Source organism: Cajanus cajan, chromosome 4 (genome assembly GCF_000230855.2).
Source record: "Cajanus cajan strain Asha chromosome 4, NIPB_CcT2T_4, whole genome shotgun sequence".
Classification (NCBI taxonomy): domain Eukaryota; kingdom Viridiplantae; phylum Streptophyta; class Magnoliopsida; order Fabales; family Fabaceae; genus Cajanus; species Cajanus cajan.
Window position 1 is genome coordinate 70903397 of NC_138520.1, and position 115705 is coordinate 71019101.

The 115705-nt window shown below is 29.5% G+C and overlaps 9 protein-coding genes across 15 annotated transcripts in view; 5 read left to right on the forward strand and 4 right to left on the reverse strand.

The window, feature by feature from the left end:
• Positions 1 to 2214, reverse strand: part of LOC109802228 (SKP1-like protein 21) — an 8295-nt gene extending 6081 nt beyond the window's left edge. Inside the window, exons 1-2 of one of the 2 annotated variants that reach the window (XM_083072972.1) lie at positions 2030 to 2214; positions 704 to 1036 (exon numbers count right to left, since the gene is read on the reverse strand). In XM_083072972.1, coding sequence (XP_082929098.1) covers positions 704 to 739 — 36 coding nt within the window. In that variant the 5' untranslated portion in view covers positions 740 to 1036; positions 2030 to 2214. The remainder of the gene's footprint in view (positions 1 to 703; positions 1037 to 2029) is intronic. The other variant, XM_020363499.3, reaches the window with a different exon arrangement.
• Positions 2215 to 19670: 17456 nt separating this feature from the next.
• On the forward strand, positions 19671 to 26704 carry LOC109802326 (ascorbate transporter, chloroplastic). The gene is made up of 11 exons (XM_020363643.3): positions 19671 to 19912; positions 20762 to 21282; positions 21753 to 21860; positions 22082 to 22237; positions 23654 to 23869; positions 24526 to 24735; positions 24877 to 25014; positions 25145 to 25246; positions 25417 to 25482; positions 25825 to 25909; positions 26002 to 26704. The coding sequence occupies exons 1-11, from the start codon at positions 19858 to 19860 to the stop codon at positions 26097 to 26099; spliced, it is 1755 nt and encodes a 584-aa protein (XP_020219232.1). The 5' UTR covers positions 19671 to 19857; the 3' UTR covers positions 26100 to 26704.
• Positions 26705 to 29338: 2634 nt separating this feature from the next.
• Positions 29339 to 33426, reverse strand: ORC5 (origin recognition complex protein 5). Of its 2 annotated transcripts, XM_020362973.3 has the most exons (5): positions 33302 to 33426; positions 31212 to 32075; positions 30699 to 31124; positions 30055 to 30370; positions 29339 to 29964 (listed from the first exon to the last, which is right to left on the reverse strand). In XM_020362973.3, the coding sequence occupies exons 2-5, from the start codon at positions 32045 to 32047 to the stop codon at positions 29914 to 29916; spliced, it is 1629 nt and encodes a 542-aa protein (XP_020218562.1). In that variant the 5' UTR covers positions 32048 to 32075; positions 33302 to 33426; the 3' UTR covers positions 29339 to 29913. The 2 variants fall into 2 exon arrangements, with proteins under 2 accessions (XP_020218562.1, XP_082929100.1); XM_083072974.1 differs by lacking the exon at positions 33302 to 33426 and having other exon boundaries at positions 29340 to 29964; positions 31212 to 33291.
• Positions 33427 to 44478: 11052 nt separating this feature from the next.
• Positions 44479 to 47608, reverse strand: ATI1 (mesoderm induction early response protein). Its single transcript, XM_020363769.3, has 3 exons — positions 47453 to 47608; positions 45636 to 46485; positions 44479 to 44900 (listed from the first exon to the last, which is right to left on the reverse strand). The coding sequence occupies exons 2-3, from the start codon at positions 46476 to 46478 to the stop codon at positions 44796 to 44798; spliced, it is 948 nt and encodes a 315-aa protein (XP_020219358.1). The 5' UTR covers positions 46479 to 46485; positions 47453 to 47608; the 3' UTR covers positions 44479 to 44795.
• A 6885-nt stretch (positions 47609 to 54493) lies between these two features.
• On the forward strand, positions 54494 to 58284 carry LOC109802131 (ribosomal RNA small subunit methyltransferase G). Its single transcript, XM_020363353.3, has 9 exons — positions 54494 to 54653; positions 54811 to 54891; positions 55829 to 55918; positions 56102 to 56268; positions 56963 to 57032; positions 57247 to 57326; positions 57452 to 57514; positions 57638 to 57714; positions 57844 to 58284. Exons 1-9 carry the CDS (start codon positions 54576 to 54578, stop codon positions 57942 to 57944), a joined length of 807 nt encoding a protein of 268 aa, XP_020218942.1. The 5' UTR covers positions 54494 to 54575; the 3' UTR covers positions 57945 to 58284.
• Positions 58285 to 59527: 1243 nt separating this feature from the next.
• LOC109802460 (uncharacterized) lies at positions 59528 to 63025 on the forward strand. Of its 3 annotated transcripts, none has more exons than XM_020363840.3 (9): positions 59528 to 59680; positions 59843 to 59923; positions 60915 to 61004; positions 61177 to 61343; positions 61750 to 61819; positions 62206 to 62285; positions 62421 to 62483; positions 62591 to 62667; positions 62788 to 63025. In XM_020363840.3, the coding sequence occupies exons 1-9, from the start codon at positions 59603 to 59605 to the stop codon at positions 62886 to 62888; spliced, it is 807 nt and encodes a 268-aa protein (XP_020219429.1). In that variant the 5' UTR covers positions 59528 to 59602; the 3' UTR covers positions 62889 to 63025. The 3 variants fall into 3 exon arrangements, with proteins under 3 accessions (XP_020219429.1, XP_082929102.1, XP_020219430.1); XM_020363841.3 differs by lacking the exon at positions 59528 to 59680 and adding an exon at positions 59713 to 59747; XM_083072976.1 differs by lacking the exon at positions 59843 to 59923 and having other exon boundaries at positions 59557 to 59680.
• A 594-nt stretch (positions 63026 to 63619) lies between these two features.
• Positions 63620 to 65571, reverse strand: LOC109802590 (LDL receptor wingless signaling/trafficking chaperone). The gene is made up of 3 exons (XM_020364009.3): positions 65144 to 65571; positions 64042 to 64170; positions 63620 to 63901 (listed from the first exon to the last, which is right to left on the reverse strand). Exons 1-3 carry the CDS (start codon positions 65552 to 65554, stop codon positions 63722 to 63724), a joined length of 720 nt encoding a protein of 239 aa, XP_020219598.1. The 5' UTR covers positions 65555 to 65571; the 3' UTR covers positions 63620 to 63721.
• Positions 65572 to 65898: 327 nt separating this feature from the next.
• On the forward strand, positions 65899 to 72685 carry LOC109802516 (Small GTP-binding protein). 3 transcript variants are annotated; one of them, XR_002240106.3, is made up of 13 exons: positions 65899 to 66302; positions 67152 to 67902; positions 68207 to 68363; positions 68463 to 68517; positions 68782 to 68849; positions 68930 to 69034; positions 69120 to 69191; positions 69971 to 70084; positions 70422 to 70562; positions 70647 to 70706; positions 70956 to 71157; positions 71927 to 72018; positions 72305 to 72685. XR_002240106.3 is itself a non-coding variant. In XM_020363911.3 (12 exons), the coding sequence occupies exons 1-11, from the start codon at positions 65970 to 65972 to the stop codon at positions 71119 to 71121; spliced, it is 2022 nt and encodes a 673-aa protein (XP_020219500.1). In that variant the 5' UTR covers positions 65899 to 65969; the 3' UTR covers positions 71122 to 71157; positions 72305 to 72685. The 3 variants fall into 3 exon arrangements, 2 of the variants coding, with proteins under 2 accessions (XP_020219500.1, XP_082929101.1); XM_020363911.3 differs by lacking the exon at positions 71927 to 72018; XM_083072975.1 differs by having other exon boundaries at positions 71927 to 72333.
• Positions 72686 to 91980: 19295 nt separating this feature from the next.
• On the forward strand, positions 91981 to 95597 carry CYSC1 (cysteine synthase C1). Its single transcript, XM_020363894.3, has 10 exons — positions 91981 to 92321; positions 93265 to 93374; positions 93496 to 93553; positions 93634 to 93897; positions 94092 to 94229; positions 94325 to 94376; positions 94675 to 94754; positions 94845 to 94904; positions 95014 to 95094; positions 95343 to 95597. The coding sequence occupies exons 1-10, from the start codon at positions 92070 to 92072 to the stop codon at positions 95439 to 95441; spliced, it is 1194 nt and encodes a 397-aa protein (XP_020219483.1). The 5' UTR covers positions 91981 to 92069; the 3' UTR covers positions 95442 to 95597.
• The last annotated feature ends 20108 nt before the right edge of the window (positions 95598 to 115705 follow it).

The following is a 115705-nucleotide window of genomic DNA, read 5'->3' on the forward strand; positions in this document are numbered from 1 at the left end:
AATTGTCTAGAGAAGCTCCAACCAAATACACCAAAGAACTGCAAACTCTGAACAATACCTAAGCATTTTGGTATCTCTGCTTGCTGGCAGACATAACCAAATCTTCTAAGATTAACATACTGGATGACTGGAATACTAATCTAGTGCAATGCCAACTTAATTATTAATTTGAATAATATTTATATGAAATTAACAAATTGAACTTCAGCCATACCAGAATTAATTAACATACAGGAACTCTAAACCAGGGTAATACCAATTCCTCTAAACTCATCCCTTTACAAGCCAAAACTAAAGAAACTTCATATTCTTGCCTAATAATTAAAACTCTAAACACATGAAACACCAACTTAATTATCCTTCAAAATTCTCAACGACGTTTGAGGGAAAAAAAACAATAAACATTGTAAGAGAATAATAATATTTACAGTTCACTACAGTTAATTAACTCATTAAACTATTTTCAAATTGAAAAATGTAAATATAATAACAAATATTACTACTAATCAAGTACTGAAACATAAAGAACAGAATGCATTCTTTACTAAATCTTAAAGGAATAATTTCAGCATGACAACCAAACAAAAATGAGATAAAGAAAAAGAAACCTAAAGCAGTACAAATTAATTACTTAAATAAAGATTTAACCACTGAACTATATGGGTTAAAAAAGGAAAAACCTTTATACAAAAAAGTTTCATACCTCAGGTTTAATAACCGCCATGTCAATTTCTGACATCTTAAACCAATTTGAAAAGTAAAATCAACTGATATTGGAAGTTTCTTTGTGATGCAAGCAATGTTTGCTAAGGTACAAATTTAAATTTCAACTCCAGACAACCACATAATACCATCCACCTATCAAAGGAATTCCGCAACCAGGATTAAGAAGCTCCCACAACATTTCTCAAATGCATGGTTTGTGAAAGTATTTGCAGTGATACACAAATCTCTATATCACAAAGCAAAGCAGATGTAAACTTGCAAAAGAGAAGAATGGAGAATAACTCAGCATCTTTCACGTTCAATGCAACACCTGTAAAGAACAGAACACGAGGTCACTATGTGCAGAAAATGCCTGTAGAGAAATGAATAGTAGGCAGACATAAACTTCCACGAAATTAAGGGTGGCAATATATCAAGTTTGTGTCTTATACACTAAATACATTAACCACGACAAATTACCACAAATGGTAAGTTCTCTAAATATATTTACACACAGAGAGACTGAGAGAGGGATAGATGCCCTTATTGCTATTCAAGTCTATATCTACATAAAATTACCAAAATTTCTTTGCATACTCATGTTTGAATACATACATATTTGAAACCTGTGAAGAGTAAAGACACATTCAGCATCAAACTGAACAGATTCAACATCTAAGCAAAAAGCAATTCTCATAGTACAGAACTCATTTAATTAATCATTTGCTCTAGTATAAAATATCTACATTTAGACTAACAAGTACGAAATCTATTCTCCCTTCTCAAAACACCTTACACCATTCCTACTCACAAGCACCAAACTTTCATTTTCACTCAGCATTATCCAACTATATTACATTAATTTTCACACATAAAAACCCAGTTTAGCCACTCAAGAAGTAAACAGAGGCAATTTCCGAACACACCTATGATTCCCATAATACTACAACCATCCCTACCCACACCACCCCTCCCAAACAGTAATTTCAGATTGAACAAAAACCTAAACTTTATCATTTCTATCGCAAGAAAGCAATCACTAGCACCGTCTTTGCTTATAACATCATTTCCATCGAGCAAAAAAAAAAACATAACCCAACAAAAAAAAAACAGCAACATATAAAGATTATATGCTGCCACGAAAAAAAAAAAAAACACATTTTGAAGACAACCCACGATTCTTTACCACGTTCTAAGGCTAGAAAGACACTAAGATGTGGCAAAAGGAAAATGGGAAACATTCTTTTGCATTCAAATAGAGCAAGGGAACCCATGCGTTAGAGAGAGAGAGAGAGAGAGAGAGGAAGAAGAGGGGATTGAGTACCTGAGAAGAGAAGAGAAGAGAGAGAAAGGGGTTTTCTTTGAAATGGAGGGAATTGGCGGTTGTCGGCGATGGACAGAAATGGATAGATAGAATGGAAGAGAGAGAAAGAAGAGAGAGAGAGAGAGAACGAAGAGTTTTTGATTTCGATGAAAAAAAAAATAAAAAAAAAATGATTTCGAGGAAAATGGAAACGGAAAGTTTTCTACATTTTTTTATTATTTTGTTTCGTATAGTGACAAAGTTTCCAGTTTAGTTTAATTTTCAGTTCAGATTAATTTAATGGTGGGGAAGGGTTACTAAACGACGCCGTATGGATGTGGGCCTGGGTGTATAGTGGGCCTGAGTGTGTAGTGGGCCTTGTGATATTAACCTCAAAGAGTTGGGCTAGCCAATGAGATTGTGTTTTGTGATTCATTGACCTGATTCTGTGGTAAATTGACAGATAAAATAGAATTTTAAATAAAATGATAAAAGGGTGAAATTTGAGGATTATCCTGTCTAGACCAAATGATACAATTACAACACATCTCGTTGGTTTGAATGTATTTAGATTATAAAAAAAATAGTCACATGTTTTAAATCTCACTAAAAGTAATCAATTAATTTTTTTTAATAAATATTAGTTATCAACAACGTCAATGTAAAAAAAATCAAATAATTAAAACAAATTAAACATAAATGCATTGGATTTTAGAATTATGATATATTATTTCTATTACAAATTAGTATTTAATAATTATTACAATTAAAACAGAGGAATATGTAATGTAATAAATAATATGATAAAATTAGAAATTAAAAATTATTTTATATTGTTCAATTTGATTTACAAAAATCATAGTTAACGAGTAAAAATTATTAGAATCAGATTAATAATAGTATACTAAAAATTTTAGGTTCATATCTTGTTATCATCATATACTAAAAAATAAAAAATAGGTTAGATTAAATGAACTCACAAATTAAATGGTGGAACATAATGATTGTTTTTTATCGATTGAATGGTTAGTCTTTGACATAAAATAAAGATAAAAAAACTAAGTTCAAATTAATAAAAAAAAATATCAAACATCAAATAATTTTAAATTTCAAGTAAATAGTTGTCAAACATAAACATTACAATTAATTAGTAAATAATCAATTATTTTATTTGCTAAAATAGTATGTTGTGGGAATTAAATGAGTTAGTTTATGAAATCATGGACCAAAATTTATATAACTTATAAATAAGATAACATGTGTAAACTCGTAATTATATAGGTTATTTATGATCAACCTTGGTCTTAAAGGTAGTTTAAAAGTGTAGTTGTATAGAACTTTTAATCAAAAGTGACATAATTTTTTTTAATCTCTCATATTTTAAGAAAAAAAATTACTTCGTCCTTTATATATGTACATATCTTAAAACCCTAAATACATTTTATATTTTTAAATATTTTTAAAAATAGGACTTCAAACTCATACTTTAAGTGTCATTCAATTTATTTATTTTTTATTCATAAAAAAGAATTGTCTTTCAATTTCATATTAAAAAGTTGACATTAAAAAAAATATACACTCAATAATATATTATATTCACTCTCTAAGTTTGATATACCTAAAAAATGAAAAATGCACTTAAATGCAAAATTTGTAATTGATAGTTGAAGAAACTACTTTAATGTTTAAAAAATACACTATATGTAATAACTATATTTATTCTCTCAAATTATACTATGCACTTATTAGATAGATGTATAATTCTTTTAATAAAATTATATATCTATGTTTCATTAAATATATTTATGGTTTATATTTATATTTAAAAATTATGATTTATTTATTTATTGTTTTAACTATAGTCCATAAAATGTCAAAATCTATGTTGTCTACCACGAATCACAACAAAAGGCGAATTTCATGTGATGCGATCAAAACAGAAAATTAATCATATGTACCACAATCATGAAAATTCATATTGCAATCAAAATCATCAATAAACTATAAAATTAACAAATGACTGAAACCCAAACTTCGAACAAACTATGGAACTAACAATCGATTTTGAAACCCTAAATAATGTGATTTAGGGATATATTTATATATTGTTACCAATAACTAATTAAATTCATCAAAACTCAATGGAATAGGTATAAATTGGAAAATCAACCACTAGATATCATTTGCATCAACAAGTACTTACATAAAAATTATGGAATAATAATCAAATGATTACCTTGGAAAAGGGTAATAGAATATATGGGAATTCTAATGGAATTAGAATACAATGAAACACTCCGATGAATAAGGTCACTTTTAGAGAAAAAGAGGGCTGATTGTAGGGTAGTTTTTAAAACTAATTATGTAAATGAGATTGTTTTGAAATTATTTACGCATTTAGGCCACTTTACTACAGTGTCACTATGACTAATAGCGACACCAGTTTCACGTGTAATTTTTTTTGAAGTCATGAACGCCATATTACTAAAGTCGCTACAGCTGGTAACGCTTCATATAAAGTCGCTATAACCTATAGCGACACAAAACGGTTACATATAAAGTCGCTATAGCCTATAACGACACCAATTAATTTTATTTTATTAAAAAAAATTTATTTAAAATTTTAGTATATAATATGTTTAAAAAAATGTGATTTATTTAATTTTTTATAGTGTATAATAATAATTTAAAAAATGATAAAATAAATGTGGAGAAAAATACATGTGGAAAAGAAAAAAAAAAGGAAAAATATAAGATAAAATTAACTGAAGGAAAAAAATGTAAGAAAAACGAAAAAAAGAAGTATAAAACAAAAATATTTAAAATAAAAAAAGGGAGGTCGCTATGGGCCCTAGCGCGTCTAGTAATCCATAAAAATATATAAAATTGATTTAAAAAATATATAAAATATAAAAGAAAAAAATAAGTGAAGACAGAAATATAAAAAAAAATGAAAAAAAAGAAGAAGTATAAAATAAAAATTTTAAAAATATGATATGGACTATAGCAACCTTAGTTTTTTATTATTATTTAGAGTCGCTATGGGCTATAGCGACACAAAGTCGCTATGGCCCATAGCGACCTTAGTTTTTTTTTCCGTGTTTTTTGGTCTACCTAGAGTCGCTATAAGCTATAGCGACAAAAAGTCGCTATGGCCCATAGAGACCTCAACTTTTTTTTTTTTTCAAAAATTTTATTTTTTTGAGTCATTGGGTCATTTTTTTTTTATTTTTTCTCCAGATTTTTTCCCTACACTTATTTTGAATTATTTGTAAAAAATCTTGTATTTTTAATTATTTTTTATCCATATTTATTTTCCCATTTTTTTTTAAAAAAAATTTTATAATTCATTTTTTTTTCTTTTACCTTTTTTTAATATATTTTTCCTTCAGTTATTTATCCTTTTATATTTTACTTCATTTTTTTTCAATTTTTAAATTTTTTTTTATAAAAATGCTATTTTTTTAATCTATTTTTTTTATTTAAATTTATCTTAAAATATACTTTTTATTTTTTTTTGGTTGATTGAACTATTTTGAGTTATTTTTAAAAAATATTTTTTTTAATTTATAAAAATATTTTAAAAGATCAACTCTTAAAATAAATATATTTTAAAATTAACTGAACCAACAAAATAAAAAAAAACGCAGAAAAAAATAACTATAAAATAAAATATTAAAAATAAATTATAAAATAAATGTGGAAAAGTTAAAAAAAAATTAAATACTTCTTTTTTTGTTCCTTTTTTTTTATTTTTTCCTTCAATTAATTAAAATACATCTGGAAAAGGATAAAAAAAGAAAAAATATCAAATATCAAATTTACTGAAGGAACAAAATGAAAAAAATGCATTAAAAAAATAACTATAAAATAACTTTTAAAAAAATAATATATAAAATAAATCTGGAAAAACTAAAAAAAAAAAAAAAAAAAAAAGAGGTTGTTATGGCACCTCCAATAAATATATAAATTTTATTTTAAAAAATATTATTTTGTTGTAGAAAAATTATTAATATATTTTTAAACATCAAATTTTAAAAGAAAGATATTTTAAATTATATTTTTTGTCTATTAAAAAATATTTTTTTATTATAAAATTGAGTCATTTTTTTACTATAGCGACACTACTTAAGTCGCTACAGCCGGTAGCGACTTATATGTAGCTAAATTTATGAATTTAAAAAATAATAATAATAACACGTGGCACTGGTGTCATTATGGACCATAGCGACACTATAGAAAAGTATCCCAAAGGCGTAAATAGTTTCAAAACAGCCTCATTTACGTAATTAGTTTTAAAAACTATCTTACAATGGTCAATCAGCAAAAAAAGAGATAGCATAGTCGATATGCTTAGGTTTGGCGGTGGAAATGTTATATATATATATTTTTTTTGGTAGAGTTTTTTTTTAACAGGAAAATATTATATTAATAGTTGAGTAAAGCGATAATTTTTTAAATTGGAAAAAATTAAAAGCAAATACTTTAAAATCTTTCTTTAGTTTTTTTTTTAATATACTATATACACCGAGGAAAAATTCAAGTTAGATTGAGATTTTAATTATGATATTTTTGTATTTTAATTCTTTTTAATCTTTATAATTTTAAGATAATTTTTTTTAGTCTTTATACTTATAATTTTTTAATTTTAATTTTTTGTCATTAATTTTTTTTTTGTAATAGTCTCTTTTGTGTTAACGTAATAGATGTATTAATTGAACTTTGTATATTTAATGTCAAATTTATTTTGTTAGAGTTAATTTAAATTAAGTATGTCGATGTTTCATGCCTCTTTTGTACTATCACAAAATTGTCTCCATGATGTCAACACAAAATAAATAATGTTACAAAAAAAATTATCCATAGGACTAAAAGAATTTAAAAAATTACATATATAAGGAATAAAAAGATATATCTTAAACTATATGAACTAAAAATAATTGAAAAAATAAGTATAATAATTGAAAATATTTATTTTAACACAAAATAAATAATGTTACAAAAAAAATTATCCATAGGACTAAAAGAATTTAAAAAATTACATATATAAGGAATAAAAAGATATATCTTAAACTATATGAACTAAAAAGAATTGAAAAAATAAGTATAATAATTGAAAATATTTATTTTAAACTATAAAGAGTAGAAGGTAAAGTAAGATTATAGTACTAAAAAAAGTACTTTAACCAACTTTCAATTTGATGGTTAAACATTGACCGTGCAAAAATTCAATCCAATATGGTGGTTCAACCTTGTCCAAATTTAACCCATAGATTAGACTTTTTTTAAAATACACATTAATACAACTCTCTCAAATTTTTTTCTTAATACCCTTTAATTTTACTTTTTCGAAAGAGAATTTCCAAAATTATGTTTTTACTCTTTTGAAAAATACTTTCTAGAAGTATATTTTAAGAACCACAAAACATGATTTCAAAAATTTGTTTATGGTAATAATAGAAAACATATTGTTTATAATCGATCATTCTTCATATAATCAATGAGTCGTACCTTTCAAAATGATGGTGAAGATTGAAGATAAAGTAAAAATTTTGAGTTTAAAAATGATAAAGTTAAGATGACAACAAATAGGATTTAAAGAATAATAAAAATGAGTAAAGGGTGTATTGATTGCTAAAAAGAAAAATCAAGAAAAACATATAAAAAAAAGTAATTTACAAAGAGTAGCTAAAAATGGATAGAGTATTGAAAGAAAATAAGTAGAAGAATGAGTGAAAGAAGAAAATAATTTTGGAAATAAAATTTATTTAAAAAAAATATACAAAAAAGCGTATGTAGAGTTTTTTTTTTGGAAAAAATAGAAAAGAAGGATGTGTTTATTAAAAGATGGATTGTTGTTTATTTAATTGTATAAATTAAATGAATGTTTGTTGATGTGTTATTTCATACGGCGGGAGCATGAGAGGTCATGTTCTTCATTGTTTTTTCTTCTCTTCCTCTTTTCTTAGAAATTCAAGGTAAGAAAAAATTGTAATTTAATCTTCTATGTTGTATGAGTTGATTTTGTGTTAGATTCATATTTTTGGATGGCATTGATGTTGAATTTAATAGAAAGAACCTTGGTGTCCTTTGTTTTGGGGTTTTCTTGCTTGAGAAAGAAAAATTGGTGATCCTTGATCATTTTATGGTTACATGTGATTATTCTCTTGAAATTATAGTTGTTTAGGATGTATATATGCTAATTTTGAAGTTTCATGTTAAATAGGTGGCCATGATGTTGAATTTGAGAAGTGAAAATTTTAGTACTCTAGTTTTTGTTGTTCTTGATGGAATGAAAGGAGAATTGTTGATCTTGGATCCTATTGTGATTCCATGTTTATTTTGTTGAATATGGGTTGTTTTGAGTTATATATGATGTGTAAACGATTTGGTTTGTTGATTTTTTTTTGTGGGTTTCTTGGTGATTTTGAGCAATTGGAGATTTGGAAAACCCAAATCAAGATTCTACAAAATGAAAAACTTTCCTTCATGTTGAGCATAACTTCATTATGTTGAGAGTGAGAGAGTCAGAGGCTCTCAACCTCATTTTCGTTAGGTGTGAAATTAGTGGCATCGAGCATGGATTACTCAAAGACTCTTTGCTTATTTTCGTCGAGTGCAAGATTAGTGGCATTGGACGTAAGTGATCTAGAGACTCTTTGTGTCATTTTTGTCAGGTGTGAGATGAGTGGTGTTGGGTGTGAGTACTCTAGATGCTCCCTATCTCATTTACATTGGACGCGAGGTGAATGGTGTCGAGTGGGAGTGCTTTAGAGGTTGGCTATCTTATTTGATGTCGAGAGTAAGCTTGATCTCGTCGAGCATGAGACTACTTAATGAACATGTGAAGTATGTTGTTGTGTGGTGGGTTGTAATATGCATGAGGCATGTTGTTGTGTGAAATTATGTTGATAAGACACATGATGCATGATGTTGAACTTTGTTGTGAACTTAAGACTAGAGGAAAAATATTTTTTTTAAAAGTTGAAATATCTCATTGTGTAGATATGTGTTGTGGAGCTTTGAGAGCCCAACTGTTGAAGAACCCTTATTGAGTATTGTTGTCCCTTGCAGTAGAGTATTGAGTTTCTTTTAAGTCCTTAATTAATACTGTATAGGGTCGAGCTATACTAGTTTAAAAGCGGCCAATTTGAGTTAGGTATGAAGTTGTGGGATAAAATCATTAACTAATTATTGCAAAGGCACGCAATATATGGAGGATAGTCAGGGGGTTAATTCCATAATGGCTTAGTTGATGCATACTAATGTCATAGTAGACCCATATTTAAGTTATTCTATTCCTGATAGGGATATTGAACTTTTCTAGTTTAAGTGGGGAAATCCGATAAATTATGTTGTACTATGGATTGATATCCAAATTTGTTATTGATTTAGCAAGCCAAAAAGATTGTGCTATTAAGTTGATTTGATAGAGTCAAGTCACTTAAAATGTTCGTTTGTGTTGTATGAAATCTCTTAGTTTAAGTATGTGACGACAAATAGAGTTGTTGTGTTGTTAAGTTGTTTTGTTGTAAGTTGTCATGTTTAGCCATGTCAAAAAAAATCCACACTTGTGGATAAAACCTACTACAGTAGAAAATGAATACTGTAAATTGGCACCCTTGGATAACAGGTACAAATATTTTCTATACCCTACATGTTAACGGGGCGGATACATGTATCATAATATTCGTATTTACAATTATCCACTAATTTTTATTACATAATTACATATTAAATTTGTTTAAAATTATGAAAATAAAATACTTTAACAATTAAATTTAGTTTTTAAAATTAAAAAATCTTGATTAATAAAATTATGAATAATATTTGAATAATTTAAGTTTTTATTTTTAAACTGGTATTTTTAAAAGAAATTATTATAATAAATTTAGGGACTATTCTTACATAATATCATGTATAATGATGAAATAGAAAAAATTGAAATCTAAATTACAATAATAATAGAAAGTGAAGATTTTAGGTCAATATAGTTTCATCTTAAATAGGTTTAATTATAGTTTAACAAGTAAATTATTGTGTTCATTTTGATTTAAGAATAAATTAGTGTCTAAAATTTAATACAATAAAAATTTGGAGACAAATTAAGATTAACATGACCCAATTTGTCATAAGATCACACATAGTTAGATTGATTAAATTCATATTAAACGAAAAGTTATTAAGTTTGCAAGTATAAAAATTTGATATGTGTTGTCAATTGATTTCGCCCCTTTAACTAAATAAAATGTGTAGCTAAATAATAACCATTAGTTTTCAAAGGTCCATTTGGGAGTCAAGATATGGTGAGATAGAATAATTATACTATTTTTTTAATTAGTTATTTGTTATGTATATGATAGTCTTCTCTTATATCTTATCTTATTTTGTTAATCTATTTTTTTTATCTTAATAAAGGGAGAGTTGGGTTAGAAAACAATAAAAAGATTAAACTTTTTTTCCCTCTTTAAACATTTCATGTTATGTATTATATTATCTATGTAATTCAATACACACACACACACACACACATATATATATATATATGTGTGTGTGTGTGTGTGTGTGTATATGCATGTATATATACATATATTAGTTTATGTAATTCGGAGAGAGAGCTTTGTCATTCATAGTACTCTTGATTCGAATATAATTATCTTTATCAAAGGATACCTTTAGTGGAGGATACATGTGTATAAACCTATATGTGTGTATGATAGGTCAAAAGACGATCTTAGACCCCTTAGGCTTTAAGTTTTAATGATAACAAACATAGATATTTTTCTAAGAGAAAAAATTTTCATATCAAACTTTAAAACGAATAGAGATAAGATGATCAATTATTAGGACATTATGTTTCACAAACGAAGTACCATCTATAAGACAAATGTTTTGTATAAATATCATTTATGATGTCTAATAATATAATCATCTTTGTCTACATGATTCCTTAACAAATAGAATTGAAAAAGCTTCTTTGGTGCTCACAACTCACTAAGGAACAAAAGATATGTTTTGCTTAAGTAAAAGAACTAACATATCCGCTGAAGCACAAAAATCTTTAGAAAAAGATGTTTTGGGTTGGCACATGCATGGTTCCTCCCTTTTGATACCTAAAAGGTGATAAGTAGTTTCATCAATCAGATAAGAAGTGACAATTTGGTGAAATACATTTAATGTAAGCATTTAATGCACCAATAAACACTTATTTCTACATTGAAGGAAGATAGAGACAGATGAAACAAACTTGTGAAAGATGTTTAGAGATTTGCAACAGTCATCTTTATTAAGCACCTATATAAAGAAGCCTACACGAACATCATTGTCACAACCGAGATCACGACGGGACGGCGAGAAATAATTTTTTTTTATAGATATGGAGTCGCCACCAATGTTTATTTCTATGGAAAAAAAAACATTGGAAAAAAACATTAAAGAAAAATGGTCTACGAAATCAGATTTTGAGTTCGAGAGTCAATTACGTGTAAGGAAGGTATTAGCACCTTACAACGTCCATCATAAAGACGGTTACCTCTAATTAATCAAGCAAACTATTATAACTTTTAAAAATATTTATCTCACCCCAAATTAATAGAAATTAACGATGATAATCACATATATTTTATTCAACAAGTGCGTTGAAAGTTGTTTATTATCATTATTACTGAGATAATATTATTATTTTTATTTTTGGGCTCGACAAGAATAATTTCCTGACCCTACGTATCTTCATATGTAATGAAGAATCAGAGTCACGTAGTTCTTTGAAAGAAAATGTTTTAATAGTTTTTTTTTGTTATTATTTAAATTTACTCTTTTAATTTAATTTAGGACTTTTGAGTTGTCTTAGCTCATACATCCCGAAATTGACAGAGATGTACACCAAAGTCAATTGAATTATTTAGTTTTGATTATACTTATTGCCATTATTATATGCGAATCTTAGTCCCTTTTTTTATAGTAAATTTTGTTGCAACAGTAATGTTTTATAAATTATTAATTTAGAGAAAAGTTTAAAATAACAAGCCGTCACAACTTGCACTTTTAAACTTTTAGGATTAAAAGAACGTCACAATCAGATAATCTTTTATCTTAGAATAATCCTTAATTTAATTATATTACAAAATCTTTAATAATTAACATTTATAATTCGTGAGAAATTATTAACATTAACTAAAACATTTTTTTTTAAGTCTTAAGACTATCAAGCTGTCACAGCTTGCATCTAAAAATATTAGAGTCTAAAAGATGTCTCATCTAGTTAACTTTATCATAAAATTTATTGCTTCGATGACATGTTTTTCTTATTTAATTAGTATTATTAATATTGATATTATTAAATTAATATGAGAATGTTTAAACAAGAAAATCTACACGTTACACTTGTTCCTATTTTATTCGACTTGGATTCCTTCAGTTTTATTCTATTTTACTAATTCCATTTAATAGCTTTAGCTATACAGGCCATGCTAATCAAGCCATACACAATAAATGTCTATTATGCTTAACAAAATCCCAACTACAACGTAATGTAACGTTAATAAAAAAGGAAAGTAAATCATCAAAAGATACATAAATACAATTTCAAACATAATGGATGCGGAATGATTATTATCATAATGCATGTTTGAAAGGAAAAACAATATGTTTATCATTCATGTTGTGGAGCCAATAAGAAAAAAAGAAAAAAACGGGATAGTAAATGATAAAGCAGACATGAATAAACGTGGCAAAAAGTTATATGGATCAAATGTTAAAGAGAAATAATAGGAACTGTGCATGAAAGAGAATCCCCGTACAGCAAGCTGATTTTCTACCAATCATGCATTCATGAAATAAAGAATATAGGGTAACAATTCTACCAATTAGCACGAACAAGAAAACGAAATTGTACCCGTACTGCACCAGCTTTTGTTTGTGCGAAGAAACCACTGAATGCCAGATAGGAAGCCAATCCGCGTGGATGAAAATTCTAAAGAGAAGTCCCCTTTTATATTACCTTCAGGTAATTATTATAATTTGTCTCTTTACGTGATTTCTCAGGAGGGGTGGGCTCAAGGGTGTGTGATCAATCACATCCTCATTAATATTGGGGGCGCTTGAAGGCTAACCCAGGGATATTTTCAGAGTGTAGAAATTTCCAGATTATGTGCTCTGTATGCCAATAAATGAATACTTTTTTTTCTTATTTATTTATTTATTATGTTATATTATTATTATTATAAGCATATATTTTTATTTATTTATTTTGAAAAAAACATTACAATTTGGAGTTGCGTGAGACACTCATTTGTGTTTCCTTTTAAATTGTGTCATACAATATTAATTTATACAGCTTTATCAAGGTAATTATGTACAATAATGGTTGGCATTTGGCACAATTTTTATCTTTCTAAAGAGAGTAGTGTTTGAGTCTTTTACTTTAATTTAAATATTGAATAAGAAAGAAATAAAAAAAATGTATTAACATGTGATTAATTTATAAAGAAAAGAAACGAAAAAGGAGTACAAAGAGAATAGGACAAAATTGGATGTTTACACTTAAGTAAAAGAACTAACATATCCGCTGAAGCACAAAAATCTTTAGAAAAAGATGTTTTGGGTTGTGATAGAAAGAGTAGGACAAAGCATGATTCCATCAGGTTGGCACATGCATGGTTCCTCCCTTTTGATACCTAAAAGGTGATAAGTAGTTTCATCAATTAGATAAGAAGTGACAATTTGGTGAAATACATTTAATGTAAGCATTTAATGCACCAATAAACACTTATTTCTACATTGAAGGAAGATAGAGACAAATGAAACAAACTTGTGAAAGATGTTTAGAGATTTGCAACAGTCATCTTTATTAAGCACCTATATAAAAAAGCTTACATGAACATCATTGTACATTTCTTTTTTTCTATAAAAAAACATTGTACTTAATTTGTAGTATCATGTCTTGCTAGTAAGACGAAACAACATTGTTAGCTTACTCAACTTTAACTTTGTGTTATCACTTTTGAGCTTGAAGAAACTTGTATGTAAAAGAATACTTGATTGTTAAAGCCCGAAGAGACTGTGTTAAAAGAATGCTTGATTGTTGAAGTATGAAGAAACTTTGTGTTAAAAAAATACTTGGTTGCTGAAGTCTGGAGAGACTTTGTGTTAAACAAATACTTGGGTAATTATCTAAAGAGACAAGTCAGAAAATACTTAGATCGAGTCATAAGTGACTTGTGAAATAATACTTATATTTTTTGTGAAAGATAGTGAAACTTGATTAAGTTGATCAAGAACTGAATGTAGTCTTAGTGGTTGACGACTACTTCATTGTTTCAAGAACTGCATTGAAGCATAAGCTATTACTTTCCCTTTATACATCAACACACATCCTAACCCCTGATGAAAAGTATCACATAACATATCAAAAGATTCATTAGGGTCAGGTAACACAAATATCGGAGCAGTAGTCGACTTCCTTTTCAACTCCAAGAAACTTTCCTCATAGGCATCAATCCACACAAATGGTTGATCCTTCCTTGTAAGTTAAGTTAAAGACATTAATATATTGGAGAAACCTTCAATGAATCTCCTATAGTAACCCGCCAACCTAACAAAACTTTTAATCTTAGCAACTATTTAAGGATGCTCCCACTTCAATACAGACTCCTCAGCTAGATCCACAAAAATTCCATTAGCATAAATCACATGGCCCAAAAACTTCACTTTACTAAGCCAAAAGTCACACTTAGATAATTAGGCATACAATTATTTCTCTCTCAACACCTCCAACACCAACCTTAAATATTCTTTATGCTCCTCTAGAGATCTTGAACAAATAAGAATGTCATCTATAAACACAACAACAAACTTATCTAAAAATCATACGAAAATCATATTCATATACTCCATGAACACAATTGGGACATTTGTCACACCAAATGACATCATAACATACTCATAGTGACCATACTTAGTTCTGAATGCAATCTTCGATATGTCACTCTTCTTCACCTTTATTTGGTGATATCTAGATCTTAGATTAATCTTGGAAAACATAAAAGCTCCTTTCAAATGACCCATCAAGTCGTCTATCTTAGGTAGTGGATATCTATTATTGACAGTTGTTCAACTACTTGTAGTCAACATGTAACAACTTGCTATGATCACTACACTTACAATGAAAAAGACAATTATCTGAAGCTAAACATTTAGGCGAAACATGTATAAATATAGACTAATCATGCATAATAGAATATGTTAGAGGTACACAACTTAAAAGAAAATCTGAACATAAACTTTATACCACTTAATTCCAAAAGACTACAAGTAAGGCGAGCTTGTCAGTCAAAGTCTAACAAAAAGCAAATATCTCTTCTGACAGGATGAAAAAAAATACCATTTCTGACAACTCAACAAAGCTCTAAGCAATAGATCTAATCATGTCCTACTTGCATACCAGGTATGGTCATGGCATTTCCAACCACAAGAAAACACAAAATGGTAAGCTTATGAAAGAAAACACATAAATATCAATAATAGGTAATCAACATATAGCTTAAAAGTATAAATCACAACTTAACCATCAAATAACTTTCAACAATAATAAGTTGGAAATATGTCAAACATTCAAAACATAACAATACAATTTTCTTAATCAGCTAAAATAACTAAACAACTTAACTGAATCAATATCAATCTCAACTTTCAACAACTAGTACAACTTATAACATGTATGAAAATCTCAACATAACATCTTCAATTGTAGCATAACAACTTCAAATAACTAATGTGTCATTACACATATCAACTTATAGAGATCTCTTGCAATTGAAATAGACAGTTTAAGTGGTTTGTCCCTACCAAATCACAATGTTAGACCTATCTTAACTAGGTAAAGTATAATATCGTGTTAGGCCTCATAAGAGAGCTAAATATAGACAACTTAATTTAATTTATTGGGCTTCGACACCTAAACAAAAAAGTATGGTATTATGTCAAAGTAGAACGGTTTGGGTATGAGCCTATCATGACATAAGCCAGCTTAAGTAAGCCAACTATGAGATTATCCCACTGACTACCCTCCAAATACCACAATCTTCTGATACTAGGTTAGGGATTTTGACCCCCAACTTTGTACTTTACTTAGTTAGTCATTCAACTAAGATATGATTTGACTTTTTCCATACCAAAACCACATAGACCCTAAAAGAAAACAAATTTTAAAACAACTTATTTCACCTCTAGCATTTATGTATCTAAACTTAGACATGTATCTCAACCACATATCCACAACTTTACCACTTTATACAACATACAACTTTACAACTTTCAACGTTCATCAAATTAATCAACAATCATTTAATATCATTTAAATATCAACGATTTATTATATTTCAACATTTAATATCTCAACACATCATATATTACCACATGTTACAAGAGAAGTAACATATAATATTTTTAACATGCAAACATTAACTAGCTTACAACAACACTTTTGCATAACACAACACAACTAGAATTCTGCCAACTAAAACAAACTCATCTTTATCTCATATAAAAGATAAAAAGATTATCTACAACTCTTATGAAAACCTCAAGTTTAATTTCATCATCTACTATGATGAAAAGCTCAAAAACCACAGTAGTCTACATAAAAGTTATTCAGCTTGACATTTTTCTCACTAAATAGGTCATAACTTGAGTTCTAGAGCTCCTTTTTGGATGATCCAATGCCATTGAAAAACTAACATCCAGAACTATGACTTTCATGAAGAGCACAAAAACTAATTCTAACTTCATCACGCCTAGTGTGATGTTTTTCCAATGGGCTCGATTATAGGGTCTACACTTCATGGAACTCATAAATTTTGAATTTCCTAAACCACCAAAATCCACCATTAACTCATCTACTACCTCCAAACTCAATTCCAACCACAAAAATGACATGCAAACAAGAAAATTCCATAAGTCAACCAATTCATCAAGTTGCAACCATGATAAAAAAAATCCAACCCACTTCATCTAACTCAACCAAGCATCCAACGAGAATTTTGACAATTAATATGGTGTATTTCAAACATCATTTCAACATGCAAAATACACAGAAGAATAGGTAAGCTTCCATTACTTCTCTCAAGTTCAAACAACCAAGAAACATTGAAGATCAAAGACTCCATACAAACACTCTCTCTACTAAAAAATCCCCCAGCCACTCAACTAGCCACACAACCAACAACCAAATAAGATAACAAACTTCAAGAATTCCCAAGGATTCAGGAGCTAGGGTCAACTTCATGAGTAAAGAAAAGGGGGAGAGAAAGGTTCAGTCAAGGCAAGTAAACTCTCTTATGTAAGTTCTTTCTCTTTTTTGTTCCTTCTTTAGAAAACAAGTTATGAGCTCTTAGGATGAGAACCCTCTCTTGACTCCTTAGAACAACTCAACTAGTCTCCTTTCTCTCTTAAACTAGCCCAAAAGACTCAACTCACACTAAGTAATCCCAAAAGACTCAGCTTACACTAAGTAAGTCCAAAAGAACAAAAATTATTTAAAACAACTCAATAACAACAATAAACTAATTACAACAATAAAATAGATTCAATTGAAACTAACCAACAACATCTAATTAAATTAAAACACAACAACACAAATAATTTAATTAACAAACCATCAATAAATTAAATTCAACTTAGAAAACAATTTAAATTTAACACGAACATCACACAACACACAATCAAGCATCATTATCCTTCTTCTTCACCAACAACACTGGTGCACCCCATGAAGATACACTTGGTCTAACCATCTACTTTTCCAAGAACTCCTCAACTTATTTCTTCAACTTAGCAAACTCGATTGGTACCATCCAATTAAGAGGTTATTGACACTGGTCCTGCACGTAGAACAAAGTCAATACTAAACTCCACTTCTCTGTTAGAGGCAACCTTGAGACTTCATCTAAAAAGCCATAGAAAAATCCTTGACCACCTCGATTGCACTAACCAATTTCTCTATTTCAACACTTAAAGCAAAGAAAATAGTGAAGCATCAGGCTCTGTCATTCAACTGGTCATCCTTTTGCTTAGCAAACACCAACCCATCCTTCTCAACTTTTGGGATGATTGTGTAGATAATCAATTCATTACTAAGATTATATTCTACTCAACCAAAGGCAAATAAATGAAGTTCATCTTATAACAACGATCATACACCTCTACTAGACACCTCAAAAATCATAAAAGTAGAAACAAGAGTAGACACAATCAAATCATGTATTAAACTCACAAATAGTCTCGACCTTTCCGCACAAGCAACAAATGTAAAGGAATGAGTAACACTAGAAATTCATTTTATCACATTTTTCTAATACTTCAAAAATATATCATTATTATTATTATTATTTAATTTTATTCAATTTAAATTCAAATTTTGAATTTTATTTTTTTATACGGTTCTATTTCCATAATTTGTTCTTTAATTATAAAAAAAATCATCTTTAATTTATTCTTATATAATAAAATAAAATTTCCATTATCAACAAAGAATATATTTCTCATTCTTATATTTTTGAGATTTTTGATTGTTTTATTTAAATATCTATATAATACGTAAAAAATCTGCTAATAAACAATAAATCTAAGTGTTTTTTTCTTTATAAAAGTCGTATAAAATTCCACTCGTTAATAGAAAAATATTAAACAATATGCTGTTAATATTTTTCTTTGACTTATAATTACTTATTTTTAATGCATACGAGTTGAAATGTAACAACACTCTCTTATGGATAATATTAACACACGGTTCATAAGAAGCATCAAGTTTCATGAATCTTCATTTCAAATTAATAATTTTTGCCATTCTAATTAAGCTTATTTATTTGTGTTAAATCAACTCTCTTTTTCGAGAAACACATGTTCCCATGAAAACGACAAAACACTTTTAACGTTCGCCTAGCAGCCACGCGTCTAAAGCAAAATATTCCACGTATCAGTATATGAAAAACGAAAATTTTCAGAAAATTTTCAGAAAATATCAACTACTAAATATAAATGATCGTTTTAATCCTCATAGTGCGAGTATCTACAACTCAAAAAATATCATATAAATCCATAAAATAATAAATAAGTCTTTAAATTTAATTTTTTATGATTATTTTGTTGAATATATATTAATATTGTTATTTTAGTCATATATTTTCAAATTTATGATTAATTATGTAATTATTATTTTAAACTTTAAAAAGTTATAACATATTTTATATAGTTATAATAGTTTTATAGAATAATATATAACATTTCTTAAATTAAAAATCAAAATGACCATTTATTAAAAAAAATGTATTATTTTGCGCTTTCCGGCAGGTTCAAGCTGTCAAGACTATGTTTCAAATTTCAAAATTCCTATAATAACCCTATGTTCACTTCCTGTTAACATCTATCGACACTAAAATCACATGAAACCAAAGGGGTACTTAAAAAGTTTCATTATTTCCCGTAAAGTGGCTTTTATTTACAAGGATTATGTGCCACGTGTCACTCTCTCAACCACTTTCTATTGCTTAAAAAGCGCAAAAAAAAAAAAATCCATTAAAAAATTAGTTATCATGAAAAATGATTATTATGATTCTATGGAAATAAAATAAGAAAAAATAATTTTATTTATTTATTTATAATGTTTGGAAAACAGGTTCTACAGTTTGCTTATCCAATCCCTGAGAGCATGGGAGAATTGGATAGATTTCGATGGATGACATGAAAATGATATAATTTTGTAGAATTTGAATTATGTTGTTGTTGTGCTGTGACATGGTGTAAGAGTAATACCCTTCATTTCTCACTTTCATAGCTCCTCAGTTGCATTACCAATGGCTATGGGTGGTTTGGTTTCCAACAGGAACTTCACTTCTTTCATTGGACCAGGTTCTTCTTCCTCAACCATCATTCATTTTCACTCTACTATTTCTATTTTTTTTTTAAATATTACTTCTATTAAATTATCCTTATGAGTTAAATTTTCTACTTGTTGTGTTCATTTTGCTTATAAGCTTGCTCTTTGCTGGAGAATGTGTTTGTCTTTATTTTATTGTTAGGATTGAAAGTTATTTGGCACAGAATTCAGTCTACTCTTCAGGGTTATATTTTAGTGCCAAGTAGTATATTCATTGAGGTGTAGATAGTAACATCAAAACGTTCAAGTTAGATATCGATGATTTTGTTGTCCAAAACAATTTTTCCCACAATATTTTTAGAGCAGTGGGGAGAGGGAATGGTGGTGGCGCTTTTATTTTCTGTGCCAACATTTGCTTAGAGTGACTTTTGCTAAAACCAGTTGTTTCTTGAAAACTTGCTTCAGATATGAAACTTTGAGTATTCACAGATGTTTTTGTTATTCTCAATTATAGAACTCAGCAGCAAATCACCTCTTCTGAGACATTCTTGGTCGTTCAGTTTGAAACAATCCAATGAGTTCATTGGGTTAAAAAACATTAGACATTCCGTCTTCTAAAACCGAGACTTTTGATGTTATTTGACGCATAATAATTACAATATGATAAAATTATGGACTGAGGGAAACATGGATAACTTCTTTTGTGTTTTAGTTTGATGAGAGAATACATATTATTGAGCAATACATGGAAATTATGGTAAGATTGAAATGATGTATGTATTAGGTTGGATTTTGCTCCTCTTGAAACCCTCTAAACTTGCTTTATATAGATCACTATGGTAAAATATGAACAAATTTTAGCAACTGTTTGATATGGGCAGGAAGTGTATATCAATTGGGAAAGGATCTATCACCTCAAAGAAGGGGCAGTTCTTGTGTATTTGGTGTGCGTTATGGGATGTGTTTTCATCATGCTAAAGATCCTTTGAATGAGAAAGTGTCAAAACCAATACCAACATTTCATGATGAAGTGCAGCATTATTCTCCACTATCCCAGAAATCCATCCACTGCATGAACTTGAAACTTAAGGCCAGCAGAAGGTGTCAATGCTACCTCTCTTCAGATCCCTACAGCAGTAGCCTTATTCAACCAAGAGCAGTGTATGGACTAGGTTTAAGCAAACTTGGTAAGGTGAATACCGCTTGTGTTCATTACAAGTCCGAGGATTATGATATTGCAGAAACAAAGATGGATTCTCTGGCATCAACTGAAGGGACAGGTGAAGCCGTTCTCCTGGAAGGAAATGTTCCACAAGTATCTTCTTGGTGGCAGCAGTTTCCTAAGCGCTGGGTTATTGTATTGCTGTGTTTCGCAGCATTTCTGCTGTGCAACATGGACCGTGTGAGTGTCTTCTTTTGGCATCCAAAATCTAAATTACTTTGTATTCATGTTTACCATGTCTCACATTCCCAATATGTTCATTCCTTCATATTTTCTTGAGTTGGCTCTACTACTTACAATGTACTACTTTTCCATGCAGAAGTTGTTACACTATGCTTTCTCCTTAAGTTAGGATTTGAATCCTCTCATGTTATTTATTAAGAGGAAAATTTGATGTTATGAGGGAGAAAGACACAAAAGCAAATTCAATAGACCATACATAAATAATGGTAGATCCTACTATAATTGCTTGTGTCTTTGTCTTATAACATGACGTCATGTTAGAAAGTAACATGAGAGGATCCAAATTCCTTCGATTGTATTAAGCATTTAACATTTAGTTGTGTTTTTAAATTCCATATTCTTGATAACTTAGTATGAATTACTAGTGTGTATTCTCATATGTTTTAATTGTTCTTTATAATATATAGGTGAATATGAGCATAGCAATACTTCCGATGTCACAAGAATTTAACTGGAACAGTGCAACAGTTGGCCTAATTCAGTCATCTTTTTTCTGGGGCTATCTACTTACTCAGGTGTGACTGCTATACCCACTACCTAGAACATATTGGTCTAACATCAAATTGATCTCATATACTTATCTTCTAGTATGCATTAGAATACCGGTGCTGGTTGAACCTGGCATAGTTTTTTTATGTTTCTTAAAAGAACACATCCTAGTATTTTGGATCTTTAACTGTCTTTTTCATAGTTTCATACTCACATTTATACAATGTTGTTTGTTTTTTGGGTTTAGATCCTTGGTGGCATATGGGCAGACAAACTTGGTGGGAAGCTAGTGCTAGGTTTTGGAGTTGTCTGGTGGTCAATGGCAACAGTTTTAACACCTATTGCTGCAAGAGTTGGCCTCCCTTATTTGCTTATTATGCGTGCCTTTATGGGGATTGGTGAGGTTAGTCTATTGTATATGTACCCTACTTCCATGGTTTGATTAACTTGGTTTCCACAACTAAGTTCATATGGTCATTTTTTTTTTATTTTACAAAACATTTTATAAAGAGAAAGGATGAGTGTCAATAGAACTTTGTCCTAACTGTTTTACACTCACAGTATTTACCTCTCAGCCCAAGTAATTTTTTTTTTCACCAGCCTCTCTAGCTTAATAATTAAAGAATTTGTGTTCAACCTTCTTTAAGTTTCTCTTTCTCAAAAGAAAACTCAAGAAAAAAATAAAAAAATAAATTTAATGCTATCTAAAGATATAAGAATGACTCATGATAGCTATTTATGAACTAATTTTCTATTTTATTTTATTTTTTTTGCTGAAATGAACTAGTGTTCTATGGTTTATACGAAGAATGAAAAAAATATGGAGCTTTGAATCTGCATTAATGAAGTTTGGTAGCTTGCTATCTTTAACTCTTCATTCTTTGGTATTTATAGCTCAAAACATTCATCTAACCATTGGAGAAGAAGCTTGTCGTTCTTAAAAAATGCTAGTTTTACATTAAACCATGCATTTAATGCAAATAGACTTTCCGTCTAGTCTCCTTGTAGAAAAACAGTTTTGTTCTTAGACCTGGCAGTTGTGTTCTCTGTTTTGTAATCCATTTAGATGAAACTTTTTATACTGAGCTCGCATTCTACCACATGTTCCGAACTTCTGAAAGTCCATTATCACATCTTCTTTCAGGATATATAGGCACATTCTTCAAAAAGTGGTTTTCTTATAGTTCTCGAGTTTTCTCATGTATTTCTGTAGTTTTGAATCGTCTTAACAATCTTTTAAGATGCTTTGGATAGCATACGCCTCAACTCAGTAAAACACTAGGATGTACAGATGCTTGAGTCTTGATCTATCAGACATTTTATGAAATACTTTTGAGGATTTTGCACACTTGATAAACGTATCAGTTTTTCATAAAATTCCATGAATAAGTCATAATGTTTTGGTGCTCACTTACTCATCAAAATTTTGGCGTTTCAATCGTTTAGGCTCTAACAAGATTTATTATGAACTTTAGGTAGATAAGATTGCTGGCAAGTTGCAACTATCCATCCAACAAGCAAGAAGAAAAACATGGAAAACTAACATGAAAGCATGAACTTTTTTCTCCTTTAAAACAGACAGGGAAAGTGATGCACAAGGATACTTAAATTCAGCCAATATGGACAAACACACCTTTCATGGTTTATACTCCCTCCACCCACTAAAATTAATCTATCTTTGATTCTGTCTCAAATAATACAATCAAGTGGATGATATTTTCTCATATGAATTACCTCATGTTCGAAGTCTATGCAGAATATAGACATGAGTCTCAGTCCTATGATTTAGCACCAAATTATGCCAATTCTTTGTTTTCAGGGTGTTGCCATGCCTGCTATGAATAATATGCTTTCCAAGTGGATTCCAGTTTCAGAGAGAAGCAGATCACTTGCCCTAGTATATAGTGGCATGTACCTTGGTTCTGTGGTTGGCTTGGCATTCTCACCAGTGCTAATCCAAAATTTTGGGTGGCCATCAGTGTTTTACTCTTTTGGATCCCTTGGAAGTATCTGGTTTGCCTTGTGGTTGAGAAAGGTAAGTCACCTTTCACATAATATCAATGAAAATCTACTTCATTTTCAAAGAGTTAGAGAGGAGGAACCAAAGTACCTTCCCTTCTTACAACTACTGATTAATTAAGGGACAGTCTCAAAAGAGTTGCATAGTATATGAGTTCAAATTAGCCAGTATGCAATGCAAATGTTAAGATGTCTTGAATTTTATGTTTAATAGGATGACCCAAATCATGAAACAACCCAACATTTGATAGCTCAAATTTAGAAGGCAAATGTATCCATGAAATTATGGCATACTGCGGGGTTTAAAATTAGGAGAAGAAGAAGGGGTTGGTTTATTGTATAAAAACATAAGACTTTATTTGTTCTATGTGCAAAAATTAGTAGAATCTCTTGACTATCCGAGGATATACGTTACATTAGGCAAACCACATAAATTCTCTGTTTCCTCTCTCTTTACTCTTTTATTCCATCTGTGACATAATAGCAAATGTTCAAGAATCCATGATCCATTGACTGGATATAGGATCCATCTTGCACAATGTCTCTGAAATTCTATTTTGGTGGCAACACCGTATCATTGTTCATGAAATTTCTAAATGAGGGGTACTCTTTAGTTCCTGCTTAGCATGTTAGCTCATTTCATTTCATTTCCTCTCGGTTGGGGTCTTCCAGGCATATAGCACACCAAAAGATGACCCTGATCTTGGGGTAGAGGAGAAAAGGCTCATATTGGAAGGCAATGCATCAAATGCACCTGTTTCTGACATTCCTTGGAAATTAATTTTATCAAAAGCACCTGTCTGGGCTCTAATAATCTCCCACTTCTGTCACAATTGGGGGACATTTATTCTTTTAACCTGGATGCCTACTTACTATAATCAGGTATTAACCTTTTTTTATTTATAAATTTAACATCACTTTCTATACTTGCATGTATCTTTGCAATGAACTCATTAGTATTTAGTACATTACATTTCCCCATTTAGTCCATTGAATGAATAGACTAATGGACCATTTTCTCAGGTTCTGAAGTTCAACCTCACTGAATCAGGGCTCTTGTGTGTTCTTCCATGGTTAACCATGGCTGCTTTTGCAAATATTGGCGGGTGGATTGCTGACACACTAGTGAGAAAAGGCCTCTCCATAACAGTTGTACGAAAGGCAAGAAAATCACTGCTTGTAGCTGATGCATGGCCAACTTCTATACATTTCAGTGCTCAATATAAGGAAATATTTTGCATTCATTGCACTCTTCAAAATGATTCTGCTTTTAATACTTTTGAGTTTGCAGATCATGCAATCAATCGGGTTCCTGGGACCTGCCTTTTTCCTTACTCAGCTGAGCCATGTCAAAACACCTGCCATGGCTGTACTGTGCATGGCATGTAGTCAGGTCTGAACTACATCAACATATATTCCTGAGTTTGAGTTTCCTCTATTCTTGAATTTTTTATGTTGCAAGTTCTCTACTGATTGTGAAGCATTAGTGTCTCTAGACTCTACATGGTTCAAATTTATGCATAATCTCCTAAACTAAACCATAATCTGTTATTTTCTTGACAGGGATCTGATGCATTCTCACAATCTGGTCTGTATTCCAATCACCAAGACATCGGACCACGCTATGCTGTGAGTAATTAGTTTCCTAATTTACATGGACAGGGACCGATAAACTGTCAACTATGACCTTAAAAGTGTTCAATAACTAATAGAGTAATTACCATGACACTCCTGACGTATTGTGAGATTGCAAGCAACCTCATGTTTTTTTAATGTTTACAACAACCTTCCTTATAGGAGATACAGTTTAATGTTTTTCAAACAATTAAAGGGATTATTGTAATGTCTAAGGGGTGTTAGTGCAATGTTTTCCAAAACTGTAATGCGATACACTTGGCTTGAATTATTCTTCTTGACACTCCTACAGTCATACATTATCAGAATGTTCACTAGTTTCATTTTCAATTTCAGGGTGTATTGCTTGGACTATCGAATACAGCAGGAGTGCTTGCTGGTGTCTTTGGTACAGCAGCAACTGGTTTCATACTCCAGCGAGGTCTAAGAGTTCCCCACTTTCATTTTGGAGTCTACTTTTTTTTTTTTTTGTAACTTTTTCATAGTTTTCAATTATGTGACCTTTTGTTGCAGGTTCTTGGAATGATGTTTTTAAGGTTGCTGTTGCATTGTACATAATTGGCACATTGGTCTGGAATATCTTTTCGACTGGGGAGAAAATTCTTGATTAAAGATGACATGTCAAGAAAGGTGTAGCCTATATCATAGCCATGGAAATATAGAAACAGATGGAACACTAATCAGATGACCAAACATGTCTTGGAAGATTAAACCCCTCAAAAAGTAAGAAAAAAAAAAAAAGATACACCATGGAAGTTTTCACCTTAAACCATGGCCTATAAAAAAAATGTCTCCAAGAAATCTTGGATTAATTTTGTACCTTTTCCACAGCAATACTACTCTAAAGTGAGTTTGTCTCTAAGATGAGCAAGTAAAAGTGTATCTACCCTTAAGATTTTAGTAAGTTAAGCTTACAATACACTTTAAATTAAGTTAATGTTAGATACATTTTTTCTTGCTTACTTTATAGTCAAACTCGCTTTACTTGGCCCTTGTTCCATGAACTTAATTAAGTGCTTTCTGTAGAGAAAGTAAGTGGGCAATTTCCTCCTGTAAAACTTTATATAAGCATGCACAAGTTCACAGCATACATGTTATTTGAATAAACTACCTCATGTGAAGCCTAGATGTAAATTAGAATATTAGATTATTCATCTTTTTCTTTAAACATGTAATACACATAAATTATTGTCAATATACTATATATTATAAATTATATATGCAGTAATTAGAAGTCATAATATAGAATTTTAAATATATTATACCCAACTAGTAAAAAAAGGTACTTCTGTCTTGTTAATGATTTGGGAAGGATAAGTTACAAAGTAATTATCTTAATGTTTTAGGATGAGAAAATTACAAAGTTGAAAAATTATGAATTTTTTTTTATATATTATTATAAATATTACTATTTTCACGATCAAATGATTAAATTTTACAATATATTAATATTTTTTTATTTAATTTTCCTTACTATTGTTATTACGATATATATTTAAAAGGATTTAATTATTTTATTTGCCTCAAATTAGAGGCACTTTTTACTTTAGCTTTTTTTTATATATAAAATAGGTCAGGCATGTTTCACTAATTTTTTTTTTGAAAGAATGTGAAGAGAATTCTCGTTTAAGTTCTTTAATTAATCAAAATTCACATGTTGCATTTTGCACGAATATATATATATATATATATAGATAGATAGAGAGAGATGATGCATTTAGTAGAGGGAAAACATGAATCTTGATAATCATGATTTATAAGAATGAATAAAATTTATTTTCTTAAAAATATTTATATATTTTTTCCAAAAATATTAATTATTTATCAAAATAAATGTGTTAATGAGAAAAATATGATATTTTTATTACAATAAAACTATTCTATTAATTTGGGAAAGTCGTACCTCCACGGAACCAATTTTGTGAAAAACATAAGAAAAATATGTTATCTGAAAACATTACTTAATAAACAATATTAGATAATATTATTTTTTAAATAATAAACTAAACATTGTCACTCTTATATTCATCGAAAACTAAAAATTAACGCCTCTTTAGAGTAAAACTTGGATCTCCTAATTAACATTTATACGAAGACAACTCATGAAAAAGAAGCTTAGTTGGCTATATAAAACTAAAGTATAAAGTGAGTATACATATCAATGTCATAACACCCACTTCAACTTTTATATATTATAAATATATAAATAGAATTTGAAACGAAAGCTTGTTCTTTTGCCACGTAAATGTTTTGCTTATTTTCTGAATTATTGTATATTGTCGATGACTATGTCCTTTTTATTTGCATGCAAATTAGTTCTCTTTATGGATCAACTTTTTTTCTTTTTTATTTATAATTTTGAAGAAATAAAACCTTAAAAGAAACACGTCTCTCTAAGTGGAGAGCCACGTCCTTTCATGAAATAATATTGGCATCTTTTAATTAATAGATACAAATTTTCCAAAATAACATAATTTTTTATTTAAAGGATGCAACCTTTCATATTTACGTATTTTCATGAATAGATATGTACTTTTACGAAAGAATACACTTTTTTATTCATTTTAAAAATATCTCACAAAAGCATGTATATATTTAGTTAGCAATGCCGTAAAAGAATTATGACAAGATACTTAACACTAAAAAATGATTATAATCGGATCATAATTTTATATGATATTACTGATCTTAATGTTTTTATCAAACAATATAACCTTCATATTTGTGATGTAATTTTTTATAAACTAATATACCACTCAATAACATTTAATTAAATAACTATTTTTCAAAACTCACTTTTAAATTGAAAGTTTCTTACTCTTAAATATACAAAATTTCATATTAATCTAAAATGATTTAATACATCAAAGTAATATAAAGTTACAATTGAACGATTAGATCAACAGGATTCACGTCTAATATAAAGTTATTGAATAATATAATAGTTGATAAAAGTTATATTGGTGTCATTTAATTCCTCTTTTGTATATATGTGTATATATATATATATATATATATAAGAGGTGTCCACTTATTTCAACAACTAGTTTACATACATTTCACTCAATAAATTATGTTTTACATTAAATTTTAATGATCTAACTATTGAATTAAACATTCTTAATATATAGATCAAATTTACAAATTTTTAAAAAGTTTGAAAATTATGATACTCTATTTCATTAACTCAAATCAACTATAAAATATTTTTATAATTATTCATCAATTTTAAATTAATGAAATGAAATATCAAATAGTTTTTAATTTTTTAAAGAATTTGCAAATTTAATCCATCTAATAAATTTTTTTTAATTTAACGATTAAATCGTTAAAATTTAGTATAAAAAATGAAATATTGAATGAAACAAATTTTAAAAGATTACTCTTAAAGTAGTCTCTTCTATATATATATATATATATATATATATATATATATATATATATATATATATGAGAGGAATCAAATAACAATGATATAATTTTTACTAATTATTATACCACTAAATAACTTTATAATAAAAATAAAACTTTCAAAACTCACACTTACGAGTTATACTTTAACAGTTAGATTGATAAAATTCATTTTTAATATAAAACTATTAAGAAATATAATAATTAATAAAAATTATACAAATATGATTTGATTCTTCCCCATATATATAATTTAACTAATAACTCAATGAGTGTTTAGGGTTTACACTGATTTAATTAGCTTGAATTGAAAAGTAGATGGTTGAGTTAATGGTTAAACCTGTCTAACCAATTGGTTTCCCAATAGCACTTCAACATGGTCATATATTCCATTGTAATGCATAAAGTATATGTGCATCCAACCATTTTCCATGCGATAAATTTCACACTACACGCCAACTTTAAAGACAGTATGATTTCATATAGAGGAACATTCACATTGTTCTTTATACATTATGATATTCGTGCCAAAAAAATCTACAACTCAACACAACCATCAAGATATGCCAGAAAGAATTTGTTTATTCCCCAACATTAAACATTCCTCAAGCCTGGGGCAATCCTTTGAGGACATCAACAGTGTTAATACAAATTTTGTGCCGTAATATAATTTTATATCAGCTAAAGAGCAACATGTTTTCAGGATCTTTACAACTTACAATCCGCAATATTAAAAATAGCTTTGGAGAAATATAAAAGGCATGGAATAATAAATCAAATCCTAACAAGTCAAAATGTTCACTGTTAATTACTGTCCATCCACCCCATGAACTGCCATGGTCACAATTATATTCTATACCATTGGTTTGGCTTCAAGCATTCTTGGGGATCCGAACCATTTTATGTTGATAATAGTAGAGCACAATAGAGGTTGTAATTGTATACACTCTTGGCAGATCCATCAGAGGAAAAAATTGATAACCAAGCTTTGAGATGTGTGCATGTCAAAGATTACTAACTTCTATACAAATACTTTGATAATGGGAACTTGAGGCTCCTTGCCACCTGTATATAAAAATTGAAAGCATTATTGAAATTCATTACATACACAATACCAAAGAATTAAGGGAGTGTTGGGTGAGAAAAAGATGGCACCTTCAAAGCCAGGTCTTCAGATATGGTTGATCGATACCGAGTTGAGCCTTCAATCGGACAGCTTCTTCCTTTGAATATAAAATTAGCATTGCATAGACTGGATAGCTGCAAAAGAATGTCTGACATTAGACTGCCGTTGCCACTTTGAACTCCTAATGCATTATTGTTTTGTTCGTCGTCATCAGATGAATCTTCTGCAACTGATACAAGGCACTGAAAAATGGCTAACAACCTCTCCAATGGAAAAGTTCCAGGTCCTTTCATTAGCAGTTCCTCTTCTAAAGTTTCCTTCCGTTCCAGTGCTTTCTCAGAGGGCCTGTACACGAAAAAGCACAACTCAGACAACAACTAAATAAGCAGAGCTCAATAAAGAGACAAAATGAAAGCAAAAATGATAATTAAAACTGATCAGAGTTAAGATGGCAGCAGACTTCACATGTTTTGGGGTGTTCCTTTCACATTACATATTGATCACTATCAAGTCCACCAAGGAAAAGATGGACACATGGTGATCATATGCTAATGTGAAAGGAATAAGTTTCATCAAAACGACATTCAATCAGACAATACAACAACTAAAACTCAGAATCATGTTACTTTGTTGTCAGAACAACAAAATTTGGTATTTAAGCCATCATACTTACTTCCTCTTTCGCTTTCGATTATCAGAACCACCTCTGGAATCAAAAAGTGAAGCATCAAGAGTAGCTGGGTTTCTGGAGGCAAGGAATGCTGAAATCAGAAGATACTTTGCACAAGTAGACATGTGAAAATCAAGACTGCCAAGTTCTTCTGATTGCTCTGATCTCCTGGATTTTCCCTTCAACTTTTCCTCCTTGCAGGTCTTAGCTTCAGTTGAAGCAAGAGATGAAATCTTAAATATCTCATTCAAAGCGGAGGAAATATGAGGCTTGATATGAGTTGACAGCCTCAAATTCATCTCTGAATTATGAGCAACTCCCTTTCCCTTATCACTTAAAGGTTCACAATATTTTTCATATAGTGGCTTTAAGGTAGCAGACAATTGACCAACTTGACTTGTAATTCTAAAGAAAGAATGCAGAGCTACACTGCAAAAAAAGAGACAGAAATCTTAATATATAATTAGATCTTCTAAAGCTGAAAAATGAAAGTCATGTAGGGATAAAATATCTTACTCCAGAAATGAGGAATATAGCTTCTGGTTCAATTGGTTTCTCAACAATATTTGACGAATATCACCTTCTGTGTAATCCGGAAAGTAAACGGGGACAGGCTCTACATACCCCATGTTAGAGTAAAAGGTATCTGGGGAAGTATTGCTGATAAAAATCAGACCCACCTCAGGCATCTTTAGCATATCATAGAGATTAAACAACAGGGGCAATATAGTAGAGCTCTTCTCCCACTCCCTAACAAGCTGAAAATTGTCAAACACCAAGTAGATCATATTTCCAATTTTCCCTTTTGTTGTCATCTTATTCGAGATCGAGTTCTCTGACTTCTTGAGATTGTTTACAACATTGGTCAATGCTTCCCGAAGAAAATTGACAAAATCAGATGGTCTTTCACAGCGTTTTGCATTTGAATAACCATTGGCAGCATTTTTTCTATGGAGAAGTAACTGATTTAGAATAGATTCAAACAAGATACCATGGTTATAGCATGTCCTGCAACTAGAATAAACAAGTGGCCGGTTGAGATGCCTGAATAATTGAAGAATGATACTGGTTTTTCCAGTAGAAGGACCTCCATATACAAACAAAGGAAGCATTGGTGAGTTCAAAGGTCCCAAAAGACGCATAATCTCACGAATCTGGCTACTTCTACCAGGAAAACTAGAAATTATATCATCTAGACTGATGGGATCTCCTACAACTAAAAGGTCATTGACCGTTAGAGGTTCAAGACTATTTACTTCTGCTGCAACTACGTGATTTGAAGTGGATACAGAAGATGAAGTTGAAGACCTGGTCATTCTTCTGGGGAGTTGTGGGGTTTTGTCTTTATCCATTATTTCAACTGCTGAAGATCTTTAATTTCTGATCAATGAGGGAACCATCAATTAGAAATGAATTAAAAGGATGAGGCAATATGTAGGAATGCCAATTGGTGATTGTAGTTCCGAACTAACCATACAATGGTGACCCAAAACCCAACGAAAATCATAAAAGGAAAAATGTAGCCTGACCCAAATAGAAGAATCCATATTATTATCATTTTCAGCCATACCATATTAACAATTCGTGCATCAGAATATTACAACCACCCTACCCCCTTCCTCCCAAAGAAAACAAAATCATTACAACCTTAGTGTCGTTCCTCCATTCAGTGGCATCAATTAACATAAGCATATTATCTAATCCATGAAAATCTAAGCGTAAAAAACTCGACTATAATTGCAACACTGATCACATTCATGTAAAGCATCAATGTCGGACAATAAAAAAAATTCCTAGAATGAAAAGAAAGTTTCCTTTCAAGGATAGTCTTAACGAAACAAGACAAGTTTGAGAATTCCAGTGATATCTAGTTAAACAAAAACTGAAAATACAGTGTGCAAATGACATTAAGTTGGTCCAACAACAACTGAACCACAGAATCCTTCACCCAACGGATTCCCATTTTACATACATAGATAACATTCAGATTTCCAAATAAGTAAATCTGCGAGAATCTTAAAGGAAGACTGTCATAGACAGAACACAAAGTGGACCAAGAATCAAAAAGAGAAACACAACCACTCGCATACATCATTCAACAAAACATTTTTTTGTTTTTTAAAACTACCATTCTCTCGTAATGAAACCGTCATGTGACCGCAAAATTATCAAGTTCAGACAGAGGAAAACCCAAAGAGAAGACAAAGCACAAGCAATGTGGCCAATAAAACCAAAATCTGATTTGATTCCCAATTCAAAGCTATTAATGGTTGGGAAACCAAGTAATGCAATGCAACTTATTCCAACAGAGTAATTTTCGACAAAATTTCACATTTGGTAAATTGGGCATCATTCCACTGAAGGGTAATTTCAATCACAAAGATGTTGGATTCACTTCCATTCCTAGTTATGCAGACCCACTTTCGAAAACTTGAACCTTTCATTGTTAATTACAAAAAACAAAAATGGGATTTCACATCCCAGTTGGAAAAATAAACAAAACCGACAGACCCAGATTCAAAAACAATAGCAACAATATGTATTTCACCGTTAGAGGCAGAACCGTAGAGAGTGGAGAAAAGGGTTAGAGAGAGAGGGGAGGGTACCTTATTTGTGAGATGTAAGAAGAGCAAAGAGAGAAGCAATTAAAAGAGAGAGAGAGAGAGAGAGAATGCAAAGTGGGTGTGGGTTTTGGGTTGCACAGTGAACGAACAGTGATGGCGCCAAAACCAATCGATACAACCCGGGAAAATAAGTAACCCAAATTTTCTACTTTTGCTTCTTTCTTCTTCTTTTTTTTTTCCCTCCCTAAAATCAAATTACATTTATTAATCGAGCTAACCTTCTATTTCATCCCCAAAGTATTTACTTTATCTATCTTTAAAATATGAAAATTATATAAGTAACTTTCAAATGCTAAAAATTTATTATAAGTAATCCATCAGATATTAAAAAAATATCAAATTGATCCCTAATATTAGTAAAATGTACCAACTTGAAAACCTAACTGATAAATATTTGATACTTAAGAAATTACTTATATAATTTTATTATTTTAGATGCTAAAGTGATGCTTTATCTTTTATTAATTAAAGAAATTGTGAATTGGGTGTCTTGAGTGGCACTTGCAAAATTACAATGTGCATATTCTTCATTTTTTTTAGCAAATTTAGGACAAACGTGGTTTCATCGTATATGCTTATACATGCATGTAGAATCGAACATATAATTACATTTTTAAGGAATAATTTTTTTGGTCAGTACCACATTTTTTTTAAATTATCTATTGAATAATTAATACAATTACATACTTAAACTTGAAAACAACTTATATAATAATTGATCTACAACCTTTTCCTTTCTGTCAAATAGTAGCTGGTAGGGTTGGACAAGAATTACCAATCTAGTCTAGATTTTTTCTTAGATGACTTAGTTTCGGATTTAAAAAAAATAAAAATTGTTTTTTTACTATTACTATTAGGCAGGTACGAGTAGAAGAAAAGATTTTTTTGTCGAAATTCGCATCTAATCGAACTATATAAACTAATATATTTATAAATAAAATAAAAAATAAAAAATAAAAACTCTTAGGAAGCACTTTTAAACATCTACTTACAATATTGGTATATCAAGTAAATAACTTGTGCACGTTTTGCCGTAACTATAACTTCAGCATTTGATTTAAGTATATTAACCCCGTCTTTATTGTAATAGAGAAAATTTGCAGAAAATATGTAAATATGGATCTTAGACATGGAGTTTAATTCATCAATTGCTGTCATCAGTCATTATATCTCTTTTTGTTTATTGCAGGAAAAGAGAAACACTTGAAAACTTTATGCAATGGATCTACTTTATTTTATTCTTAGATGAACATTTTGTACATTAAAATTTCCTTTATACAGATTGTGTAATTTACATAATCAATATAATATATGGACATGTAAATGTTATTTGTTGGTTTGATGATGTTACCATTTTTTTGTTGTTGTTGGTTTGATGATGTCAGCGTCGTGTCTAATAAGTTTTAGATTTAAGACAATTTTTTTATTTATGTTTTACTTTCATTTAATTATATAAATTTTATTTTTTAATTAATAATATTGTTAATTAAATATTAATAATTAAGAAGCTTTAATATCTAATAATAACTAATTTAATCACTTTTTGCAATATATTTTATAAACATATATTGCATAAGTTTAATAAATTAATTTTTTAATATATTTAATATTTCTAATGGAACATTAATTTATTTTGTTAGTAATTTCTAAAATCTTTAAATTAGAGGGAAAAAAATTGTGATCAATATTATAAAATTAATGTAACGTAGGGTGTAATGACCCGCCATGGTCATCACACTACGAACAATATTACACATTACTGAAATATATATACTAAAATAGTATAATAAAATATTTACAATACAAGTTGCTCATCGAGCAACCAACGACAACTAATTATATACAACAAAATATGTTATTATAAGGTAGCCTAAAAAAAAATATCCCTCTCCAGGCACCTTCTGTGGCCTCTTGTAGCTATCTCCCAGCCTATCCCTGCCCTGCTCCCATACCAACGTATGATCATCGCAGTCCAAACCACATGGAAACACGCAAGGGTAAGCTAGAGACAATAAACAACTCATAAATATCAAATAAGAAACACAATTATATAATCATTTTCACATCCGATACAAAAGATAAACAACACATATATTACACATCTTTTAACAACACATGTTTAAAACAACTTACAACATAACAACACTATCATCATCCTCAACAGGATCAACACACAACACAATCACAACTTAACCACATAACAACATAGATACAACTTTTATCAACAACAAATCAACTCATCAACAACTTATGCGTCGTCACGCATGTCAACTCGGAGATCTCCAACAACTGAGGTTGAGCAGTCTAGGTGGCATAAACCCTACCGAATCCAGCGTTTGACCTATCTCAACCAGGTCAGATATAGAACAGCGTTAGAAACTCTGAAGAGAACCAAGTATAGACAACAATAGTTGATTGCTCAGGTGTGCCACTTAGACTCGGAGGTCCAGTACTACTGTCAGGACAGAAGGGTTTGGATATGAGCCTACCACGGCCTTGGCTAGCATCACCAATCCACATATGGAGTTAGCTCACCCACTGTCCTCCAAGTACCATGCACCCTCCAGTACCTAGTCAAAGACTACATCTCTAACTAGATACCTTACTCAAATTGGTCATTCAACCATGACATGGATCGACTATTTCCATTTCGCCCACACAGTACTAAGGGATTCAACTTTAAAACAACTTTCAACTTTAAAATAACTTTCAACTTTAAAACAACTTTCAACTTATCACCTTAGTACTATGTATCTCAACATAGGACACATATCTTCACCATATGTCCCCAACTTTTCAACTTTACAACAATAGACACCATAACAACTTTACAACAATAAACATCTGGCCGCTTGTAATCGGTATAGCTCGGTCTGGCCCCTATACCGTGGTCACTTTATACACGTGTGCCTCAACCTTGCCCACACACAGGATCAACTAAGTCCTAGAGGAAAACAACACAACGTCCACTCCAAGGGACAACTTTCCAAGGAAGGTTTTCAACAAATTGGGCTCTCAGAGCACCACAACTATCTCAATCCGCACAATGGGATGAGCAACTTCGAAAATATCTCCTCTAGTCCTAGTGATCAACAACTTATCATCACAGCTTAATCAACTTACAACTTAAACACACATGATATATCAGCACAACAACTCATCAACGTTATTTAACAACACATTTTAACAACACAACATCTCATTTCAATTTTAAACAGCACAATCAACTCAATCATCATAAAATAATATTTTTTCAACAAATGGCACAACATACAACTTTGTAGTCAACATGCATCTCTTCGTTTTTCTTTCTACTCATCATACATATCAATGTAATTATACAACTTCTTATTCAATTATACAATTATGCAACTTTAATAATTTTAACAACATGCAAACAACTTAATTAAACAATTATAGTCATTACAATATCAACTTAATGCAACTTAACAACTTTAAACAACTTCAACAATATCACAAATCAACACAACTTGTAAACAACTTCATAACTTAACAACATCATGCATTTCCAACAACATCATTAATAAACATTTAATCATATATTAGCAACACAATATTTTCATCACATAACACAACTCATACTAATCAACCTAAGCACCCAAATGAGTTCCCAACTCACATACAACCAACAACTTTACAATCTAGCTTCCCTTACCTGAAGATTGGCTCAGAATAGCCAAGAAGCGGAATTCCCTTTCCGAAGCTCAACACGGAACATCAATCCACCCAAAGCAAGCTTCTTAGTCCAGAGTCCTTCTCTCTAAAACTTCTCTCTAAAAACCTCTATTTCTCTTCAACCACCCAACTCTATTTATAGACATTCAGGAGTGGCCAGAACGGCCTGTTTCGAATCCGGAATGGCCCGTTCTGCACCCCTTCATCATGTGCAAAATTTACATGCAGAACGGCCCGTTCTGAAATTAGAACGGCCCGTTCTGGGACTCATCCAGAACGGCCCGCTCTCCATCCAGAACGGCATGTACTCCCTCTGGAATAGTCCGTTTTGAGGTTTGGAACGGCCCGTTCTCCCTCCAGAACGGCCCGTTCTCAACTACAATTTATAGGTCAATTCAGTAGTTTGGAATGGCCCATTCCAGTTTGGGAACGACCCGTTCTGGGCTACTGAATCACCTAACCTACTACGTTACATAGGGAGTAGATTTCATAGTTTAGTTGACTCTAGGGAGAATAATATATAAGGGTTTCTCTGAGAATGGAGTTTCATAAGTTCATTTTCAAATAAACTTAAAGAGAAGTTTTAGAGAGAAAAGCTCTGGGACCGTGAGCTCCTTTCTCTCCCAAATTTCTCTGTATGGTTCCTCTTCTCTTCTAGATCACTAACTTCTTATATATTCTCTTGGAATTCAGGCTAGGAAGCTTGCTTTTGGAGGATTGAAGTCCAGGAGTCGAGCTTTGGAGGAAACTTCTTCTTCTCAGTTCTTGGCTATTCTAAGCCAATTTTTAGGTGAGGGAAGTTATAATGTTTGTTGTTTAGGTTTCATGTGAGTTTAGAAACTCAATTGATGCATAATTGTTGAAAATCCATGGTTGGATTGGAGAAATTGTTCATTTTGCGGTTTTGGGGGAAAATTGGAGTTTTGGTGATTTTGTTGCATCAGATGAGTACATGTTGATTTTGAACTTGTTTTTGAGTTATATGGAGCCTATGCATTGTGTTTTTGTGTTTGCATGTGGATGGATTTGCTGGTTTTTAGGTGTTGAAGGAAATTTTCAAAGTTTTGGAGGTTGTTGTTTGGATTTGCGTCGACGCATTTCTTGGCGTCGGGCATGCCTTTATCAAAGGCAACCATTTCAAACTCACATCGGGCGCGAGGCTAGTCGGGTCGGGTGTGAGTTGAATGGAGGTCTCTAGATGGGTTCATGTCGGGCGTGAGAGGAACCACGCCGGGAGCGATATCAGATAGTGACTTCAAGGGCATTTTTATGGTATGGCGTCGGGCGCAGATTAGGTGCGCCCGGCGTGGAGAGACTTTGGATGGTCTCTATTCAGAGCACGTCAGGCGCAGGATGAGCGCGCAGGACGTGGATGAGTTTTAGGACTCTCTGGTTGGGTCTAGGCCAGGCACAAGTTGAGTGCGCCGGGCGTGGAAGAGCTTAGGGCTCTCAAGTTGGATGTTAGGTCGAACGTGATTTGGTTGCGCCGGACGTGAGTGGGTTTGATGTCTTTGGATTGAAATTGATGTTTATGCATGTTTAAAGTTGAAGTCTTGGATCATGTATGTATGATATATGATGTATGGTGAGGTGTGATTCATATGTATGCTTGGTAATGATATATATGAATGTTTAAATATGATATGACATGTGTATGTGTTCATATGAGAATGATACTGATCATGATGGTGGGTATACCATGTATGGTGTATGATGCATTATTGCATGTGATGCCTTATGGCATGTGTCTAGCCTAGGACTTGAGGAGAGGGAAATATTTTTGAACTGGAAGAGCTCACATAGAGTCTCTTGAGAGTGGTGCTTGGATAGGCCACTGTTATAAATGAGAGTGGAGCTCAGGTAGGCCACTGGTTTTGGGTGAGTGTGGTGCTCAGGTAGGCTACTGGTTTGGGTGAGTTTCTTCTAAGTCCTTAGCTAGTGTTGGAGCGAAATATGAGGTTGAGGGTTATTCCCTTAACCAAGTACTGGGGAAGGTGTGTGGTTCCTTGCGGATAGTCGTGGGCGAACTCCACAAGTGACTTGGTAATGCATGCCAAGGTCATGGTAAGCTTGTACCCAGTTGTGCTATACCTGACGGTGGAACCGGACTTCCAATTGTGTAAGTGACATCATCCGAGTAAACCCGAGTGAGGATTTATATCCTATTTAGCTGTGACCGAGAGGATGCATTGGGCGTGAAAACAGTTGGGGTGGTTTCGGTAGGATTGGGATGTCACTTATACTGCTCTGCTGTTAAGGATATCTCCTAGGTGTATGCGTGACGACGCATTAGATGATTGATATGCATTGATATCTGTCATGAGTTGCATGTAATGCATGATTGCTATGATGATGAAGTGCATGGTGTTTGACTTCATGTTTGATAAATTAATGAATGATTGAGATGGGAGTTCCTGTGGGACTTGATTTGGGTGAATTGGTAGTATAGATTGTTATTTTGTACTTGTATGATTGATTTTTGAACTCTAGCTTACCCTTCTGTTTCCATGTAGTGGGACTGCGATGATCATACTTGGTATAGGAGCAGGTCATGACTAGCTTGGAGTTGAGGTGATCGCTGCGAGACCGGGAGTTTGTTCCTCGTGTTAGAGTTACCATTTTGGGTAACGATCTTGTCTGTGTTTGATCGGCACTAGGACGATATTATTTTGGGATGACTGTACATATATGATGTTATATTTTGTACATAGAAACTTAGTTATTTTTTTTATCTATACCTGTGTATATGAGTTATACAGTTTTAATATTTTTCTTAGTTAACTATTAGTAATGCGATTCCACTAAGTGTAGAGACCATGGTCGGTCGTTACAATTAAAATGATATTTTTTTTCAAAATCTTAATTATTGGAATTCAAATAAGTTTCTTTAAGTAATTTCATATTTTAAAATATTTTATAATACGGTGTGAATATAATAAAATTAATTAATTTAATATTTATACAAAATAATTAAAATTATTGTTCTCACCTGAGATCGGCTTGAGGGGCGATCACTCCGATGAGATTGGTGAGCCTCTTCTCCTAGGTACGTCGGTTGTGCCGAGATGGGGATGGTACCTGCAAAAGTGACTCTGATGTTAAAGTTAGTTATTGATAGTATAGATGTCTCGTGTATATATAGTAGGTGTACCTTGGCGATTGGGATTTTTCCTTTTAGATGAGAGCGAGGTTAAGGTCGGCCCAATATTAGTCGTGGCCCAATTGACTATGGGCTCGTGTACGTGATTGATGTCGTAGTATAGTTAGGACCGACTTGGAACTCGATATCTGGTGTGGACAGTACAATTATAAAATAATTTTTAAGAAGAATCAAATTAACATGATATTCTTACTATCTTATCATTATTAATTTTATTAATTTTTTATATATAAATTATAATATTTTTATAGAAATTATCCTTGTATTCATTGTGGTACCATTTTTTTAATTGAAATTCAGAACAAATGTAAAATAACTTTTAAATTATGATAAAATTTCACAAAATAATAATTTTATATATTATAATATATCATGTGTGCATATAAAAAATTTAAATAATTATATATTAACTAATTAATTATAATATAATAAAATATACTTAATTATTTATATTAAAATTATTTATTTAAAATTTAAAATTTAAAAAATAATAATAAAAATAAACACCGTAAACCGGAGGCTTAAGATAATGACCTCAATTACCTTGCCTTAACCACGGCCCTGGATGATGTTAGTATATATATTTTTAATAGATCTATTAGCACTGGAAACTAATAATCAATAAATAAAATTACTTTTGGGTCATCATTTTAATTATAAAACACTTGTAAACATCATTTATTTTTTAATATAAAATTAGTCCTTTCGGCCATTTTGATTACAGATAAAAAAAAAATGCCCAGTGCGATATTTTGAACTGAGAAGAAATTTAAAAACATTGGTACAAAAAATTGTCGAAATTGGCAAGCTCAAATTCCCGATTGCATCCATTCCAATAAGGTTCATCATATATATACACCTCTTTTTTTTATATATATAAAAGTACATTTCCTTTAAAAAAAACATTAAAATATCTTTAATTCTTCTTTTATTTTCTGATTTTTTAATTTTACATTTCTAATATATTAATTTAACATTTTCTCTTTCTTCTACACACTACTTTTCCTATTTTCACATGCATTTCTTTACATTTTGGTCACTTCTCACTTTTTTATTTTGATAGGTAATTTTTTTTTTTAATTTTCATATTATTTTCTTTTCCTCTATCCTCTTTCGATTTTCACAATAATTATAAAATTGGTATTCAACAACATTGTATGTACGTATGATTTACTCAATAATGTCAAAGGAGTTGAGACGGTTTTTCTTTTTCAAACACTTTTTCCTGTTTTACATTTCTAAAAAATCTCAACATTAATATTTTGAAAATACTTTTTGAAAAATTAATTTTAATATTTTAGAATAGTGAAATTAATGTTTTAAATAGTATTTTCATAATTGTGTTTTTACATACTTTCGAAAAATGTTTTCTAAAATACTAAATTTATTGTTTCAAAAATAATTCTTTAGAATCATGCACACTCCTAAGAAAATTTTTTTTAGAAGCACTAATTTTAATATTTCAAAAAATACTTTTCATAATACTAATAGTAAGTATCGAAGGTGGGATATAAACCTTTCACCTTAAGCTCATGGTATAAACACTTTCTTGCATTAATAATACATATCTATTATACCTTTTTTTCTTCTTCAAAATATCCTTAATATTTTTTATTTTCTAATTTCTCAACTTTATGAACCCACATTTCCCCTTGCCTTTAGCGATTAATTGTTTTCTCAAGTATTCACCCCCTTTACACCGCCTTCATGGCCCCTTGTTTTCCAATGTTCAATTTTTTTTTCCAAAAAATGCACTCATTTCACATGCACTCTCTTTCTCCAATTTTTTTAGGATTTCAAATGTTTTATTTTGGAGATTCTTTTTTCCAAATAAATAATTGACTCATTATATATATATATATATATATATATATATATATATATATATATATATATATATATAAGAGTAAGTCTACCCAAACTTATTACATTCAATAACTCATATTTTATATCAAATTTTAACAATCAAACTATTGAATATAATTTTTTTAATGCATAGATAAAATTTGTAATTTTCTTTTAAAATTTGAAAATTATATGATACTTTGTTTCATTAATTCAAATAAACATATAAAATGATTTTATGATTATCTGTCAATTTGAATTAATGAAACGAAATATTAAATGATTTTCAAATCTTTAACTAATTTGCACACTTTATTTATACATTAAAAACTTTAAATTTAACAATTGAATCTTTAAAATTTGATGTAAAACATGAGTTATTGAACGGAATAAGTCTAAGTAGACTAATTTTAAAATAAATGGACCCCTTCTCTCTCTCTCTCTCTCTCTCTCTATATATATATATATATATATATATATATATATCCTTTTTTCATCCTCTTTTTTTAGTATTTTAGAAAGTAATTTTTAGATGTATGTAAAATAACAATTTTATAAAGTACTTTCTTTAATTATGAAAATATTCTTCTAGAATGTTATTATTTTTTTCAGAATACTAAAATTAATGTTACATAAACTGAATGCACATGTACCAAGGGTGCAGAAACATTAAAATTCTATGTTTTAGAAAGAAAATTATATTTCTAAAATTTTAGTCCATTTTAAAATCTTAAAAAATGGAAAGAAAAAAAAAAGGTGTCAATCTATATATGAAATGAGTTGGTGCTTAGATAGAAAAAAATAAATGTTTGAGGTAAGAGTATAAAAAAGTGATACATGTAAAAGAGATGGATGTTTGAAAAACAAAATTAAAAGGGGACGAGCAAAATAAGAGGTGAGTGCTTGAAAAACGAATTGAACCTCATATTAATGGGATTCATAAAGTCAAAGAATTAAAAAAAAAAACATTAAAAATATTCTAGAGAAAAAAGTATGATAGAAATGTATTATTAATGTAGACAAGAGTATATATCACAAACCTTCCCCTTTACACCAACAATATCAAATTCATTAAAATATTTAGCTTGTTTATTATTATTATTATTATTATTATATATATATATATATATATAGAGAGAGAGAGAGAGAGAGAGAGACAGACACACATATACGAGAAAAGATTCACTTACTTCAAAAAAAATTGGTAAAATTATTTTTCATAATAATTCATAGCATATATTAAATTTTAATAATTTGATTTTAAATCAAAAGTTCTTAGATTAAGTTTACAAATTTTTAAAAAAGTTAAAAATCATATAATATTTCGTTATATAAATTTAAATCAATATATACTTTTTTTATAATTATAATCAATTTAAATCAAAGAAACTGAGTATCATATAATCTTTGAGTTTTTTTTAAAAAAATCTAGACTTAAATCTATGTATTAAATACTTTTAATTTAATAATTAAATAATTAAAATTTAATATAAAATATAAATTATTGAGTAAAATAAATTTAAGTAAATTTATTCTTATAACAAGTGAATCTCTCTTTTTCTTTCTCTCCCTCTCTCTCTCTTATATATATATATATATATATATATATATATATATATATATATATATCATTATTTCATTTTTTAAATTATACTTTTAGTCACTTAAATATAATAGTATCATACCCACATAAATCATTGACTAGATTAGGACATCACATCAATAAATCACTAATCAAATCAATATATCACTAATTGAATTACATGACCTATTTATATTTAAAAAATTATAAATAATTCATAACATACAAATTAATGATTCAAAAAGCATAAAACGAAAATTCAATCCATACCTTTAAAAATCTCAAAATTCACACGTCATGTGGTTCAATTACCAAACATTTATTAATTTTATCAAAAGTCATGTGGTTCAAGCGAGGAATTGAGACAAGTGTAAAGGAGATGTAGAAACTGAAGTGTTAAAATTCAAGTCACAAATTAATGTTGGTCAGCTTGATTATTTATTTATGCTGGTCACTTTGCAAAATCTACGAGTTGAATGTGTTTTCGTCGCGACTTTAAAAAACCAACTAGTTAACTGATTCGTGAATCATTTGAACTAGTTCACCAATCAAAATTTGCTAAAAATACAAAATAAAAAAATTGCATGAGTATGATATGCGAACCAGCAATGTTGCCCCTTCAATCACAAGTCCATTTAAAAACAAACTAATAGAGGGAATCAGCTTTGACATTTGAACCAACTCAATGTTGACGCTTGATCGAGCTGTATGTAGATGGGCCCATACATAGTTGCACACATACCCTAATCTAAATTTCACATAGATAGTATCTCCTTAATTTGTTTTCAAGGGATTTTTATTAAGACTCAGTTAAAGAAAAAGGGTCACAAGTGTTTTTGCAGCCGTTAGAGTCAAAGGAAAACTAAACACGCACCATTAAAGCAATCACTTCATTTACATCTTTTGTATTTAAACTGCCAATTTCACATAATCGGAATACATAACTTACTAAGTTGAACGACTTCCAAGAGCTATACAATGCTAATCAATACAAAGAAGAAGAAAATCCACAACATAAAATGTTTGAACATTGGCATTCATAATTGGGGAAGGTCAACCAATCCTAGTAACAAACCTGCATTTCATAAATGTAGCACTCTTCATTCTCAACCTCTCTCTGACATACAGTTTTTCGTCATCATCTTCACTTTTACTACAAGGATAGGCGCCACAAGCACTGAGCCACCTTTACCTTAACTTTCACCAGAGGAGCTTCCCCTGATCAAGGAGCCACGGCGGTGGCCACCAACAATAACATCTTTGAGTCGATAAATGGGAGCAAGCACCCTGCTCTTCGCCTAGGGAACGGGTAACAATTGAAGTGTTAGTATTTTTTGAAGTATTAAGTGGAGTCAAACAGGACAGCTGGAGCATTGTATCAAAAAAGAATTCATCACTATCTTTCTACTGATGAAGTGCGACATCAAGTTTACGCAAAATACCTATTATTTCCAATGAGATTTATACTACAGGATAGGGAAATATTTATAGTTTTTCAACGTTCAACTACTGCTAATGTTTTCGACAGGGACAATAACTAATTAGTAATTACAAAATTAATAATAGCACTCTTAATTTTAAAGTGGAATAAGTTCATTATTGTATAAAAATCAGTACACATGATCATTTGGTATTCAGACAGCTTCCACCCATAAAGATGCCAAATACATCGAACAATCTTCATTATCACACATCACTGATTCACAATATCGTCACAATTGTATTTTGTCCGGTGTCAAGACATGTTAGTGTTACATCATGACATACAAATTATAGATGAGTCCTTTGTACATAGGTAGAAATTTAGAATCAGTCACAAAAGAGACAAAAGAACTGAATCAAGTATATTAGGTATAACAATATTCAAGAACTGGTTGGTGTTTTATTTTTACACTTTCACTTTTAGGGATACTAGTGCTTTCTAAACTTGTTTATGACCCATTTATTCAATGCATATATTTTCAGACCACAAATAAACTAAAATATGATAACAAAAAATTTATAAGAGAAACAACTGACGATAATGGATATACCTCATCATTTATACTGATTTGCCATTTAAGTTGTAAAGCTCTTTCCTGCTGCCAGCGTTGGCCAAGCATTACAAGGCCCATCACAGTAGCTGCAACAAAAACAGACCAGAAAGCATTTGCCTCTTTTGCATGCGCATATAAAGAGGCAGCTCTTCGCTTCCACCAAGCTCCACAAGGAAGACCTGAAGGGTTGTACTCATTATCTATGGAAGAGTTCTTCGACATTGATAAATCAGGAGATACATTTGACCCTTGCTCTGACAATTCAGTTGTTTCAGGCTCAACTACGCTTTCACCATACGCTGTTACACCACCAATAGCTGTTTCACCGTGGAAAGAAGTGTATTTCTCAGGATCATACATACTCTCCACCTTCTCAGTCAAACCAAAAGCTGGTAGAGTTGTACCTTCCTCAAACTGTTTACCGCGAACAGATAATCTGTTGATTTTCTCATCAAAATACCGCATGCCCTCAAACTCCTCTGAAACTTCCAACCCTGGTAATGTCAAGTTTTCTTCATCCTTTCCACTTGGTCTGGTCACTTCCTCAGGAGTCTCTTCAGAGGTAACATCTTTGTCTCCAGAATCATCATGTATCTCACTATAGTCAGGTTCCACAGGCAAGTTTTCATGCTGACTGGGTGGAAAAACAAAGTGACTAGACATGAACAAAGCACGTGACGTCTCTGCTTCATCCTGTGCATATACATCTACTTTCCCATCATCCTTCATCTCAACTTCATCAGGACCAGGAGCAGCTGCATATGTTGATGCTGTGAGAGATACAACCTCCCATTCATTCCCACGAGAAGCCTTATCCCCTCCTTCCTCATTGTCTGCCATCTTCAGTCTTCATCAGAACAATGATATCAGAATTCAAATTCAACTTAAGAGTAAACCTAAACGCATACATACACAACAAATATACAACATAACAGGGGGAGGGGGATTTCATTGAATTGAACACACACACACAAAAATGTATGATTTTACAACAAAAATAATCTAAAAACTATCACTCCTGAAAGTAATTACAAAATAAAAAAGAATCAAAAAAGTCACAACTATGTGCAGAGTCATTGGATCACATAAAGTATAAAGGGTTGATAATGATGAGTGAGAAAAAAAGTGCGACTTATTTATTATTCTTTTTCTTTTTTTGTATGTGTAAATAAGAATGGAGGTAGTCAGGTAGCATTGTTCAATGTCAAAAGCAACAAACACACAATTCTAAATCAACTTCATAAATAACAAGAGGCAAATATCCAACAACAAAAAAAATCTCAATGCAAATTTTGCTATTTCTCGCCAACAACAACAACAAAAAAAAACACTAAAAAACCGCCAAAATTTTTTGTAAAAAATTTCACCCACCTCTTCAAATTTAATTTTCATCCCCCCAATATTCAATTAAAAACACCATGAAAAGAAATCACAAATTCCATATTAATTTTCAAACTCAACCAAAACTGATGAGAAACCCCATCCAACAAAAGAAACAGGCTCTAACAATCCACTGAACTCAAACAAACAACACATGCATAGTAATTTAGTTTCGCAACAAAAAAGCCACAAACAAAAACACCGGAGCGAAAGAAAACAGCAGCGGAAATAGAGATCCAAGCATGGCACGAATCCCAAAAAACAAATCAAAATCAAACCCTACAACAAACCACACAGTTCGGTTGCATCGGACGGACGAGGTTCCAGAATCATCGACAATTTTTTATCACACCGAAATAAACACAGAGAAATATTATTATTAACAAAGAATTGAAAAAGAAAGAAAAATGAGAGAGAGAAAGAGAGGAACTCACGAAAGCTGAGCGTGGGTACAAATGACGATGAGGTTGAAACTGGGTTGTTACTTGGGGGTTTGGCTTTTATATGGATGATTGGTTTGTCACCGGCTATAGCAGGTAGAGTGAAGACTGATGAAAGTGGGGAGTTACCGGTTATCGCCCTTTGCGTGGTGTCAGAGACATGGGATCTGTCTAACTGTCGCGTTCGTTGTTTCCGAACCAAAAACTGTAGCACCGCTAATACCACTACAACAAAATAAAAAACCACATTTTTTAATTTTTTTTAAATACTGTGATATTTATAATTTTGTGATATATAATTTATTTATATTTATATAAAGATAATTCTCTATTTCATGTATATATATTTTTTAATTATTTTAATTTTTAATTTTTAAATGATAAAAAATATATTAAAAATTAATTATTTTTATAAATTTAAAATTTGATTCAGGAATAAGTTTTTCATAACTTATATTTTTTTATCAAATTTTAACAATTATACTATTGAATTAAAAGTTCTTAATATATAAATCAAGTTTACAAATTTTATAAAAAGATTAAAAATTTATTCAATATTTTATTATATAAATTTAAATCAATATATAAAAATATTTTTATAATTATCTATCAATTTAAATTAATGAAATAACGTCTCAAATAATTTTTAAATTTAAAAAAAATATATTTAATCTATATATTAAAAATTTATAATTCAACATTGAATCGTTAGAGCACACACGCGCATATATATATATATATATATAATAAACTTTGTTGCAAGTTAAAATCAACTTTTATATAATTATTTTATGAAATTTTTTTTATTTTTTAATGGATAAACATAAATGAATGTAAATATTTAAAAATACTCAAATTTATTTAAAAATAATGTAAATAAATCTATAAATTTATTACTAACACTTATTAGTGGATCAATATTTAAATCAGATGAGATATTCATATTTAATATTTCATAATATCTTAAATGCAACTGTTTTTAAATGAGGATAAAAAAATAAAAAATTCCTAAAGAAAATTTAGAATATAAGGATAGTATTTTGGTGTGCGAGAATAAAAATAAAGTTTGATAATAATAACAATATTTATATTATTATATAAAGAAATATACTCTTTAATAATTGTTTTAGTTTTTATTTTTATATAAATCATTTTAATTTTTTATTTATTTGAAAATTTAAATTATTTTCTCTTTTTTAAGTATCTTTTCAAGTCTCAAAACATTTTTAATGTAATTACCTAATTGTTTTCAAAATTATTATGTTCTATTATAAAATATAAAGAGAGACATGGACCCATTTGTTGAAGGATAAAGGGAGAAGAAGAAGGACTTTACAGTGTTTTAAAAAATAAAAATACAGCAAGCATACAGAGGTGTGCAGGTAAAATATGGGGGGAATTGAGTATGGATCAGACGGTCACACTTGAACCAATCAATTTTTGTGATTTTATTTTTTTTGTCTGATTTCTTTTGTTTGTCATAATGCAGGCATCTATGCAATCCAAATTGGAATCTTGATTTTTCTATTCACTTTTGTTTTCATAAATAAGTGTTATATTTGAGTCATTTTTTGAACCAAGAATGAAAATTAGAGTACTTTGAATTGTTATGTTATCATTTTAAAGTATTTATAAGCTTATCTTTGTTAAATAATTTAATTAACTATCGATTATTTTTAATTGTAATATGTTCTTTTAATAGTTATTTTAAGTACATACAAATTCTGTTTTATTTAAACGTGGATTAAAACTTAATTTAATATTATAAAATTGATTTCTAAAGAAAAAATTATTTTTCAGTTATGTATATTTATATTGAATACTTGATATCTTAAATGTAAAGTTTATAAAATTAAACATTTATAAATAATTAAATAATGATTTAACAGTAAGTGGTCTAATAAAACTAATAATAATCAATAATGATACATTCAAATATTAATTAAATATATAAATTATAATATAATTCATTCTTACAAAATTTATTTATAAAATAAAGATTATTTTTCGTTTATATATATTATTATAACAATGAATTGTATTTAAATTTTATCTTAACAAATATATTAAGAATACAAATTATTAAAATCGACTTAATAGTAAAAATCAGAATAATATAAATAAAGTTTTTTTTTCAAAACTTTGTTACTGTGATGTGGATAGAAGAAGCAAATACTTTAAGGTTATAAGATATTATTTTATAACTATTTATAATTTTATAATGTCATAAAAATTTTATTTTGGACTTTATTATTTTATGTTTCACTTTTAACTATCATAAGATTTGAACCTTTTTTAAGCGATAATGAGAATGAGGCATGAATGATAAATACGATAAGAATCATATTTAGTGAATGGAATTCTTAAGGCTAAAGCTCAAAATCTGTAGAGTTGTTACTTTTTTGTGTATACATATTTCTCATATTGAATCTGATACTTTCATTAACATATACGATTTCTATAGTGTTTAATTTATAATTAAGAGGAACAAAAATTTATATAATGTCAACAGGGTTTGAATGGACTTATCATATATGTGTATGTGAAAATCATGATTATTTGTTTTTAATCGAATCAATGCTTGAAGAATCACTTTAATCAATTGTTGAAATTTCATGAGTTAAATGGTTTCACATAATATTACGATAATGTTATCGTATTACTCCTTTACATCTATATAAAAATAACTAATTTTATATATATTAAGAAATTTTATTAAATATATTTAATTTTTATAATTTAACATAAAATATATTATATTTCTTAAAATATCTTTAATTACATTGAGACATGATGATCAACCTAATACTCTTAAGTTTGATTCTTATTTATGTTAAAATAATATATGGTCAGTGAGGTCACAACTTACAAGCACATATTAATCTTTAGTTGTCAACTTATAAACACTGCATGGATCATATCTATAGATTAAAAAATGTATAATAAAATTTAATCTTTACAAGATAAAGTTGTTTATTAAATTTTATTTCTTAATATATAATTGTATTAAATATTGAAAAGAAAAATATTATAGTTTATAATGAATTAATAATCTTACTTAATTTAAGCAATTTTTTTATATATATAATTAATATGTGATTTTTATAATAAAAGATATTAATAATTTTTTTATCATTAAATTATAACTAGTATTTTTTTGTAACTATGTTATTAGTACGAAATATCCAACTAGATTTACTAATGACTATTTTCCATCGAAAAACTTTGTTGACCACATTTAATGGAATATTCTCTCTCCATTATATTTTTACAAACATAAGACTCAAATTTAAAACCTTACTTAAGAAATTTGAATCCAGTATCATTTGAACCAATAACATGTTATAAAGTATATTAAAATAAATTTAAATAAGTACTAGTTAAACTATTCAAAATAAATTATATTTGTTTTTATTTAAATATATTTAAAAGTCTTACATTATTTAGGGATTAAGATTAATAGAAATTTATAAATATTTTTTTTCTTTAACCTAATAAAATATTTTTTAAAAATAATATTATAACAATATAACAAGTATAGCAGATAATGTCTATGAAGCGATGATCCTAATAATGCTAATAACCTTACTATCAAAACAATATTAAAATCAAATTTATTGAACTTTTTAACAAATATGCCCATATTCTAATTTCTGTATCTCTCTCGTTCTTCTTTTAAAACAGCATATTTTCTCTTGGATTCAATTTAGTGATGGTCCTTTCTTTGAAAAAAGACAATTTTTTCTCCATCATATTGATGTATTTTAAAAGTTAATTAATAACGCTATAATATTAATTAAAGTCTTTCCTGAATAATTAAAGCAGGAATGGGTCCGAATAAGTCCTTTCTCATCTAGCTTCACGCATTAACTTGACTTGCTTTTTGAAGAAACAAAAAAAGGTGATAGGGTATCAAAGATTGGAGAAAGGAAAGAAATATCAATTCTTTTGTTATTCCCTCATCCACTTTTTTCTTTTTTCGTATATGATAATTTTATTATGGGGTGTAAGCAAAGGAAAATCAATCCACGACGAGGAGCAATTCGATTAAATCAAATTACATTTTAATTGAATAAATATATTCTAATTGATTTAATTATAATACTTTTTGAAAAAATTATAATTAAATTAAATAACGGATTAATGAATTTTTGGCTTCAACATCCCAAATAAAAATTAATATTAATAGTAAAATATTAATTATGTATTTAATTGAAACATATGTTTATCATACAATTTATATTAATATTATTTGATACATGTAATTATATTTTTTAGATTTCTTAAGAAAATTAAGAATATATGGATATTTTAATTATTTGGTTCGATTATCTAAGTCAATCCAAATTGATTAACGTTGAGTTAAATTACTTCAATATATATATATATATATATATATATATGTGTAAGTATGTATAAACTTAAGTTAATATAACTCAATTATGTTGAATCTCAAATTAGGTCAAACATAATATAACTTAACTCATTTGCATACTATATTTTATTTCATATATAGTCAAAAGATAGTGTATTATGTAGAGTATGTACTTAGCATTCATAAATCATAATTTAATCAGCAATTAATATGACAATAGTGGCTTTAACATGTTCTTATAAGTGTTGGAGACTCAATTGACTATATAAGTAAAGAACATCATTACTTTACAAGTTAATTTTGTAAGTTTAGTTAGACTCTTAGCCCACTTTTTAAAGATAGTATTAAAGTATATCCTAAGGATTATTAATTGTTGTTGGATTTTTCAAACCATCTATAATTAGGTGATTATCGGATCACCTGTAAATGTCTAGTACTATAAACTTCACACTCGAGATGTCTAATCCTCAACATGAGAGAGTATTGGGAATCCCACATTAACTAAAGATAAGATTATAATAATGTATATAAGTGTCAACAATCCTCACTTTTTAAATTGGCTTGTAGGCTTGAGTTAAACCCATAACTTACTTTCTTAGGATAATATCACAACCTATCTTATGATTATTGTTGGGCCCATCGTGCCACCCGTTGTCGGCTTGTTATAGGACCACCTACAAACTCCACACTTGAAATGTTTAATCCTGGGTGTGTGAGGGGTGTGTTGGAGATTTCACATCAATTATAAATAAGTAGAGTTAATCACCTATATACTGTCAGTGTAAAGTTTTTTTACACGGACAACCAATTATATATTTTAACTGTGTCATGTCACTATAAACACATTTACTTTTAACAGTGTCATAACTTATTCTTAAGATGGTATCAAAACCACTTAATGATCGTTGTTGGGTCCATTGTACCACCCACTATCAAGTTGTTATTAGATCACCTACAAATATTTAGTCCTGCAAACTTCATGTTTGAAATGTCTAGTCCTCGACATGAGGGACATGTGTTAGAGATCTCACGTTGTTTAAAAATGAGGTCATAATACTGTATATAAATAGGGAACAATCCTTACCTTTCAAGTCGATTTTCTAAGTTTAGTTAGACTCTTAATTCACTTTCTTAAGATGGTATTAGAACTTATTATATGGATTATTGATTATTGTTGGGTTTATCAAACCATCCGCAATTAGGCCATTATCGAACCACCTATAGATTTTCAGTCCTACAAACTTCACACTTAAAATGTTTAATCCTTAGCATGGGGGGAATGTTGAAGATTCTGCATTGACTAAAGATAAGACTATAACAGTGTACATAAGTAGAGAACAATCTTTACCTTATAAGTCAATTTATAGGTTTGATTTAAACTCATAACTTAATTTCTTAAGATGATATCAAAGTCTTGTTCTACAAACCGATTTTGTAAAGTTGGATTAGACCTAACTAATATTATAAGATGAGATTATACCATTATATAAAGGAAATATCCCTTTTGATAACTATTTTAGTTTCCATTAGATAGGGGTGAGCATTTAAACCGACACCCGAACCGAACCCGAAAAACCCGGAAAAAAATATTGCTTTTGGGTGGGTTCGGGCGGGTTTTATGGGTAAATCGGGTTAAAATTTCGATTTTATACGGGTTATATTGGGCGGGTTCGGTTTTGAATTTTTAAACCCGCTAAAAACCGAACCCAACCGAAAATGAGATAAGTTTAAATTTTTATTACTTTTATATAACTAAACAACAATGGTCCAAATTTAAAAGTCTTTATTTCAAGTATAATATAGCCATCAATTTGTAACTTATTTTTTTCCTTTTTCTCATAACTTAGATATTTATTTTGTCTTCTCCTTCCTCATTCAACTTCTCAACACACTAGTCCATTTTTAGAGTTATCTTTTTGCTTCTTTCTTTGTCTTTCTTTTCCATCTTCTCATCTTCATTTTGAGTACATTTTGTGTGACTGTGATTTCTTATGGTTTTGTAATCTAACTTTATATTTCTTTTCCATGTAACAACTATGAATTTTGTTATCTTTTATTTTTGCTTCTTTAGTTTGTAAATGTTTCAACTACGAATCTATTTACACCATCTATTGTCACCTTCATTCTATTTTTATACACTATTTTAAAAATATTTTTTTATCGTTTTAAGCTTCATCTTTGTTAAGATAAATTGGTCTACAAAAAAATTCAAACCCGATTATACCCACCCGCTTAAATCCGAATCCGTTTCAACCCGAACCGCCTCAAATCGAAAGCTCAGTCGGTCGGATATGAGTCACATTTTTTCAAAGCCGGTTTACAACGGGTTTGACATTTTTCACCCGAACCCGACCAAACCCACCCGTTGCTCACCCCTACCATTAGATATAATTTTAATATAACCATTAGATATAATTTTAATCTAATATTTAAAGATTTTTTTAACTAATTTTAGATTTAAATAACTTATAGTTCCTTAATTATAAGAATTTTCCCCCCTTAAATTAAAAGCTATTTTTTATTAAATAAAAAATTTAAAGTTAAATTAAAATTAACCTTTAATTCACGAAAATGTTATTTTTATTGAACCATTTCAAAATGTCGAACCGAACCGAATCATGTCCTATGTACGAGGACACGTGTTTCAATTTCCCACGAAGGAGGAATAAGGGGCTGTTTGGATGGCACCGAAATACGCAAACATTTTCAGTGAAACAGAAAGGGGAAAAGGAAGAGAGTGAAATGGGGGAGCTTTACGCGTTGGACTTCGATGGAATCATTTGTGATAGCTGCGGTGAAAGCTCTCTCTCTGCTCTCAAGGTTCATCTCTTCATTCCACCCAAACCGTTTTTTTTTTCTTCAATATTTTAATTTTTCAATACTTTCTCATTTTTCTTTCAGTTTGTTTTTTCTCTCTCTGGGAATTCATAAGAATGCAAAATCAAGTTCATGATTTACTGTTTTTGGAAATTTGCAGGCCGCAAAAGTGAGATGGCCTAATTTGTTTGATGGGGTGGATTCAGCCACAGAAGATTGGATTGTTGACCAGATGCACACAGTAAAATAATTTGATTTGACTTAGCTTCTGCTGTTATGAATTTCATGAGACTATGCTTTGGTTAGGCTGTGTTGGTGGTTTTGTAATTTGAATGAAAATAATGATAATTAGTGGAAGCATGACAGGAAGGGAGGAAATAGGCTTGAATTTGCTTGTGGATTGACTTTATTTATGTATGTTGCGAGACATTTGATTTGGATTATGGGTTTATATGTACTTTATTTTAGAGGCTTTTGATTTTGAATGAAGTGTCAAATATTCGTCAGTTTTGATTATACAATAAGGCAATTTGGAACAATGGAAATATATTATTCTAATTGTCTGTAAACATGCTAAGGGAAAAAAAGACCAAGAATCCATTTCATTTTGATGAATGGAAGTAGATGCTTGAATAAACTTCTTTGTAAACATTTATAGGAAAAGAAAATAAGAAAATAAAATGAATTGAACTTCTTCCATAAGTTAAAATCAACTTATGTACTAATTTTTATAGAAGCTCTCTCATCTAACTTCTCTAAAAGCTCATCTGCATAACTTAATTTTAGCTTATAAGGAAAACTTAATTCATTTTACATTTTTACCTTTTATTTTTCTTCTTATAAGTACTTATAGAGAAGTTTATCTAAACGGGCCATAAAGTATATATATATATATATTTTATTTCTTTACACTAAAGGCAATGAGAGGAAAATACATTTTACATACTTTGTTTTTAGTGGCTATTGTTCTCACATTTTTATATTGAGGGCAATAGATTAAATTTTCTTGCTTGCTTCAATCATAGATTTCTGTTGCAGATCATTAACTTATTTGATGTTCTGAATTTTTTTTATGTAAGTTTTTTTAAGTGTTTTCAATATCAAGTCTATTGCTATATGGAAGCATGTTGGACTTGTTTTCTTTTTAAAGATGAACTTCCATTGTTTTTTCATGTCAGGTGCGACCAGTGGTGGAAACTGGATATGAAAATGTTTTACTTGTGAGATTGTTGCTTGAGAGCAGAACACCTTCTGTCCGGAAGTCTTCGGTGGGTAAAATGCTTATGGCTCTGATTTTTATCATTAATTGTTACTTATGAGCAATTGAAAATCATGTAACTGGAACTAGGATTATAATTTATGATGATGCTAGTGGCCTGAATCTGCATCTGCTTTCAAATAACTAAAATGGACTCTGGACCTGTTGACTGATGTCATAGTGCTTGTGCAAGGTTGCAGAGGGGCTCACAGTTGAGGGTATACTGGAGAACTGGTCCAAGCTGAAGCCTATTATTATGGAAGAATGGGGTGAGAATAGGGATGCCCTCATAGATCTTTTTGGAAAGGTCAGAGATGAATGGTTGGAGAAGGATTTTGCTACTTGGATTGGTGCAAACAGGTAGTCCAATCAAACTTCCTGACAAGGGACTAACTTCTGATACATATATTTATACCAGATGCATGATGAGAAACCTAAAGCATTAGGCAAGATAGCTTAAGCACGTGGCCATGAACATTCAGTTTATATAATGGGAAATGCTAGCAATATTTTTTGGGACTTATAAATGATGCAGGTCTCACTTGCTGTTTTAATGAGTTTCACTCATACTTTTGGTTATTTTCAATAAAATTTAGTGAATAGGAAGGATTGTATCGAATAAAATTATATTGTAATTTGTGAGTTTCTACTTTCTAGCACTCCACTTTATATAAATTGCCAGTGTAATGTTGAACATATGTTAGTATCCCAAGCCAACTACTTGACTGAGCTGAAAATGGAAGGTCCTTGACAGAAGGTTGGGGAAGTAGGACATGTGTCATTTTTCTTAAAAACACTTTCCTTTCTGTTCAAGAAAGTCCCTTTACAGATAATATTCCAGAAGGAACCAGTTTATGTCAGGCTTTGAATTCTGGTTATGCTTCTGACTAGATAATGTTATTACATTAAGCACGTTGGGATCTTGCTGTACTTCTGTTGACTGAATAATTACATCTTGTAAATCATTTTATGCAGTGATACTTCTGTTTTATTGTTTGCACATGTCATGAATGATGAGATTTCCTATTATTGATTGGCAATGCTTTGTCATTAGATTATATCCGGGTGTTTCTGATGCGTTAAAATTTGCAAGCTCGAAAGTGTACATTGTCACCACAAAACAGGTAACCTTTGCTCTTTGCCCTAGCAAGGGACAATAATCCTAATCCTAACAGTAGATTATTTTATTTTCAATATTAAGCAAAATAAGAGGGGACAAAGATAATGGGCATTGTCCCAATACCATGAAAGTTCATTTTATCAATTTTTCATCATGCCCTTTAATCCATTTGTTTTCTACAATTCTATTCCCTCACCCTCCTATTTCTCTTATTTCAGAGCCGCTTTGCTGATGCTTTACTACGGGAGCTTGCTGGAGTGACCATACCACCCGAAAGAATATATGGCCTTGGAACTGGGTTAGTATATTTTAGCAAAGTAATGCTTTAGAATTTTTATAACTATATTGTTGTCTTTTCTTTTTCTTGCTTTATTTTGATAGGAAATTTATTTATTTTTGGACTATCTTTAACTTCACTAACAGTCCCAAGGTAGAAGTTTTGAAGCAGCTTCAGAAAAAGCCAGAGCACCAAGGACTGACACTACAGTAAGATATTGTGCTTTAGCTGTAAATAATGGCATTTTGGTTATGGCTATTTATATGAATAGAACTCTGATCTTGCTTGTAAAGATGGTTCACAAGAAATTAACTCCAGTTAATCTTAACCAGCTTTGTTGAGGATCGGCTAGCTACCTTAAAAAATGTCATCAAAGAGCCTGAGTTAAACCAATGGAATTTGTACCTAGGTAATTAATTCTCTCTTCCTGTTTATGATTTATGCATCGTCCCTTATTTTGTGTTAGTTCCCATCTGCATTATCGTGTTTTTTTGCCCCTATTGTTTAGTTTACTTGATAAGGTTGATTTTTGGATCAGGGAATTGGGGTTACAACACCCAGAAAGAAAGAGAGGAAGCTGCAGCTATCCCCAGAATTCATGTTCTTGAGCTCTCTGACTTCAGCAAGAAGTTAAAGTAGGGGTCTTCATTGGATTGTCAACTGTCAATCATTGAACCAAATAATTTTCTTCCAACTCATTTATAAGCAATAACAAATTTCTAGTAAACACAATCTTTCTACTCAGAAATCCCCTCCTTTTGGTCTTGTAAACTGCAGTAATTCGGTGGAGGGCTTTGTTGTCTTTACTGGTTTGCCCAGTTCGAACCCGAATAGGGTGGACCAAAGTAATAAGTTACAGTAATTTGTACCCTTAGAGGAAGTGAAAATTGCTGAAATTCTTGAGAAGTGTCAGACAAGTTCTATATCAATGTTCTAGTCAAAAGGTTCCTTTAGCGCCAGTAAAAGTACATATGCTAAATCAACTGTCTATAGAACCAAGTAGTGTATTCTTCCTCTCATTCTCCCATAAGCTGAAAATTTTAGAAACTAAATACTATTTCTGATTTTCTGTTCCTTTTTATTTGTCTACTTGGTAAAAAAATTATGACTATTTAATGTCCTTTTAAAAGTCCAAGAGGACCTTAATTATGACTTTATCAATCCTCAAGTCACTTAGTAAATCTCAAGTAATAATGAATTATCATATCACTATTGAGGAGAGATAAATGTCAAATAAAAAAAATAGAAAGCTACCAAGCGTGTAAATCAAGTGCTAGAGGGTTGTTCCTAATGATTTTGTTCAGCTTATGCCCAAATAGGATGGATGAAACCCAAAACAATAAAGGTTATAGTTGGAAGTTTACAAATAATTTTAAGGAGATAAGGATATTAATTGCATTTCTTCATTGACGTGTTACTAATTTAAGTGTGATAGATAAAAGGGATAAATTACGGAAATATTTCCAGCGTTGTATGTTACATATTCCATCCTTAAGTGGGGCTTTCCTTATCCAATGGAGCAGTCTTAGCCACAAATGCGTCCTTCTTGTAGTGTGCAGATCACAAAATACGTGTTGTTTTGTGTATTGAAACAGGTTGAGCATTACTGATTAAAAAGAAGTAACGCATAACAGTACTCCAGATGTTCATCTGAAACTTATTCAAATGCTAACAAAATCATCCTTCAATGTAACCATTTTTCTTTTAGCAATTAAAATATGCAACGAATATTTGCCTTGTTTGTTTGAAAAACAGCTTTGAATTGACGTGCAAACTATCTATCCAATGTAATTTTAACACATAGTTGAATCACATCTAATATAGAACCAATGTAAACATCGTCATAGCACTTTTCTGTGGCATCCATCAGCCACAGAGACACTTATAGGTACGCTCTCACCTGTCTCGTATTAAATGACTTCAAAGACGCGTCAATTACTCAGTTATGCACCAAAAATATGTATACATTCTTTTGAAGTTTATACTAAAACATTTCAATATTCGGTTCATATACAAAAAATCTTGGACCACTCGTATATATAGCACGAGCTTTAAGATCTCACATTTATATCATAAAAATAATATATTAGTATATGGTTAAACATAAAGATAGTCACGCTAACACTATTAACAGATAAAATGACAAAAATAAAGAAAAAATAGCTAGACAGGCACGTGTCTTGATTTCAATGATGGTATCACAGAATTCAATCCGGTTTGGATGGCGGGTAATTGCATACCATGCAATATATAATATGTTGGGATAAGTTTGGCAATGTTGAAAGGAAGAAAGGCAAATGGGCCATCTCTATGCTTTGGACTTTGATGGAGTTATCTGTAATACCTGTGAAGAGACAGCTATCTCTGCTCTCAAGGTTTATGCTCTCTCACCATCTTTCTACTCCATTTGATTACCAAGAAAATGGAAGAAAATAACAGAAAGTAATTGAAAGTTTCTGATGAATTGATGATCACTTACAGTCCACACATTTTGATTTCAAAACTCAGCTGTAATTACTTTGTTTGGTGATTTTTAGGCTGCCAAGTTGAGATGGCCTTCCCTGTTTGATGGTGTGGATTCAACCATAGACGATTGGATTGTTGACCAGATGATTACAGTAAATAATTTATGGCTGGTTTTGTTTTGTGTAGTTGTTGGTTATTCTACTCTAACTTTACAGGCTGTGAGTGCTTGGATAAAGAACTTAATTGAGTACTTATTCACAATCTCTTGTAAAATGGTAGTTTCTTCATATGTTTGGTTGTAAAGTTTACTGAAATAAGTTAAAAAGAACTAGTGAAAAGGTCATAAGCAACTGATTTTAGTTCACAGAAGCTCTTCTGAAAGCACCTTTTAATAAGTTTTTAGGTGTGTAGTAGTAGTATAAAAAAGGAAACAAGAAACAAGATGGAATTTACTTGTGGAAACTATTAATATTCATGTTAATTTATGATTTAATTTCTCTTAGGATGTATTTAGTTGAATTTTAGATGTTTGAATGAAGTATTAACCATTTGTTAACTCCTAATTGTAACAATGACAAATGATGTTAACTTTAAACATGAAAATGAAAACTCCAACCAAGTGACCATAGAATCGCATTACATCAACGACTGGTTTGTAGATGTGAAGTAAAATTTCATTCCTTCTCATTATAAAGAAAAATATGGAGGGCAATTTCCTTTTCATTGTTGATTATTCCACAATTTTATTTGTCACTCACTAATTCAATACAAGCACTTTTTTTGGCTACTTAATTGTTTCATTTCCATTCTTAAAAAATAAAGGTTTCACAAATAACTAATAATTTTGTTTTATAAGAATTTTTGTTATGGTTAACTTGTTTTTATCTGTTTCTAGTTTAAAACTTTTATATTGAACCCCATACATATATCATCTGTATTAAGGTAATTTTTCATTGTCTCTTAATCTTATGATTCAATTCAAATCATGATTTACAATTCAAAAACTAGCTAATGATTTAAGATTAGCTTTGCGATTCATGATTTGAATTTCAATTTGATAATCTTGATTTTATTTCTCTTCTTTCTAGTTTCTACACATGAGAGGTTAGATATGGACTCAAACTTTTTTCATTTTCATGTCAGGTACGGCCAGTGGTGGAAACTGGGTATGAAACACTTTTACTTGTGAGGTTGTTTCTTGAGACGAGAGTTCCATCCATAAGGAAGTCTTCGGTGGGTATAAAGCCTATGGTTTTATTTATTTGTTATTATTATATTTTGGTGCAAGCCTTTGACTTTGATTTTATCATGAATTAAAAAGTGGAAGTCATATTATCAGATTCTAAGGAACTTTGTCTTCATCTTTGATGATGCCATTTGACTGAAGTCATAGTTCTTCTGAAAGGTTGCGGAGGGGCTCACAGTAGATGATATATTGGAGAGCTGGCTCAAATTGAAGCCCATTATTATGGAAGAATGGAGTGAGAATAGAGAAGAACTGATAGATCTTTTTGGGAAGGTCAGAGATGAATGGTTGGAGACGGATTTCACTGGTTGGATGGGGGCAAACAGGTAGTACTATCAAATGTCATGAAATGTGATCATATTTTATTAATATTATTATTGTTGTTGTTATATTTATACTTGATGAATCATGAGAAAATTACAGCAATAATAGTTAGTGATTCATTGAGCATAGATGTTCAGTTTTTAGAAATGCTCTAGCAAGATATGACAAGTACTTGCTTACATAAAAAACATGTATAAAGTCTATTTAAATACAAATTTACAGGAACTTTTGAAAGTTTTTATAGAAAAAAAAATTTCAATAGAGATGCTTTTAAAAACACTTCTAATTTATATTCAAATAGAATTATTGTTGTTAATAGACATCCTGAGCTTTTGCTGCTGTTCTGCACCTGCTGGTTGAATAAATATATCTTGGTTACTAATTTGTGGGTGGTTGCTTTACCTCTAGACTCTATCCTGGAACTGCTGATGCATTAAGATTTTCTAGCTCAAAAGTGTATATTGTCACCACAAAACAGGTATGACCTTCTCTCTTAATCTCTTTGCTTCCAGCTCAAAGACAAGAACCCTAAGTACAGAGTTAATAAATTTTACTTTTATTTTCAATACAAAGGAAAATGAATGGAAGGGAAGAAAAATAAGGTCCTGTGTGATTTGAGAAAAATGTTTTCTGTACTCATTTCTTGTTTTATAAAGAATTAGAAAAATAAAAAATGCCACCCTAATTTCACTTAGTTTCCTAATTTAAAAAATTGTACAAAAAGTAACGGAAACAACATTTCTCAAACCAAAAAGGCCATAAGCCATTGTTCTGAATCTACTGATTCACTGAAGGCACAATTTGGAATTTCATATTGCCATGCCCTTATCCCTTTGCGTCATCTACTCACTTGCTCTGGTTTAGGGCCGCTTTGCTGATGCTTTACTAAGAGAGCTTGCTGGAGTGACTATACCACCAGATAGATTGTATGGTCTAGGAACTGGGTTAGTATTTTGATATATTTTGTCCAATTAAGGTGTTATGGTGCACTATATCAATACTTCATTATGTTTCTTTTCTTTTTATTGCTTCATTTGAATGCCAATTTTGTTTCTCCCAAACTATTATTTTCTCTACAGTCCCAAGGTAGAAGTGCTCAAAAAGCTTCAGAAAATGCCGGAACACCAAGGACTCACACTACAGTTAAGATTTTGTACTTTCAGACGTTATTTTATTTAATAAATCATTGTAGTTCCTTGTTAAGGTGGTTTAGGATAAATTAACTTCAGTTTCAGTTAATTTTAAACAGCTTTGTGGAAGATAGGCTTACAACCCTTAAGAATGTCATCAAAGAGCCTGAGTTAGATAACTGGAATTTATATCTTGGTAGGATTCTTATCTCTATCTCATTGTAATTTCTACGATATTTGTTTCTATCAGTTTCGATATTTAGCATTATTTGTATTTTATAGTTGTACATTTGCTAAGCTTGATTGTTTGAATTAGTGAATTGGGGTTTCAACACTCAAAAAGAGAGAGAAGAAGCAGCAGCCAACCCCAGGATTCAACTTCTTGAGCTCTCTGACTTCAGTACGAAGCTGAAATAGTAGCCTGTCTACTTTGAATTGTCGATCATTGTATTAAATAATTTCTTCCATCTCATTTATTTATGAACAATGACAAATTCCTTGTGACTTTCTATTAATATACTTGCAACAATCATTATTGATTCTGTTAAACTGCATTTACGTGTCCTACAACTGTCGCTGTATAAAACTACCATAACAATATAACATTCAAATCCTGCAGCTCTTATTTTTATTTCCTCACGAGCAACATGAAAATTGACATTAAAAACATGGCATATGTATGTTTTTCTAAATACCAAAATTGTGGCTACATCATGAATGTGAGTACAGAGTACATATTATCAGGTGATTCATAGTCAGAACTAGTTTGAGAAAGAAATTATAATTTCATATGGTCAAAATCTTTTTAGCAAAATAAGGAGATTTGGTACTGCTGAATTTTCAAGATACTGTAGAAGAGAGGTATAAACCCCAAACATTGATCAAATCCTTTGTAATTACACATAAAGTTCTTTTCCCCTAAAATCTTATGTAAAAAATAACTGTTTTATTTGAAAAGCCAAGCAAATACTGTTTGGTTCCCTTAGAAATGATAATTTGGTCAAGATAAAAAAATTTACAGTAATTTCAAAAAGAAATTAATCAAAATTTCTCCCATCAAGAAGTATTTTCAATGATTACTACTTCACTGGCATTTAAAAGTAGTTTATCACCTTAATTAAAAGAGAGGGAAGAAAAAAAGTTGTAAGTGAGGAGGACATTAACAAGACTTGTAAATCTCCGAAAAGAAGTGATTCAATAGCTGAATTGCTTTATCTCAACTTCTAGAGAGTTATCTCTATACCGTTTAGTTACAACTCTGTTTTAACATTTCGATCAATTTCCTCTGGACCAGCATTATCTGCTTTGCCTTTCTGACTATTGAGGCTCTCAATAACTTCATCTAGAGGTGGATCTCCGGGTCTTCGAAAAAATTGATCCCCCATTTTAATCTCATATGCCTCTGGTTGGTCCAAGACAAATTCCTTCAACTGACACATGATAGAAGGGAGGTTAAGAACATAATAGCAGATTGTTGGTTTTCAAAATTAAAAACTCAAGTGGCTTCTTCTAATTTTGGTCCTTATATTTAAAAAAAAATTAAAACAGAAAAATTAAAGGCAAGTCATACCTCCTCCAAGTCTTTGATGCTTTCCAAGTTGAACATGATTGTACTGAGATCAACAGCCATAAACCTTACTCCAACAGCTCCAGTTCGCAGAACGTGTGTCCATTTCATGGCAAATTCAGCTACCGTATCCTACAATAAAAATGGAAAATGGTTATGGTACTTAATATTCAATTTGATTTAAATTTAAGCTCAAATACAACAACAACAACAACCACCACAATAACAGCAAAAACCTTCTTCCAAATTCTCAACTACATGAATGGCAAAATGCCACTAGGTTCCATTAAAGACCAACCTTTTAGGGATATTATTCACATATAGAGTTTATTTGGATACAAGCTTAAAAGTGCTTTTAAGAATTTTTCTATCGAAAATTAAGAGCTTTTTTTAATAGTGAAACTTTCAAAAACATTTCTGATTTGTATTCAGACATGCTCATAGTTTATTGTAGATGATCCATGATTGGGATATCGACAAGTTTTACATTGATAATCTAACACCCCCCCCCCCCCCCTTACTTTATCCAGCCCAAGAATTACTAAAGTGAATGTGAGACCTTCCAACAAAGAAGGGTTATCAGACCATAAGCTTAGCTAAATCCAAGCTCAAATAAGAAATAAAAAAGAAATACTTGAACGGGTATAAGCAAATTCACTCACCACTTTCCACCAAATCCCATTAATCACATTCATAACAACCAGAAATCACCACTACAATTCAAATTCAACCTTTCGTTAAGTAAATATACACTCACTGGTTCCTGAATTTAGGAAAGTGTTGTCATTGTCATATTAGTTCCTGAATCGATGTAAGTACATAGTAAAAAAATAAATAGTTAAGCTTAAAGATTCATTTAACATTTTAAAAACTTTTTTTTAACATTTTTATAGATTCAAGGACAAAAGTAGTGACTAAATTGACAACACTCACATCTGAAAGTGGTAGTTTACTCTTTAAAAAAAAAAAAAAAAAACCTCCGTATGAGCAAAATCACAGCTTCAACACAACCCCATCATTCCAACGACCCAAAAAACAGAAATTTAACCAAAATTCAAAACCAAACAAGCAAATCAACAAATGGGCACAAGGTAAAAATTCTGACCGGAGTCCGGCGAGCCCCGAAGCGGAGCTTGACGAATCCGATGAGGGGTCCGACGTGGCGCTTCTTCATCTCTTCCTGGATCTGCGATGGATCGAGCTTGGTGAAATCGGAGGGAGCGAAGGAGGGGGCGGGTTTCTTGCCCCATTCCTTCCACGCGTCGTCCTCCTCGTCGTCGAACACGTCGTCCAAGTCGTCGGTGATGTGGACCTTGCGTTTGCCGGCGAGGGCAAAATGGGGAATTGCGGAGGCGAAGAGGAGAAAGAGGAGGAGAGTGGTGATGGGTTTGAAGGTCATCAGGAATAAGGAAGGAAGGAAGGAATCCAATTGGAGAATGCAAAGAATCAACTGAGTGGTGATTCTGTTAATGTGTCTGTGTCTGTGTGTGCTCAGAAGATCGTTGCCTCTTTGCATGGGCTAACAGTATATCATAGATTCGATTTTTATTTTATTTTTATAATATTATTAGGAAAGATTATACCGTATGTAATTAATCAAAATCAAATAATATTTTTACGTAGATTTATAGCAGAACAAGTACAGCATTCGATGTAAGTTTTAGATTAAAGTCTTCTATTAATAAAAATGTCCTTGTAAAAACAGATATTATTAAAAATAGTTAATTAAATACCATAGCCACAGAAAAAAAAATGTATAAGCAAAAACAGAGGTGCTAAAAACAATTTTACATAGCCCAAGTCTCATGAAAGCCCAGCCCAATACTCATACCTTTGGATCCAAAACGACGTCGCTGTTAAGCAAATCGAGCACACTTCATGGTTTTCTCTTGCATTCTTCTGCACAGCGCAGTTTTCCCCAAAACCCTGAAATGGGTTATCTGAGCAAAGCTTCCAAAACTCTGAGGCAATCGAATTACCTATCGTTGTTGCGCAATTTCAGTTTCAACCCAATAACCAACAGAATAACCAATGATCGCTTTTCTTTCACCCGAGCACTGTTCTGTTCCCAGTCACGCCAAAACAGCACCACTAGAGAGAAAAGCATCATCGATTTGAGCCATTACCCTCCAGAACTCGTTAGAAACTTCTCAATCATTGCACACGTGGATCATGGCAAGTCCACCCTTGCTGACCGCCTTCTAGAACTCACTGGAACCATTAAGAAAGGCCATGGCCAACCCCAGTATCTTGATAAACTGCAGGTGCTTTTTGTAGCTCAAAATTTTCAATTTTTTCATCTGGGTGTGCTTTTTTGCAATGTTAGGTAAAATGGGTATTGTCCAAAATTGATAGTGTTGGGTTAACTGTGAGGTAGAATGAGACAAAGGGTTGCTTGAAAAGATGAAAAAAAATTAAATTGAATGCTTCGATAGTGTAAATGTTTTTTTTTTTTTTTTCCTCATTCAAGCACAGATTGAGCCTAGTTGGATAAATTTCTCCAGAAGCATTTGAAGGAAAAATGAAATGAGCTTTTACATTAGTTAAATAAACTAATTTGTAGAAGTTCTCTCTTATTATCTTATCGAAAATCTTATTTTTAACTTATGTATAAGTTAGTTTTAGTTTATGAAGAAACTTATTTTTTTGATTTTCCTTCGTATTTTTCTCTTCTAAAAGTGCTTCTAGAAACACGTCCATTCTTGTGTATGTTACTTATGTTAAATTTTGTAGTAAGAGTAAATAGTCTATGTAGTTATTTACACTAGCTTCGAATCACAAATATAATATGTTTGTTGTTTACACTCTTGTGTATGCCATGAATGATAAGTGTGTTGATTTTCACCTTAACTACCTTAAAAGTATACCTATCATGATTTTCGATTAATTAATATAGTAAAAATATTGTCCCTATCACAGAAATTAAACTAACAGTTACGCATGTTTATGGAAATTACTCTGAAAGTTATACATATGGTGATTTTAATTGATATTGTAAGAATCTCTAGACTGACAATGTATGGAAATTAAAGAATGAATTTTTTTTTTTAATATGTTTTGTGTGTGTGTGTGTGTCATGTGCTGCATAGTGAGTGATGTTTAAAATGTCGTAGGTGGAGAGAGAAAGAGGAATCACAGTTAAAGCCCAGACAGCAACAATGTTCTATAAGCACAGCGTAAACGGTGATGATTGCAGTGATGGAAAGGAGTCACCTAATTTTTTGCTGAATCTCATTGACACTCCTGGACATGTTGATTTTAATTATGAAGTGTCAAGGTCAGTGGCAGCTTGTCAGGGTGTGCTTTTGGTTGTTGATGCTGCTCAGGGAGTTCAAGCACAAACTGTTGCTAACTTTTACCTTGCCTTTGAGTCTAACCTGACAATTGTGCCTGTTATAAACAAGATTGATCAGCCTACTGCTGATCCGGATCGTGTTAAAGCCCAATTGAAATCGATGTTTGATCTCAACCCAAGTGATGCATTGCTAACATCTGCTAAAACTGGAGAGGGTCTTGAGCAAATCCTTCCGGCAGTCATAGAGCGCATACCTGCCCCTCCTGGGAGGAGTGATTCTCCTCTACGCATGCTTTTACTTGATTCTTATTATGATGAATACAGAGGGGTAATATGCCATGTTGCTGTTGTTGATGGTGTCCTGCGCAAGGGGGATAAGATTTCTGCTGCAGCTACTGGTCAGTCATATGAAGCTTTAGATATAGGCATCATGCATCCTGAACTTACACCTACTGGAATCTTGCTTACTGGACAAGTTGGTTATGTTGTAAGTGGCATGCGGTCAACCAAAGAGGCCCGTGTTGGTGATACAATTTACCATACTCGAAGTGTTGTAGAGCCTCTTCCAGGTATAGTCAAACAACTCAGACCCATGCATGTAGGCTATTCAAACTGTTCTTTGCCACATAGAATCTCTTGAATCATGCATACCTCATTCACACTTGCAGCACTGGTAGGTACAAGGTAATGGACTTGCTGAAAATAGATTAATAGAATGAATTAATATCATTCTTGACCATTATTATTTTTCCTGTATAAAACAAGTACCTAGATGATCAACAATTGCTGATGTTTTTGTTTTTAGTATATATGGGGGCATGTCTTGCTCCTAAATGTTTTGCTTCTAAATTATTTAATAATTTTAAACTATAGGTTTCAAGCCAGCAAAACATATGGTGTTCTCTGGTCTTTATCCAGCAGATGGATCTGATTTTGAAGCTCTAAATCATGCAATAGAGAGGTTGACATGCAACGATGCCAGTGTCTCTATTACTAAAGAAACTAGCACTGCTCTAGGTCTGGGGTTCAGGTCTGGTATCTATTATTAAAAGAATGAAATGAGTATTTTGTTTTTCTAAAAAATTGAAACATTTAGCTTCACTTGGAATCTCTAATTATGTTCACCCAGGTGTGGGTTTTTAGGCCTTCTGCACATGGATGTTTTTCATCAACGGCTTGAACAGGTAACACATCACTCTATGGTTACAAGATGATAACTTCAAGTTGATGGCAAAGATATATTTTTGAAAATGGAATGCCTTCAAAATTTTGAACTGTATGTATGCTTCATGGTCATCATTAATATGATTTCTCTTGGAATGAGCAAAATTTATAATGTATGCCATTTGTTTGGAAAATTCATTAACTGTTCTAAGTACTTAAGTTTTGTTTTTTTTTGGTCTTTAAGCATGGTGTGTTGTTGATAAATATTATGTTTCTGGAAACAGGAGTATGGAGCTCACATTATCTCAACTGTTCCTACTGTGCCTTATATATTTGAGTTTTCTGATGGAAGGTAGATAGCAAAGTTTTATTTGTCAGGCTAAGTTCAAGTGTTCCACTACGTTTTGCTAATGTTCTTGCTGTGCTTTTCAGCAAGTTAGAAGTTCAGAATCCTGCGACATTACCCTCTAATCCCAAGCAACGAGTGACAGCCTGTTGGGAACCTACAGTAATAGCTACTATAATCATTCCTAGTGAGTAAGCTCTTGTACAACCCTCAGTATAACTTATTTGCTGTTTTCAGAGCCTGCTGTTCGCCATCTTAATTTATTGGTGATTTAAGGTATGTGGGACCTGTTATTACCCTTGTCTCTGAGCGTAGGGGTCATCAGTTGGAGTACTCCTTTATTGACAGGTACAATTTTGTGTTTCCATTCCATTAATATATGAATTAATGAATGCATGCATATATATGATGAAAAGCGACATGATTTATTGGGATATTATGCTCATTATGCATGATTATTTACAAAAAAATTAGAGGTGTCTAAATGAGATAAACTCGGTGGGTCATCCCGACTCACCATGGAATCGGGTTGGGCTGGGTTAGGGAAAAAATTTATACCAATCTTGGTTAAATTCCAACCTGGCTCACTTAACCCGTGAGTCAAATGAGTTCGAGCTTAAATGAGTTGGATTGACTTGTTTAATCCATTATTAAAAAAAATGATAATATATATATATATATATATTTGTTTTTTTATGTAATTTTTATTTGAAACTTTGATTGGTATTTTCTTATATATTTGCATTTGAATCAATGATAAACTTGTTATTAATTTTTTTATTAATTATAAAAATTATAACTCTTTATTTTATTTATTAAAAATAGAAACATGTAATTAATTTTTAAAATTTTTTTTTTTACTTTTAAAAAATTTGGTGAGCTAATCTACCTAACCCACCAATCCATGGTAGGTTGAGCCGGGTTGGAATTTTTCTGGTTCACTAGAAAGTGAGTCGGGTTGGGTTGACTTGCTTAAAATACCAATCCATGTTGAGCTAATCTGTGTGAGTCAGGTTAGCTCACTTTGACACCTGTACAAAAAATGGAAAAACTGAGATACATTTTTGTGCTTGTAAACCAACTTACCCCTGGTTGTAGCAATGATCCTTCAAGTTTCTCTCTTGCAGTCAACGGGTATTCATGAAGTACCGCCTGCCTTTGAGAGAAATTGTTGTTGACTTTTATAATGAATTAAAGAGTATAACATCAGGCTATGCATCGTTTGATTATGAGGACTCCGAGTAAGTTCCCTGCTCCCTTTTTCACCCTATAACTTCGTGCATGATTATTGTTGTGTACACTTATTTGCCTTGGTACATTGATGATGTACTGTGGCTATGTATAGTTTGGAATCATTAACTGGTGCATGCAGATGTAGATTTTACAGATATGTTGTGATACCCTAGGGATATATATTGTTCCATACCCATATAATTTATTTAGATGAATAATTTTACTTATTTTATGTTTATTTGCTGTCATAGTGTCATGTCATCAAATTGTATAAGCAAATAAATTTGTATGTTTGGAGTGGCTTACTTCCTACCTTATAATGCATTCAAATGGGTGTAACTACAGTTATCAACAAGCTGATCTGGTGAAACTTGATATTCTCTTGAATGGTCAACCAGTTGATGCAATGGCAACCATTGTTCATAACACAAAAGCATATCGTGTTGGGCGTGATTTGGCGGAGAAATTGAAGAACGTCATCGACAGGTATTTTATTTAAGAAATAACTTTTTTTTTCATGCCTCTTCCTTAGTTTGAACTCACTGCTAAAATGCTCTAAATTTTGATCAGGCAAATGTTTGAGATATCCATACAAGCTGCCATTGGGTCAAAAATCATAGCAAGGGAGACGTAAGCTTCTGTTTAAAGTATTTGCTAATATGTCTTTCTGGGATGGCTTGTGTAAAACCTTTAGCTTCTGACATGAAAAATAATATTTTTTATCAGTATTTTTAAGTATCTTGTTTACTTCCAGTAGCCGTTCTAAAGGTTGACTTTAAGGCCCCTGAGAAAAACAAAGGATGAAAAATTAAGCATTTTGTTCACATGCCTTGTTCATATGTTGCCAACTGCCATGCTTAATCTCCACATTTATTGCAGGATTTCTGCTATGAGGAAAAATGTTCTTGCCAAGTGTTATGGTGGTGATGTTACTCGTAAAAGGAAGCTATTGGAGAAGCAAAAGGAAGGAAAGAAGAGAATGAAGCGGGTTGGTTCTGTTGATATACCACAAGAAGCATTTCACCAACTATTGAAGGTTTCTTAGCAGACATGTTTGAAGATATTTATGTATTACACAGTGGTAATGACTTCTTGTTTCCCTTTTTCTTTTCTGATAATTTTAAGGTGCATTTATCATTAGAAAGAATTGCACATAGGGCCTGTTTAGATAAGCATTTCTAGAAGAGAAAAATAGGAAGAAAAATCAAAATAAACTTCTCCATAAGTTAAAATTAGTTTATGCATGAGTTAAAAAATAAGATTTTAGAGAAGCTAATAAGTAAAAACCTCTACAAATTGACTTGTGCATTAGTTAATTTTAGTTTATAGAGAAACTTGTTTCATTTTTGTTTCCTATTTCCCACCTAAAAATGTTTTTGAAAAAATTTATCCAATCAGACTATGGTCTAAAGTGTCCAGCCTTAAATTGATCTGAGGTCAAACCTATTATTTGACTAAAACATAAATGTTGCTGTAATAAAGAAAGAAAGAAAAAATCAATTAAATAACCTAAATTATAGGTGGAGCTTTTAGTCTAATTTCCCCAAAAGGGAAATTTAATTCTTGCCCCCCAGGGTTGTGCATTAAATCGAGAAATTATACATTTGTTATTCATTATACAAATGATTGTTATTATTTGTTTGCTTGAATATTTTTCTTTGCATTACCTATACATTGTGCTTGAAATTCACGTCAAACCGAGGTTATCAATGTTTTGATTTGATACTGTCCCTTATGCTTAGTTTTATTTTGAAATTTATGTTAGGGGTTTTATTATGTTCAGCCCATGATGTAATGCTCTGTAGTAACTCGAGTTTTTGCCCATTTTCCAATTTGTTTCTTTTATGTAGGTTTTGTAACCTAGTTAGATTCAAGACCGAGGCATAATATCTTCACGTGACATTACGTCATTCATTATAGTGGAGGAAACGATGAGACATAGGTAGCTATACTATATATCAAGAGTTTTTATGGTTTACTCATTTATAAACATCAGCTCCATAAGCCTTTTTATAAAAATATTTATGAGAAATTTATCCGATCAGACCCTTCACTATAATGTGTGTTAGTAGACTTATTAATTAGTTCATAGGAATATACCAATACACCATGCAGTAAAATATGCAATTATCTGCTCATTTTCCTACATAATCTCTTAGAATTATAATTTTATGTGGCAAATTTTTCTCCATGTTTATTGTGAAAATCATTGTTTCTCTTAATCTCAGACTATTCTTTGAAGTTTTGGAAACGACGTCTGCCTTCTGTTCAAAGAGCTTCAGAATGAAGCTGAAGAAAATTCTCAGCCATTACTGAGTGATTAATGCTTGCCATGGACTCCTATGCACCTTGAATGTTACAGTCCTGTTGCAGCACAAATTAATCAACTAAACCTTACAATAATTTTGTAGCAGAAATTTTCAACTATAGTTGTGGCCTTGTTCTAGGTACCGGGCTTACAATAATTTTATCCTTTTAATGATTTGTTGTTTTTACTATCACTTATTATATTTTAGTAGTCTTTTTAATAGCTGTTTTTTGTTTTTGTACACAAACAAATTTTTTTTAATAATTTCTTCTGTTTTCAATAAAACAGTTTTGAAACTTTCTATTATATCTTTTTTATTTCTTCACAATAAATAAATGTTAGTTGTAAATATACAAATGAAAGGTGTAAATGACGAAAAATTAATTAAAATTGTCTTCAACTTTGAAAACATTAATAAATAAAAACATTTTTTTATAGAAATTTGACATTTAGAAAGAAATAAAAGAGTGCATTTGGTATGGTATAAGTGGGTTGTTTAGGTGTAGGAAATAATTCTCCAACAATTAGGGATGGCAAGATCGGTGGGGCTGACCTGATGAATCATTAAAAATTGGTGGATCAAGTTAGACATCTTAATCTATTTCACTCGCCTTGCTTAACTTGTGCCAAATGGCGGGTCAATGTAAGTTGCTTTGTTAGCTTGTCAAATGTTTGTTGTTTTTATTTTTAATGTTTAGTTTAAATAAGTTATATTAGATTTATTATATGAGTAATATGTGATTGTTGTGTGTTATGCATTGATTTATTTTATTATATGCAATTTTAGATTTTTTGTGTTATAAATTTGTTAAAAGAGTATTATTATTATATATTTATTTTATTATGTTACAAATTTAAGTTTTTTTGTGCAGTAAATCAAATTAAGTCTATTATAATTTGAAACTTATTTATTATTTAGGTATATTAATTTATGTGAATCTTTTAAATATAAATAAAGAAATATTAGAAAAATATGCAGTATTTTTTTATTTATAAAAATAGTGGACTAGCATGCCACGTGTCAATCAACCCTTAAGTAGAGTAAGGCCAAATTGTCCAGTATGGTTTTACTATATAAATATTCTGTTGAACTCATTTTTTAATCCCTACGGATCCTATCAAATAAGCAGCGTGAATCCTGAAATAAATATTAATCCAATCTTTTGGACTCAATCACCGTGGCCAAAGAGGCTGAATCTATCTTTCATTTGAAAAATGGATTAATTACATTCATAGCAAAATTTACTATTAATGATAAGTCAAATAGTGAATGATATTGGATTCATGGGGTACGAATTTCCTAAACCCATCTTTTTTTCTTCTTTTTTTTTTGCTGCCAAAGCTCTTCATTAAAGATCCTCATCATCGTGAAGAACATAAATTATGATCAAGGAAGAACTTTAGTTCTAATTAATGTAAAATTGAATTATTCTAAATTTGTTACTATCATAGAAACGCGATTATTAAATACACGTAATATAGAGTGAAATGGCATGTCATACGTACTAAGTGACAAGAAAATTGTAAAAGCGACACCAATGTGTCTTAATGCAGAATTAAGTCCAAATGTCATGTCATAATATATTAACTGACACACAAATCAAAGTGACCAATCACAGGTACCCTCTAAAACGAATTGAAGAAACCAGAAAAAAAAAAAAAAAAACTACAAATAATAAGAGACGTATCTACAATTTTTTCAGTAAGAGACAAAAATTCATCCATTACTGGCTTTGTTTTGTCATCTATCATAATAAGGACTTTTTAAATTACATTCTTCAATGGATCTACTGAAATACAATCATGTAGAGCGACCAAGTCAACGAGCATATAATATACACAAAATTTAATTGTACAGTGTAATGCTTAATATATTTTATATAAACAAAATAAAATAATAAAAATAAAAAAAAGAGTTTATGCATCATATGTCTTGGAGGGAAGACTTTTTTATTTTATATATATTACATTACATTAGAAGTAATGGTGGAAAGGCTTCTTTTATTATTACATAGTATCTTTATTAATTCTTAAAATTACAACGTACAACTGACTATAAAAGAAAAACAGCTTTTGAAAATAAATCTCCACAATTGTCCTTAAATCTTATTTAGTCATGACAAAAGAAATAGCTATAACTAAGAAACTTTCTATGGAAGTAAAAGACTTGGTATTTGGAATCTATCTATATTGATTTCTGCAGAGTGATTATTAATCCATTGCGGTTAATAACGATTTTTTTTTCCAAAGAATTTGTTATATTTTGAAATACACGATGTTTCATTTTAAAACAATTTACTTGTATATCTTAATAAAGATCAAAACTTTGAGTGCGTATAATTAATGAATCAAACATTTTATTTTAAAATCTTTGAATGTACATACTAATTAATGATATATATTAGTATGTAACAATTCATATATCATAAATTTAAATCACATAAAAAAATTATTTAATAGACACAAATAGTAAAAATTATCAAAATGCATTTGCTCAAATAATTTAATACTTATGTTTTTTAACTAAGGATTAGACTTTGATCTAGTATTAAAGCATCACTTTACCTCTATAAGAATAAATTCAATGAGAATGAGTTACACCTCTTCATTAAACAAAATAAATGGTAAAAATCATTAGCCAAAAAGCAATGCTAACTATAAAAAAATAAAATAAAATTATACAACATTTTATATAACATAACTCAGCCAAATGATAAATTAGCCACTCACATATACTCATAATTGTTTATTTTATGTTGGTGTATAATTATTACATTGAGATAAAACTTATAACATTATACATATTATTTTAACTATGATAGTTATATATTATTCATAATGAAATATTGATATTGTATCTATATGATAACAACAACAAAAAAATCTCTAATAGACAAAAATGGTAAGAATCATTAACCAAATGATAATAGTCACTCATATGAACTTTTCACTTCTCACATCAAGAAGAAAAAAAAACCTTTGTCGTTTATATCAATTATAAATGATATGTTCTTTATATTTTATTAGATTTGTAGATAAATTTAATATTAATTACACAAAATTGAATTAATATTTCTGTTACATTAACTAAAAATAATAACATTACAAAAAAATTAATGACAAAAACTAAAAAAATAAAAAAATTGCAAGTATAAGAACTAGATCTATTTGAAGTTATAGGAACTAAAAATGATTGAAAAATATAAGTATAGAAATTAAAAGGATTTAGTTTAAACTATAGGAGCTAAAAGGTAAAATAAGTGAAATTATAGAGACAAAAAATATAATTTACTTTTTTATAATTTATTATATAAAAGAGAAATGATAACGATACTTTTTTAACACTCTTTCTCTATTATTAACTAAAATTACCCACAAATTTGTTATTATTGTTGGTCCCGTATTCCTAAAATACGTGTTTAAGCCTAACTTATCCCTTACAAATCTAATTTATATATTTTGTTTGAATAATAAAAGGTTTTGAGGCAAATATAGTGGGATAGAAAGAAATAGGAGAGAATAGATAATAAACATAAAAAAATAGATTTTTAAATTATTTAGATCAAGAATATAGCAAATAAAAGAGAAAAATCAATTAATGTATGTTTAAAGACAATGAAATTTTTTTTATATAATCTAAAATGAAAGATAAATATTCCATTTCACTTCTCCCATTAAAATCTCTTGGGTTAGGGGAATAGTCTTTTTTTTTTTTAATATTGTGGATCCACCAAAATTTTTCCTCTTCTCCCACTTCATAACCTTTTCAAACAAAAACAAATCATTCAAATTTCTTTCTATCTTACTTTTTTCTTTCCAAAATCACCTTAAACAACCAATACAATAAGGTGAGGGTTGTCATTGAGTTTTAGTGCATGGATAATATTCTATCTCCTAATTTATTTGCAAAAATTTATAATTTTAATAAATTATAACCAATAGTAAAAAAAAAAGTGTCAGATAAAGTTTCATCATTTGTCTTGTATATAAAACCCTAAAACTAAAAGGTATGTCTTGCCAGAGGGGTACAGAAAGGACCACTACATAAACATACGCACCATCCCAACTCAAGTTATTACATTGATGAACGAAATCTCAAATGATCACATGCACTAAACCACACGTTAATTAGGTTCAGAGGTTAAATCTCTTACTATATGTATAAATAAGTTCTACATTGACAAAAAAAAATAAATAATAACTTATAAAAAATGTTTAGTAAAATTGTGAGACTTAAGTTTAAAGTGGACAATATTTCATCATTATGGAGTATGAAGTATGTTTGTGGAATAATCTTATAAAAATAACTCTTATAAAATATTCCTTCATAACTTATAACTAATAATGTGATATATAAAGACATATTTCGCTGTATAAAAGGTTAGGTCCTTTATTTAAAAAAAATGTAAGGATATAAACAAGTTCCACAAAACACACTCATATTCCAATGATTAAGAGACCTTTTGGATTACAAATGTCTCATAAAACATACTCATACTTCAATGATTGATAGACTTTTTAGGTGATGACCAAAAACAAAATCTTGAAGATTTAGGTTCAAAACAGATAATATCTCATCATTGTAGAACATGCTTATGTAATAATTTTATAAAAATAATTCTCATAAAATATCCACTCAGATAAATATTATAAAATAACCCATCAAAATGATACACAACCACAAAAATATTAGTGTGGGCACAAAAGGAAAAAAAATTACGGACGAATCATGTCGAAGAAATTGCATTGATATTTTTTTATACGACTCCATAAACAACAAACTAAGATATAGAAAGACAAAAAGAAAGTGTAATAAGTGGTTAATTTAATGGAAATAAATTAAAAATAATATTTTAAAAGTATTAAAATAAAATGCTGGATCAGTATTATGATAAAAATAAAATACATAGTACAATAAAAAAATATCATAAAAATTACTATATGAATAATATGGAAGGCTAAAACTGACCTTACTATTATAATAATTTATGAGGCCCATCAATTAAATAGTGTCACTTTTAAAAATTATCTACCAATTAATTATCACTTTATGTAAAATAAAATTAAAAAAACGCAGGTCAAATAAATCTGTATGTTTCATGCAAAGTAGGATTTTGTATTTTATTTTATTTTATTTTTGATAAAAATGACACTCCACTTCTAATTCTATATGTTACAGTCATAGTGAAAAGAAAAACTTAAGTAACGTATTACTTAGGATTTTCACGTGAACTTGCCACGTGTACCAAACACATATTCCACATCCACAAGTGCTTTTCTGTTTTAATTTTTTTTTGCCACAATAAAAAGAGAAAAGGCAATTGAAAGTTGCATTTCATGCATCATGAAAAGAAAAACTCATCCACAGTATATAGATTGATTGGTACCATAATTTTTCATTTTAATTAGTATATATAATTATATTAAACAATTACAGTGAGAGTTTTATTCCATAGAATAGTCTTATGACTTAAATATCTGATATATATATATATATATATATATATATATATATATATATATATATATATAAACTCACTTTTAATTAAATAAACACAATTTCTCTAACTCAAATTCAACACTCTTACTGCCACTTGGCCAACACGCACATACACATCCTCACTTATTTTGCTTTTATTAGCATCAATGACAGACAGACACAGTACCACACTTAATTTGTCTTTTATTTTCTTATATTATCTCTAATAATCAATTAATTTAAATATAAAATTAATTATTAGTTATTTAGTTAAAATAATTGCAAAATTTTAATGAAAATATTTTTATTCATTAAAGATATAAATATATAATATCTTAATAAAAACATTCAACGAAATGAGTTGATTATTTTAATCATTCTTATTACCACAAAATTTTATTATAACATTATTTAATGATCATCTATTGGTAATATAAAATAGTCTTAGATGGTTAATCCATCATATATTGGTGTCAGTATGATTTTATTTATTATAAATAGTAATTTGTCAGTTGTCACTAAGGCTTTGATTGGATTTGAGGATGGAAAATGGAGAGTGAAAAAGGAGGGATTTGAAGAGAAAGTGAGTGGAAAGTGAGGTTGATTGGATTAAGGGAAAGTGAGTGGAAAGTGTAAAGAAAGTTTGTGAAAGTTTATGAATGAATTGATTGATGTGATAGATAAAAATAGATTTTTTAATTAATAGTTGTGAAAGATTACTATTTTGTCTTTACGTTAAATTTTTTTTTATAATTATTATAATTAAAAGATAAATATATAAATTTTAACTAAAAAAATTATAAAAAAATTAATTTAAAAATAAATTAATTTAAATATTTGCTTTAAATTTAATGGTAGATAAAAAATAAAAATTTAAGAGATGAATATATAATTTACACTTTTACCCTTGGATTAAAAATGAGTATAATATTATTTATTGTAATTAATAATAATTACAATAAAATTATATTAATAGGGTTTATTTACTAAAAAAATAATAAATAATGATAAGAATAATAATAAATATTAGAAAAATAATAAGAATCATAAATAATAATGATACTAATTATAATAAATAATAATATTAATATTAATAAAAATAAAAACAATAATATTTATAATAATAAATAATAATAACAAAATATATTATGATAATTATATTTTGTAACATTATTTTATTAATGTTTATGAAAGTGTTATTATTATAATTTTATAAACATGTTTTACTTTATTTTTTTTATATTTTCACTTTTTGATGTTAATATTTAATATATAATACCTTAAATTAAATATTAATATTAAATAATTATATTTAATTTAAGGTATTATAAATTAAATATTAATATTATATATATATATATATATATATATATACCAGATATAAATTTATATATATATATATACGTATTAAAAACAAATTAATGTGCCCAGAACGGCCCGTTCCGAAAGTGGAATGGCCGTTCTGGGGTTATAAAGTACTACGTAAAGGCCAAAAGTGGAACGGCCCGTTCCAAAAGTGGAACGGCCCATTCTGCTTTCTTATTTTTCTCATAACATGCATTTTTGGAACGGGTCGTTCCGGGGCTGTTCCGATTTTCACTGGCAGCGAAAATACCCTGCATAATCGATTATGGTTGCCACATAATCGATTATAGCCTTGCATAATCGATTATGTGGCCAATCGATTATGCTCCTTCGTTGAACGTGAATCCTCTGCTGCATGGGAGAGGCATTTTCGGATTTTCACAAATCCTACGTGTCTTTCACCTCTTTTCTTCCCTCTCGTGCGAGGAGAGCAACAGTGCTTCTCCTCACTTTTCTTCGCCTTTCCATCGTCGCAAATTGGTGGAAACAAACGCCAACTTTCCTCACCTTTCGTTACTCGTAAACAGTAAATCACCCGAAACAAGCACTACGTAAATAATGATGTAAAAGTATTTTATATTTCAAAATTATCACTTATTTTTTAAAAGAAATCTATCGAAATGTTCGTAACGTTAGAGGAAAATTTTTAACATTTTCTTCTAGGAGAACCAGAAGCTCTCAGTTGAAGATCACTAATTGATCTAAATATCATAATCCGTTCTCTAAACTGTGTCATAAAATCACTGGGGTTGAGGTGATTGAATTAATATGTCCAATATTTATATTTAAATATCGTTATTATCATCATGTTAAACTTCACAATTATGTGCGAAAATAAAAAAAAAATATATTATTAAAATATTTTTGAATATTAATATATATTTTTTATAAATAAATATCTACAAATATACATAAATATTCTTTTAATGAATATCTACATAAATATAAAAACAGATAAAAATAAATATTTATCCGAGACGGATATAACTACTGTCTACTATCCATGCAGCCTCCGTTGACTTGCCCATGTGATAGACACTAAACAACAAAAGAATATACTAAAAGCAAAGAACAGCAAATACGTCTGCATTTAGAAACAAGTAAAAAATGTCAAATAATAAACCGACAGATAAGAATCTAAGTGAGACCATACATAAAGGTTCCCTCTGAAAACAATTAACAAACTAAATAACAATGAAAAGATGACGAAACTAAACTAAACAATTAAGTTAAGAGGATGTGTCAATTTATGGAAAATTAAAATTTTACTCATAATTCTTAAGTTGTAAATGCTTGCCATGTTATCCGTAAAGCGCTTAATCAATGGATTAGTTTCTAATAAGGATTAATGCTCGCGATTCATTAAAAAAGAAAGTGTAATTTTAAGTTCCTGAAATTATTTTATTTTATTTTTATAAATGAACTTAAGAGTTTCTTCACAAATAAAAGGAATTCAATTTTTATAAGAATAATATAAATAAAATAGGTTAAAAAAAAAATACTACATCATCTTGATTGATTCATATTTAACTTTTTGGTATAGTCAGCTCCTTTGTATAATTTGAGGCAAAAGCACATGTTAATCAAACTGGAAAAAACTATAATACTATTTTAACAGTAGTTTTAACATTTGAAAAATGTCTTTATATATTAATATTTTTTCTTTTTAAAGTATATTGATTATTTTTATAAAAAATTTATAATTATTTAACTACTATAATTAAAAATAATATATTTATTAAGAAAAATTAAATTATTTTAGTAAAATTGTATAAAAGGTGATATATTTATTGTTATTCTTAAGTTGTATGTATGTAAAAATATTAAATTACAGTTATTTTAAGATAAAGAGAGTAATTAAATATATTTTATATTTTCAACATTAATTGTAACACTTAAAATCCCTATGTTCCTTTATAATTGTAACACTATGAAATTCCTATGTTCCTTTGTAAATGAATGGGATTCTAGAGTGTTGCATGAGAGAACATGAGAGTTATGAGTTGTAATAATTAAACAATTTTATTATTATACAATGGATGGATTTTGCAACCAAGGTTAAAGATTTAACCAGAAAAGTAAAAATGGGGTTAGAAGTTTTTTTTTTTTTTTTTTTTCTAAGAGTTAGAAGTTATAAGTTAGAAGGCATAAGGATCATTGTGGGTGTTGATTCAAAATCGAAAAGTTGAGAATTAAGGTGGTATCGTGCTAAGTTTCTTAAAGAAGCTCAGAGCTTGTTTTTCTTCTCCTCCCTCATTATCTTTAATTCCAAGGTAAGGGAAGTTAAAAACTTGATATGTAGAGTTATATGAATTGCATGTTAATTGATTGTCATTAATATATAAATGTGTTGGTTGATTTTGAATGGTATGATGAATGGGTTGGATTTTGGGTGCTTTGAGCATGTGAAGATGGATTTTGATGATTTGAGATTGTTGATGGTTGCATGTAACGTTGTTAATATGATGAGTAATGGATTGTATGTGATGCATACTTGTCGATTATGTTGATGCTTGCTTGGTGTTTTTTGATTTTCAGGAGGTTTGAGTTAAATTCTTAAGTCTGTTAGTGGAAAACTCATTATTGCGCTGAGCGTGACTCAAATCAAGGGATCTCTATCTTGCTCGCATCAAACACAAGATTGGTGGCATTGGATGTGAAGAGAGAGAAAAACCTTTGACTTGGTCATGTCAGGTGTTGTTTGAATGGAACCAGGCGTGAAGTGAAAGAATTAGTTTTGACTGAATTTGTATCAGACATGAGTGTTGTGGAGTTGGGTGTGAGGAGAGAAAGACTCATCTCTACTTGAAATGGGGTCAAGCGTGGACTTTGCCACGTCAGGCATAAGGACTCAGGGGTTCCCTACCTCATCCACGTTGAACGCGGGTTGAATGGCGTTAGACGTGGGCAAGGTAGAGGACCCCCTACCTCAGTAGCGTTGGACACTAGGTGTAACATCCAAATTTTTATTATTATTATTTTAATGGCATTTTCGTAATTTTAATAAAGTTATAGGGGTATTTTGGGTTCCGGAACGGGCCGTTCCAAAAGTGAAACGGGCTGTTCCAAATGTTGAAAATGTGAGGTTTTTGTAGTCGCAAAACGGGCCTGGAACGGGCCGTTCTGGTATGGAGAACGGGCCGTTCCGGAGGGAGAACGAGCCGTTCTGCTGAGATTGAGAACGGGCCGTTCTGGTTTTAGAACGGGCCGTTCTGCTTTTTGGGAACGGGCCGTTCCGATTTTGGAACGGGCCGTTCTAGTTGAGAAATTTGCACAAATTCGAAGGATCCGGAACGGGCCGTTCCGAATTCAATACGGGCCGTTCCGGGTACACCAGTTTGCCTATAAATAGGGCCAAGGGGGGGTGAAAATTTTATACCGAGCAAGAAGTGATAATCTTAGAGAGAGAAAGAGGAGAGAGAGAGAGAGAGAGAAAGAAAGAGAGAAAGAGAGGGAAGAAAGAGAGAATCCAGAGGAGGCCCTGCCCAAGTTTCAACTCCGCTTATCCAGGTAAGGGGGGGAGTGAGAACCTCGCTCAGGGGTGTGGGGATAATTGTTGGATAGTTGTTTGTCGGATTGGCCCCCAATCCCTTGCTGTTGTTCTGTCTGATTTTCTATTTACTCTATTTTATTCTTTGTTGAAGATACCGTTGTTCTGTTTGATTTTCTATTTACTCTACTTTGCTTTTTGTTGAAGGTGCCGTTGTTCTGTCCGATTTTCTATTTATTCTACTTTGTTTTTGTTGAAAGTGCCGTTGTTCTGTCTGATTTTCTATTTACTCTACCTTTTTCTTTGTTGAAGTAATAAATGAATATGAAATTAATGTTAATAATACATGAGTTTTAATATGAATAAGAATGCTCTCTGAATCTCTGTGAATACCTATGCGGACCTTATGAGGAGTATTGATGACATGACCATGTGAAATATGGACAAATGACATGAGACCTAAGAATTGACTATTGAGACAAACTATGATTATGAGACTATGACAAATGAGGACATGATGTACTAAATGAAATTCTGTAATAAGTTAAATGTTGAGTTCATGAAATAATGAATGTATGACATGCATCATATGCATATCTTATTCCAGGTGTGCCGCTGAGGCCGCATACCAGTGATGTAACTTGCTAACAAGGTGTACCTTAGGGTCACCGACAGTTGATGATATGCTAACAAGGTGTACCTTAGGGTCACCGACAGTTGATGATATGCTAACCAGGTGTACTTTAGGGTCACCGACAGTTGATGATATGCTAACCAGGTGTACCTTAGGGTCACCGACAGTTGTGCAGGTGTGCCTTAGGGTCACCAGTGATGATATGTGAAACTTCCTTATGGCGCCACATGCATGTATTTATGAGTTGAGTTCATGACATCCTAGCATGATAAATGAGTATATATGTGATATTGATTATTTATGTGTATTATTTACATATGACTTGTATTTGTTGTGTGTGTGTGCTATCTAACCTTTATTTCTGCATCTGAAACTGAGTGAGATGTTTCTCACTCCCTTGTTGTTTTTGTATATGTTTTAAATTATGTTGCAGATGATCAGCATCATGAGGATGTTGGTGATGAGGCTTAAAGGCTTCAATTGGGCATGCTCTGATAGGATGTGACATCGGGGCATAGTTATTTTTAGTTTAATATGTTATTGTTTTAATAACTTTAGTTTCTCTTCTTTGTAATTTCTAACGAAGAGATAACGTAGATAAAGTTTATAATTCAAGGAAAATGTATGTTAAGAATTGTAATTTGAACGTTCTTGATAAAAGACCAGAATGAATATCCTTGTTATATTTTATTACATGATTTGGAAAATATAAATTGATTCCTAACTAGGAGGCACTGCCACCTTTACTGGAGTTAATTTATATTTCCTTTATTATTATTTGTATATATATGATTTCTTGTTTTACACTAAATTGTATTGAAAATCTTAACTTCTTTTCTTTTATAATTTCTACACTGGAGTTATGATTTATGAGTTACGAATGTGAATCTTCTACCTTGTGATATTTGAAATATTTGTCAACTATGAAAGATTTTATTTACCCAAAAAGAAGAAAAGAAATATTTTATTGTTACATTTGTTGTATATTAATAATGGGGTAGAGGGTGTCACACTAGGTGTGTGGCGTTGGCCGTGGCTTGATTTTGATAACTCTTGTTGTTTGATTGATAAAATGGTGAACATGAATAGGTTAGATGAATATATTGCATATTGTATCTTAATGGGTGTTATTAGTTTTATATATATATATATATATATATATATATATGTATATATATATATATATATATATATATATATATATATATATATATATATATATATTGATCTGGGATAATATGTATAAATATTTATGATTGTTGAATAGTTGAGGTGTTGACATCGAGGATGCTTTAAGCATTTAAGCATGATATGTTTATGATTATTGAACTGTTAAGGTGTAAATGTTAAGAATACTCAAGGTATTTAGGCTTGATGTGTTGAATAATTGTTGACTTGATGAGGTATTGATGTTGAGAATGTTATAGACATTTAGGCATGTTGATTGACTTAGGACTAGAGAAAATGGTGTTTTTGAAAGTTGGATATTCCATTGTGTGGATATTTGTGTGGTGCTTTATAAGCCTAGTTGTTGGAAAACTCTTCTTAAGTAGACATTATTTCTTGGAGTGGATTATTGAGTCTCCTCTAAGTCCCTACATAATGTTGGAGAAAGGTATGAAGTCGATGACTAAAACCTTTAATTGATTACTAGAAAGATGCGTGATATCACAAGGATAGTTAGTGGGCTAATTACATAGGTAAATTAGTTTATGCATGCCAAGTCATGTATCCTATTTGACTGTTGATTTAGTAGGTGTAAAAAGATCAATGGTTCGATAGAGTCAAGCAACTTAGACTGTTCACCTTGGTGTAGGAAATCTCTGTAGGTAAATGCATAATGACGCATTAGTTGAGGTGTACATATATGATGTGTTGTTTTGGTGATTGTTTATGTGCTATATGTTGTATGTTGGATGGTATAGATGTGGTGTAAGTTTGATATACTTAAATTGCTTGTCTTTCAAACTTGTTTGATGTCATGTTGAGTTGTGGTGGTGTTGTAATCCATGAGGCGATGTTGTATATGGTTTACATGTTGGTGTGATTAGTATAGATACTTTATTCAATACTTGTACCATGTTGTATTCTTTTTTACTTTAACTTACCCTTACATATTTTCTTGTGGTTGAATTACGATGAACATGTGTACATGGAAGAAGAATAAGGTTAATTAGAGGCATGTTGCAATTTTGTGAGGCCATACTGGTAAATGACTTGTTGTGGTTCTTCATTGGATTACTCTGATGTAACCCGTAGTACAAATATTGTTTGGCTGATAACCTAAGGTTACACTTTATAGTTTTTGGATTGTTGTATAGTCATGTATATATACTTGTTTATTATAGTTATATATATATATATATATATATATATATATATATATATATATATATATATATATATATTCTCTTGTAATATCTATAAATTGTCTAAGTGTTAATTTTAGATAAGTATATTTTATTTTCTCTACTAATCGTCGATTTTATTAAATGTAAAAATTATAATGAGTCATTACAAATATTATCTAAATGATATATTTTTATCATTACTATATTTGTCATAAAATACATAGATGAGAAAGAAAAAGAAATAACGAAAGATAACATTACTATTTTATATGAGGTCGTAGTTTAATTTGACTCTACCTCTAAACCAATGGTCACGTTCACTGAACCACATGTTAGGTTGGGTGGCTAAATGATGCTCACCACATTATTTTCTGCTATGGGCATAATTTGTTTTCTTCTAAAATCATATATGCGTAAATCATAGATCAAGAATTCAGAGAAATTTGAGATAAATAACCATGATAGTGTAATATAAGTGAGAATAATTCACTTTAAAAGTAAATTTTGTTAAATTGATTTACGTTTAATTTCACTTTATTAAAATAGTATTTAAAATTAAATTTATATTTTAAGATCTTATAAATTAATTTTTTTAAGATGAAATTAAATTTTATTTTATTTTTCTTAAATAATATTAAAATATATTCTAACAACTAGGAACATTTCTATGTTTATAATAGTGGAACAATTGTTCCCACAAAAATTTTGCTACTTCTTATTTTTATATAAAATATTAATTTTTTATAAATATATTATTAATTATATTTTAGTTATTCTATTATATCTAATATGATAAAATATATTAATATTTTATTCTATTATGTAATTGTTTTCACTTTGTATTAAAATTGTCTTAATTTTTTTAAGGAGAGATTTACTCAAGAGTAACCACTCAATAATTTATGTTTTACATTAAATGTTAACAATTTAACTGTTAATTAATTTTTTTAATGTATATATTAAGTTTATAAGTTTTTAAAAAATTTAAAAATTATATATTCTTTGTTAAATATATTCAAATTAATATATAAAATATTTTTATGATTATCTATCAATTTAAATTAATAAAATAAAGTATTAAATAATTTTCATTTTTATTAAAAGTTTATAAGTTTGATCTATATACTATTTTTTTTTAATTTAACGGTTAGATCATTGAAAACTTGATGGCGAACATGAGTTATTAAATGAAGTAAGTCTATCAAAATTTATTTTTAGAGTAAGTAGATTCTTCCTTATTTTTTATTATTATTATAATATACTATATTTTTTGACTAAAAGATTGTCATACTTTTAGTTTACTAATATAGGTTTTTTCAATTTTTATTTTAGTTTTTAACCCTTTTGATCTTATATATGTATATTATGTGTTGGTAGAAGAGAATTCACATCAAGAGGAATAAGAGTAGTTGTCACATGGTTTTATTTTTATACTAGAATATATTTAATAAAAAATTTTACACTTATAAAAAAGTATTACTCTCATAAAATATTTTTGTTTTAAATGAACATGGAAATTTAGAATAGATAAAAAGAAAATAAATTAGTAATATTATTATTTTAATCCTATTAATTTGTATCATTTTTTTCCACTAATATTAAATAAGTCACAAAAAATTACAAAGTCACTCTTAAATATAATCTCAGATAAAAAGAGAAAAAGGAAAAACTATCACTCTATCATGAGACTATGTAATTTATAAAAAAAGAAGCTTTTTAATTTTTTTACCCCAAAAAAATATATTTTCCAAAATATTATTATATTTTTTTAATAAAAATGATATAAAATATTTTATTGTCCTTACTTAACAAATTTTTTGAACAAGTATTATTGAATTTATCTTATAAACATTTATAATGCATTAAATTTTTAAAAGACGTGTTTGGTTTAAAAAAGCAACAAAAAAAAATAATAAAAGGAAAGAAATGATAAAAAAGAAGTAAAATGAGATTTTTTTAATGTTGTTTGATAAGAAAAAGATATAATTTTTTGTTTGCTTAACTGGTTAGAAAGTGAAAAGGTATATAAAAAATAATTAATGAGAAGATACAATAAGATATGTTCTCTATCATACAATAAATATCATACTATAATTTTTACACATACCAATAAAACTCCTCTCACAAGTGTTTGTCCAAACAAACGGCTAATCCTACCTAGTCAGTCGATTTAGAGACATCACTATCTTGGAGAAACATTCAATGAATCTCTTATAGTAACCCGTCAACCCAACAAAACTTTTTATCTCAAAAACAGTCTAAGGAAACTCCCACTATAGCACCGTCTCAATCTTAATTGGATCCACAAAAATCCCTATAGTAGAAATTACATGACTTATAAATTTCACCTCATTTAACCATAATTCACACTTTGAAAGCTTGACATACAACTACTTATCCCTCAAAACCTCTTAATCCAATCTCAAATGCTTCATGTGCTCCTCTAGAGATCTCGAGTAGATAAGAATGTCATCAATAAAAACAACCATAAACTTATCTAAAAAGGGTATGAAGATTGTGTTCATATACTCCATGAAAACAGTAAGGGCATTTGTCACTCCAAATGACATTACCACGAACTACTTTCACAATCCGACTACCACACTCCAACCTCTCCACAATCTTCGTCTTCTCTACTAGGACTAGAAACTCTATGATGGCCATAGGTACCACCACCCTTTTTGGTTCATGTCTTAACCCCTCACTAAACTTCTTGCACCTCCAAGCTTCATAAATAGCATGGGAATAAAATCGGGTTGAATGCTCAAATTTCATAGTATAGTCTTGAATAAACATGCCCCCTTGATGTAGTCTCATAAACTTCGCATCCTTGACACACTTGACATTGTATGGGAAATACTTATCAAGGAATATCTTCTTGAAGCATTCCCAATCCACCATAACCCCTCTGGTCTCCAACATTTGTTGGGTACCCCTACATTAGTACTTAACTTCTCTAATTAGCATATAAATTACATAGGTCAACTTATTCTCCTCCGAGGATCCTATTACCCTAAAAATCTTCTCCATCTTATTGATCCACTAGTCAACCACCTCTGGACTAACCTCACCCTATAAATGAGGAGGATTACACTTCCTAAACCCATCCAAGTCCTTGTACTCTTAAGACACCATTGATCTAGCTACTTCAATTACAACCTGGTTTGCTTCCATTTGAGCAAAGTTAACATTATGTTGATGGTTTATGTTGATCAAACTAATATCTAACCATCATATACTAAGATAAATTAACCCATAAGGTAACACACAACAAAAATAACAACACAACACAACTTAAACAAATACACAACATAAACACAATAGGTTCACCCCCATATAGTGTTCCTAAAAAAACTTGACTGAATTTAATACCATAAAAGTGTAATGACCCGACAGGTCAATACACCTAGTATAATATATTTACTACCAACGAAAAACATGAAGTCATCAACTACACTAAGGTTTTCATGCAACAATCACTTGAATATTCATGTAAACAATCACTTGAATATTCATGTAATAGATATATGTATAGGTACAAAAAAACTTAAAACAATATCTATTGATATAACCGAAAAACATAAAGTCCCTTATAACTTATTTTGTCACACTTATCACACATAATGTCACATGTTGCACCCATTTTTCTCACTCATTCACATCATCTTACTTGATACTTATTATTTGACTATGTTGAATTATTTTAATTTTAAATATTGGAAAACTTCGTATTTTGTTACATTACTCTTTTATTTATTTACTCTATATTATTTTAATAATAAATTTATATTTAAATTTTAGAATAAAAGTTTGTAGTTTTATATTTAAAAATAGAAATTTGTCAATTTTTCTTATGAAAATTGATTAATTTGAATCAAACTAATCTCCTTTGGTTTGGATTATAAAAAAGTTGATTACTTTAGATTTTAGTTTATCTTAAAACCGAATCAAACACGTTGATGAACACCCCAGTGACAAACACGTTAATTAGAGATTTTTTTTTTATAAAAAAAAGTGATCTCTTGCAATTTGAAAAGAACTTAACATGTGGGTGAAATATTTTCTTATCTATTTGAATTCTTGAATGATTTTTCTGTCAATGGCGGCCGAAATCGAGCATCTAACTTCAACAACTTACTAGACAACGGCGGCTGATTAAAAAGATTAATAAGATTGGAAAAAGAATAATTTGTTTCACTGTTCACGACACGATGCGAATATTAATGTAAAAAGTTTTCATACTAGGATAGTTTATAAAGATAACGATACTTTATTCGAAAAAATTATATGAAAACAATACAAAACTTAAAAGATAGTAAGAAAAATGTTGAAAAAGATTGATGATGAGATAGAAAAAATATAAATCATAAAAAAATATTAATGTGTTAGATTAAATTATATTTTTGATATATTTTTTAATTTTTTTTAATTTTTTATATTTTAAAATGTTCATTTTAATTATATATCTTTTATATTTGAATTAATTTAGTCTTTTTAAAATAATGATCATTTCTATTTTTTATTATGATTTTGAATCAATTTTCAACTGAATCAATATATGAAACTTGTAATATTAAATTCATCTATATAAAAATTATGAAATGTAATTGACATTTGAATGCAAAAGGTTATAAACATAACAAAAATTGTATAAAAAATATATCTTATGAATAATTAGAAAATAACATGAAATAAATTGTATAATTAAAATTTTAAAATTTTAATTTTTTTATCATATTTATAGTACATTTGATTTCAAATTCAATTATATTCAATAATTTTTGTATGATTAAATCTTATGAGATAAGTTTCAAAACTTAAATCAGTCAAAAAAGATTTAAAATAATTAAATTGACTTAAATTTAAGAGATAATGGAGTAAAATGAATATTTTAAACAATAAAAGACTAAAATAAATCTAAAAAAATAACATGAATAATCAAAAATTTAATTTAATCAATGTGTATAAAATATATAATAATCTTTTTAGGTATAAACTACAAGCAGTGACGGAACTACATGTGCTCCAAAGAGTGTAGATGCACTCCTATTTTTAAAGATAATATAAGTATTTGTCCTTTGTAATAATTTTTCTTATCTGCCCTAAATTTATAATTTCAACATATTGTTTTAAAATTTTCAATTGTTGTCAATTTTTATATTTTATTGACTAATTACTTTTTTATATCTTAGCCTATTTTTAGTTCATTTTTCATTCTTAATTAGTGTTTTTCCCCTCTTTTATTTAATATATATTTTCTATTTTTATATATAATAATTTTTTATTTTATTAATAAATTATCTTTATCGACTAAAAATCTGTGTTACTAACTATAAATATCTTTCACTAAAAATAATTTTATTTATTATGAAAATAAAACATTTTTTTAAATATTTAACACAATTATATATATATATATATATATATATATATATATATATATATATATATATATATATATGTATATGTATGAGGAAGGATTAACTTACTCTAGGGATAAGTCTAGATACTATTATGTTCAATAACTTATATTTTACGTTAAATTTTAATAATCTAACCATTAATTTAAGAGTTCTTAATACATAGATCAAGTTTGCAAATATTTAAAAAAAGAGTTAATCACCTATATACTGCCAGTGTAAAGTTTTTTTACACTAGAAACCAATTATATCTTTTAATTGTGTCATGTCACTATAAACACATTTACTTTTAACAGTGATATGACACAATTAAAAAATATAATTAGTTGCCAATGTAAAAAAACTTTACACTGACAGTGTATAAGTGATTAACTCTTAAAAAAATTTAAAAAATATTTGATAATTCGTTTCGATAATTCAAATTAACGTATAATGTGTTTTTATGACTATTCGTCAATTTAAATTAATGAAATAAAATCAAATAATTTTTAAATTTCTAAAAAATTTACAGACTTGATCTATACATTAAAATTTTTAATTAATTAAATTGAATTATTAAAATTTTATATAAAACACAAGTTATTAAATAAAGTAAGTCTAAATAAACTTATTTTTAAAATAAATAAATCTTTCGTCTATACAAGTATTTGAATTCGATACCAATTTCACAACTTATTATTATTATCTTAACCAAAGGTTCTTTTAAATTTGGTTCCTTTAAATAAAATATTTTTTATTATAAAATAATGATACTAAAACTTAAAATTCCCATTTATGTTATATTATATTAGTAGCAGCCCACCCCACCACCATATTATATTTAGCAACATTATTATTCCCTCACTCACATGAATGAGATCTGTTCATCTGTATGTAGTCACACATTTCAAAGCTAAATTGGACTCTTGCATCAAATGGAAAAAGGCATGCTCTATAAGTGTCAAACATGGTCAAGTCTAGTATGCTATACATTCAAATTTCACACACACCCTTTGAGGTTTTCAATACAAGTTCAACCCAAATGGCTTCCCTCAGCAGCAGCATCCTGAAGCAAAGGTCTTCCCTTGCATGCTACCACCCCATCATGGGGAGGCTCTTCTCCACAGCCACAGTGGTTGACTCTCCTTCTCTTGCTCAGAGAATCAGAGATTTGCCTAAGGACCTCCCTGGAACCAACATCAAGAAACATGTTTCTCAGGTACAACTTACTTGTATCAGTTTTCATTTCATGCTTATATGAGATATGAGACAGCTTCTGAACTTGGTTTGGTGATTGCTCTCTCTCAATGGTTGTACTTGCTTTTAAGTGGTTTTCTGTTTCTGTCCACTCATAGCATGCCACGTGTTTGACTGGTTTTTCATGTCTTATCTGATTTGTTCATTTCCTCGTCTGCCAAAAGTGAAAAGGTTTTGGAATCGAATTTTTAAGGGTTTTTTTTTTCCAGTGGGGTTGGTCTGGATTCTAGAAAGCTGCCTGGAATTCTTAGTATAGAGTTTGGGATGATTAAAGCTGCAAAATTGTGATTGTTGTCATAAAAGTCAATTATTCTGTTTGAATTTTGTTGAAACCATTTTACTAACCAGTTGTATGATTCTAATTTTTTAGAACCCATTTCGCAGAATAATTGACATTTCTAATTTTTAAGGTTTTTTTCCGGGATAATTGCATTTATAGATGCAAAATTGTGATTATTGTCATAAAACTCAGTTATTGTGTTTTGAATTTTGTTTTATGATACTAATAGAATCATAGATATATTTTTGGGGTTGAATTTAGGGGAAGGCGTTGTTTCCCCAGGACATACTAAACCATGGTTTGAATGATCATATTTAATGTCTGACTGTACCTCAAACAAGATTGCTTTCAAAGGAAAATGTGCGAGAAACCAATTTGAGAAGAAAAAAAAATATTGAAGAGAAAACCATATTTGAGTTTTCACTATTTTTTTCTATCAGTTTTCCTTTTTCCTTATTCTCACGCGCGCACACAAAAAATAAACAAAACTTGAAGAAGAATCCATTTTGCAGAATAATTGACATTTCGAATTTTATTTATTTTTGTTTACCATTTTGTTTATTGGAGGATATGTTCTGGTGCTTCTTATTCAATGTTATCTGAAGTAGAACGATTCATTTTTCAGCTCATTGGGAGGACTCCACTGGTTTATCTCAACAAAGTAACTGAAGGATGTGGAGCTTATGTTGCTGTCAAGCAAGAGATGATGCAACCCACCGCCAGCATCAAAGACAGGTCAATTCCTCTCTTCATCCAATCCTATTTGACTTTCTTTTTGTTTCTACCTTGAATTTGATCAGGTTTCATACTATTCTTAATATAATCAAAATTCCTGTAATTTTCTTTGTTTTTACAGACCAGCATTTGCAATGATCGAAGATGCTGAGAAAAAGAATCTGATATCTCCTGGAAAGGTTAGCTGATTTCTTATGGTAGCTATTTTGCTGAGTTATTCACATGTAGGTGCTTACATTTACCTGAACTGATGTTGTAGACAACTTTGATTGAGCCTACATCAGGCAATATGGGCATCAGCATGGCATTTATGGCTGCCATGAAGGGGTATAAGATGGTTTTGACAATGCCCTCTTACACAAGCTTGGAAAGAAGGGTGACCATGAGAGCATTTGGAGCTGAGTTAATCCTCACTGATCCAACCAAAGGGATGGGAGGAACTGTAAAGAAGGCTTATGACCTTTTGGAATCCACACCAAATGCTTTTATGCTGCAACAATTTTCAAACCCTGCCAATACTCAGGTTACTACTTACCTGAACCTAAATTGCTATTTCTGTCTGAAATCTTTTACTTAGAAAAAAAGATCTGTAGAACTATGCTTATACTATACTTCTGTAAAGCTTGGTTTCCCTTAAGTTTAATATTGGATATAGTTCTGAAATGCTTGGCTAACAATGGTGAATTTATTTACAATTGACTTCAAAATGGGAAGCAGGTGCATTTTGAAACAACAGGGCCTGAGATTTGGGAGGATACAAATGGACAAGTAGACATATTTGTTATGGGAATAGGAAGTGGAGGAACAGTCTCTGGGGTTGGGCAATATCTCAAATCCAGAAATCCTAATGTTAAGGTGATATTTTTCAGATCACAATTCAAATCACAAACTGAGCAGTGTTCTGTTAGATACACTTATTAAACCCCTTGAATTGCTTTTAATCGTATTAGATATATGGAGTGGAGCCAAGTGAAAGCAATGTGCTGAATGGTGGTAAACCTGGTAAGGATCTTGCTTTTTTTTTCTCTGAATATTCTTTGAATTTTTATATGATAATTTTGTGTATAGTTTCTTCTTGAATGTTATGTTTCAGTCTTCCAAGCAACCTAAGATAAAATTAAAAGGCTTGCGTGTACAAGTCTCTAAAATGTTTACATTTCATAGTCGTTTCTGGCATTGGTGAAGTGATGAAATAATATAAATGTAAAAGGGCCTTAAAATAAGGATCTAAAGTAACGAATATAATTTCTATGGCCTATTCTATTTTCAGAAATATTCTGATGTTATCATTTATATTTAGGTCCTCATCATATAACTGGCAATGGGGTTGGATTCAAACCGGACATATTGGACATGGATGTAATGGAAAAAGTTCTTGAAGTAAGTACAGAATATTGTAGTCAAAATTTAGAATGGAAATTTTACTTTCATATGTTTCTCCTAATTGTCAGTGGAAACTTAATTTGGCAGGTTAGCAGTGAAGATGCAGTTAACATGGCTAGGGTGTTGGCCTTGAAGGAAGGACTCATGGTAATCTTCAAATGACAATTTTGAAGACTTCCTTAAACAAGAATGCATGAGAAATTTCAAGCTTCATTCATTCTGAATTTCTGATTATGTTTCTTTAAAAACTTTCCAGGTAGGTATATCATCTGGAGCTAACACAGTTGCAGCACTCAGATTGGCTCAGCTGCCTGAAAACAAAGGCAAACTCATTGTGGTAAGAACAGTTTCCTTTAAACAACATCAAGCTAAAGACTTAGTCTAATCACTAATGTGTCATCAGCCTCATTATCTAAATTCACAACAGGCAACAACACTGCAATCACTACACAGTTTTTCTTATCTTCAATTCATTACATGACTCTATTAAAAAAATGCTTAGCTCTATAATTTTAGGCAGCAAAGTTTTCTGTCTTTGTTGCTGACTTGCTGATTTGTGATAACCATTGATGACTTGAATCACAGACTGTTCATCCAAGTTTTGGCGAACGATACCTGTCATCTGTCCTGTTCCAAGAGCTTCGTCAAGAAGCTGAAAACATGCAGCCAGTTGCAGTTGATTAATTCTATGCATAAGGACTTAGCAAACTTTGTTGTGGAGTTACATGGATCAAACTAGTTGTTACAATCCTGTTGTAGCAAAAACTGTTAAAATCATCTTTTAATTCTGCAGCAGAAAATGTCAATTAAAGCTGTGCTAATTGGAAAATCTTTTAGTTATACGTTTGTATTCTTCTTTTTTTGTTGTTTCGTTTGTAATTGGGGAAAAAAGTATAAAGTAACCGAACTGTCTTAAAAAAATTGAATAACGATAATTCTAGGAATCAAATCCTATTATGTGTAAACTGTCTTAATTTTCCATATGATATGTGTGTTCAAAAAGAGAAGAATCCAACTTGTTAGTATTGCCAAATTTCTATCTTTGACAAAAGTGTGATTAGGTGCAATAAAGCAAATGTACCAACAATGCCACAATGGCTAGCAATAATGGGTAGTGATGATTTGTGGGGTTTTGAATTAAAAGGGAAAATAAACAAAACAAGATTAACAGTAATGTTTCCAGTCTTTTATGTGTTAATGTCACATGGTTTAACAGACAAACTCTTTTCCTTCCAAATAAAAATAGGTATGTGTAACCAATAAGCTTTATTACTCGATATTTTGAGGAGGTTATATGTATGTGGCAGAGATGTGTAAATGTGATTGTTATAGATATAATTTTTGAAGTATAATTATATATTGTTAAAACCATTTGTTTCAAATTTTATAAAAATTAAATGATAGTAATTTCAAAATGTTTTTCATTTTTTGTTTTATATTTTAGAAGTGTATATAATCTTAATCTTAATGTATATTAATGAAATACTAAATAATTTTATAATAATCTGAGAACGATTTTGACTTATAATAATGTAAACCGATTTCTTAGCGTAAATTTGATCCCTGTGTAAACGATCTTTGATAGTTATATATGAAAGATAAGCTTGTAGGCTGCTTAAAAAAAAAGTGAATTGATAACTTCTTCCAAGTGCTTGAGTGAATAAGGTGCTTGTAAGCTTGGCTCCTAAAATTTGTTTATCATAAACTGTTTTAAAAGTTTTCACGCTGATAATGAATTGGAAAATATTTGAATCATACAAGTTTCCATTGAATTTTATATTAAAACGATTCATCTTCAATTCAAGATAACTAAATACTAAATTCACTAGTAATCTTGCAAGTTGCTGCCTAAAAGCACTACGTTGGACACATGTTTTTGTTCCATTAAAATGGTGTTGATTTTGATCTATTAGGTTGCTGATTTTGTTTTTCTTCTTATTTTTCTTTTATAATATCCATTGATTTTGGTGTATTAACATGCTGAACTTGTCACTGGCCTTGCTGCATAAAGTGCTGAGTTTTTTTTTTAATTTTTATATTTATTATTATTAAAATGCCAAAGATGTTACTGGTTTTGCCGAGAGTGTCAATGATTTGTAAAGTTATGTCTTATGTGTGTTTAACGTATGACTTTATGTAGTAAACAACACCTGACATGTCTATAAGAAATTAATTTGCGTAAAGTATTGACTTTGTAAGTGTATAAAGTGTTTATTGTCTTTATTTATTATTTAATTTTATTAAAAAAATTGAATGATTATGAGATCTTTTAACTGCGTTTTTTTTTTCTTTCTACAAGACTAGAACTAGATATTTAAAAGTTTTTTTTTTCTTCTTGATATTAGGGATGACAAACATACCCGTACCCGCGGGTAATACCTGAACTCGTCCTGATTTTGATGGGGAATACCCGATTTGACCGGGTACGGGTACGGGTACGGATACGGATAAAACCCGATATATTAAATCGGGTACGGGTACGGGTATGTACTTACCCGCCCCGTACCCATACTCATACCTGTCCTTGTTTTCTTTTTTAATTTAATACTCACTTTTAATTTAATTATATTAAAAAATTTTAATATTTTTTATGTATGATTATTTATTATAATATATGATAAAAAATAACTTAATTATAATTATAATATAATAAAAAAAAATTTAAAAATATTATTTTTTTTACAAAAAATAAAAAATAAACAAATTGACGGGTACGGATACAGGTACAGGTATACCCGATACCCGACGGGGACGGGGATGAGAATGAAAATCTATACCCGACGGATATGGGAACGAGGACGAGAATGGATTTAATTTGCGAGGACGGAGACGGATATCATGAAACCCATACCCGACCTGCCCGTTCCCATCCCTACTTGATATTGACTTATACGGTACTACATGATTTGGTCCTTTAAATTGAGATATAATTAAACACTCGTGTGTGTTGGGCTAAGTGCCTTTAGATGGATTAACAAATATGAGAGAAAGAAGAAGAAAAAAAAAGTGAAAAGGCAGTGTATTCTTATTCATCTAGTTTCTTCGGAATCATCGATTAAATTTTTTATAGGAGCGTAGTTCATGTGGTAGTTTATGATCGATCCTTAACTTTTTAGTTGGTAGGCTTAAATGCGTTTTTTCTTTTAAGAATAATAATTGTGTAATTTTAGTTTCTTAAATTTTAATTAATTAATGTTAGTATTTTAAGTATAATAATTATATATTTTTAATTTTTAATTTTTAATTAAATAATTTTAATCTTTAAGATATTATAATTCTGTAATTTAAGTCTCTCAAATATCATAATTATACAAATTTTATCTATTTAAGTTATATATATGAGTAATTTCAGTAATAATAAATATATATAATTTAATATATGAATAAAAATTATAAAATGTGTAACTTAAATTGGTCAAAAATTATATAATTGTGATACTTGAGGATTAAAATTATACAATTACAATACTTGAGAAACTAAAATTATATAATTGTAATACTCTATATATTAAAATTGTTCAATTAAAACTTAAGAACCAAAATCACACGATATACTAAAGAGATGAAAACTCAATTAAGACTTTTTTTTTTTTTTTGAAAGGCAAATAAATGTTATATATACAAGGTACAAGGGGGTACCTTAACCCTTTTACAATAGATAGGAAATAGGGCATTAGCAACATATTCATGACAATCCTACAAAATACAACCAGCCTAACACGTTGTAGTCTCCAAATGAGCATGTATATGTCAGTATTACAACGACAAAGACTAGAATTTCTGCCACTCCTCTCCCATTATACAGCAGTGAGACACAAATAGTATTGGAGTGACATATCAACTAACCTAATTCCCTTGAAAACATTTGCGGTATTGGTAGCTATGACCGAAGAAAATAGAGTGCCCATTAACCTCAAGTCTCCAACACAGTTACCTGTTGAATTAGCCTCGAATACATTGTCCAGGGTTGATACTCCATTGTGAGAAAGTGTAGTTGAAAGATTTGTCAAGTATATTCAACCAAGACCAAGCAAAGAAAAGGACCTCTTTATTTAATTTATCCAGATTGAAAATTTCCCCATCAAAGACACATGCGTTTCTATGTCTCCATATACACCATGATGTAGCACTCCAAATTACCCTCTGTTTTTCTACCTCAGACTTAGACTCTAGTGATGCCGGTATGAAACAAAAGTGTTGCTCAATGAGATGTGGTAAGGGAGCAGGACAATCAATCGACCTCAACCATTGTTTCCAAATAGCATCAACTAATGGGCATGAACATATAATGTGGGGAGTAGATTCAACCTCAGTTTTGCAGAATACACACAACAACTCTTGTGATCCCAAGACGATGTTCCTTTTAAGCAGGTTTTCTACTGTTGGGATTCCCTTATGCAGTAGCCTCCAAACAAATATTTGCACCTTAGGAGGGACTCGAGTTTTCCATATTTGCTTGAATTTACTATCCATTTCAGCCCCACTTCTATGTGTAGTAATATGATTGTAAGTTGAATTAACAGAAAAAATTCCTGTTGCTTCAAGCAACCAAATCCATGAATCTTGGTGATTTTTATGCAAAATGACATTCCTTAGATCATCCATAAGTGATTGTTCCTGATTCCTTTCCCATTCGAACCAGTTTCTTCGCCATTGAAATTGCCACACCCACCTTTCTTGTATCCAATATCCCATGTCAGCGATCAGATGGAATTTTTGTTCTGAAATTGAAAATAGTCTAGGATAAGTATTCGCTAGACACTCATCCCCAACCCAATTATCTAGCCAAAACCTCACCTTTGTGCCGTCTCCAATCTTCCATTTTATCAATCTATCAAACCACCGGTCTTCACTCCCACTCCCGCACACCTTAAGGAGGTCGCGCCACCAAATGGAGTCACTATTGGTGGTCGTTTCAGAACACAAGTTAGCACAACCACCATATTTAGATCTTACCACCCTGCCCCACAAGGTATTTGGATAGTGAAAGAGATTCCACCTCCACTTTGCTAGAAGGGCTTCATTAAACATGGTAATGTTTTTTATCCCGAGGCCTCTATATTCCTTAGGTTGGGTGAGTTTATCCCAGCTTACCCATGAGATCTTTTGTTCTCCCTCCTTGCAGCCCCATAAAAATCTTCTTTGTATGCTTTTTAACTTTCTCTCTACCTTCTTAGGAATCTTGTAGAATGATAGGTAGAACAAAGGTAGGGAAGTAAGAACAGAGTTGATAAGGCATGCCCTCCCAGCCATTGATAGAGTTTTACTTGACCATGTCGATAGCTTCTTCCTAGCCTTCAGTACGATAGGCTGCCACATAGTTTCTTTTCTTGGGTTTGCACCGATTGGCATACCCAGATAAATGAACGGAATCTGAATTAGTTTACAATTAAGGAGATGGGCATAGCTCTCAACAAGGTTCCTCTTCACGCCCACTGCTCCGAATCTACTCTTATGGAAGTTAACTTTAAGCCCCGACACCACCTCAAAGCACCTGAGCATGGTTTTGATAACCATTATGTTGTTTATGTTGGCCGTGCCAAGGAAGATAGTATCATCTGCATATTGTACTAAAGTGATGTCTACTTGATCCTTGCCTACCTTCACTCCATTAAAAAACTTCTTTTTTGTAGCCTCTCTCATCATACCTGTCAAACCTTCTGCAACCACAATATAAAGGAACGGTGCAAGTGGGTCACCTTGTCTTAACCCTCTATGCATCTTAAACTCTTTTGTAGGACTACCGTTAACAAGCACAGAAACACGTGATGTCAACAAGCATTCTTCAATCCAGCTTACCCACCTCTTGTGAAACCCAAGTCGATTTAGCATATATAAAAGGTAGTTCCAGTTTGCTGAGTCGTATGCCTTTTCAAAGTCTACCTTGAAAAAGATAGTTTCCTTCTTTTTTCTTTTTGCTTCATCTAGGGCTTCATTAACCACCAGCACACTATTCAATAAATTCCTCCCTTCTAAGAAAGCACTTTGTCTATCATCTATGACGTCAGGTAAGACCTTTTTTAATGTGTTAGCCAGAATCTTTGATAGGATCTTGTACATACATCCTACTAAAGATATGGGTCTATACTCTCCAAGATGTTGAGGGTTATCATTCTTTGGGATAAGGGTGATGAAGGCAGAATTTGTGCTCTTGGGCAACTTTCCATAGGAGTGGAATTCAGTAATAAAACGTATAATATATTTTATTGAGAACTCAATTAAGACTTATATATTTTATTGATATCAAACCATAATTTTTGTCTTCTCTAACTTTTTTATTTTATCAAATAAAGGTTTTAAGAGTAAAAAAAACTAAAGAAATTAAAATCGATTATGAGAATGAGCTAAATTATATTTTTCACCCCTTATAATATTAGATATGTAATTTTTACTCTTTATTTTTAAATTCACAATTTTTATTCTCTAATTTTATAAATTTACAATTTCAGTCTTCTTGTCAAATGTTTATCTATTAATCATTAAAATTGTAATATTAGTTATGATCTAACATTAAGTTGATGACATAGTTATTAACATTTTATAACATTTTGACTAAATTACACTTTTAATTCTCGTATTTATCCTATTTTTACCTTATTTTATCATTTTAATATGATAAAAATGAGAACTAAAAGTGAATTTTAGCATGAATATTATTAAATTTTAATTGTCATGTCATCTTCTTAATGTTCTATCATGATTAATATTGCAATTTTCTTAATCAATAGATGAATATTCGATGAGCGAACAAAAGTTAACAAATTCTATAAATTCAGGAGACTAAAATTGCATAATTAAAATAGAGAGACTGAAATTGTGAATTTAATAACATAGGAGAACCAATGTAATAACATTTAGTATAGTTCAACTACTATGCGACAAAATCAATAAAACAACATTCAACCAGCCTAGGATTATCATGCAATAGTCACCTGGTTAGTCATGCAAGTGATATATGTATAGGATAGAAAACTTAAAACATTTCTTGGACATCAACTGAAAAACATAAATCCCCTTACGGGGTACATATATATACCTTATACATATATACAATCTACATAGAATACACCAATGTATGCAAAAATAAACATATTCATCAGTCAAACGTCTATACAAACAAGCTACACAAGAGTAGCATCTCCAAAATCGGGTCATCACCAACATGACCCTTCACCATAATACACAAGTCAACCTGTTAATCATACCCTACTCTTATACCAAGTATAATCATTAATTACAATTTTAATCATAAGGGGTAAGCTTGTGAAAAGAATTAACATAATAATCATAACAATAAACACGTAACAATTCAACATAGTCAACTTCATCAATATTAAAGGCAACTCAACATGCCAACTTTCACCTTATGAACAACATCATCACCTCAACATCTCAACAACTTGTAACAAAACATTAATATCATATAAACAACTTATTAACTTCAGCTCAATCAACATGTTGAACATAAACAACAACGATAAACAACTAATGTGTCATCATACATATCAACTACAAAGATTTCCTATAATAGAGGTGAATAGTTTAAGTGGATAAACCCTACCGAGTCACGACGTCTAACTTATCACAACCAAGTCAAGTATAAACAATGTTAGACCTCAAAGAGTGTCAATTATACAACTTATATTTGATTTCTCAAGCTTCGTCACTTAAACTAAAAAGTCTGGTACTACTATTAAGATATAATAGTTTAGGTATGAGTCTACCACAACATTAGCTTGCAAACACTAAGCCTCATATGAGATTAACTCATTAATTTCCCTCCAAATACTATGCCCTTCCAACACTTAGTTAGGGACTAAGTCCTCGACTTTTCTACCTTACTCGGTTGGTTGTTTTATACACGTATATCTCAACCTTGTCCACATACATATTTACACATAAAAATTTAGAGGAGACAATTTAAAGCAACCACTCATTTAAAAGCTAACTTATTTATTGAATGGTTCTCAACTTGGGCTCCCAAAGCATCACAACTTATATCCATATAATGAAATTTTATTTTTAAAACAACTTTATTCTCCTTTAGTTTTCATGTATCTCAACTAAGATATGTATCTTCATCACATGCCTGACAACTTAAACAACTTAATCAACTATGTCATCATACAACTTCACAACTTATTTACTCATCAACTCACAACTTAACAACATAAATATCATTATACATTATCTCAACTCAATGCATAATGAACTATTTTCATACAACATTCATCATGTAAAAAAATTATCATCCTTTAATTATAAAATAACTTAAAACATCACATCATACAATTCACGTCCGACGCTATCTCTTGGACAACCGACGCTTATTAAGACAAGGGGGCTTCCTGTCTCGCCCACGTCCAACATCAAGCTTTCCACACCCAATGTGGATGAGGTAGAAAGCCTATCACTTTCTCACGCTTGACATGGCAAAGTCCACACCCAACCCCAATCACGCAGAGGGTCTTTGCCTGATTCACGCCTGACTTCGCTACATTGGCACATGACGTCAATTTCAAAAGTGGTGATTCTTTTTTCTCATGCCCGATGTTATTTAAACCGACACCCAATGTGACCAAGTTAGAGACAATTTTTTATCCTCACACCTAGTGCCACCAATCCTGCGTCCAACATGAGTGAGACAGAACACCCCTAATTTGAATCATGCCTGACACCATGAAGACACGCTCGATATGATGATGAGTTTTGCACTTGGCAGAAGCTCATTTTCATCCAACCCACCTAAAATCTAGCCAAAACTAGCATGCAACAAGAAATACAACACATATGCAACATGTAGGACTTACTTCCATCATAAAAAACAACATGCAGTCATCAAAATACAAGAATCATCATATTCCACCATTAGGACATCTTTCATAAATCCAACATATATAACTCAACAATTTCAACAAGGATGCACTCAACAGCCAACAAATGATGAATATAAACAATCCACTAAGCACCACAATCTATAAAAATTCAAACACAAAACTTTTCTTACCTCTAGTTGATCAATCAAGAAGAGGAGAAGAGAAAGACGAAAATCACATGACTCCTACTTGAGATTCTTGACTCTGCAAGTTTCAAATCCTTGACTCTATCACCTTTATTCAGTTGTAGGGAAGAGTGTCGAAGGATTTTTAGTGGAAAAAGAGGGAGAATAAAGACTTGTGTTTTATAGAATTTGTCTCCTTTTCTTAATATTTGAACTTATGAGATTTACATCTTAAGAAAAATTTTATAAACCCTTCCTTTAGCTAAATTAATTTAACTCACTCTAAGATTGCCTTAGAGACAACTTAACCCTCAGGAACACTTAACCACCAAAATTATAAAATAACACATGAACAATTAATCACATATCACACATATAGTTAAATCGAACCCCACAAAATAAATGGTGTTACAACCAAAAGAACAATTTAACCAAAAAATTGATTTTTTTTAATAAATTATAATCAATTTATATACTTAACTTTTATATAATTTTCTTTATTTAGATTTTTAAAAGTTAAAGTGGATAAGTTAATTTTAAGTTATAAAAAGTTCAATACATTTTTCTTTCCAATTTTATTCTCGTATACATATTTACTAAGAAATTTATCCAATCACAACTTTAACTTCCCTCGTGTCATCAGGGTATATTTGTTGCAGCCAAAGCAATATGGTGGATGACTTAATCAAGGGAGGTAGGGTTATCTGAATTTAACAACATCATCGTTAAATGTTAATTAAGAATCACTCTCAATTAATGTATTATTATTCTCGGCTATTTTTATATAAAAAAAATGCATATTTAGTCCCACCATTAAATGTTGTTTTTGTTAAAATTATAATATCAATCATAATATTATATTAAATAAATAATATAACATTAATATTTAAGTTAAATTATATATATATATATATTATCTTATTTTTATTTTTGAACATTAGAATACACATGTCTTAAATGGTGGCCCACGGTTTCAAAATTAAACTTGCACATTGAATCAATTTGATGGAATGTGAAGTCATTATTACATCATGCTTTGACATGTATTTCTATGGACAAAAGGGATCGAATCTAAAAAGTTGAATAGAAAAAGGAAAACAAAATTGATCATCACGTCTCGCGCTCAAAAATATACATAGCATTTAAGTTTGGTCTTGACCGTTTTGTCTTATGGTTTTTCTCTTTTTATGTTTTGATCTATTGTGCTATTTTAAATAACAAAATTTTTATACAGTATTTATATGTTTGATAATAATAGAGATCTCTGTAAAATAATAATAATAATAATAATAATAATAGAGATCTTTTTAAAAGATAAAAGGCATTAATTTAAGTGTGACCTATTATTAATCTTATAATTTAAGACACGTGATTTATGACAGTTAAGTGATCTTTAAATTCTCGTGATGTTATTATTTTATTTATTTATTTTAAAAATCATTTTATTTTTCTTTCTTTTCCTTTTTTTTTATTCTTCTTTCTTTCTTTGTACAAGGAGTGAAATAAATATTCTCGTACCAAAACTTGTTAAAATTGAACACTAATAAAAAAAATAACAAAAATAATTTATACTTTTATATATTTCAAAAATATGTATCACACTAGTTTCGATGTACAAGATATTAAGTAGTTTTTAATTAGAAGGAACTTTAAATTCAATGATAAATTTTGAAGAAAAAAAAATTATAAATTATTAAATGATGTAAAAGTTAATATAATTCATATTGATATAAATTATTTCCTTCTCACATACGTTTATCAATATTTCATCTCCTATTATTATTATTTAATAAATCTGTACTTAATTTTTTGAGAATCGGATAATTCTGTGGTGAGTAGACTTGTCATTTGTCACCATAAAGTGATTAAGGTCATAATTTTTGGTACGTTGTTATTGATTATGATCATATGCTAGCATATATAATATAGACACTAGATTGTGATACACTAATAGTCTAATATAATATTCACTTGATTGATATGTGTCACTCGTGATATCAAAGAATTTTCGTCAAGTAAGGTAGTCAAGGTCCACTAATAATGATCCCATACACCATAGTCATAATTCAATTATATGGTTTTTTTTCCGTATTGACTCAATTCTTCTTGATAGGTTAATAATTAATTATAGAAGAATGTTCTTTGAATATTTTAAAACTTCTAATTACTCTACTTAATTATTCTATCAAAACGGTTTTGCAAAATTTCAAGCACACGCTTTTTAGTTTCGGGATGTAACCTTTGTATTTTTATCGAAGGTCGACGGATCTTATGTATAGACACAATTATTATTTTTTAATTATATTATTAATATAAAATATGTATCGATTTTATTAGTGACTAATTTTTATTAAAGAATTTGACTAACTATCTTTAATAATTTTTTTAATTATATATTTTTAAACACAAAATTTAAATTTAAAATCTTATTTAAAAAATGAAGTTGAATTACTATTTGAAACAACAAATTGGTTTGGGGGCAAATGATTGGACACTACTTTTAATTTTATTTTTATTTTTTACAAAATTTTATTCAATAAATAAATATTCTTTTAATTACAAAAAGTGATAAAAATTTTTTTTACAATATTATCAATACAAATTAAAACACTTACAACACAAAACAAAACATAATAACTAGAACACTTTTAATTTTTCTTAATATATGCATAATTATAAACTACTCCTATATTTGAAACGTAGTATAGAAGTAAATCTATCATGTGAGTATTCTAGCAATTTAAAATTGATTTATCTGTCACTATCTTCACTTTTACTTGGATCCTGTGCTTTTTCACTTGGGAGTTGCATAAAAAAGAAGTGGAATAAAATAAATACCTTTGTATGTGCATTCCTTTTTTTGGTTGACTCGAATGGTTTATATAATTGAATATCTCCAATAACAATCAGTGATAGGGACTTGTTGATGATGGCTAAGAGAACAAGTGTCATACCCATTTCTGAAGATGCATATAAAATTAGACACCCTAGGACTTACCAAATTTTAGTTGGTATGGAAGATGTCATTTTTGCTCAAGTTGCTCAACTTCACAAGGTCTAGTGGGAGAACTTAAATTTCAATTGTGTTTTTTTTTTTGTTTATTTTTCAACTTCAAATGGTGTTTTTATGTTTCTTGCTAATACTTACTCATCCTATTCTAACTTATTAATAAACTTGGATTGAATATTAGGAGAACTTCAATTTTCTCTTGTCAAAATACCCTTCTTCAGTTACCACATTTAATTGTTAACATAATAACGTGTACTTTAAAAACATTCAATTCCATATTGCTTCAGTTTATATATTCACCTAAATCTTGGCGTAACTAATTACACTTCAATCAAATTTATAACCCCTTGACATAAATCCTTAGCAAGAAGTAATAAATTAATGATATTACTTTTACTAATAGTTAATAAGAAAATACATTCATCAAACCACTTGTTAATTGAAGCAACTACTTGTTTATTTTCAGTATGATATCTCAGATTTTCATTAAACTTTAACATGTTAAAATATGCTACTCTTTGATTTAAAATATATATTTATCTATAATTTTGAGTAGCATTGTACCGTAAATGTATCATAATGCTTTTCCATTGAATATATATATATATATATATATATATATATATATATATGTTAGGATTTATTGATATTATGTGTAAGTTTAAAATTTTACACCAAATTTTATATCTTCAATAAATTTTGTATAATACAAATTTATCTGATTTAATTGTTAAATTATATAATATTATACTCAAAATCAAATATATCAAATTTTACATAATTCTTAAATTAGTGATTCATCACATTATTTTATTTTAACATATAATATGAAATTTAAATATGTGTAAATATCCATTTTTGAATAACATGTTTAGAAAATATCAAATCATGTAAAATTTGATTTGCATGATTTTGAATATAATATTACATAATTTAATAATTAGGTAAACTAAAATTTTATTATACAAAAATTTATTGAAGGTATAAGATTTAGTAAAAGCTTTTAAATTTACAACTAATGTCAACAAATCATGGTTCTCTCTTTCCAAATATATATATATAGGAGGGTTCAAACGACACCGGTGTAACTTTTACTAAGTGTTACACCGCTTAATAACTTTATATTAAATGTGAATTTTGAAAATTCAACCGTTAGATTGAAAGTTCATATCTCTTAGATCATATATGTCAAATTTTGTTAAAATTGAACAACAACTTGAAGGTAATCAAAGTGTTCATATTTTAGTATATTTTTAAATGTATATATTACGTCAATTTTGTTTTATGAGAATGAGGTATCAAATCATCTTAGATTAATATAAAATTTGACATATATGATCTAAGAGATATGTACTTTCAATTTAACGGTTGGATTTTCAAAATTCACATTTAATATAAAGTTATTAAGCAGTGTAACACTTAGTAAAAGTTACACCGGTGTCGTTTGAACCATCCTCATATATATATATATATATGAAAGAGGGATTCACTTATCCTAATAATTTATTTTTTACATTAAATTTCTACAATTTAATTATTAAATTAAGAGTTCTTAATACATAGATTTTTTTTAATCTTGAAAATTATTTAATATTTTATTTCATTAATTCAAATTAATAGATAATCATAAAATCATTTTATATATTGATTTGAATCTATATAACAAATATTATACGATTTTCAAATTTTTAAAAAATTTGTAAACTTGTTCTATATATTAAAAAATTTAATTTAACAATTCAATCATTAAAATTTAATGTAAAATATAAATTATTTAATTAATTAAGTTTATTAAAATTTATTCTTGAAATAAGTAAATTTTTTCTCATACATACATTCATATATATATATATATATATATATATATATATATATATATATATATATATATATATATATATATATATATATATATATATATATATATATATATATTACAGACAAACGAGATGGATGAATTGCATGAAACTTGATTGTTCTCAACTTTCAGTTAAGGAAGTGGACAACTTGAATGTTTTATATACTTAAAAAAAGAATAATGAAAATAAAATTTTCCATTAAGAACGAAGAGTAAGAGCATAGAAAAATTGTAAAGGATATGGGAAATCAATTTAAAGAACGATATTTGGGATTAGGATTGTCACAGTAATAGTTAATAAATCTAGATTGATTATCTAATTATTAAGATTAAATTTTATTGAGGGTGAATTATATTATAGTATAGTGTAAGCTCCTTTTCATGATACAAAATTGTGTCTAACTATATTGACCAATACTTTCATGATAATAATGTTTAATTTAACTCATATTACAATAATTTATAGGTATTCCGTGTAAAACCTAAAACCATGGTTGTGATTTAAATATTACATTCAAATTTCTATAGTACCAACAATTGAATTCACCTTCCAAATCTTCCATAATTATCTAAGAGGTGTAAACATGTGACTAGCAAATTCTCACGAAAAAACTCTATAGGAGTCAAACCAAATGAATTTAAACACTAACAAGAGGGGAAAACTAATTTGAAATTATTGATGTATCAAGGCATTAGCCAATTCCATGAACTAAATAAATAACTCAATCATAGTCAAAGAGAAACCACAAAGATGAGGCTAGAACATCCAAAATGGGAAATAAAGAGGTGATTCATCTTTGATCTCAATCTATGATTAAGGATTCACAAAACAAACTCTAAAAATCTAATTAAGGAGTATATTAGATTGTGATTTTAAAAGATTTTTTTAAAAAATATTATAAAAAGTATTGTGGTATTTAATTAAAACTTTTTTTAATATAAGAAATTATATAATATTTAATTAAGATAATTAAATTTTTTTAAGAATATATCAAAATTTGGTAGTATTCAATTAAAATTAAAAAAATCAAAATTTTCTTACAAGTATATCAAAATTCGGTGATATTCAATTAAAATGTTTTTAAGACTTTTTTTTCACTTAAAAAAGTCTACTTTAAAAAAATCGAGATTATAATAGATTATTTTAAAAAATAAAATTTGTGAGACTTGTTAATAGAATTTACATATAATTTACTTATATAATAATCTCACAAATTTTTTTGAAATTTTACATGATTTATTTATTTATTTATTTCTCTTTTTTTCCTTACTTTTTTTTAGCTTTTCTCTCTTTTTACTATCTCTCTTTCTTACCACATATTTTTTTTTCTCTATTTCTTCCCTTTCTCTTTCTTATCATGTCTTTTTTTTTAATCTCATATTCTTTTTTTTCTCTGACTATTTTTTAATAATTTTTTTATATTTAAAGTTAATTTATTAAATAAAAAGTTATTTTTATTGTATTTAAATGGAATTAAATATCTCAAAGTTATTTTTTAATAAACATATCGAAACAATTTTTTTAGATTATAATTAATTATTAAGATAAAGTAATTTTTGTAATTTTTTCAAACACAAAGTTTGAATTCAAACCCAACAAAAACTCCAAACACATTATAAGATAGAAAGTTTTTTTTTTTTTTTTTAAATGAAGATGTCATTATCTCATTTGGAAACATATATTGAAAACATTACATATATGATGAGATTACCTAATATTTTAGTAATTATTTATCAACAGGAAATATATATAATTCTACTAAATTAAAAAATTTCACAATTTTTTAATCGATACAATTCAGATAGTGTGCAACACCCAATTCACAAACGTTTAAATTTGTTTAATTGATTCTAACTCATATCATGCATGGCATCCAATTCATGAGTTTTGATTTTGTTTGATTGATTCCAACTCAGATAATGCACAATAATTATCTTGCAAGTGTGTTCATATTAGATAGTATGCATAACATATAACTAGTATGTAAGTTGATATTATAATAGTAGTTTAAAGGATGATACCTCACTGATATATCAATTCCACATCAAATAGTGCTCAATAATCAACTTGTGAATGTTTGAAGGTTGTGTTAATATTTGACAGGTTGGATAACAACTAGTTCATGTACCTTGATAATATTTCAATTATAGTTCAAATATTATGAAACAACCAACTCATGAATATGTACGTAATGCGCTCGATATTAGTCAATGTGCATAACAATTAGGTTGTATTAACCCCTCCCAAACAGTTGAGTTTGTTGCTTATGTTGAATTTATAGTCAAATTGCTTACTCCAATGTTAAATAAAAACATTTAATAATGTTGTATACATACACTTAGTTAACATAAAATTAAACAAGGTTAATAACATTGAATACCATATAAAGGATGTATGAAACGAAAATATTTTTCTAGTCAAATTTTGCAACAAAGAGTAATTATTAATAACATTAGTAAATATTTCGCACCAATAATGTGAATAACAAAAATAAAAAAAGATATTTTACAACTAATCAAGTGTTAATTAATGTAGAACAAACACGATATTTAAATATTTTTTTAAATAAATTGTTTTCATGAAGCTCAAATTGAAACTTATGATTATTTTTTAACATTTATTATCTCTTTAAAGTTGATTTACTACATAAAAGTTAATTCTTTTGTTGTAACTAAATGAAATTAAATACCTTAAAATGACATTTTAGTAAACTTATCAAAACAATTTTTTTTAATATATTATAATGATTATTGAAATAATAAATTTTCACAAATTTTCCAAACACAATTAAAAATGTGAATTCAAATCTTACAAAATCTCAACACATTAAAGTACAAGGAGATTTTTTTTCCTAATTGAGATATCACTATATGATTTGGAAACATATATATATTGACATTATATGACGAGATTATACAATGTTATAATAAGGGGAGTTCTAACAACAAGCTTTCTAACACGTTCCTCATAACATCATTTTTATTTGTTAAAATTTATTAAAAACTACAAAATTAAGAGAGAGAAATAGTTATTAAACAAGGTGTGAGTCCCACCCAATGTTGTGTTTTTGAATAAATTTCAACTAATTAGAAATAATGTGTTTAAAAAAATGTGTTGCCAACATTCTCTTATAATAAGTGTTGTTCAATAAGAACAATATACAACTTAATTAAATTAAAAAAAATCACAAATTTTTAATTGATACAGTTCATAAGACACATCACCCAACTCAAGCATTTAAATTTTTTAAATTGATTTCAACTCATATCATGCATGACATCCTAATCATGAGTTGGGGTACCCCTTGTACTCCCCTTAATTTATTTTGCTTATAAAAAAAAAATCCTAATCATGAGTTTTGATTTTGTTTAATTGATTCCAACTCAGATACTACATAACAACTATCTTGTGAGTGTTCACATAATGTGCATAACATATAACTAGTGTGTCTTATTGATATTCTAATAATAGTTTAGATAATGATGCATAACAAAAAACGCATGTACTTCACTAATATTTCAATTCCAGCTCAGATAGTGCACAATAATCAACTTGTGAGTAATTGAATGTTGCGCTAATATTTGACAAAGTGGATATAACTGGTTTATGTACTTTGACAATATTTAAATTTTAGTTCAAATAATGTGTCACAACCCACTCATGAGTGTGTAAGTAGTGTGCTCATATTAGAGAATGTGTTTGACAACTAAGTTGTATTAATACCTCCCAAGCGGTTGAATTTGTCACTTATGTTTAATGTTTAATGTTTAATTTTTAGTAAAATACTTATATCAATGTTAAATAAAAACATTTTAATAATGTTGCATTCACACACTTTATCAACAAAAAAAATTAAATAAGGTTGATAACATTAAATACTACATAAAAGATGTATCAAATGAAAATATTTTTCTAGCCAAATTTCGCAATGAAAAATAATTATTAACAAAATCAGTGAATACTTTATATCAATAACATAATGATAAAAAAAAGGAAGATATTTTAAAAATTAATCATATATTAAATGATTTAGAGTACACACTTATGTATGCATTTTGTAAAAATAAGTGGTTTTCATGAAGCTGAAAATCAAAGCTTATGATTATTTTCTCTTTAAAGTTAATTTATTACATAAAACTATTTCTTTTGTTGTATCTAAATGAAATTATATATCTTAAAATGGCCTTTTAGTAAATTTATCAAAATATTTTTTTTATATATTATAATGATTATTGGAATAATATAATTTTCACAAATTTTTCAAACACACTTTAAAAGATTGAATTCAAACCCCACAAAAATTCAACACACTAACATATAAGGAGGTTCATTTTTTTTTCTCTTCAAATTGAGATGTCATTATCTCATTTGGAAACATATGTTGACATTATATATAATGAGATTATGCAATATTATAATAAGAGGAGTACTAATAATAACGCTCTCTAATAGATTCTTCCTAACACTCATTTTTATTTGTCCAAATTTATTGAAAACTATAAAATTAAGAGAGATCGTCACTAAATAGGGTGTGAGTCCCACCAAATTTTGTGTTTTCTAATAAATTTCAACCAATTAGAATGAATGTGATTAAAAGAGTGCATTTAAACTTTAAAGTATGTTGTTAACATTTATCTTATAATAATTGTTTAACAATAACAATATACAACTCTACTAAATTAAAAAAAATCATAAATTTTTAATTGATACAACTCAAATAATACCCAACTCACAAACGTTTAAATTTGTTTAATTGATTCCAACTCATATCATACATGACATCCAACTCATAAGTTTTGATTTTGTTTAATTGATTCCAGCTCAGCTAGTATACGACAACTATCTTGTGAATGTTCAAATAGTGTGCATAACACATAACTAGTGTGTCTTGTTGATATTCTAATTATAGTTTAGATAATGATGCACAACAATCATCTTATGTACCTCACTAATGTTTCAGTTACAACCTAGATAGTGCACAATAATCAACTTGTGAGTATTTAGATGTTGTGTTAATATTCGATAAGGTGGATATCAACTATTTTATGCACTTTAACAATATTTCAATTTTAGTTCAAATAGTGTCCCACAACCAACTCATGAGTGTGCAAGTAGTGTGCTCTTGTTAGAGAATGTGCGTGACAGCTAGATTGTGCCTCCCAAGCGGTTGAGTTTGTCGCTTATGTTTAATTTTTGGTAAAATACTTATCCCAATGTTAAATAACGTTTTTAATAACGTTGTATACACACACTTAGTCAACAAAAAATTAAATGAGGTTGATAACATTGAATATCACATAAAAGGTGTATTAAATAAAAAATATTTTTCTTGCCAAGTTTCACAATAAAAAATAATTATTGACAATATTAGTAAATACTTCGTATCAATAATATTATGATAAAAAAAGGAAGATATTTTGCAACTAATCATACATTAAATGATGTAGAGTAAACACTTATGTAAGGATTATTTTAAATAAGTTGTTTTCATGAAGCTGAAAATCAAAGTTTATGATTATTTTTTTAAAGTTAATTTACAACATAAAAACTATTTATTTTGTTGTATGCAAATGAAATTAAATACCTTCAAATGGCTTTTTAATAAACTTATCAATTCTTTTTATATTATAGTTAATTATTGAAATAATATAATTTTTTACAAATTTTCCAAACACACTTTAAAAGTTTGAATTCAAACCCAACAAAATCCCAACACATTAAAATATAAGGAGATTCATTTTTTTTTCCAATTGAAATGTCATTAGCTCAGTTGGAAACATATGTTCACATTACATATATGACGAGATTATACAATGTTGTAATAAGAGGTGTGCTAACAACACACTCTCTAATACATTTCTCATAACACTCATTTTTATTTATTATAATTTATTGAAAATTACAAAATTAAAAGAGATGTGAGTCCTACTAAATTTTTTATTTTTTTTAATAAATTTCAACCAATTAGTTCAAATAGTGCACCACAACCAACTCATGAGTGTATAAGTAGCATGTTCATGTTAAATATTGTGCGTGACAGCTAGGTTCTGTTAACCCCTTCCAAGCCGTTTAGTTTGTCGCCTACGTTTAATTTTTGGTCAAATTACTTGCACCAATATTAAATGAAAAACGTTTAATAACGTTGCATTGAAACATTTAGTCAACAAAAGATTAAATGAGGTTAATAACATTGAATATCACATAAATATTTTTCTAGCCAAATTTTGCAAAGAGGAATAATTATCGACAAAATTAGTGAATATTTTTACATCAATATCATGGAGATTGAACAAAATAAGAACATATTTTTACAAATAATCATGTGTTATCTGATGTAGAGTTGTTGTAGTCTTAAAATTTTATTTAATCACATGTTTAAGAGACAAAATTATCTATCAATCATATCATACGTTGTAATATTTTATTTAATCTAAAAATTGAAAAATTAATTTTTAAATTCATTCATAATGAAATTGAACGGAAGGTCAAACCTAATTGCTCAACTTGAAATTTTGAATGCTTGGGTAATAACTTTATGACTTAAAATATTTTCAATTTCTATTAAATGACCAAAATTATTATTTTTTATCTATAGAAATTACAATGAAAGTGATAAGATTCGAATTTAAAACTTTACACATACTATCCTAATTTAAACCAGTTTTTGTTCATATATATTTTTATTTTTTCTCTAAAATTTGAAATAATTATTTTTGGTTCTTATAATTTAAGCAAATTTTGGTTTTAATCTTTACAAAATACTTTTCTTTGATTTTATCTCTTTAAAACGAAAAAAAGTTATTACTTTTGATCTTTAACATTCATTTTAAGGTTGACAAATACATTTTTTAGGGAAAAAAAATATTTGAGAGATGTCATATACTAACATGATACCACATATACTAATGAATGTAATTTGAAATGATTGCATAAATAGTTAATGAGAATTATATAATAGTAATGACCAAAATTAATTATTTAAACTTTTCAAAAAAAATTATAAGAACTAAAGTCATAACTCATTCATGTTACATTATCATGAATGATATATATTGTTTGTAAATGTTTTACTTCCAAA

Coding starts and splice junctions, on each gene's coding strand:
- LOC109802516 (XM_020363911.3), top strand. CDS start 65,970: ATGGGTTATCTGAGCAAAGCTTCCAAAACTCTGAGGCAATCGAATTAC. Junction 70,563..70,646: donor TTGAAGAACGTCATCGACAG/GTATTTTATTTA, acceptor AATTTTGATCAG/GCAAATGTTTGAGATATCCA. Junction 70,707..70,955: donor AAAATCATAGCAAGGGAGAC/GTAAGCTTCTGT, acceptor CATTTATTGCAG/GATTTCTGCTATGAGGAAAA.
- LOC109802131 (XM_020363353.3), top strand. CDS start 54,576: ATGGGGGAGCTTTACGCGTTGGACTTCGATGGAATCATTTGTGATAGC. Junction 54,654..54,810: donor GCTCTCTCTCTGCTCTCAAG/GTTCATCTCTTC, acceptor GGAAATTTGCAG/GCCGCAAAAGTGAGATGGCC. Junction 57,515..57,637: donor CACCAAGGACTGACACTACA/GTAAGATATTGT, acceptor AATCTTAACCAG/CTTTGTTGAGGATCGGCTAG.
- CYSC1 (XM_020363894.3), top strand. CDS start 92,070: ATGGTCAAGTCTAGTATGCTATACATTCAAATTTCACACACACCCTTT. Junction 92,322..93,264: donor TCAAGAAACATGTTTCTCAG/GTACAACTTACT, acceptor TTCATTTTTCAG/CTCATTGGGAGGACTCCACT. Junction 94,755..94,844: donor TAATGGAAAAAGTTCTTGAA/GTAAGTACAGAA, acceptor TTAATTTGGCAG/GTTAGCAGTGAAGATGCAGT.
- ORC5 (XM_020362973.3), bottom strand. CDS start 32,047: ATGGATAAAGACAAAACCCCACAACTCCCCAGAAGAATGACCAGGTCT. Junction 31,125..31,211: donor CTATATTCCTCATTTCTGGA/GTAAGATATTTT, acceptor CTTTTTTTGCAG/TGTAGCTCTGCATTCTTTCT. Junction 30,371..30,698: donor AATCGAAAGCGAAAGAGGAA/GTAAGTATGATG, acceptor TTTCGTGTACAG/GCCCTCTGAGAAAGCACTGG.
- ATI1 (XM_020363769.3), bottom strand. CDS start 46,478: ATGGCAGACAATGAGGAAGGAGGGGATAAGGCTTCTCGTGGGAATGAA. Junction 44,901..45,635: donor AAATCAGTATAAATGATGAG/GTATATCCATTA, acceptor CCCGTTCCCTAG/GCGAAGAGCAGGGTGCTTGC.
- LOC109802326 (XM_020363643.3), top strand. CDS start 19,858: ATGGCTATGGGTGGTTTGGTTTCCAACAGGAACTTCACTTCTTTCATT. Junction 23,870..24,525: donor TTGCCTTGTGGTTGAGAAAG/GTAAGTCACCTT, acceptor GGGGTCTTCCAG/GCATATAGCACACCAAAAGA. Junction 25,015..25,144: donor CCATAACAGTTGTACGAAAG/GCAAGAAAATCA, acceptor TTGAGTTTGCAG/ATCATGCAATCAATCGGGTT.
- LOC109802590 (XM_020364009.3), bottom strand. CDS start 65,554: ATGCAAAGAGGCAACGATCTTCTGAGCACACACAGACACAGACACATT. Junction 64,171..65,143: donor TCGGGGCTCGCCGGACTCCG/GTCAGAATTTTT, acceptor TTTTTATTGTAG/GATACGGTAGCTGAATTTGC. Junction 63,902..64,041: donor GCATCAAAGACTTGGAGGAG/GTATGACTTGCC, acceptor ATCATGTGTCAG/TTGAAGGAATTTGTCTTGGA.
- LOC109802460 (XM_020363840.3), top strand. CDS start 59,603: ATGGGCCATCTCTATGCTTTGGACTTTGATGGAGTTATCTGTAATACC. Junction 61,344..61,749: donor GGTTGGATGGGGGCAAACAG/GTAGTACTATCA, acceptor CTTTACCTCTAG/ACTCTATCCTGGAACTGCTG. Junction 61,820..62,205: donor ATATTGTCACCACAAAACAG/GTATGACCTTCT, acceptor GCTCTGGTTTAG/GGCCGCTTTGCTGATGCTTT.